At 40.2% G+C, this 140157-nt stretch overlaps 3 protein-coding genes across 8 annotated transcripts; all 3 read left to right on the plus strand.

The window, feature by feature from the left end:
* Window positions 1-14293: 14293 nt before the first annotated feature.
* On the plus strand, window positions 14294-32561 carry LOC139406905 (lysophosphatidic acid receptor 3). 2 transcript variants are annotated; one of them, XM_071150053.1, is made up of 3 exons: window positions 14294-14587; window positions 15434-16191; window positions 29270-32561. In XM_071150053.1, exons 2-3 carry the CDS (start codon window positions 15450-15452, stop codon window positions 29608-29610), a joined length of 1083 nt encoding a protein of 360 aa, XP_071006154.1. In that variant the 5' UTR covers window positions 14294-14587; window positions 15434-15449; the 3' UTR covers window positions 29611-32561. The 2 variants fall into 2 exon arrangements, with proteins under 2 accessions (XP_071006154.1, XP_071006155.1); XM_071150054.1 differs by having other exon boundaries at window positions 15437-16191.
* Window positions 32562-35920: 3359 nt separating this feature from the next.
* Window positions 35921-54138, plus strand: LOC139407997 (atrial natriuretic peptide receptor 2-like). The gene is made up of 21 exons (XM_071151842.1): window positions 35921-36070; window positions 36545-36668; window positions 38114-38218; window positions 38488-38590; window positions 39038-39183; window positions 39353-39425; window positions 41257-41401; window positions 41756-41842; window positions 43376-43519; window positions 43753-43874; window positions 45751-45895; window positions 46336-46384; window positions 46484-46591; window positions 46843-46962; window positions 49149-49242; window positions 50576-50663; window positions 50923-51062; window positions 51236-51388; window positions 52113-52211; window positions 52806-52897; window positions 53772-54138. Exons 1-21 carry the CDS (start codon window positions 35946-35948, stop codon window positions 53880-53882), a joined length of 2373 nt encoding a protein of 790 aa, XP_071007943.1. The 5' UTR covers window positions 35921-35945; the 3' UTR covers window positions 53883-54138.
* Window positions 54139-55430: 1292 nt separating this feature from the next.
* LOC139406909 (afadin- and alpha-actinin-binding protein-like) lies at window positions 55431-87473 on the plus strand. 5 transcript variants are annotated; one of them, XM_071150060.1, is made up of 14 exons: window positions 55431-55525; window positions 61768-61906; window positions 74525-74697; window positions 74855-75058; window positions 75280-75390; window positions 75508-75643; window positions 75784-75859; window positions 79563-79743; window positions 82443-82587; window positions 83088-83218; window positions 85457-85630; window positions 85747-85864; window positions 86095-86245; window positions 86536-87473. In XM_071150060.1, the coding sequence occupies exons 2-14, from the start codon at window positions 61888-61890 to the stop codon at window positions 86630-86632; spliced, it is 1716 nt and encodes a 571-aa protein (XP_071006161.1). In that variant the 5' UTR covers window positions 55431-55525; window positions 61768-61887; the 3' UTR covers window positions 86633-87473. The 5 variants fall into 5 exon arrangements, 4 of the variants coding, with proteins under 4 accessions (XP_071006161.1, XP_071006162.1, XP_071006160.1 ...); XM_071150061.1 differs by having other exon boundaries at window positions 55432-55525; window positions 85460-85630; XR_011634041.1 differs by lacking the exons at window positions 55431-55525; window positions 61768-61906 and adding an exon at window positions 74079-74184 and having other exon boundaries at window positions 86177-86245; window positions 86536-86553.
* Window positions 87474-140157: the final 52684 nt, after the last annotated feature.

The following is a 140157-nucleotide window of genomic DNA, read 5'->3' on the forward strand; positions in this document are numbered from 1 at the left end:
AAAAGTTTTGAGAATTACACAAATATTAATTTTCACAAAGTCCGCTGCCTCAGTTTGTATGATGGCAATTTGCATATACTCCAGAATGTTATGAAGAGTGATCAGATGAATTGCAATGAATTGCAAAATCCCTCTTTGCCATGTAAATGAACTGAATCCCCCAAAAAACATTTGCACTGCATTTCTGCAGAACGCTTCAGGGCGCCCAAAAAAGTCCAGCAAGCACCAGGACCGTCTCCTAAAGTTGATTCAGCTGCGGGATTGGGGAACCAACAGTACAGAGCTTGCTCAGGAATGGCAGCAGGCAGGTGTGAGTGCATCAGCATGCATAGCGAGGCGAAGACTTTTGGAGGATGGACTGGTGTCAAGAAGGGCAGCAAAGAAGCCACTTCTCTCCAGCGAAAACATCAGGGACAGACTGATATTCTGCAACAGGTACAGGGTTTGGACTGCTGAGGACTGGGGTATAGTCATTTTCTCTGATGAATCCCCTTTCCGATTGTTTGGGCCATCTGGAAAAAAGCTTGTCCGGAGAAGACAAGGTGAGCGCTATCATCAGTCCTGTGTCATGCCAACAGTAAAGCATCCTGAGACCAATCATGTGTGGGGTCGCTTCTCAGCCAAAGAATTGGGCTCACTCACAATTTTGCCTAAGAACACAGCCATGAATAAAGAATAGTACCAACACATCCTCCGAGAGCAACTTCTCCCAACCATCCAGGAACAGTTGGGTGACAAACAATGCCTTTTCCAGCATGATGGAGCACCTTGCCATAAGGCTAAGTGGCTCGGGGGAACAAAACATTGATATTTTGGGTCCATGGCCCGGAAACTCCCCAGACCTTAATCCTATTGAGAACTTGTGGTCAATCCTTAACCTGTTTGGGATAGGGGGCAGCATTTTCACGTTCAGATGAAAAGCGTGCCCAGAGTAAACTACCTGCTACTCAGGCCCAGAAGCTAATATATGCATGTTAGCTAGGATATGGATATAATTAGTAGATTTGGATAGAAAACACTCTGAAGTTTCTAAAACTGTTTGAATGATGTCTGTGAGTATAACATAACTCATATGGCAGGCAAAAACCTGAGAAAAATCCAACCAGGAAGTGGGAAATCTGAGGTTTGTAGTTTTTCAAGTCATTGCTTATGGGGTCATATTGCACTTCATAAGGCTTCCACTAGATGTCAACAGTCTTTAGAACCTTGTTGCAGGCTTCTACTATGAAGGGGGAGCGAATAAGAGCTGTTTGACTAAGGGGTCTGGCAGAATGCCATGAGCTAAGTCTCGCGCGCGGCCGTGAGCGCGAGCTGCGTTCCTTTTCATTTCTAAAGACAAAGGAATTGTCCGGTTGAAACATTATTGAAGATTTATGATAAAAACAACCTAAAGATTGATTCTATACATCGTTTGACATGTTTCTACGAACTGTAATATAACTTTTTTGACGAGGCGCTGACCTAACATAATCGAATGGTGTGCTATCGCTGTAAAGCCTTTTCGAAATCGGACACGATGGCTAGATTAACAAGAAGTTAAGCTTTAATTTGGTGTATTGCACTTGTGAATGTATGAAAGTTAAATATTTCCAAAAATATATTTTTGAATTAAACGCTCTGCCATTTCAGCGGATGTTGTAGACGGCGGGTAGACAAACAAAAACCCACGAATTCTGACAAACTCCAAGCATTGATTATGCAAGAATGGGCTGCCATCAGTCAGGATGTGGCTCAGAAGTTAATTGACAGCATGCCAGGGGGGATTGCAGAGGTCTTGCAAAAGAAGGGTCAACACTGCAAATAATGACTTTTTGCATCAACTTCATGTAATTGTCAATAAAAGCCTTTGACACGTATGAAATGCTTGTAATTATACTTCAGTATTCCATAGTAACATCTGACAGAAATATCTACAGACACTGAAGCAGCAAACTTTGTGAAAATTAATATTTGCGTCATTCTCAAAACGTTTGGCCATGACTGTAGAGCATTGCAGTAGTCTAACCTAGAAGTGACAACAGCATGGATGAATTTTTACACTGAAAGTTTCAGATTTTTGCAATGTTACATAGATAGAAAAAGCTTTCCTTGAAACACTCTTGATATGTTCATCAAAAGAGAGATCAGGGTCCAGAGTAATGTCGAGGCCCTTCACAGTTTAATTTGAGACAACTAATTGTCAGATTCAACAGAGGATCTTTTGTTTCTTGGGACCTAGAACAAGCGTCTCTGTTTTGTCCGAGTTTAAAAGTAGAATATTTCTCACCATCCACTTCCTTATGCCTGAAACAGGCTTCCAAGGAGGGAAATTTTGGGGCTTCACAATGTTTCATCGAAATGTACAGCTGTGTCATAGCAGTGAAAGTTAACATTATGTTTCCGAATGACATGAAGATGTAAAATATATAGTGTAAACAATAGTGGTCCTAAAATGGAGCCTTGAGGAACACCGAAATGTACAGTTGATTTGTCAGAGGACAAACCATCAATAGAGACAAACTGATATCTTTCTAACAGATAAGATCTTAACCAGGCCAGAACTTGTCTGTGTAGACCAATTTGGGTTTCCAATGTCTCCAAAAGAATGTGGTGATCGATGGTATCAAAAGCAACACAAAGGTCTAGGAGCACGAGGACAGATGCAGAGCCTCTGTCTGACGCCATTAAAAGGTCATTTGACGCCATTAAAAGATAATTTACCACCTTCACAAGTGCATTCTCAGTGCTATGATGGGGTCTAAAACCAGACTGAAAGGTTTCGTATACATTGTTTGTCTTCAGGAAGGCAGTGAGATGTTGCGCAACAAAAATTCAAAATTCTTGGAGAGGAATGGGAGATTCTATATAGGCCGATTATTTTTTATATTTTCTGCTTCAAGGTTTGGCTTTTTCACGAGAGGCTTTATTACTGCCACTTTTAGTGAGTTTGGTACATATCCGGTGGATAGATAGACGTTTATTATGTTCAACATAGGAGGGCCAAGCACAGGAAGCAGCTCTTTCAGTAGTTTAGTTGGAATAGGGTCCAGTATGCAGCTTGTAGGTTTAGAAGCCATGATTATTTTCATCAATGTGTCAAGAGATATAGTACTAAAACACTTGAGTATCTCCCTTGATCCTAGGTCCTGGCAGAGTTGTGCAAACTCAGGACAACTGAGCTTTGGAGGAATACGCAGATTTAAAGAGGAGTCCGTAATTTCTTTCTAATGATCATGATCTTTTACTCAGAGTTTCATGAATTTATCACTGCTGAAGTGAAAGCCATCCTCTCTTGGGGAATGCTGCTTTTCAGTTAGCTTTGCGACAGTATCAAAAACTAATTATTTTCCTAAATTAAGTTGGAAAAATAGGATGATCGAGCAGCAGTGAGGGATCTTCGATACTGCACACAACTGTCTTTTCAAGCTAGTCGGAAAACTTTCAGTTTAGTGTGGCACCATTTCCGTTCCAATTTTCTGGAAGCTTGCTTCAGAACTCTGGTATTTTCTGTATACCAGGGAGCTAGTTTCTTATGACAAATGTTTTTTGTTTTTAGGGGTGCGACTGCATCTAGGGTATTGTGCAAGGTTAAATTGAGTTCCTCAGTTAGGTGGTTAACTGATTTTTGTACCCTGACGTCCTTGGGTAGGCAGAGGGAGTCTGGAAGGGAATCTAGGAATCTTTGGGTTGTCTGAGAATTTGTAGCACGACTTTTGATGATCTTTGGTTGGGGTCTGAGCAGATTATTTGTTGTGATTGCAAATGTAATAAAATGGTGGTCCGATAGCCCAGGATTATGAGGAAAAACATTAAGATCCACAACATTTTATTTCAAGGGACAAAACTAGGTCCAGAGTATGACTGTGGCAGTGAGTAGGTCCGGAGACATGTTAGACAAGACCCACTGAGTCAATGATGGCTCCGAAAGCCTTTTGGAGTGGGTCTATGGACTTTTCCAGGTGAATATTAAAGTCACCAAAAATGTGAATATTATCTGCCATGACTACAAGGTCTGATAGGAATTCAGGGAACTGAGTGAGGAACGCTGTATATGGCCCAGGAGGCCTGTAAACAGTAGATATAAAAGTGATTGAGTAGGCTGCATAGATTTCATGACTAGAATCTCAAAAGACAAAATCTTGTTTTTTTAATGTAAATTGAATGTCATAAATGTTATGTGACACGGTCTCCATGAGGATAGCAGAGCTGACTACACTCACTGTGCTAGTGGCAGACTAACAGCCTGCTGCCTGGCCTGCAACCTATCTCATTGTGGAGCTAAAGGAGTTAGAGCCCTGTTTATGTTCTTAGATAAGATGAGAGCACCCCTCCAGCTAGGATGGAGTCCGTCACTCCTCACCAGACCAGACTTGGTCCTGTTTGTGGGTGAGTCCCAGAACGAGGGCCAATTATCTACAAATTCTATATTTTGGAAGGGGCAGAAAACAGTTTTCAACCAGCGATTGAGTTGTGAGACTGCTGTAGAGCTCATCACTCCCCCTAACTAGGAGGGAGCCAGAGACAATTACTCGATGCCGAAACATCTTTCTAGCTGATTTACACGCTGAAGCTATGTTGTGGTTGGTGACCTCTGACTGTTTCATCCTAACAAAATGGAAAGAACGTTGTGATGATTCTGTCTCTTAATTTCTCTTGTTGTTAAAGTTTGGTAATGTGCAGAAAATACAATGTATACTCCCGGTCAAAAGTTTTAGAACGCTCTTTCAAGGATTTTTCTAAATGTTTTACTATTTTCTACATGGTAGAATAATAGTGAAGACATCGAAACTATGAAATAACACATATGGAATCATGTAGTAACCAAAAAAGGGTTAAACAATTCAAAATATATTTTATATTTGAGATTCTTCAAATAGCCCCCATTGACTTTGATGACAGCTTTGCACACTGTTGGCATTCTCTCAACCAGCTTCATGAGGTAGTCACATATAATGCATTTCAATTAACAGGTGTGCTTCTAAAGGTAATTTGTGCTATTTCTTTCCTTAATAGGGCTAGGTGTTCCGCTTGGTGTTCCGACAACATCCGGTGAAATTGCAGGGCACGCAATTGAAATAAATATTCGTAATATTAAACATTCATGAACATACAAGTGTCTTATATCATTTAAAAGCTTACCTTCTTGTTAATCCAACTGCATTGTCACTGTCAAACGCTACCTGAAACACTTCAGCGAGCAGGCCTTTCTAATCAACCTGGCCCGGGTATCCTGGAAGGGTATTCATCTCATCCCGTCAGTAGAGGATGCCTGGTTATTTAAAAAAAATGCCTTCCTCACCATCTTAAATAAGCATGCCCCATTCAAGAAATGTAGATCCAGGAACAGGTATAGCCCTTGGTTCTCTCCAGACCTGACTGCCCTTAACCAACACAAAAACATCCTATGGCGTTCTACATTAGCATCGAACAGCCCCCGTGATATGCAACTTTTCAGGGAAGTTAGAAACCAATATACACAGGCAGTTACAAAAGCCAAGGCTAGCTTTTTCAAGCAGAAATTTGCATCCTGCAACACAAACTCAAAAAAATTCTGGGACACCGTAAAGTCCATGGAGAATAAGAACACCTCCTCCCAGCTGCCCACTGCACTGAGGATTGGAAACTCTGCCACCACCGATAAATCCACTATAATTGAGAATTTCAATAAGCATTTTTCTACGGCTGGCCATGCTTTCCACCTGGCTACCCCTACCCCGGTCAACAGCACTGTACCCTCCACAGCAACTCGCCCAAGCGTTCCCCATTTCTCCTTCTCCCAAATACAGTCAGCTGATGTATTGAAAGAGCTGCAAAATCTGGACCCTACAAATCAGCTGGGCTAGACAATCTGGACCCTTTCTTTCTAAAACGATTTGCCAAAATTGTTGCAAATCTTATTACTAGCCTGTTCAACCTCTCTTTCGTGTCGTCTGCGATTCCCAAAGATTGGAAAGCAGCTGTGGTCATCCCCCTCTTCAAAGGGGGGGACACTCTAGACCCAAACTGCTACAGAACTATATCTATCCTACCCTGCCTTTCTAAAGGTCTTCAAAATCCAAGTCAACAAACAGATTACCAACCATTTTGAATCCCACCGCACATTCTCCGCTATGCAATCTGGTTTAGAACTGGTCATGGGTGCACCTCAGCCACGCTCAAGGTCCTAAACGATATCTTAACTGCCATCGATAACAAACAACACTGTGCAGCTGTATTCATTGACCTGGCCAAGGCTTTTGACTCTGTCAATCACCACATCCTCATCGGTAGACTCGATAGCCTTCGATTCTCAAATGATTGCCTTGCCTGGTTCACCAACTAATTATCTCATAAGAGTTCAGTGTGTCAAATCGGAGGGCCTGTTGTCCGGGCCTCTGGCAGTCTCTATGGGGATGCCACAGGGTTCAATTTTTGGGCGGACTCTCTTCTCTGTATACATCAATGATGTCGCTCTTGCTGCTGGTGAGTCTCTGATCCACCTCTACGCAGATGACACCATTCTGTATACTGTGTTAACTTACCTCCAGATGAGCTTCAATGCCATACAACTCTCCTTCCGTGGCCTCCAACTGCTCTTAAATACAAGTAAAACCAAATGCATCGCTGCCTGTACCTGCCCGCACGTCCAGCATCACTACTCTGGACGGTTCTGACTTCGAATATGTGGACAACTACAAATACCTAGGTGTCTGGTTAGACTGTAAACTCTCCTTCCAGACTCACATCAAACATCTCCAATCCAAAGTTAAATCTAGAATGGCTTCCTATTCTGTAACAAAGCATCCTTCACTCATGCTGCCAAACATACCCTTGTAAAACTGACCATCCAACGATCCTCGACTTTGGCGATGTCATTTACAAAATAGCCTCCAATACCCTACTCAATAAATTTGATTTTTATACTGTATTATTGACTGCATGTTTGTTTTACTCCATGTGTAACTCTGTTGTATGAGTCGAACTGCTTTGCTTTATCTTGGCCAGGTCGCAATTGTAAATGAGAACTTGTTCTCAACTTGCCTATCTGGTTAAATAAAGGTGAAATAAAATAAAAAATAAATACAAATTGTCGGATTTCAAAAAGGATTTACAGTGAAAGCATACCATGCGATTATCTGAGGTCAGCTCCCCTCATCAACATGTTTTTGAACCAGCACAGGCTTCACAAAATCACAAATAGCGATTAAATAAATCACTTACCTTTTGAAGATCTTCCTCTGTTTGCAATCCCAAGGGTCCCAGCTACAACATGAATGGTCGTTTTGTTCAATAAAATCCTTCTTTATATCCGTCTGTTTAGTTGGCGCCATTGATTTCAGTAATCCACTCGTTCAACATGCAGACAAAGGAGTCCAAAAAGCTACTGGTAGACTTTGTCCAAACAAGTCAAACAACATTTATATTTAATCCTCAGGTAAACTATAATATTTCACACGGAAAGTACTATGTTCAATAGGAAAGGAAAATGTGTAAGCGTCCGCCTTCTCCCTTGCGCGCCAAAAGACTGATTTGATTCAGGTGGTCCTATTACAAAAACTCTAAATACTTGTTTGTTTTTCAAAAAAGAAGTCTGAAACCTTGAATAAAGGCTGTTGACATCTAGTGGAAGCCATAGGAATAGCAATTTTGGTGACAGACATATATAGAAGCAATAGGTTTCCATAATAAGAGCCTGGGAGCTGAAGAAAAAACAATTCTGGTCGGATTTTCTTCGGATTGATAAATGCTTCACAAAGTTTAAGTAACAGACGCATCTCAACATCAACTGTTCAGAGGAGAATGTGTGAATCAGGCCTTCATGGTCGAATTGCTGCAAAGAAACCACTACTAAAGGACACCAATAAGAAGAAGAGACTTGCTTGGGCCAAGAAACACAAGCAATGGACATTAGATCTGTGGAAATGTGTCTTTTGGTCTGATGAGTCCAAATTTGAGATTTTTGGTTCCAACCACCATGTCTTTGTGACACGGTGTGGATGAACGGATGATCTCCGCATGTGTATTTCCCACTGTAAAGCATGGTGTTATGGTGTGGGGGTACTTTTCTGGTGACGCTGTCTGTGATTTATTTAGAATTCAAGGCACACTTAACCAGCATGGCTACCGCAACATTCTGCAGCGATACGCAATCCCATCTGGTTTGCACTTAGTGGGACTATAATTGTTTTTCAACAGGACAATGACCCAAAACACACCTCCAGGCTATGTAAGGGCTATTTTACCAAGAAGGAGAGTGCTGCATCAGATCACCTGGCCTTCAGAATCCCCCGACTTCAACTAAATTGAGATGGTTTGGGATGAGTTGGCTCGCAGACTGAGGGAAAAGCTGCCAACAAGTGCTCAGCATATGTGGGAACTCTTTCAAGGCTGTTGGAGAGTCATACCAGGTGAAGCTTGTTGAAAGAATGCCAAGAGTGTGCAAAGCTGTCATTAAGGCAAAGGGTGGCTTTTTGAAGAATCTCAAATATAAAATATATTTTGATTGGTTTAAAACCTGTTGGGGCAGGGATCTCCACCCCCCCCGTTCAGCTGAAAAGGTGGCGCAGGGAATTCAAAAATATTCTTTAGAAATATTAAACTTATCACACATTAACAAGTCCAATACCTCAAATCAAAGATAAACACCTTGTTCGTCTACCCATCATGTCAGATTTTTAAAATGTTTTACAGCGAAAACACAACATATGCTAGATCAACACCAAACCAAAGAAAAAATGTAACCATTTTTTCCAGCCAAAGATAAAATCACAAAAGCAGGATAAGAAATCAAATGAATCAGTAACCCCTTGAAAATCTTCATCATATGACAGTTATATGACATGTTACACAGTACATTTATGTTTTGTTTGATAATATGCATTTTTATATCCACAAATCTCGGTTTACATTGACGCCGTGTTCAGAAATTCCTCCAAAATATCCGGAGGAATTATAGAAAGCTACGCCAGATAACAGAAATACTCATCATAAACTTTGACTAAAGATACATGTTCTACATATAATTACAGATACACTGGTTCTTAATGCAACCGCTGTGTCAGATTTTTTTTAAACGTTACGAAAAAAGCCTAACAATAATTGCAATAATCTGAGACGGCGCTCAGATGTAACCGCCATGTTGGAGTCAACAGAAATACGAAATTACAACATAAATATTCCCTTACCTTTTGAAGATTTTTCATCAGAATGTAGTGCAAGGAGGCCTAGTTCCACAGTAAATCGTTGTTTTGTTCCATAATGTCCAATACTAGTGTCCAAGTAGCTGCATTTGCTATCACTTTCAGCTCACGTGCCCAAAAACTGACTGCTGGTCCAAGATAACTTGCACGAAAACTTCCAAAAGATATATTCCAGGTCGAATAAACTGGTCAAACTAAGTAGAGAATTAATCTTCAGGATGTTATTATTATATATATCCAATAACGTTCCAACCGGATCATACGTTTTCATCTGGGGCTGATTGGAACAGCCGTAGCACCCACAGAGAAATGCGCCACAGCAAAATGGCATTCTGTTGCGACACTGACTATTTTCCCTCCCATTAGGTCAAAGTTCACAGCAAATGCTCCATTACACTTTCTACTGAATGAGGACAACTAGTGGAAGGCGTAGGACGTGCTTCCAGATCCATATCTTGTTGGGAAAGGAGGTAGCGATGACGTCAAAGTTGCCCCAACTTTCAGAATTTCACTCCTTGTTTGGAAGATTGCCTGCCAAATGAGTTCTGTTATACTCACAGACATAACTCAAACAGTTTTAGAAACTTCAGAGTGTTTTCTATCCAATAGTAATAATAATATGCATATATTAGCAATCTAGGACAGAGTTTGATGCAGTTCACTATGGGCACGCAATTCATCCAAAGTGAAAATACTGCCCCCTATCCTAAACAAGTTTTAACAACTTTTTTGGTTACTACATGATTCCATATGTGTTATTTCATAGTATTGATGTCGTCATTTTTATTCTACAATGTAGAAAATAGTAAAAATAAAGAAAAATCCTTGAATGAGTAGGTGTTCTAAAACTTTTGACCTGTAGTGTACCTAAGAGAGCTACCATTGTTAACTAAATGTTTTATATGTTTTAAATACATTTTGTAACGTTTATTGACCAAGTTGGAAAAAGTATTGACATTGCCTTCATTAGTCAATATGGGGTAAAAGATAGCTATAGCTTTACCACCCTGTGTTAGTATGTTCTACTCACTCAAATAGTTATTTATATTATTTCTAGTTACAGTGCCTTGCGAAAGTATTCGGCCCCCTTGAACTTTGCGACCTTTTGCCACATTTCAGGCCTCAAACATAAAGATATAAAACTGTATTTTTTTGTGAAGAATCAACAACAAGTGGGACACAATCAAGAAGTGGAACGACATTTATTGGATATTTCAAACTTTTTTAACAAATCAAAAACTGAAAAATGATTCAGCCCCTTTACTTTCAGTGCAGCAAACTCTCTCCAGAAGTTCAGTGAGGATCTCTGAATGATCCAATGTTGACCTAAATGACTAATGATGATAAATACAATCCACCTGTGTGTAATCAAGTCTCCATATAAATGCACCTGCACTGTGATAGTCTCAGAGGTCCGTTAAAAGCGCAGAGAGCATCATGAAGAACAAGAAACACACCAGGCAGGTCCGAGATACTGTTGTGAAGAAGTTTAAAGTCGGATTTGGATACAACAAGATTTCCCAAGCTTTAAACATCCCAAGGAGCACTGTGCAAGCAATAATATTGAAATGGAAAGAGTATCAGACCACTGCAAATCTACCAAGACCTGGCCGTCCCTCTAAACGTTCAGCTCATACAAGGAGAAGACTGATCAGAGATGCAGCCAAGAGGCCCATGATCACTCTGGATGAACTGCAGAGATCTACAGCTGAGGTGGGAGACTCTGTCCATAGGACAACAATCAGTCGTATATTGCACAAATCTGGCCTTTATGGAAGAGTGGCAAGAAGAAAGCCATTTCTTAAAGATATCCATAAAAAGTGTTGTTTAAAGTTTGCCACAAGCCACCTGGGAGACACACCAAACATGTGGAAGAAGGTGCTCTGGTCAGATGAAACCAAAATTGAACTTTTTGGCAACAATGCAAAACGTTATGTTTGGCGTAAAAGCAACACAGCTCATCACCCTGAACACACCATCTCCACTGTCAAACATGGTGGTGGCAGCATCATGGTTTGGGCCTGCTTTTCTTCAGCAGGGACAGGGAAGATGGTTAAAATTGATGGGAAGATGGATGGAGCCAAATACAGGACCATTCTGGAAGAAAACCTGATGGAGTCTGCAAAAGACCTGAGACTGGGACGGAGATTTGTCTTCCAACAAGACAATGATCCAAAACATAAAGCAAAATCTACAATGGAATGGTTCAAAAATAAACATATCCAGGTGTTAGAATGGCCAAGTCAAAGTCCAGACCTGAATCCAATCGAGAATCTGTGGAAAGAACTGAAAACTGCGGTTCACAAATGCTCTCCATCCAACCTCACTGAGCTCGAGCTGTTTTGCAAGGAGGAAAGGGAAAAAATGTCAGTCTCTCGATGTGCAAAACTGATAGACATACCCCAAGCAACTTACAGCTGTAATCGCAGCAAAAGGTGGCGCTACAAAGTATTAACTTAAGGGGGCTGAATAATTTTGCACGCCCAATTTTTCAGTTTTTGATTTGTTAAAAAAGTTTGAAATATCCAATAAATGTCGTTCCACTTCATGATTGTGTCCCACTTGTTGTTGATTCTTCACAAAATAATACAGTATTATATCTTCATGTTTGAAGCCTGAAATGTGGCAAAAGGTCGCAAAGTTCAAGGGGGCTGAATACTTTCGCAAGGCACTGTACTTCTATATGCATCTGTATTAAATCTAGTCAAGAAAAGTCTAACTGAAAAATGTCAATAGCAAGATTCTTCGGCTAGCTATATCTGGAAAATGTAAATAAAATGTTAATATATCCATTAAAATGCTGTGTCGTGTTGTTTTTGATAAGTGAGGCATGTTTATAAATACTTTAAGTGTTTTATGAACGGGAAAATAGAAATCACATTACATTGACTGCATAGAATTAAAACATTGACCTTTAATGTTGGTGTTATAGATAATAGTTGCAAACTGTAGAGTTGATTGCCATGAAGTGCTTAGCTATTAATGCTTTTTGAATGGGAAATAGATTACTTTACTTTGACTGCATAGAATTTATGCATATACATTTCATGTGTACATTATAGACCAGTATGACCAACTTATTTATGATGTAGAGGAGGGCTGTTAAAACCTCTCTCGCCAACAGCCAGTGAAATTGCAGGGCGCAAAATTCAAAACAGAAATCTCATCATTAAAATTCCTCAAACATACAAGTATTATACACCATTTTAAAGACAAACTTCTCGTTAATCCAGCCACAGTGTCAGATTTCAAAAAGGCTTTACCGCGAAAGCACACCTTGCGATTATGTTTGGTCAGCGCCAAGTCACAGAAAAACATACAGCCATTTTCCAAATAAGGAGAGGTGTCACAAAACTCAGAAATAGCATTATTTACTTACCTTTGATGATCTTCATCGGAATGCACTCCCAGGAATCCCAGTTCCACAATAAATGTTTGTTTTGTTCGATAAAGTCCATAATTTATGTCCAAATACCTCCTTTTTGTTCACGCGTTTAGCCCAGTAATCCAAATGCACAATGTGCGAGCAATTAGTTCAGATGAAAAGTCAAAAAGGTCTATTACAGTTCGTACAAACATGTCAAACGATGTATAGAATCAATCTTTAGGATGTTTTTATCATAAATCTTCAATAATGTTTCAACCGGACAATTCCTTTGTCTTTAGAAATTAAAAGGAACGCAGCTCGCTCTCGCGGCCGCGCGCCTGACTTAGTCAAACAGCTCTTATTCGCTCCCCCTTCACAGTAGAAGCCTGAAACAAGGTTCTAAAGACTGTTGAGTGGAAGCCTTAGAAGCCTTAGTGGAAGCCTTAGGAAGTGCAATATGACCTCATAGACACTGTATATTGGATAGGCAAAGACTTGAAAACCTACAAACCTCAGATTTCCCACTTCCTGGTTGGATTTTTTCTCAGGTTTTTGCTTGCCATATGAGTTCTGTTATACTCACAGATATCATTCAAACAGTTTTAGAAACTTCAGAGTGTTTTCTATCCAATACTACTAATAATATGCATATTATCTTCTGGGCCTGAGTAGCGGGAAGTTTACTCTATAGTCTAATTATATGCATATTCTAGCTTTATATCCTAGTTATTAATGAGCTATAACATGAACTACATTTTTTGATCTGGAAAATGTTCAAAGGATTCAACCCTGTGGGGATCTTCATGCACCATTGACCTTAGTGAGAAGGAGGTAAGGTATAGGCCAATACTGGCCAATGGGGGAAATGGGGCTGTTACTTGCCGGCTATATACAGTATCAGCATAATTTTCAAAACATGGTTTGGCCTTTTGGCATATTCACTAACACTGGTATGGCAGAAGCACACTTTTGAGAACAGCCATAATGATTGACACCATGCTGTCATTGAAAGTAAATCATTACCGTTTTGGTATTAATTATTTTATATCTGCTATACATTCACTCAAAATGGGATCTTATGTTGCCAGAGTATCTCAAAGTTATGGTCAGATGACTAAGTCTGACAAAGTATGTGATTCATATGGGGATTTTTATGACTGAATAAGATGGGTCCGACTATTATGACGAATGCGATGTAATGTTGGCAATGAGCCTTGTCATCACACAATCTGCTTTGACAGGATGTTGTAGGAACAAGCTGAAACACAACCGTCTTTGGCACGTCAGGAAAGCTCATCAGGGAGTATATGTCAAGAGTCAGTAAAAAGAGAATAATCAAATTAATCATTTTCCTTAGGTGGTCTGTAGTGAAATATACATAATACACAATGTTGAAGTGAAATACCAACCTTCAATTACCTTTATCTTATTTCCTTATTCTTATGAATGTTGTTTTAGTGGTGTATTGCCTCATGAGTTGCTGGTTAGTATTTGGCAGTGGCATTTGCCCTGAGGTGGGGGTGGTGTTTATACGTAACACTCTATTACTGATGTGTAATCTATTCAGTGTTTTTCCTGCTGGAATGTAGATATCCTCTGGATGGTTTTGAGGTTGTGTGAATACACTAACCTAACCAACCACCAACAGGTATTCTAGCTATGGATTTTTTATTAGTCTTTTTTAACATGTACTTTTTAACCCAGACCTTCACCATTGAATATCATTTTCTAACATACAAGTGGAATGGTAAGCATGTAGGATAATTGTTTTAGCTCATGGCCCCATGTGGTGAACTACGCACATGCAAAGGAATTATTTTTACTGCAGCCAGTGGAGTCGAGATATGAGAAGCTGTGCCGTGTCACACACCCTCTACGTCAGACTACTCTTGCCTCAAACTTTTCTCCCTCATTCCCTTCACTCACGGCTGTCACCTTCTCCTGTAAAGTTGCCCCGGTAGAATGAAGGAGGACATTCTTGAAATGAGTAGTAGAACGAATGAGAAATTCCGTTTACACAAAGGATTCGATAGAAAATATTTGCACAGGTAAACTTCACCTGGTAAGTCAGTTTTCTTAAATGTTATGTTTAGCGTACATTTGCATATCATTTCCGGCATGATCTATAAGACTTACTGTCTTTCAACCGCAAATAAATCAACTTTTTTTGCATTTGGAAATTCCTTATTGTAACCAGAGAGGTCTACATTTTAAGTGTTGAAAGATGAAGCATTTATGGCTACACTATTTTTATTATTTTTTATAAATAACTAGACATTCCATAGGAACGTTGAATTACATGGCAAAACATTTCTCTTGATTGTACTTTGGTATTTTATTCTGAAGCTTTCTGTCATACTAAAATTGGTTGTTTCACAAATTGCATGATACATAGTCATTAGAAAATCATGGGAATAAAGTCTGTTCCTGTAAATTGTTGTATGGAAGAGATTGTATCCATGATATCTGTAAAAGTCATACCTAATTGGTTTTGGCAGAGTCCATAGCCTATACTGTTGGAAAATATCTTCATAGTTGAAGCTCAGAATGTCTTTATCCTTATCTCACTATACCTCTGTAATGAGAAAATGTGTGATTAACCAGTGATTTATGCATCTGTTTCCAGTAAAATGGGTGTTTGACATGTTGATTGCCCTTTAAAGTTGGGTAATTTAATCTTTCTCAGTTCAGGAGTTATTTGGCCTTGGGAAAATTGGCACGGTACAAATAATGGGTTTATTAGAATTTTTGGTCTGGAGTTCTCAATGCACTAAATTAGCCCATATAGTTATACTGTGTAGACCTACCATGGATTCCAAAAGGTTGATATTTGTTAGAATGTTAAAGAGAAACCAATAAATAATGCTTATTTTTTTCTCTCTTTATATCTCTTGTCAACTCTCGTCAGCAGCCTTTCACTCAAGATGGCCAGCCAGAACAAATGCTACCATGATGAGCCAATGAGCTTCTTCTACAACAACAGCAACCAGACCAAAGACGACTGGAACTCCACACAGCTCATTCTGGTCCAAGTTGTAGGCTCCCTCTTCTGCTGCTTTATCCTGGTGTCCAATGCCATGGTCATTGCCGCCATCATCACCAACAAGAGGTTCCACTACCCGTTCTACTATCTTCTTGCCAACCTGGCCGCTTCAGACTTCCTCGCTGGAATAGCCTACGTATACCTCATGTTCAACACCGGGACGGTGTCCAGGAAACTAACCGTGAGGGGCTATTTCATTCGTCAAGGGCTTCTGGACACAAGTCTATCAGCCTCTCTGGCGAACTTGCTAGTGATCGCCTTGGAGCGCTACATCTCTGTGATGAACTGGAAGGTCCACAGTAACTTGACCAAGCGGCGGGTGACCCTGCTCATCGTGCTGGTGTGGGCCATCTCTATCTTCATGGGCACCGTGCCCAGCCTGGGGTGGAACTGCATCTGCAACATTCAGGACTGCTCCCAGCTGGCGCCCATCTTCAGCCGGAGCTACCTGATTTTCTGGTCCGTGTCCAACCTGGTTTTGTTCCTGGTCATGGTGTCCATCTACCTGCGGATTTACACCTACGTCAAGAGGAAAACGGCGGTGCTCAGCCCGCACACCAGCGGCTCCATCAACCGCAAGAGGACACCCATCAAGCTCATCAAGACAGTCATGACTGTGTTAGGTAGGCTTGAGGCCATCGGATTCCTCTCACATTGTGTCAATGTGGGAACTTCAAATGTGTTTCTAAGTAGTACTGAGCCCTTTATGAAGGACTACATTAAAAAAAAAGTCATTGATTGGACCCATCAGAATTTCACTGTTGGGAAATGTAGTCCTTCCTAATGTCTGAGTAGCACTAGTACTCTGTACTCTTAAGTAGCAGAACATTTGGTAATTTAATTGGTTCTTAAAGGACTTTCCTCATAAGCAGTTAGACCCACTCATAAGCTTGTCTCAAAGGTTATTTAGCTGGTTGAGTGTGGAGAAAGGTAGGGAAACATCTACATTTCCAAGATAGTGGGGAAAATCCTGATTAAATTAACTCAATTGAGGTTTGAGCAAAATGTTATGGTCAAGGCCTTCAAAAAAACACTTCAATATATCCGACATTGTGAGATAATTTGGCTGATATTGACATACTTTTTTAAGTAATCTTTGTTTGACCTGGGTGTTGGTTTAAAAAGTGGACGGTTGTACCATGAACCTCAAAGTTTGCTGTGCAGTTGTGCGTCTTCAACTTGGGCTGCAGTTACTTAGCACTTTATTCAGCACAGAAGCATATTATTTGCTCTGATCTGTCTCCGCTTAATAACATGGTTCTCCACTTAGGATCACTCATCTGTGCACGTGTCTAAATCACTAACAAAGAAAAGTCATTTCAACTAACATCATTAGAGCATGTGTCGATACTGATAGGGTCGAAAGAAAAGCAGAGCTGCTCTCTAATCAGCTTTCTCTAGTCAAATCTTACCTTAACATTATAATTATTCAAAATACTGATGACGGATCAACTCCTAGAGTGATATTACCACCTATATGGCTGCAAATATTGAGTCAGCTTATTCTAATGCTTACCCACATAATGAAATATTACAGTAGCCTATTAGCGAAATATAACTCAATTGATTGAACATAATGTATTTCAGTATGATTTATATATATAGGTATATGTAGCCTATACTGTATTTATCTTTTAATGCAGTCATCTCAGTTTTAATTTCAGGCATATTTTTATCCTTTGCTTGTTTGTAACAATTGCAAAGACATTCACAACTTTGTTTTTGTAGTTATCGGTGGTCACAGACACAAACATCTTGATTCTAAGTTTAGTTTAGTTTATTCGGATCCCCAATAGCTTTTGCCGAAGCAGCATATATTCTTCCAGGGGTCCACACAAAAACATAAAACACGACAAGTAACAAAACACCAATACACTGATAGACAAGACCAGTCACACAAATGTAAAATACAATGATATACAACGATATACATATATAGCGGAGATCTTCTCTATAAAGTGATGCGGGAGGGCAAAAAGCATCTAACGATGCACTTATCTGTTAACAAAGCTCCTACGAAGGTTCCAACAATGAACTTAGCCTTAAGATGCTCTTGGGAATCAGGGCCCAGGTCTCCCATGTAAAACATATATTCTGAACTGAATGACCTCAAATTCCTGCATAAATGAAGGTAAAAAAAAAATTGCAGATCAGTCTACAAGGGCTTGTTTTCAACATGTGTGTGAATAGCAAACATACCATAAATGTGCGGTCCTAAACATACACATTTGCACATGAGCATGCACATCCCAGATAAGATAATGCGGGCCTCTGCTGGTAGGTGTGTCGGAACAGGATATGTTGCACTTAAGACAATAGTTGAGCACACCCACCCTCTCCTTAGCATGGCTCCTCAGTACAGGTCAGACAAGTTTGATTGTTATCAACTCGGCCAGCAGGTGCTACTGAATTTTCTAAACATCAACTTTTTGTATGTTCCAGATAGCATATTTACAGCTCTATGTTGTGCTAGAAGGAGTGTTTTCTTATATGATGTCCTCCTGCCAGATGAATCGCCCCCCAGATAGGCGTGGAGGACGCTGACTCGCTCTCTGTACAGGGTGTCTTCAAGACTGCTCTATGTAATTATCTCTCGCACAAGGACACACACAGTCACACACTGGTTAGGCTGCCAGGCATCTCAGCCGAAACCGCCCAAGACTGCACGGTCTGCGGCTTTCTCAGAAGAACCCCCAAAAATAACCTATACTTTCAGGGGTTTTTCAGGCAGCATGCAATTGCTTTCAGATGCAATTGTCCCCATTAAACTAGCTGTTGTGCTCTTATGTCTTCAAGTTTCAAGTCAAGCCTACCGTTACGTTATTCTGAGGTGAAAGACTCAAGACGCTAGGGAGGGTGTCTCATTGTATTATTTTGAGCCTGCTGGAATTTTCCCACATTATAGGCATGGGTCATTTGACGTTGTGTGTTACCCAATCACTTTTGTCATGATACAATTGTCTCTATCCTAGAGCAATTTGGAAGAATTGATGCAATTCTCCACATTCCATCTGTGAGTTGTTGTTCGATAACATTGTGATGCAGAAAGTCAACTCAAGATTGAAAAATAAAAACTCTATTGTCAGTATCTCAGTTGGGAATACAGTAGGCAGCAAACTGGTAGAAAAAACGTAACAAGCTTCTAAATATGCCTAAAATGTTCATGTGAAAGCATTATCCTATGTGACAAAGATAAGAACATGGGAGAAGTATGAGAGAAAGTGAGGAAAGGAATGGGAGTTTAAGAAACAAGTACTCAAGCATATCACTGGGGCTGTACGAGGAAGAAAACAGCTCTTGTTAGCTCATGTTTCAGGTGAATAGAAATCTGTTCTTTTGTGTTGACTAACACTGAATTAGTGACTGGATAAACCTGTCCAGACTTTTTCTGGGGCCTCATTTATAACCGCTGCATACATTTCACACTAAATATTGTGTGCGCACGTACAAAAATATTGATGTCTATAAACTTAAATAATAAATAAGCATGTTTCCTGTAATCAATCAGATCCATGGTGAAAACTCCACCTGAAAAACGCCAATCATTCACCTTTTATGGTGACAATAATGCCCTTATTTGCTGTATACTTTGGAAGTATTGGAATTAGGCCAAGGCAGTTTCTAAAGGAACTAGCAATTGTGAACTTGATAAAAATGTCTGGAGGTGTTGGCAGAATGTTTAAAACTTTTACAGGGACATATGCTATATCTGACAGTTTCTGAAAGAAAAAAAATATTGCAAATTGTTGTGGACCTGAAAACAGATGGTTTGAATTCAATAATGATTTGCATTTACTTTTGCACCGAACCTAAATATGCTGCACTGCCTGCGAATTCTGAAACATTGTATTGTTAGTATGTCTACTGTATAAAAAATAATAATAAAAAAAACAGTAGGCCTACTTGCAGTGGTAGCCTACACACTTCAAAGCAAAATATCAACTGTCTGTTCATCTGTAAAATGTATACTGTATATTATAAACCACGCTCCCATTCGGATAGAGAGGCTATTATTTCAAGTATTTTAGGCAGTAGGCACAATTCAATGAGAGAAGCACAAGGCAATTTGTTGTAGGCTAAAGCTTCTTCAGGAATATGAACCCATCAATGTCAGAAAGGGTGGTGAGGAATTTATTCTGCAATGGTTATAAAAAAATATGTATTATGTAGGCCTATTATGTTTATAAATTAAATATTGTTTACTTGAGACATTTGAAATGACAGTAGGCTATTCAGAAGTACAGTAGTCTAAAAAAAACTAAATGGAAAAGGTGAACCGTCTGTTCGCATAGAGAAAAATACTTGAAATTGTTAAAATATTTACAACTGTAAAGTGGGTCCAATGAAATGAGAGATGGGACATTGTAGGCCTAAGGCTACTTTGAAAATATGAAGCCATCCCAGTCAGTAAGGGTGATGAATGTATTCTGTCATGGAAATTAAATAGGAAATATATGCCTATTTCTAACTATTTCAAAGACGCAAAGATGCAAAAAACAATATTTTCTCTTCTCACTAACGCAAAATGATTGCATCTTATTATTATATTTACCTTTTGTTATGAATAAGTGTTTCATCATATTCCTAATTTGCACAAAAAACTAGGCTACTTGCCTGCTTGTATTGCAATACTTCAACCACTAGAAACTGTTTATGCATGGTCTGAACTTTTGCGGGAACTAAAGTTTGCAGGTAGCTAAACAAATTCTCACATAGAGTTTGGTTATAAATGCCAACTTTTGCCTGAAATCTGATGCATGCATGTTTTGGAGTATATTTTGTACTCAACGTTTATAAATGAGGCCCCAGGGGCGGGTGGGTGTGTCGAAAGAGTGGGTGCAAATCCGCAAACTGGGCATACTATTTGTTGCCACTCAAGGCCGTTTTGCATGGCTGATTGGACTTGGACGACGAGTCGATAAGCCGGCGACTAGCACACCAGTGTTGTATTGACGTGCCTGCCGACCTTTATTTATTGTTATTTAACTAGGCAAGTCAGTTAATAACTTAAGGTATAAGGGGCAGCATTTTCACTTTTGGATAAATAGCGTGCCCAATTTCAACTTCCTGCTACTCATGCCAAGAATATTAGATATGCATATTATTAGTAGATGTGGATAGAAAACACTATGAAGTTTCTAAAACTGTTTGAATCATGTCTGTGAGTATAACAGAACTTATGTAGCAGGCAGAACCCCGAGGACTAACCATTTAGATTTTTTTTTAAATGTGCAGGTCACTGTCTATTCAATGTGCTTTCATTGGGGAACTATATTTATAAGGCACTTGTTTGCAGTTCCTACCCTTCCACTGGATGTCACCAGTCTTTGGAAAATGGTTGAGGTTATTCCTTTGTGAAATGAAGAAGTATGGCTATCTTGGAACTGGGTAACACTGTTGAGAGTTGCCCAAGACTTGAAAAGTAGCGTTGGTTTGTTGTCTTCCTGTATTGAACACAGATAGACCAGTCTTCAATTTGATCGATTATTAACGTTTAAAAATACCTAAAGTTGTATTACAAAAGTAATTTGAAATGTTTTGGCAAAGTTTACAGGTAACTTTTGAGATATTTTGTAGTGACGTTGCGCAAATTGGAAGCTGTTTTTTCTGGATCAAACGCACTAAATAAATTGACATTTTCGATATAAAGGACGGAATTAATCGAACAAAAGGACCAATTGTGATGTTTATGAGACATATTGGAGTGCCAACAAAAGAAGCTCATCAAAGGTAAGGCATGATTTATATTTTATTTCTGCATTTTGTGTAGCGCCTGCAGGGTTGAAATATGCTACTCTCTTTGTTTACTGTTGTGCTATCATCAGATAATAGCTTCTTATGCTTTCGCCGAAAAGCCTTTTTAAAATATGACATGTTGGCTGGATTCACAACGAGTGTAGCTTTAATTTAGTATCTTACATGTGTGATTTAATGAAAGTTAGATTTTTCTATAATTTTATTTGAATTTGCATGAATCTGTATTTTCCCTGGTTTTGGCCAAGTGGGATGCTAGTGTCCTCTATCCTAGAGAGGTTAAGAACAAATTCTTATTTTACAATGATGGCCTACCCCGGCCAAACCTTCCCCTAACCAGGACAACGCTGGGCCAATTGTGCGCTGCCCTATAGGACTCCAGATCACGGCCGGTTGTGATACAGCCTGGGATTGAACCAGGATCTGTAGTGACGCCGCTAGCTCTGAGATGCAGTGCCTTAGACCACTACGCCAGGTGCTTCCTACTAGGCAGATGTACCACAGTTGTGTCGCCGGCAGTAGCTAACTTGACAACAACAAAAGAAATCACCCACATGATTTTATTTCAAGTAGGATAGCAGCCTATACAATAAATAACTTATATTGATAACCATCTAGATATCAATTCATACATACAGTACCTTCAGAAAGTATTCACAACCCTTTACGTTTTCCACATTTTGTTGTTACAAAGTGGGATTAAATTGTCATTTTTGTCAACGATCTACACAAAATACTCTGTAATGTCAAAGTGGTAAAACATTTTGGGGAAAAAATGTGCTAATATATCTTGATTAGATAAGTATTCAACCCCCTGAGTCAATGCATGTTAGAATCACCTTTGGCAGTAATTACAGCTGTGAGTCTTTCTGGTTAACTCTGTAAGAGCTTTCCACACCTGGATTGTGCAACATTTGCCATTATTCTTTTCAAAATTCTGCAAGTTCTGTCTAATTGGATCTTGATCATTGCTAGAGAACAATTTAGGTTTTGCCATTTGTCTTCAAGACAATTTTAAGTAAAAAATAACAATGGGTTAACTGCCTTGTTCAGGGGCAGAACGAAAGATTCTTACCTTGTCAGCTCGGGGATTCGATGCAGAAACCTTTCGGTTAATTGCCATACCTTTCGGTTAATTGCCATAAACAATTGAATCAATTTTAGAAAAAGACTAACGTAGCAAAATGTGGAAAAATTCAAGTGGTCTGAATAATTTCAAATGCACTATACATATACAGTTGAGTCCGGAAGTTTACATACACCTTAGTCAAATACATTTAAACTCAGTATTTCACAGTTCCTGATATTTAATCCTAGTAAAAATTCCCTGTTTTAGGTCAGTTAGGATCACCACTTTATTTTAAGAATGTGAAATGTCAGAATAATAGTAGAGAGAATGATTTATTTCAGCTTTTATTTCTTTCATCACATTCCCAGTGGGTCAAAGGTTTACATACAATCAGTTAGTATTTGGTAGCATTGCCTTTAAATTGTTTAACTTGGGTCAAATATTTAGGGTAGCCTTCCACAACCTTTCCACAATAAGTTGGGATAATGTTTGCCCATTCCTCCTGACCTTTTATATAGGATTGAGGTCAGGGCTTTATGATGGCCACTACAATAACTTGACTTTGTTTTCCTTCAGCCAGTTTGCAACACCTTTGGAAGTATGCTTGTGGTCATTGTCCATTTGGAAGACCCTTTTGCGACCAAACTTTAACTGACTGATGTCTGAAGACTGATGTCTTGAGATGTTGTTTCAATATATCCACATAATTTTCCTACCTCATGATGCCATCTATTTTGTGAAGTGCACCAGTCCCTCCTGCAGCAAAGCAGCCCCACAACATGATGCTGCCACCCCCGTGCTTCACGGTAGGGTAGGGATGGTGTTCTTCGGCTTGCAAGCCTTCGGCCATGATGCCAAGCAAAGAGGCACTGAGTTTGAAGGTATGCCTTGAAATACATGCCAGAAGGTATGCCAGAAGTACACCTCCAATTGACTCAAATTTTGTCAATTAGCCTATCAGAAGCTTCTAAAGCCATGACGTAATTTTCTGAAATTTTCCAAGCTGTTTAAAGGCACAGTCAACTTAGTATATGTAAACTTCTGACCCACTGGAATAGTGATACAGTGAATTATAAGTGAAATAATCTGTCTGTAAACAATTGTTGGAAAAATTAATTGTGTCATGTTCAAAGTAGATGTCCTAACTGACTTGCCAAAACTATAGTTTGTTAACAAGAAATTTGTGGCGTGGTTGAAAAACGAGTTTTAATGACAACAACCTAAGTGTATGTAAACTTCCGACTTCAACTGTATTATACACAGTACCAGTCAAATGTTTGGACAGATGTACTAATCCCAGGGTTTTTCTGTTTTTTTTTACTATGTTCTACATTGTATAATAATAGTGAAGACATCAAAACTATGAAATAACACATGTGGAATCATGTTGTCTCCAAAAAAGTGTTTAACAGATAAAAATATATTTAATATTTGAGATTCTTATATTTGAGCCACCATTTACCATGATAACAGATTTGCACACTCTTGGCATTCTCTCAACCAGCTTCATGAGGAATGCTTTTCCAACAGTCTTGAAAGAGTTCCCACATATGCTGAGCACTTGGCTGCTTTTCTTTCACTCTGCGGTCCAACTCATCCCAAACCATCTCAATTGGGTTGAGGTCAGGTGATTGTAGAGGCCAGGTCATCTGATGCAGCACTCCATCACTCTCCTTCTAGCCCTTACACAGCCTGGAGGTGTGTTTTGGGTCATTGTCCTGTTGAAAAACAAATTATAGTCCCACTAAGCGCAAACCAGATGGGATGGCATATCGCTGCAGAATGCTGTGGTAGCCGTTCTGGTTAAGTGTGCTATGAATTCTAAATAAATCACTGACAGTGTCACCAGCAAAGCACCCCCACACCACCTCCTCCATGCTTCACAGTGTGAACCACACATGCAGAGATCATCTGTTCACCTACTGTGCATTTTACAATGACACGGCGTTTGGATCCAAAAATCTCAACTTTGGACAGATTTCCGCCGATCGAATGTCCATTGCTTGTGTTTCTTGGCCCAAGCAAGTATCTTATTTTTATTGGTGTCCTTTAGTAGTGGTTTCTTTGCAGCAATTTGAACATGAAGGCCTGATTCACACAGTCTCCTCTGAAAAGTTGATGTTGAGATGTATCTGTTAGTTGAAGTACTCTTTGAAGCATTTATTTGGGCTGCAATTTCTGAGGCTGGTAACTCTAATGAACTTATCCTCTGCAGCAGAGGTAACTCTGGGTCTTTCTTTCCTGTGGCGGTCCTCATGAGAGCCAGTTTCATCATAGCGCTTGATGGTTTTTGCGACTACATTTGAAAAAACGTTTGAAGTTATTGACATTTTCCGGATATGCTGACCTTCATGTCAGTATATAATGATGAACTCTGATGGACTGTCATTTGCTTATTTTAGTTGTTCTTGCTGTAATATTGTCACGCCCTGGTCTTAGTATTTTGTGTTTTCTTTATTATTTTTGGTCAGGCCAGGGTGTGACATGGGTATTTATGTGGTGTGTTTTGTCTAGGGTTTTTTTGTAGGTTATGGGATTGTGGTGTAGTATAGTTGTCTAGAAAAGTATATGGTTGCCTAGAGTGGTTCTCAATCAGAGGCAGGTGTTTATTGTTGTCTCTGATTGGGAACCATATTTAGGTAGCCATATTCTTTAGGTGTTTCGTGGGTGATTGTTCCTGTCTCTGTGTTTGTTTGCACCAGATAGGGCTGTTTTGGTTTTTTCACGTTACGTTTAGTGTTTTGTATCTTTCGTTATTATCTTTATTAAAGATGTTTATAAATGACCACGCTGCATTTTGGTCCTCTCCTTCATCGGAAGAAAACCTTAACAAATATGGACTTGATCTTTTACCAAATTGGGCTGTCTTCTGTATACCATCCCTACCTTGTCACAACACAACTGATTGGCTCAAACACATTAAGAAGGAAAGAAATTCCACAAATTAACTTTTAACAAGGCACACTTGTTAATTGAAATGCATTCCATGTGACTACCTCATGAAGCTGGTTGAGAGTGTGCAAAGCTGTCAAGGCAAAGGGTGGCTACTTTGACAAATCTCAAATATAAAATATGAACGGTATATGAATAGGAAAGGTGTTTATAGCAGTAGTTATATAGGATGAGCCTTGACTACCATACAGTAAATACATATGAAGTGTGTAAAAACTGACCTTTTGAAATAAAGTAAATTAATCTCGAAGAGATACAGTGCCTTCATAAAGTATTCATACCCCTTAACTTATTCCTTATTTGTTGTGTTACAGCTTGAATTCAAAATGTTTTTTTTTTTTATTCTCACCTATGACAAAGTGAAAGCATGTTTTTGTATTTTTGTTTTTGCAAATGAATATGAAATACAGAAATTTCTAATTTACATTAGTATTCACACCCCTGAGTCAATACTTTCTATATGCACCATATGTGCTCTTCTTTGCGAGGCATTGCAAAACTTCCATGGTCTTTGTGGTTGAATCTGTGTTTGAAATTCACTGCTCAACTGAGGAACCTTACAGAGTTATGTGTGGGGTACAGAGACGAGGTAGTCATTAAAAAATCATGTTAAACGCTATTATTGCACATAGTCCATGTAACGTATTATGTGACTTGTTAAGCACATTTTTACTCCTGAATGTATTTAGGCATGCCATAACAAAGGAGTTGAATACTTATTGACTCCATATTTTTTTTATTAATTTGTAATAAAAAAATAAAAAAAATAAACATAATTCCCTTTGACATTATGGGATATTGTGTGTATGCCAGTGACTACAAATCTAAATGTAAGCCATTTTAAATTCAGGCTGTAACACAACAACAACAAAAAGTCAAGAGGTGTGAATACTTGTTGAAGGCACTGTATATCTCCAATATCACTAACATCTATCATTTAGGAAATGCTGCAAGGAGAATGCAGGGAGATTTGGCATCACCTTTGACCTTGTTAAACATGTTGGCTGGAGTTTTACTGTTATTTCTTTTTGACCATTTTAATTGAAAACAATCACAGTGAGGTACTTCATTGTTACCCAGAAATTATTTAATATTGAGATCAAAATGGCTGCATTGGACGCTAAAGTGTTTTCTACACTGTTATGGTTACAGTCATCTCTCATGACAGATATAAACAGCTAGCCAGGTGGCATACACAATATGTGATATTTGACTAAAGATTTTGAGGAGCATTAGGTTAGAAGAAGCCCCCCATACAGGTAGCTGTAAAATCATCTAAAAAATTCACACCGAAATTGGGACCTGATTGTGCTTGATGGTTGCTATTTAGGCACACGTGCATAAACTTAACCCCTATGCTTTGATTCATCATCCTTGTGTTTCTGTGGAAAGGAAGAAGGCTAACATTCATGATAGCCATTTCACTGTAATATGTGGCACCATTTATGGATTTAGACTGAAGCAAACAGAACTGCAGAACTCATTCTGCTTCCCTTGATGTATAACCTGCCATATATTTCAGAGGTTAATGAATGCTGCTCAACTGAAAGCTCACATGTGCTAGAAACATGCCCGCTTCCCAACCCAGATGTTTTTTTGTTTTTTTGAATATTTCATATGAAACACCCATGGAACCCCACCATTTCTTTCTTCCTGCTCCTTGTATTTTAGTTGGTGACCTTGTATTTTTGAGAGAGAAGGTGTGGCTCATATTCCCTCCCTCTCTTCTCTCTTGTGGAGAACACAATTGTTGTTTTTGTTCTACTGAGCTGAAGCAGGGTTCTGGAGAAGTATTGTCAGAACGGACAAGCTGCTACATGTCCTAGAAAAGCTCCCTAAAACCCCTTAATCTTGCCGCAACACGCTCTGCTGTCGGTGACTAGCCTAGATACATACTGGTTGGGATTTCACGTTGAATGAAAATTCAGACAAACATTGAGTGTAGTGTCTGAGACACAAAGATTGAAAATTATAATTTATTCTTTGGTCCGTCGGTTTTCCTCTAACTTGTACCTGCTTTCCTCTGACGTTATTCATTGGCAAGCCATCATAACTTAGGAAGCTCTTGCTTTTGTCTCCAGTGTAGTGACAGAAGCGATGTCTCAATTATCTCTCCTTCTTCCCAAAGTGTGCACTTCCCTTCAGTGATTTGAATAGAAAATGACTGGTATAAGAAATATGGTAGAAACATCCACTAGCCTATGCCTCCACCACTCTAATACTTTTAGATTTGTGAGAAGTAGTGAATGAGTGCACACCTCAGGAGAAAGGAGATATTATTGGGACACACCTAGAGGCTGAGGTGGTGTAGCATCCTATCCCTCATTGCCTCTTTTCTAACTTGAATCAAGCATTAATTATCTCTTTCAATCTATGCACCAAAGTTCAACAGCCGTCTTCAGTACGATAAGCTGTTGCTCAAGTCCACTGAATGACACTGACTGAGAATGAGTTTTCAGTCACCTGACTTGTTGAAATAAAGTAAACAGATCTCCAAAGAGATATCTCTAATACATCTAGGGCTCTATTTTCATCTGGAGTTAATTGCCAAAGCTTTATTAAAATATAATTTTCGCAGCAGCAAAACAGTGAGTGGACAGCTATGTAGGCTATTACATAATTTTAGCCAGCTGCTGTTAATATTTTGGATATGCATAAAAAACTCTCCATGTAGGCTATATGCCCATCATGGAACGAGAGATGAGATAATCCGGTGACACTTGAATTTAGAAAAATATAAGTTATTTTCCTGTAACAATTGCTAGTTTTCCATTTCGTTTGATAAAAAAACAAGCCCTTAGTAGGTTACCCTTACCCTACTCAAGCAAAAGCTTGTTCAACCGCAATGCTTTTGGTGTCTTTCTTATCCTGGCCATGCATTAGCCAAGTAGCCTATCCATAAAAGGTTTCTAAAGGGTCTACTCATGAGGCTTTCATGCCTTTGCATTATTCACAATTCAAATAGGCCTACCTGCAGGGCATACTCCATTCTGCTTGGATCTATCCCCAGTGCCTCTTGTCTGGCTACCAAAGGTGCGCTCCTCCAAACACAGGCTATTCACATTTTCAGTCCTATAACACCATATCAACGGTAGGTCTCTAGGCTATATCTTGCTTCTTGAGAACATACAATACAATTTAGCGCAGTGCTTAAAGGCCAATACTATTTGAATCCAATTACAACAATCCTAACTGTCAACACTCAAAACATATTGAGCAAACATTGGATGTTTTTTTTCTACTGTTGCTATCACTGTAGCCTATGCTATTTAATACTTAATGCTTGAATCTTACCCTTATTTCCTAAACTCTATTATCAATCCACAACGGACTAGGATGAGAATATTCCATACCCCCAGCCAAATTGGAGTTGATGACAACAAAAAGACTAACACATGCAATATTAAGCCATGGGATGCCTTGATTGGCCAGTGACTGTCCAAGCCCTGGTCACACCTACAACTTGTTTATGCATCAAAACCCATCCCTTTCGTGCCACCACCAGCTTTTGCGCTCATAATAACTGCTGTGAAAATAGCACTAATATTTCTGACCCACCCAGGGACCTGTAGCGCTACCGCCAGCGCTTAGATTTACCATCACATTAGGTTTGATAAAATATAGCCCCTAATCTGTAATAACATTGGAGATGTCTCTAATATTCCTAATAATCTCATCTCTAATGATGATAAAGATTTCAACAACTTTTGACCTTAATAAACATGTTGGCTGGAGTTTTACTGTTATCTATTGCCAGGGAAGGAGAGTTGTGTAATAAGTCCAGTGTGACTCTGGCAAATAGTATATATTATATTTCTAATAATCTCTAATCTATTGATCTAATCTCTAATACTTTTGGATATATCTCAAATATTTTGAAATAATATAATATATTTTATCATCTTTAATATTGTCTTTCATTACAGGGGCGTTTGTGATCTGCTGGACGCCGGGCCTGGTGGTGCTGCTGCTAGACGGCCTTCATTGCCAGCAGTGCGAGGTGATGCTCTTTAAGCGCTGGCTCCTCCTGCTGGCAGTACTCAACTCGGTCATGAACCCTGTCATCTACTCCTACAAGGATGACGAGATGTGGACCACCTTCAAGAACCTGCTTCGCTGCGTGGGCAATGGCACCCGGCGCCAGCGCTCGTCCAGGGCCAACGCCCGGCCCCTCAGCTCAGCCCAGGAGACGGGCACCACGCCGCAGACCTCTGAGGAGAAGGAGACCACCAAGGGCTCTGACGCCCAGGAGATGCTCAAGGCCTGAACCAAGACCTGAGGCAAGCAAGGCCGTTGTGGGAGTGTCTCTACAAGTGGATGTAGAGAGACATATAAAGACACAGATGGGTCTTCTATGGTCCAATGTTGTCTTCAGTGTAGCTGACTGGTTTAAAGGGCAGCTCAAACTGGGTCTGGACCTTAGTGGAGGATTCTTAGAGGAGTGAAGGGCCATCCCTACTCTGCCCAATATGGGATATTAGACTACAAACTAAGGGGGCGACTACAGTATATCCAAATGGCTGAAGAAATATGTTGTGATAGGAAGTAGACAGTGGTATAATGGTACATTTCCTGTTTTTACCTCAATAGTTTTTTTAAGATCTTGAAAAGAGTAACTGATGCTTTTTCCACCGTATAACCTTTAAGTCTCATGGATTTTTTTCATCAGGGTATTAATCTTGCCCTTATTTCCTTTTGAAAACAAAGTACTGTACTTGACGAAATAGCATTGTTCTTAATACATCATTGTACTATAGTACTAGGCTTATTAGGGGTTAAAGATGGTTTTCAATTCTCATTGTTCGTATTTTTGATACACACAGGGAATCATAATCTACTGTATTTGGCTGCTAACATCCCTGAATGTTGTGTTAATGAATTGACAAATTCCTTTCTAATGGAAGGAAAATGTGTGTCTCTCAACCAGAATAGATAGCACTAGTCCCAATTTGCTCCCTTCCCCTTGCTCTTGTCCCTTACCTTAAAATGTTTGCAGATCTGAAGTGTCAGTGTAGTGGTGGAGAGTCCACCATTTTGTGTGCCTTACAATCTGCTAACATCGAAGGATTCGGGCCAATGGGTTAATGAGGGACGATTATTTGGAAACATGTCAAACTTTTCTAATGTCTAACTGCCCTAGATACACAGTACATGGGTATTGGCACAACTGTCATTTTAAAGGAAGACCATTAAATCCACCTTGCTTTGACAGTTAGTGGTCCATGCAATACCCCAAAAGGAAGTCATTTCTTTTGCCAGATGCATCATCAGTACAGCTGTCACTCCCTTTAACACTACTACATGTACAGTGCATTGACTTTTTTCAAATTTTGTTGTTACAAAGTGGAGTTAATTTCATAGTCTTTATTTTTCAATGATCTACACAAAAAAATATATATATTAATGGAAAATTAAACACGAGTTCAGTGCTTTCAGAATGTATTCACACCCCTTGAATTTTACACCTTTTGTTTTGTTTGTTTTGTTACAAACTGGGATTAAAATGGATTTAATTGTCATTTTTGTTTGTCAATATACACAAAATACTCTAAAGGCAAAGTGGAAGAAAAATTCTAACATTTGTAAAAAAGTTAATGAAAAATAAAACACTAATATATCTTCATTAGATAAGTATGCAACCCCCTAAGCCAATACATGTTAGAATCACTGTTGGCTGCGATTACAGCTGTGAGTTTTCTGGGTAAATCTCACACCTGGATTGTGCAACAAAACTAGATTTTCCTCTAGGATTTTGCCTGTGCTTAGCTCCACTCCCTAGTCCGATTACAAGCATACCCATAACATGATGCAGCCACCACTATGCTTGAACATATGGGGAGTGGTGCTCAGTAATGTGTTCTATTGGATTAGCCTGAAAACATAACACTTTGTATTCGGAAAGAAAATGTATTGCTTCACCATGTTCACCAGTATTGCTTTAGTGCAGGGGTATTCAACTCTTACCCTACGGGGTCTGCTGTTTTTCTGTTCTACCTGATAATTAATTGCACCTACCTGGTGTCCCAGGTCTAAATCAATCCCTGATTAGAGGGCAATAATGAAATATTCACTGCAACTGGCATCGAGGTCCAGAGATGAGTGTGATGGGTTTAGTGCCAGGATGCATGTTTTGGACTATTTTTTATTATGTACAGGATTCCTTCTTTTCCCTCTGTCAATTAGTTGTGAAGTAACTACAATGTTGTTGATCCATCCTCAGTTTTCCTCAGTTTTTCCTCAGTTTTCTCCTATCACAGCCTGTAAATGTTTCAAATTCACAATTGGCCTCATTGTGAAATCCCTGAGCGGTTATCTTCCTCTCTGACAACTGCGTGAAGGACGTCTATCTTTGTAGGGTGTATTGATACACCATCCAAAGTATAATTAATTACTTCATCATGCTCAAAGGGATATTCAATGTCTGCTTTTTTCATTGTTTTTTCATAGGTGCTCTTCTTTGTGAGGCATTGGAAAACCTCCCTGGTCTTTGTGGTTGAATCTGTTTTTGATATTCACTGCTCGACTGAGGGACCTTACAGATTATTGTATGTGTGGGGTACAGAGATGAGGTCGTCATTTAACTTATTATGTGACTTGTTAAGTAAATGTTTACTCCTTAACTTATTTAGGCTTGCCATAACAAAGGGGTTGAATACTTATTGAATCAAAACATTTCAGCTTTTCATTTTTAATACATTCGTCAAAATTTCGAAAAACATAATTCCACTATGACATTATGGGGTATTGTGTGTGTAGGCCAGTATAAAAAAAATCTACATTTAATACATTTCGAATTCAGGCTGTAACACAATAAAAGGTGTAAAAAGTCAAGGGGTGTGAATACGTATGAAGGCATTGTATATCAACACACAGTCAATGTCCAAGCTGAGAAGAAAAAGAAAAGCCTGCAGCACTGTCAACATCAAAAAATGTTCTTTACTTTCGCAGTGGAATTTTTGCACATCCTTTCATGCAACTCGTAATGGCGATCGCCGCCTCATGTTGACAAAACAGCTGCTCGCTCACCTGAGAGCAAGGCCCAGGCTTGTAAACATTGCGACACACTGGATTCCTGCAGTAGATATGCCTGCAGGGAACTGACAAGGATGTGACTGGAGCACCCCTTCCTTCCACAGGAGACCAATGATTAATAATTTACTGGGTCATTGAAACTCTTTACCTGCTGAACACTATTTATGTGGTTAAACCACTCTTTGTGTAAAAGGAAAAGCTTCATTAAAACACATTTTTCGTCTGACTTTGTTTGATTCAGTCGGACGTGTTGGAATGTCGTACATGTAAACAGGATGATGAAAGCATTGTGATAACTCTGTAGTCCAATGATATAAACGCAAAAAAAAAACAGGATACCTCTTGGTTTCAGAGTCGGGGTGGGGGGGGGGTTGTTGAGCGGTGCTATAAACAGGAAAGGTATGCGTGCTGTGGCCTCAACAGGGTAGTGTTCTTTAGGACACACCGTAGCAAAACAATGAGCATTTCTTATAGGACAAGTACAGATAGTTCCTCCCCGTTTCACTGTGCCTAGATCTTTTTCTTCTGTTTGGTGCCTCATAAACATTATCTAGGTTTTTCCCACATGGCTAGGTCAAAAAGTCCCTTTTAGTCAGTGTTTCTCAAACTTTGATGTATCAGTGACCAGCAATCAATTTGAATAAAAATAGTGATGTCAGCTTACTCACAGCGGATCTTGGTTGTGTTCATTAAGGAGAAAACATTTTGAAATGGGGGAAGTGCTATCTAACTGAGCGTGTCCAATAAGAACACGAAAATTTGTGCTCTTATTTGACACTATCAGGTAGCACCTTCCTGTTTCACTCTATTTCAAAAAATGTCTACCTACTGAACACCAGATAGAGTAGCATGGGTGGAGAAACACTGCCCTAGATTGCTTGTGCTCAAGTAGAGGTGCTTCAGGGTGATTTACTCTGTTTTGCTGGACTAATGGATGACCCTTGGTTGCTATGGGTTCAATTAAGTCATTTGTTAAAGTGCTACAGAAAATCGTTGGACAGTTAGAAAGGGGGTACATTTGACCTTTATAAAATAAACTGCTCTCAACAGTTTACTATTTCAGACAAATTTTAGTTCCTTAACTCTGATTTGCTTGACTGACTGAGAACTGCTGGGAACCTATCACCCTTTATTGGTTGAAACTCAACGTAAGCCTACTGATGGCAAGATTACATCATCAAACAGCTATTTCACAGTCTGTTGTCAAATTAAATCTGTTGGTGACATTTCATGTTGTGTAAGGTACATTATCATTAAGCAAATTAAGTCTTAATTTTAGTCAAGGTATGATATATTTGGGCTTCAAATCTCAGACTGCCTCTTTCAAAAGAGTGTACAACTTTGACTTACTCAAAAACATGTACCCTGAATTAATCGGAAAGCTAGCCCACCCTAAACCTAATGTTACTGTTGCTCACTGTTCTGCATTTATATTCTCTCAGACATGGACTGTAAACTTCGTCCAGTGGTCTCATTTCTACTGCTTTACTGTTATTACCGTGCTCTTGTAATGCAAATTAAAGCTGCAATATTTAACTTTTTGGGCAACCCCAGTGTACATGTTAACAGAAGCTCTTATCCAAAGCGACTTACAATAGGTAGTGCATACATTTTCATACTTTTTCTATACTGGTACCCTGTGGGAATTGAACCCGCCGTGCTCTACCAACTGAGCCCCACGGGACCATATAAATCTACGTTATAGCTCTTTCATTCTCATTCAACGTAAGTCTGAGAGGTGGTAGATCCCTGTGTTGTTAATCTCATCGCAATTGTGAGTGTTGTATACTGTAAGTGCATGCAATGGGCCAGTTTCTACCTTTTTGCTATTACTTCTCGGAAATGGTCCATTGTCCATGTACAGTAGATACTTACACTTGATATGATATTCCAGGAAACAGTTGTGTGTGAAAGGTACACAGCAAATTCACTTGTGTACATTTAACTCAGAGACTGTTAAATGTAACACCACTACATACTCGTTTCACACACTACATACACAACAATAACAATCAATTTGTTTTTTTAAACTCAATGGAGGCTTAAAAAAGAGAGGGGCAACTTCATGCCCAAATACTTGGTTCTGTTGGTTGTTTCCTGTTGGTGTTGGTGAAGGTTAGGTGAAGGTGAGCCACAGCTCCAGAGAGCCAATCCCCAATCTCTGATTGGAGAGACTATTTTTACTGATTGAACAATTAAGGGGGCTTCAGTACCTCCGTTGAGAGTAGAGGGCAATCTGGGCACACACACACACACACACATGCTCCCACACTCTCTCTCACACACACACACACACTCATACACACTCACTCGCTCACACACATAGTTGGTCGGTCATTCTGGAGCTTGCCATTCACAGAAACCGACCTCATGGCTTTATGGATAGCCCTATACCTATCCCTCTTCTTGGTAAGTGCACAACACAAACTGTGGATGTTGTCTGTAGAGTGTACATTGTATGTGCAGGTAACCAAGCTGTTGTGATGGTGCCTGTGACTAGGTGGCAGTGCCACCATATCTATGACCAGAGGAGTGTTGGAGGTACGTTTGGTGTGATTGAATTTATCTCAATGTAGCTGTTCCATAGTCTGAGCATCTTAGTGCATACAGACGTCCACACCATGGCGAATGTCATTTGGATTTTGTTCACAAAAATAATATGCTCATTATTGTTGAGGGAACACCCTTGCTTTTGTTGTCGTGTCAGAAACACTTGTGGCTGCAGACATGACCTGCGTCATTTCACCGGGCAAATGTAGATTGCACTCTGGCTAGAAGTGTCTGTCTGCAAACAGGGCTGCTCAGCATATGTCTGAGTCTGGTTAAGATTTGTAAGGTACATTTTCTTTAATATACTTAGTCAGTACATTTGTCACCTGCTCTGATGTTCTCTATCTGTGGTGACTGTTTGTTATATGGGGTAATTACATCAGAGGGTGATTTTCTCAGTGAGTGCTGCCTCACTTACCTAAATAGCATTTTATTATGAATTCACTGCTTTTCTTTGAATTTTGATTTTGCCAACAGATTACCAAACAGGCTAGTGTTGAGTCTGAGCGCACATGTGAGGTCACATTAAATCCGATGGTGGGCCAAAAATGTTACTTTTTATTTTATTGTTTTATTTATTTACTTTATATACTATACTTTGTTTAAGCTTTTTGATGGATTAATCTGTTGCACGTAGGTTGTCGATTGCTGGCATGATCTGGATAACACCGAGTATGACTGTTGGCCATTAGATAGCCCTAATGATTACAACATGATCAACTGTGGAGGTAAGTCCAACCCCATTCATTGTGTGGAATTGGCTTAAAGGAGGGAAGGCGGGCTGTTGTTGTAGTGCTAATAATTTGATGGTCAGAAAGTGCAGAAATATTGCTTTGATAATTTCTGGTGTCAGTGGATTCCTTATCTTGGAGAATACACACAAAAAAGTCCTTCCTCAACAGTGTGTCTCTGTCTGTCCTGTCTGTCCTGTCTGTCCTGTCTGTTTGTCTGTCTGTCTGTCTGTCTGTCTGTCTGTCTGTCTGTCTGTCTGTCTGTGTGTCTGTGTGTCCAGGGCTGGAGATGTCATGGGTGCTGCGGCCACCGGAGAAAGTGACGGACGGGGAGGAGTTCAATGTCACCTACACCATCACGGCATCAGACGACTTCTACGAGTATGCAGTCAAAAACAAAATATTCCAGTTCAGGTAAGCCAATGTCTATAATTCACTCCCTGCCAAACCTATCTGCCTATCCGTCCATACATTTGAAATGACCACAACATGAGGAAGATTAAAAATGTACTGGGAATGGGAATGCAGAGAAAGATACTCAAACATTTACTTTATAGATTGAACCTTACAGTGTACACAGTAGATCTACTGTGCATCCAATCTAGTAGATTGCCATCTACTGTGTACACTGAAAAGTCCAATCTATAATGCAAATGTTTGAGGCATATCTTCGCAATCTAGTGAAAATATATAATTTACTCTGTCAACATTTGTGTAAAAAGTTGTTGAGGTAACCAAGTATATCCTATAGGGCCTTTTAAATATATTACCCGTGAATCTCCTGTGTTTTACTTTAGCCTCATATCTGGATGCCTTTAGATACTGTACATAATTGCTGTTTAAACAGACTGTAAAGATCTATCTGTCTATCTACCCACCACTCTGCAGCAACGCCTCCGAAGCCAAAAGGTTCTGTGACAAGCACGACTGTCCCGCAAATTGGAACAGCGCCAACGAGATCAACTGTTGCATTTACCATGCCAACATTCACTCCTGCCCTCTGGCTCTCATGGTCAGTACTGTCACCCTAAAAATCTGGGTTGTGTTCATTGGGCACTAAACGTAAGAAAACGGACTGAAACAGGGAGAGACTAAATGGACTTGTCTAATAAGAAATGTTAATTTTTGTTTTCAATTTCAGAACGTTTTAAAATGTTTTCTTTTTCATGGCTTAATGAACATGATCCTGGGCTTCCCTGTCTGTATTGGGTCGCTGCCAGTCTGATGAAAGTACACTGAGGGGGAAGACAGATGCAGGCTAGGCTACTTGATAGATGTAAGAGGATTAGATAAGTGTGAGCAATAGTAATATTGTGCCTCCACTTTGCCTTCTGATTGAATGGTATGTATCATATTATAACACCTATCCAGGGGCATAGCTCTCAACATGTGTATGTATGAAGTTGTCGGGAAATAGACAGAAGATACATTTCTGGTCTAACCAAATGGACAATAATGCTATTCTATTATTTTATTCAATACTTTTAGGTCTACTCAAGTGGCCAGGGTGGGGGCTATAGGGGTTGACTTTAAGGAACTTTTTGGGCTAGAGGCACACAAAAAAGATAATGGTAGCAACAGTAGCATTTGGAGTCCCTTCGAATTGCTTTTGTGTGTGAGGAAAAGCTGCCCTATTTTACATGGGCAGCTGAGAGCCTTGCAGATACACTGAGGCCTGAGGCCAGCCCATTATCATGCTGCTGACATTAAAACATTTGATTTGTGTGGAAAGGACCTAAAGGCATCAAGTATGTCTCATCAGAGGCATGAATGTATTGTTAGCAGGGATGGTAAAGAATTACAAAATACATTGAAGATCAATGCATCTAAATAAACTACAAAATACTTGTATTTTGAAATGTATTTCATTAAAATACATGTATTTTGCATTTTAAAATAAAGAAATACATTTGCAAATAGCCGGCCCGTACAGCAACAACATTCTCAGTAACAGTTACAGAAACCTTTTACTTGCTTTGACTGTGACATGACTGTAAGTCACTCTGGATAAGAATGTCTGCTAAATGTACAGTATGTGTGAAAATAAACATACCATTTACCATGTAACATGTACATTTACATTTAGTTAATTTAACAGACACTCTTTCACACAATAGTGTCATAAGACTTCTGATACCAATGTAGTGTGAAAGAGAGCCACAAAATCGTGATCCAAAATAAAAATGGTATACACAAGTATTTTGAAAATACAAATGACAGCTCTCAAAAGTACCTTGTTACAAAATCCATTGGAGTGTAGTTCAGCCCAGAGTAAAACAAATTTCAAAATTGTCAGTAGATGTCAAAAAACTGTCCATCTCTGCTTGTTAGCCCTCATTCTCTCTCCCCCACCTACCAATCACTGTTTGTTGAGTACAATGGTATAACATTGCGGAAGATTGAAGGATTTAGATTGGTTTTGATTATGATGCTAACCCAATCATGTCGCCCCCACAGAGGCACGGCGGTATTTGTGGCCCGTGGATCCCTGATGACGGGAAGATTGTGACACACACCGTGTCCAAAGCAGGAAAGATGAGCAAGAAGTTCTGGACATCAAAGGTACCTACCACTGCAAAGTAAATGTAAGGGCTATTCACACAACTGAGCTGAACTGAGCTGAACCAAACCAAGCTGTACTGCTCTGGCCTGGTTAAGTATCCACCATTGTTTTTGGAATTGGGCAGAAAAGGACAATGTGAAAAGAAATATCCAAGCCAGTATGGGCACGATACTGTGTTAAGGGTACTAGTAAACAATAGTGCTCATGTTGTCTTTATGTGCTTTGGTAGCTATCTGACAATTGAGTTTTTAATCACGGTCCCATCCAGGTGGTTCTGATTCATGTAGGAGTGACCTCAGTCATTGCACATATCAAAATTGGACATATGCATGCAGCTCTGGAGTCCAAGGTGCTGGTTGTCAGTGCTCAAGGTCAGTGTGCTGCTAACACCAGTAGTGTATCAATTTGTTATTATGCAAAACTGCTATTGCTACTCAAGGCTCACCCCTGTGGTGAGCACCAAACTTTGTTCTTTATTTGTTGCGGAAGAATACAGACATTAGGATGTTGTTGCTGCACAGAAGTGTTAAACTCTAGCCTGGGTCGTAGTGGTAATCTTTTCTTCTTGATGCTTAGATAGACACGCTAATGTTATTGATGAGCCAGCTGGTTTCCCAGGTTCCCAGTAGTTATTTCAAGGCACTCTTGTGCCATAATAGTTACATGGGATTTTGTGTGTGAGTGTGCATCTGTGTGTGTGTGTGTGTGTGTGTGTGTGTGTGTGTGTGTGTGTGTGTGTGTGTGTGTGTGTGTGTGTGTGTGTGTGTGTGTGTGTGTGTGTGTGTGTGTGTGTGTGTGTGCGTCTGTGTGTATCTCAGTGTGTGGGGATGACGTCTGCGAGCTGGAGGAGAACTGTCTCACGTGCCCGGCGGACTGTGGTGCCTGCCCCATGTCCATCACCATCAAGGTGGCCATCGGACTGCCCGTCACACTCTTCTTCGGTGGCTTCATCTTAACCATGGTGGTGAGGCACCAAACAAAACATATACACCAAACAATACTACTTTTTTTATATTCTCTTGCATCCAGACCAGGCACAAAACAAACTCACTTCAGAGTTTGGTCATGACCAGGCAAATCATTCTCATCCAATGCAGATGTTTTTGATAGATGTCTTCTCTCTTTCTCTATAGTGGTTCCAGTACCAGAAACAGAAGATGTTTTGGGACGAAAGTTGGATTATCAACTATAAAAATATAATGTTTGGTAAGATGAGATGTCATCTGAGATTTATAAAAGAGAAAATAAGTGAAAAAAGCAAACAGGTGAACTCTTTTGCTTGCTTGCTTGCTTATGCAATGCAGTTCAATACATACAGTGGCAAGAAAAAGTATGTAAACCCTTTGGAATTATCTGGACTTCTGCAGAAATTGGTCATAAAATGCAATCTGATCTAGGTCACAACAATAGACAAACACAATCTGCTTAAACTAATAACACACAAACAATTCTATGTTTTCATATCTTTATTGAACACAATATGTAAACATTCACAGAGCAGGGTGGAAAAGTATGTGAACCCTTGGATTTAATAACTGGTTGACCCTCCTTTGGCAGCAATAATCTCAACCAAACATTTTCTGTAGTTGCGGATCAGACCTGTACAACGGTCAGGAGGAATTTTGGACCATTCTTCTTTACAAAACTGTTTCAGTTCAGCAATATTCTTGGGAGGTCTGGTATGGACTGCTTTATTGAGGTCATGCCACAGCATCTCAATCGGGTTGAGGTCAGGACTCTAACTGGGCCACTCCAAAAGGCGTATTTTCTTCTGTTGAAGCAGTGTTTTGGGCCGTTGTCCTGTTGCATCACCCAACTCCTGTTGAGCTTCAATTGTCGGACAGATAGCCTTACATTCTCCTGCAAAATATACTGATAAACTTGGGAATAATTTTTCATTTTTGTGCCTTTTTTTCCCCCACACATAGTGTTGTATGTTTCTTCCAAACAACTCAACTTTAGTTTCATCTGTCCACAGAATATTTTGCCAGTAAAGCTGTGGAACATCCAGGTGCTCTTTTGCGAACTTGAGATGTGCAGCAATGTTTGTTTTTTGGACAGCAGTGGCTTCTTTTGTTGTGTCCTCCCATGAACACCAATCTTGCTTAGTGTTTTACGTGTCGTAGACTCGTCAACAGAGATGTTAACACGTTCCAGAGATTTCTGTAAGTCTTTAGCTGACATTCTAGGATTCTTCTTAACCTCATGAAGTATTCTGCGCTGTGCTCTTGCAGTCATCTTTGCATGACGGCCACTCCTAGGGAGAGTAGCAACAGTGCTGAACTTTCTCAATTTATAGACAATTTGTCTTACCATGGACTGGTGAACATCAAGGCTTTTAGAGATACTTTTGTAACCCTTTCCAGCTTTATGCAAGTCAACAATTCTTAATCTTGGGTCTTCTGAGATCTCTTTTGTTCGAGGCATGGTTCACATCAGGCAATGCTTCTTGTGAATTACAAACTCTAATTTTGTGAGTGTTTTTTATAGGGCAGGGCAGCTCTAACCAACATCTCCAATCTCGTCTCAATGTCTGTACTCCAGGTTAGCTGACTCCTGACTCCAATTAGCTTTTGGAGAAGTCATTAGCCTAGGGGTACATACTTTTTCCAACCTACACTGTGAATGTTGAAATTATGTTTTCAATATAGACAAGAAAAATACAATCATTTGTGTGTTATTAAGTTTAAGCACACTGTGTTTGTCTGTTGTTGTGACTTAGATGAAGATCAGATCTATTTTATGACCAATTTATGCAGAAATCCAGATAATTCCAAAGAGTTCACATACTTTTTCTTGCCACTGGTTTTATTGTCCAGGGATGGTAATTTGTAGCATTCACAATTGTAATTTGCAGGATTATTTTTTTGTTTCTTTAACATATCTCGCACAATATAGCAAATTAATTAATGTAAAGGAGCATGTCAACGCATCCAAACATGTTTTCTTCAATGCTGCACACATATTGCCATCCGGGGAATGGAGTCTTTTACATACATTTCTATACCTAATAGTTTCCTTTTTTTGGCATACGCAGGTAAAGTGTGTTACATGGGTTTCTGCAGTACGACCAGTCTCCAGCCGGTGAAGAGTAACTCCAGTGTGAGCCGAACTACAGACGTGACTGTCTGCACTGTGGTCAACACCACCTTCAAACAGAGCTTCATCCAACCTGCCATTTAGTAAGACGTCTTACTTGAACACTGTACTGCATAACACATGTCTAAGGCATGGTATTTATTACACAGTTGAAGGGGGAAAGTACTGCGGCCTGGGACTGCTGTAAAGTGGAGCATGCAGAGATATTCACGGCTATTGATAATAATGTATTTGATTCAGAACTAGTGCACTGCAATGCACTTAAACGGAGTACATGCACTTATCCAATGTGCACCTATCAGTCGTCAACTATATTCTCAGACAATTATTGTATGAGGAACATGTTTATTTTAACACCTGTTGCTTTGCATCTGTCAACGTGTAGTAAGTTATTTTTCTTGATAACTAAAAAAAAGTCATTATTTTCTATTGGTTAGTGATGGAAGGACTGTAGCAGTGAAACACATCCAGAATAAACACTTCACCCTCTCCAAATCTATCAGGAGGGAGGTGAAAGAAGTGAGGTGAGTACAACGTGTGTACTCCTAAAACCCCATACACAGACACAATTACCTAGAGTATATATTTTGATTGATCTCATGCAACATTTTCATCACTTACTGAAGATCTGATAAAAGTCACATGGTAGTATCCCATCAGGCAAAAGCATGTTGAATTAACATCAAACCTGGCACCAACCCAGACAGGAAGACCACGTCAGCGACTCAACCCACTCAAGTGACGCACCCCTCCTAGGGACGGCATGGAAGAGCACCGGAAAGCCAGTGACTCAGCCCCTGTAATAGGGTTAGAGGCAGAGAATCCCAGTGGAGAGAGGGGAACCGGCCATGCAGAGACAGCAAAGGCAGTTCGTTGCTCCAGAGCCTTTCCATTCACCTTCACACTCCTGGGCTAGACTACACTCAATCATATGACCTACTGAAGAGATGAGTCTTCAGTAAAGACTTAAAGGTTGAGACTGAGTCTGCGTCTGTCACATGGGTAGGCAGACCATTCCATAAAAATGAGGCTCTATAGGAGAAAGCCCTGCCTCCAGCTGTTTGCTTAGAAATTCTAGGGACAATTAGGAGGCCCGCGTCTTGTGACCGTAGCGTACGTGTAGGTATGTATTGCAGGAGTACCAGAGAAGGCTCGGCCTCTGACTCCGACTTGCTGCTTAATGGGGAAAACCGGTTGAAAGTTTCTGTCGGCTGAATGAGTGACACCGGTTGAGCATTCCTACAGCATTTCCCTCCAGAAGCCATGAGAAAGTTGTCTGACCGTGCCAGGGGATTTATACTTCTAACGGTACCATCTGTACTTACTGGTGGCACAGACGCCGTTTCATCCTTTTCTAAACTGAAATTACCCTTGCCTAACGATTGCGTCTGAAGCTGGGCTAGCAGCACAGCTATCCTTGCCGTAAGGTGATCCTTCTCCTGTATATTATGAGTACAGCGACTGCAATTAGAAGGCATCATGTTAATGTTACTACTTAGCTTCGGCTGTTGGAAGTCCTGACGAACCATGTCCACATAAAACGTCTGGAGTGAAAAAGTTGAATGAGGGAAAAACAAAAAATATAAATGGTAATTAAAAAGTACAAAACGTGAATTTGTCAGGTAGCAAAATAAGTTTGGCAACAAAACGCACAGCAGCACGTAAACACATAATCCTATGTAGACCTTTCCTGCAGTCAATGACCAAAAGCGCCCTCTTTGGCTCCATTTGTGGATGGTTATTAATATTTTTCATAAGGAATAAAGACTGACGAAAATCCGGTGTTTTCATGTCAACCCCGTTTCTATGTCAACATTCTCTTAACATCACAATTCAATGTTGAACGTACAGTTTTGTCTAATTTCAACCTAGATTTCAACAACATATCAACGGCAGGGTGATTTCAAGGTTTGGTTTATTTCAAATAAATTCACCTTCGTTGACAACTCAACGTCAACTAAAATTGGATGTTGATTTGTTGTTGACGTCCGGTCTGATTGGATATGACACATTTGCACCACTAGTTCATTTCTAGATATGGCATTGCTTTTCCTTAGGGAACTGGATCACCCAAATCTCTCCAAGTTTATTGGTGGTTCCATTGAGGTCCCCTACGTCAGTATCATCACTGAGTACTGCCCCAAAGGAAGCCTGGCTGATGTCCTCCTGAATGAGGATGTGCCAATCAACTGGGGGTTCAGGTGAATGTCAAGACATCAGCTTTTTCTACCATCTGTCTGAAGAGAGAATACTGCACTGTGTAGGGCGGTTTCCTGGACATTAACCTAGTCCTGCACTAAATGCATTTCCATTAAACATGCTTCTTAGTCTAGAACTAGGCTCAATATGTGTCGGGACCGTGATGTAATAGAACCATTTTTTTGTGTGTTCTTCATTTATGTTCTTTGTGTTCTTAATTTATGCTGGCACACAGGTTGTCCTTTGCTACTGACATAGCCCGTGGAATGGCTTATCTCCACCAACACAAGATGTTTCATGGCAGACTTCACTCAAGGAATTGCGTCATTGACGACCGCTGGGTTTGCAAAATCTCAGGTGATACAATTAAGACTTCCCTCTGTAGGAGTGTGTAGGCAGGCACCATATCTCAACATGCCTTTATCTTCTACTGTTGTGTCCTTGAGCAAGGCACTTAACCCCTAACCTGCTCCAGAGGAACTCCTCTGCAGCTGACACTATGTTGTTTCAAGCCTCTCGTGTGAGTATATACAATTGAAGTCGGAAGTTTACATACACTTAGGTTGGAGTCATTAAAACTTGTTTTTCAACCACTCCACAAATTTCTTGTTGTTGCATGACACAAGTAATTTTCCCAACAATTGTTTACAGACAGATTACTTCACTTATTATTCACTGTATAACACAATTCCAGTGGGTCAGAAGTTTACATACACTAAGTTGACTGTGCCTTTAAACAGCATGGAAAATTCCAGAAAATAGGCTAATTGACATCATTTGAGTCAACTGGAGGTGTACCTGTGGATGTATTTCAAGGCCTGCCTTCAAACTCAGTGCCTGGAAAAATCAAAAGAAATCAGCCAAGACCTCAGAATAAAATTGTAGTCTGGTTTATCCTTGGGAGCAATTTCCAAATGCCTGAAGGTACCATGTTCATCTGTACAAACAATAGTATGCAAGTATAAACACCATGAGACCACACAGGCATCATACCACTCAGGAAGGAGACGCGTTCTGTCTCCTAGAGATGAACGCACTTTGGTGCGAAAATCAATCCCAGAAACACAGCAAAGGACCTTGTGAAGATGCTGGAGGAAACAGGTAAAAAAAAGTATCTATATCAACAGTAAAACGAGTCCTATATCGACATAACCTGAAAGGCCGCTCAGCAAGGAAGAAGCCACTTCTCCAAAACCGCCATAAAAAAGCCAGACTACGTTTTGCAACTCCACATGGGGACAAAGATCATACATTTTGGAGAAATGTCTGGTCTCTGGTCTGATGAAACAAAAATAGAACTGTTTGGCCATAATGACCATGGTTATGTTTTGAGGAAAAAGGGGAGGCTTGCAAGCCAAAGAAGAACATCCCAACCGTGAAACACGGGGGTGGCAGCATCAGGTTGTGGGGCTGCTTTGTTGCAGGAGGGACTGGTGCACTTCACAAAATAGATGGCATCATGAGAGAGCAAAATTATGTGGATATATTGAAGCAACATCTCAAGACATCAGTCAGGTAGTTAAAGCTTGGTCTCAAATGGGTCTTCCAAATGGACAATGACCACAAGCATACTTCCAAAGTTGTGACAAAATGGCTTAAGGACAACAAAGTCAAGGTATTGGAGTGGCCATCACAAAGCCCTGACCTCAGTATTATAGAAAATGTGTTGGCAGAACTGAAAAAGCATGTGCGAGCAAGGAGGCCTACAAACCTGACTCAGTTACACCAGCCCTGTCAGGAGGAATTGGGCAAAATTCACCCAACTTATTGTGAGAAGCTTGAGAAAGGCTACCCGAAATGTTTGACCCAAGTTAAACAATTTAAAGGCAATGCTACCAAATACTAATGGAGTGTATGTAAACTTCTGACCCACTGGGAATGTGATGAAAGAAAGAAATGCTGAAATAAATCATTTTCTCTACTATTATTCTGACATTTCACATTCTTAAAATAAAGTGGTGATCCTAACTGACCTAAGACAATGAATTATTACTAGGATTAATTGTCAGGAATTGTGAAAAACTGAGTTGAAATTTATTTGGCTAAGGTGTATATAAACTTCAGAGATTTGGAACAACATAAGAAAGAAAAGGCAACATTTATTTCACAAAGGACAATTAAGATGTTATTGTATTGTAGCATATTATGTTTGGTTTATATTAGTGAGTACACAGGACCAGTAAAAAAGCAAAAGAAAACATTTGAAAATTGAATTTATCCTGTGTTGTTCCAGACTATGGCCTGACAGCCTACAGAAAGGATGACTTTGAGGTAGTCAGTAATGGGTTCCACTGTGAGGATACCTACCGTATATACTATGCCCCTGAGGTCCTCCTGGGAAGCAGCTCTAATGTCACTCCGGCTGCTGACATTTACAGGTACTGTAGCCCAACTGCGACAGCTATTATATAGTTGCACCATGGGGATAACCATGTTTGGGACTAATTCCATTTCAATTCAGTCAGTTGAAAAGTAATGAGGGAAATTCAAATTTGACTTTGTGAATTTACAGTTGAAATGGAATTAAGCCCGACCCTGGTGATAACAATTGTATTTACTGTATGTGATATTATTATGCTGGTATGGTAATGACTTAAATACTAGACCATGGACATGTTGTTTAAATCAGCACAACAGTACCTGCAAGTTTTTCATCCAAAGTGATTTACTATATGTCAGTAGTTTTATGCTATGCTAAATTGAGTCAGACATGTAGGCTATAAAAGAGCATGCATGAAAAATCTGGGATATGGTGATACCATCTGTATGATCTGGTGTTATTAGATGTGTTCAATGGTTTCTGTCTTCTCCTCCCCAGCTACTCTATCATCTTAGTTGAGATTGCCACTCGCTCTGACCTCCTTTCAGTAAGTATGATGCAAAGATAATACTAATGATAATGACCTTTGACCAGGCACGCTTAGGTTTTTGTTTAACATTCTTTTCTACGAACACCTCTCCGACAGGACCAAACAGAGGGCGTGAAGTTGGATATCATGTGGCGTCCTTCCCTGCCTGAACTGAAAGCTGGGAAAGCGGATACTGATTGTCCTGACCGGGGAGATTACTGTGAGGTCTGTGACAAAATCCACTGACATTTGCCGTGGCTTATTATTTAATATACTTTGTCCAAGGATTCAGATCTATTCATTTAAGCATTTTAAGGAGCATTTTACACCCAAATATTTTTTTACCTTGTATTTCTTTGTTCATGTTTATGTATGTCACCATTCAAGTTTTGTAAAGTAAAATCCTTTAGTTGTACTGTAAGTGTGCCAAAGATGCAATTTTTTTTTTTTGTATCTCTACTCTAATACTTCAACAGCTGATCAAGAAGTGCTGGTCTCAAAATGTCACATTGAGGCCAACTTTTGAGCAGGTGAAGAAGATGCTGGATAAAATGAACCCACACAAAGTCAGCCCTGTGGACATGATGATGAATCTGGTAATGCTATGATATAACATTTGGCCACTTAAAGGATGAGTAAGTTATTTCAGTAGCTAACAAATTCATTACTTACCAACAGCTGCAAATCTCAATAAAACTACATATTGTTTTGAAGTTCACTTTCCTTACTTTTTCTTAATGCACAATCCTTAATCTAACAAACAAGTTTTGTGGGTCAGAGTGCAGTATTTATTTAGTTTCATAGCACAAACAATTGCTAGCAATTTTCTCACACTGGCTTTAGCCGGGGCCTCCCTGGAGATGCATCCAGGTACAGACCCGGATGCGCTCCCTTTCCTATCCTCCTTTCTGAGTGAGATTCCTTTCCTAACTTCCTTTCCTTTTCATTTCCTGGCCATGGTTAATCCCTACCACATGTGAACTCCTTTTATTTCTAGATTGCCCTTTTCTCCTTCACTATAATGGGGGATCCTGTTTTCCGCAAACAATGCTTGAAGTACCCCGGTCCGCCTTGAAATTCGTGGATTGAATGAGGGGGGCAGTCATTCTCCCCTGGTTCTCCCCTGGTTTAGCGTAACAGCTAAAATGGCTTTGAAAAATACGATTTCAGCTAATCGGGAGAAGTAGGCCTATCTAAGAAAATAACTACATTAGGCATTCACTAATCATAAATCATTTTTAAGTGATAATGCCCTCGAAGCCGGTGTTTGGAGGATATATTGGCATGGGCAATGTTAGGCCTGAGACGAAGTCGAGGTCAAACCGTGCCAATATATCCTCCAAACACGGGGTTCGAGGGCATTATCACTTTTTTACAACGGGTTACCAACATATTCAAATAATGATTGACATATTTTCATTAAAAACTTTATTTTGATTAATTTATTCATATTATTTCATCCTTCCACCAGATATAGTCCAGACACAATTCTAGTGTTGCTACCCAAGCCGGCTGGTGTTGTTCAGTATCTATGGACCCAGTCGTTCATTCTAAATGTTCCATTTTCATACTGGCTAGCAATGTTCTTATCCCTTGCTTGCTAGCTGGCCAACTATGGCTAAAAAGTACAGTCAGAATAACAAAAAAGTAGCTTCATTTGCATTTGTTTAACTGTTTTCTAGTGACATTTAATTGGATACATACATAACAATAAGCTAATGAGGCGCGATTTCACCTGGCATAGAAAATGTGCTCACTCGTCAGGACACTTGTTCAGAGGAGTTAGCCAACACCACAGCTAACACAATCACTTCAAATTGACGCTGGAAAGACTGCAAACTACAGTTGCTGCACTTCATTTCGTTTGACCTTTTTTCAAATTACGTTTCTTTGTATATATCCATAAAAATGATGCCAGCTGATTAATGATTTAGACTTACTGAGAAACGCTGCCTATCTGTTTGTTTCGTCCCGACTCGTTCATTTCAATGGGACAGCTGGAGATCGAATTTGATTATTGAAACAATGTTGCAAATGTTGGAGACAGCAAGGTTTATACAAATCTCCACTGTTGAAACTAAATGTTAGTCTAAAAGAAATATAGATAATGTCTAGATGCTTTTTATAGTGGAGATCAAGTTTATAACTGGCCTAGCTGGGATGATGAGAGTGGATTGCGCAGTCAGATGGAACAAAGTAAACGGGCATTTTAACGTCATAGATTTAGCCGGTAGCAACTTGTGGAATAGACACTGTCTGGAATGCGCTTTTCACCAGCATTCAGGATTGGACCCACCCGTTTTATTAACATATAACAGAAACGTTGGTACATTTGTGGACAAAATTCTAATTTATGGCTCTAGTCAATCTGCATTGCTGAAGCGTTACTGATTGCGTGATAGAAATGTAAAGGTAATTTCCGATTGAGCCGACTTGTGCAGCATTTACCGTGAATGCAGTCTTCGTTTATCGTGGAAACATTTCCTTTAAATTTAAATTTAAATAAATCACGCTGTAAAGCTGACCTTCCTCCATACAGATTGAATAGAGCCCTTACTGAAAATGTTATATATTTGGAGAAAGAAAATCAGCAGACTGATTATTATGTTTATCACAATACATGTCATGAATATCACAAATCTGTAATATAAAATAATTTGGACTTTAGATCAAAATGGAGATCTGTTGTGTATGGATCTCTGGAACTGCTTTCATAATTAGCAACATACAGTATATTTTCTTATACGTACACTGCATAACATGATGTATGTTACAATTCTAGATGGAAAAGTACAGTAAGCATTTAGAGGCCATTGTAGCGGAGAGAACACAGGATCTTCTCCAAGAGAAACAAAAGACAGACTGTTTGCTATACAGTAAGTACATGAAACCACAAATGGTCCACGATATGGCTTCTTACACTATATATACAAAAGTATGTGGACACCCCTTCAAATTAGTGTATTCTGCTATTTTAGACACACCTGTTGCTAAAGGGTGTATAGAATTGAGCATACAGCCATGCAATCTCCATAGACAAACAATGACAGTAGAATGGCCTTACTGAAGAGCTCAGAGATTTTCAACGTGGCACCGTCATAGGATGCTACCTTTCCAACAAGTCAGTTGGTCAAATTTCTGCCCTGCTAGATCTGCCCCGGTCAACTTTAAGTGCTGGTATTGTGAAGTAGAAACTTCTAGGACAAACAACAGCTCAGACTCAAAGTGGTAGGCCACACAATCTCACATAACGTGACTGCTTTAGTGCTAAAGTGCGTATCGCGTAAAAATCGTCTGTCCTCGGTTGCAACACTCACCACCGAGTACCAAACTGCCTCTGGATGCAACTACAGCACCACACACAAGCTTAAGATCACCATGCGCAATGCCAAGCATCAGCTGGAGTGGTGTAAAGTTCACCGCCATTGGACTCTAGAGCAGAGGAAACCCGTTCTCTGAAGTGATGAATCACGCTTCACCATCTGGCAGTCTGACAAACGAATCTGGGTTTGGGGGATGGCAGGGGAACGCTACCTGCCCCAATGCATAGTGCCAACTGTAAAGTCTGGTGGATGAGGAATATTGGTCTGGGTCTGTTTTCATGGTTCGGGCTAGTATGACAATACACAAAGCGAGGTCCATACAGAAATGGTTTGTCGAGATCGGTGTGGAAGAAATGGTCTGCTCTGCACAGTCCTGACTTCAACCCCATCAAACACCTTTGGGATGAATTGGAACACCGACTGCGAGACAGACCTAATCGCCCAACATCAGTGCCTGACCTCACTAATGCTCGGGGCTGAATGGAAGCTAATCCCCACAGCAATGTTCCAACATCTAGTGGAAAGCCTTCCCAGAAGAGTGGAGTCTTTTATAGCGCAAAAGCGAACCAACTCCATGTTAATGCCCATGATTTTGTAATGAGATGTTTGACAAGCAGGCGTCCACATACTTTTGGTCATTTAGTGTGGTGTTGCCTCCACTGTCATCTAGTGGTAAAGAAGTAGAATGTACCACAATGACAACACAAATGCTCCCAAAATTTTGGGATGTTGCTTTTTTTAAAAGTTTTGAAGAGAAAGAGTTATTTGAATACAAAGCCATTGGTTACACCAATGACCAGCATATCTACATTCAACAAAATTCCTGAATGAAACAGTTTGAAAGGCAGGAAAATGTTTTGAATCTTAAGTTACTTCTTGTCTCCAGGTATGTTACCAAAGCCGGTGGCCGATGACCTTCGTCAGGGTCGCACAGCAGAGGCTCAGAGCTACTCCAATGCCACAGTCTACTTCAGGCAGGTGTCATTTGTAGGGCCAAGAGTTTTTCCTAATCAGGTCACGTGATCTGGAAAAACTCTTGGATCTAGTCATAAGAGAGTGCAGTATTGTGGTACATCCACATTAGTTTATGTATTGTGTCCTATGGAGGTGTTGAATTCGGTTTTTATTTATACATTAAGAGAGTTCTATCCAGATTCCCTCCCAGTTGCCACTGTCTACCTTTTCAAGTTAAAGATTTAGAGATGAGTAACAATTCTTTCTCCTTGTTGGCAGTGACATTGTGGGTTTCACAGAGCTCTCTGGCTCAAGCACTCCTCACCAGGTGGTGGACTTTCTAAATCAGCTCTACACCACGTTTGATGACATCATTGATAATTATGATGTCTACAAGGTGGAGACTATAGGAGACGCTTGTAAGTATGATGGCAAAGAATCTGTCACTGCTTCCATCCATCTGTTTGTGACTGCCTGTCTGTCTCCATCAATCTGTCCATCCTTCTGTCTGTTAGTTTGTCTGTCCACCCATTCATGTGTGTGTGTTTGGGCATTGTTATCAAGATTGATCTAAATGTGTCTGCCCCTCCAGACATGGTGGTCTCTGGTGTTCCCAATGAGAATGGCATAAACCATGCGGGGGAGATCGCCAGCATGGCTCTGGGTCTGGTCAATGTTTGCCATGCCTTTAAAATCCCACACAAACCCACCACGCAGTTGAGGATACGAGCTGGCATACACTCAGGTAAACAAGTCCAACTGGGCTATGTTCATTAGGGCACACGGTTGTGCCTACTGAATACAAACCTTGTGATGTCTCACTGTTTGAGTGGAATAATTGTAATAATTGGTAATAATGGTCAAAATATCTAACTCAATTGCATCTGGTCTGCCCTTGTTGAAATGTTAGGCAGTTTTGCTAACAGAATGTACATTTATTTTGTGCTATGTATTCAATCTGAAATTAAAAAATGTGTGTTTTCCCATGTTTAAATCCTACTTGTATTTGTGAGAAGTATTTTCATGTTGAATGCACCGAGCTGTCTGTTTGAACTACTGGCACAAAGCTCGGGCACCAATGCATGCCCCACGAGAGGTCTCTTCACAGTCCCCAAGTCCAGAACAGACTATGGGAGGCGCACAGTACTACATAGAGCCATAACTACATGGAACTCTATTCCACATCAAGTTACTCATGCAAGCAGTAAAATAATAGTAGAAAAAAAACAGATAAAAATACACCTTAAGCAACACAAACATTGACATACGAATATAAACACACGATAACATACGCACTATACACACGTGCACATTAATTTTGTGTTATAGATATGTGGTAGTAGAGTAGGGGCCTGAGGGCACACGGTTAATATGATGTGAAATCTGTTATGAATGTATTGTAATGTTTTTTGCCTTGGCAGCAGCTAATGGGGATCCATAATAAATCAAATACAAATACATCTCCACAGGACCCGTAGTTGCTGGTGTCGTGGGAACCAAAATGCCACGGTATTGCCTATTCGGTGATACAGTGAACACAGCATCGCGGATGGAATCAACAAGCGAAGGTACTCAAAGATCAAATACAACCCTTGAGTATATAAATTTAAACTCTGTGAGAGTGCAGTTTGTAGGCCATAGTAACAGTGAAATATTCTGATTCTTTATCTGATTCAGGGTCTTTAACAGGCCAACTGACTCTACAGACCACTCAGCCTGGCTAAGGTTGAGCATATTGTTCATGGGCTGGGTGGCAGCTGAGGTTGCCATTGGTGGGGCACCGATTTAGCCCCTCTGCCTTTATGCCAAGCTGGATTTTCTCTGTCTGTGCTCTTCAGCACCCTGCAGAGGGGTTACATCACGAGAGAGAGCCGTTCTCCTCACTGAGCTCTTGTAATCCTCGGAACCAAGCAAAAAAAGACAATGAGGGTAGAAAACAGTGACCCTCGTGCGGCAGTGATTTTAAAACGTGAAACAGTGGCTTTTAGGCTACTACATGAAAATATATTATTTCTCATGTGATAGGGCAGGATGCACAACGTTACTTTTGTAGTACTGAATTACTTGTTGTACAATGTTACTTTTCTAACACTGTATTTGCCTTTTGTAGATTGTCATTTATAATCCAGCTAGTATAAAACAAAGTGTGATTCTGTCCATAGCTCTGAAGATCCAGGTCAGTGGAGCCACTGCTGACCTGCTAAACACACTGGGAGGTTACACTCTGATCTGCCGAGGATCACTAAACGTGAAGGTAAGATAATCAGCCATTTCCCACTCATTAGTATCGATAAGGATACAGTTGCCAAGTGTTAATGAGGAGAAAATCTAGCCTGGTCCCAGATCTGTTTGTGCTGTCTTGTCAACTCCTGGTCATTGTCTTTGCCAAAAAAATATGTTTTTGACAACTCCTATGGTCGTTGTTTGGGAAAGACAGTGGCCATATGCAAGACGGCCTATGAAATACAAACTGTATCCAACAATAGTGTTGTCATATCACCTTCTCACACTACTAGTTTGACCTAATTTAAGACTGATCCTAATTAGCAAATTTACAATATAGTATTATCTGTCTGTTCTGTGAACTGCTACTGTCGGTTAAAAAAAAGTGATGTGCTAAGAGTGTGCTATGTTAAGGGCATTTTTTGACTTGGCCATGGTGGTTGCTGTAGAAATCTTGCCAAAAACAAAAATGTATTATATTCACCCCCTACGTCTCATGGGCTGGTATTCATGCAGTCACGAAGACCTTTGATTTGAAGGGAGGGAGGGAGTTAGTAGAGGGTGGACAGAGAGGGGGGGGGTGGGGGGCAAGTGTATCCCATGGGATGGGGCCCAACGTTCATACTCATTGAAAGACTGCATGTCTCCATTAGGGAGCGGCCTCAGCTGCTTTGTGCTTGTCCCTTACCAACCCTAATGGCCCTCATTTAGTATTTACAAGGACACACACATGCTCCCCAAATACAGCCCCTTTCTCAGGAGAGAGAAAAAGCAAAACAACAGTCATTGGTCTTGATAGGCTGTCAGACATGTCAGACATACAGTATGCTGCTTTTGGATGGTGTATGTATACAAGTTTAGCCTCCATTTCTTTGTATCAACGATACTGCTCTTTGTTTGTAAAGGGAAAAGGTGAAATGACGACTTGGTGGCTGGAAGCAAAGAAAGAAGAATCCTCTGACCCACTCCTCAGATCCACCGAGTTCAGAGGAGTCCCTGTGCCAGTTAGCAACTAGCCAACTACTAGCCTTCATAGTCTCTGTCTTCATAATATATGGACCACAGTTTGTGTTTAACAGCTGTATTGTGCAATTGATGTCAAATATATGTCTATACTGCCCGAGAGTCTTGGAGCTGTATTGTGAGTTTGTACAGTGATTTTATGTTCTGGCAGTTATTATATTTATTCATATCCATATGGTGGATATATACTTGTATTGTGCACTCATATTATATATTGTAATGGAGATGGATGGGGGAGAGGGAATAAGCACAAAATTAGATTAGCCAGTGTGGAATTCAAACCACAAGTCACATGATTTTTTCTTGCGTCTCTAACATTGCCGCCAACAAGTCGAATGACCACCAGAATCACACCCCAAATGCCATAGGATATCTGGAAAATAATCCATTGCAGATAGGTAGTCTAATTGTCCACATGGTCCAATATGATGAATTGAAATGCACAGTGTTGTAGCATATAATATATTCTGATATTATCTTTACCTGATTTGATTCCATGTGTAAAATACTGTAAGCACGTTATTGTTCTGTATTGCTATGTAGCGCCTTTTGTTGGTAGGAAGGTTGTGTTTTCTGCTGCATTTCCCACACACCTCATTGCTACCAAAATAAGAATTAAACTGTGATCCTTCTGAGTTTCTTCACTTCTTTATAACATGTTTCTCATCTGGTGCAACACAAATAATACATAATTTGGCATTATAAACTGGGTGGTTCGAGCCCTGAATGCTGATTGGCTGACAGCTGTGGTACATCAGATCGTATACCACAGGTATGACAAAACATTTATTTTTACTGCTCTAATTACGTTGGTAACCAGTTTATAATAGCAAAAAGGCACCTCGGGGGTTGGGGTATATGGCCAATATACCAGGGCTAAGGGCTGTATCTAAGAACAACCCTTAGCCGTGGTATATTAGCCATATACCACAACCCCTCATGACTTATTGCTTAAATAAACCATTCAAAATATATGGCAAAAGTATGTGTTATTTACAATGTTACTACAATTGAAACTTGACACATTACATTTAAGGTTTCTCTCCTGATGGCAGCTACATTTCTGCTTGACCCAGAACAAAAAAAAACTGTTGCGACATTGCAGATACAATAGTGGTGATGCACCACTATGCACCCTCACTCTCAGTGAAAAGCATTGCACTAATCTAGCTTCAACAGCCTGCCATTCACATGCAGTGATATTTTTTGTATTAGTAAATTCATGGAAAATGTGTTTCTACACCAGCCCTGTTCCTGGAGAGCTACTGTCCTATAGGTTTTCACTCCAAAAACCTACAGGAAAGTAGCTCTCCAGGAACAGGGTTGTGATATGGTTCAGTGATTGTACACAAGGATTGGGTGAAAGAGCAAAAGCAGTCCACGTCATTGCAACCTTTTGAAATCATGCTTCAAACATCTTCAAACATGCGATTGCTTGCTAAAAGTGTAGTTTGGGAATTTGTCGAAAATATTATAGGTTTGCAACCAATCGAGTAAGGAGGTGTTGGTTGCCTGACAACGCAGTAGCCAATCCCTGAGGTGTTTGGTTAGTCAGCTCCGGAGTCTACAGGCCAAGCAAGCTCGTCAAGCGGGTTATGCGTTTTTTTCCGAGGGTACCTTCATGATGACATAACACGTAGGTTAAGTTTTATTACACGTCACCTGTAGAATGTTCTATGTAGGAGACATTCGCATATCCCTTGGTCTAGATATTGGCGTTATGTTAGTAGCTAGCATGCTAACTCTACTGTACCTGGTTTGACCGTTCAAACAAGTCATCGTTAGCGAGCTAGCTACTGAGGCGTTAAAATCTGTCCTGCAAACGATATTAACTGCGCTGTTAGACGAGCTATATATGAGTGCTCCAGCTTGTTGTCTTGCTAGCTACCCCTTGCCCATTGTTCTACAACGGGCTGGTGAAAACAAGCATCTGTGTTTGGTTAAGACGCGTCCATATGTTTAGCACAGTTTTTAATATATATATGTTTTTTTAATGTTTAGCACAGGTGTCTTGTGGTGAGGAGTTTTGTTAAGAGCCGCGACGCTCTGTCTAAATATACACGCAATATCGCTTGCGCCACGGTTTTGGAAGACCTTTCATACTGGCGAAATTTTATTTTCCTAAAACAAAATGTTAAATTAATACACAACTTTATAGAGTTAAGGTTCCCACATGGCCATATTTCGCCGCTTCTTTAGGAGAACAGACGGAAGAAAGTGAACTACTTGTGTTAATGAACGCCTGTGTGTAAATGACACAAACGTGTTGTCACTGAAAAATTCTGCCGGCTGCAACTGTTAAAACATGTATAGTAAGTGTGTATTTTGCTTTTTTTTTTAAATTATTTTGATGTGATAGGAAAGTAAAGGGAATTGTTTCTAGGACCGTACGGCAATTGAGACTCGATTCACGTTTAGATAGAGTATTTGGCTTCCAGGGCCAATTCGCTATTTGAACAGAACATGTAAGGTCCATGGACTAAGGAGTAACTTTAGGCTCCTTTAGTCCAATAATGTGCTAAATTATCCCTAACCAGTCTATCAATAACAAGTCCTCGGGGAGCTCGAGCCTTCCACCATTCACCAACTGGTCCCACTTTTTTTTAGTCTGGCTCTCTGTTTCAAACTCGATGATGTAGTGTGACACTGTATCATGAACTTAATCTGGTATTGGAAGTGGATTTCTAATCACACATTCAACGTTATTTCAACGTGGACATTTGTGTAATATTGATATCAACCTTTATTCACACTTATAAAGACTGCATAACGTTTGTTGAATTCCCAGTGTGTTATCACTATACTTTAAACAATCTAAAAGCACAATCAAATTCCAATGGAAAAACAATGTAAGATTGTTGATTATATTATATTATAATTTTTTTTTTAAAGATACAACAAAGTTCAAATGGGAATACAATGTCAGATGTGTTGTATTTATACAACAACTTAATGTTTTATCTCTGTGCTTAATCTAGGCCTAATAGCTAGGGATGCACGATATATCGGTGAACATATCAGAATCAGACGATATTAGCTAAAAATGCCAACGCCGTTATCTGCCTGATGTCTAGTTTAAAGCCGATGTAAAAAAAAACGATGTCAAAGCTGACGTGCATGCCTATATAACATAGGTACACGAAGTAATGACGCCACGTAAAATTTTGCGCTACATGTTCAACACAGCATTCCTAACCCAGCCCACAATGTCTGCTGTGTGGATCGAGCAGTCATTTGAAAGAGTAAGAACATTACAGCGAGACAACTCAAAGGCGAAATCCATTAACTCCAAGACAATGGAATTCATTGCCCTTGACAATCAACCATTCTCTGTCGTGGGTGATGTTGGCCTTAGCGACTGGTCGAGCACCGGTACACACTATCGTTACCAAGTGCGCTATTGTTGAGATGTTGCCCTACCGTAGTTACACAGTAATAGCGCCACTGCTTTTAGCTTCACTGATCTGATTGGTTACTAATAATATCATTTAAAATCCCTAAAATTGTGTCCTATATGTGTTTAGACACGGTGACCATTTACGGTGTCATGCACAAAGTAGATGTCCTAACCGACTTGCCGTTTGGGTCATTGGAATGCCATTTGGGTCTTTGCTTGTCAACACTATTTGACACGTCAAATAACACTGTTATTTTATAGAATGTTGTATGTTCTGAATAGAGGTCGACCGATTATGATTTTTCAACGCCGATACCGATTTATTGGAGGACAAAAATGGCCGGTACCGATTAATCGGACGATTTTTAAAATGTATTTAAAATGTATTTGTAATAATGACAATTACAACAATACTGAATTAACACTTTTAACTTAATATAATACATCAATAAAATCAATTTAGCCTCAAATAAATAATGAAACATGTTCAATTTGGTTTAAATAATGCAAAAACAAAGTGTTGGAGAAAAAAGTAAAAGTGCAATATGTGCTATGTAAGAAAGCTAACGTTTAAGTTCCTTGCTCAGAACATGAGAACATATGAAAGCTGGTGGTTCCTTCTAACATGAGTCTTCAATATTCCCAGGTAAGAAGTTTTAGGTTGTAGTTATTATAGAAATTATAGGACTATTTCTCTCTCTACCATTTGTATTTCATATACCTTTGACTATTGGATGTTCTTATTAGAGGTCGACCGATTAATCGGAATGGCCGATTAATTAGGGCCGATTTCAAGTTTTCATAACAATCAGAAATCAGTATTTTTGGGCGCCGATTTGCGGATTTTTTACATTTGTTATTTATTTTTTATACCTTTATTTAACTAGGCAAGTCAGTTAAAGGCACAGTCAACTTAATGTATGTAAACTTCTGACCTACTAGAATTGTGATACAGTGAATTATAAGTAAAGTAATCTGTCTGTAAACAATTGTTGGAAAATTACTTGTGTCATGCACAAAGTAGATGTCCTAACCGACTTGCCAAAACTATAGTTTGTCAACAAGATATTTGTGGAGTGATTGAAAAACGAGTTTTAATGATTCCAACCTAAGTGTATGTAAACTTCCGACTTCAACTGTATCAAAGCTAAGCAGGCTTGTTTAAAACCTTGGATAGGAGACCAAATTCACAGCCATAAATAGATAATGTCTTCGGTAGGAGATGCTGCCCAGCCTATTTATTTGTTTCTGAAAGTGGATATAAAGTTTAAGATCTGACATTGTTTCAAAGGTATGAATTCAGCATATTGTATACAAGGTTTGTCTGTGGAAAATTGGTTACCTTGATGAAATAATCCGGTGGTTCAAATTTCACCCTCAACAACCGTGTGGATGACTTGGCAAATCCAATGTATTTTCCACATAGATTCCACATCACAATGCAGGGACAAATTACTTTAAAACAACTAGAGGTCGAAGGATTATGATTTTTCAACGCCGATACCGATTATTGGAGGATCAAAAAGGCCGATACCGATTAATCGGACAATTTTTATTTTATTTATTTGTAATAATGACAATTACAACAATACTGAATGAACACTTATTTTAACTTAATATAATACATCAATAAAATCAATTTAGCCTCAAATAAATTATGAAACATGTTCAATTTGGTTTAAATAATGCCAAAACAAAGTGTTGGAGAAGTAAAAGGGCAATATATGCCATGTAAAAAAGCTAACGTTTGAGTTCCTTGCTCAGAACATGAGAACATATGAAAGTTGGTGGTTCCTTTTAACATGATACTTCAATATTCCAAGGTAAGAGGTTTTAGGTTGTAGTTAATATAGTATTTATAGGACTATTTCTCTATACCATTTGTATTTCATATACCTTTGACTATTGGATGTTCTTATAGGCACTTTATTATTGCCTGTGTAACAGTATAGCTTCCGTCCCTCTCCTCGCCCCTACCTGGGCTCGAACCAGGAACACATCGACAACAGCCACCCTCGAAGCAGCGTAACCCATGCAGAGCAAGGGCAACAACCACTCCAAGTCTCAGAGCGAGTGACGTTTGAAACGCTATTAGCGCACACCCAGCTAACTAGCTAGCCATTTCACATCGGTTACACCAGCCATTAGGCTGATAGGCTTGAAGCCATAAACAGCACTGTGCTTGCGAAGAGCTGCTGGCAAAACACACAAAAGTGCTGTTTGAATGAATGCTTACGAGCCTGCTGCTGCCTACCATCGCTCAGTCAGACGGCTCTATCAAATCATAGACTTAATTATAACATAATAACACACAGAAATACGAGCCTTTGGTCATTAATATGGTCGAATCCGGAAACTATCATTTCAAAAACAAAACTTTTATTATTTCAGTGAAATACGGAACCATTCGGTATTTTATCTAACGGGTGGCATCCCTCAGTCTAAATATTCTTGTTACATTGCACAACCTTCAATGTTATATCATAATTACGTAAAATTCTGGCAAATTACTTCGCAATGAGCCAGGCTGCCCAAACTGTTGCATATACCCTGACTCTGCGTGCAATGAACGCAAGAGAAGTGACACAATTTCATCTGGTTAATATTGCCTGCTAACCTGGATTTCTTTTAGCTAAATATGCAGGCTTAAAAATATATACTTCTGTGTATTGATTTTAAGAAAGGCATTGATGTTTATGGTTAGGTACAGTCGTCCAACGATTATGCTTTTTTCACAAATGCTCTTATGTTAAATCATCACCCAGTGTTGCATATAATATATGCAACGCAGAACACGCTAGATAAACGAGTAATATCATCAACCATGTGTAGTTATAACTAGTGATTATGATTGATTGTTTTTTATAAGATAAGTTTAATGCTAGCTAGCAACTTACCTTGGCTTCTACTGCATTCGCGTAACAGGCAGGCTCCTCGTGGAGTGCAATGAGAGGCAGGTGGTTAGTGCGTTGGACTAGTTAACTAAGGTTGCAAGATTGGATCCCCCGAGCTGACAAGGCAGTTAACCCATCATTCCTAGGCCATCATTGAAAATAAGAATGTGTTCTTAACTGACTTGCCTAGTTAAATAAAGGTCTAAAATAAAAAAAAAACATGTAAAACATTATTTTTTTTACATCTGCAAAATCGGCGCCCAAAAATACCGATTACCGATTGTTATGAAAACTTGAAATCGGCCCTAATTAATCGGCCATTCCGATTAATTGGCCGACCTCTAGAAACAACATTAATTCAACCAGTTTGTGCCCAGTGGGATAACTCAATCAGATGGAAGAAATTTGGCTGTGCAGTTATACCTAAACCACTGGGCAAAAACCTGATTGAATCAACTGTGTTTCCACGTAATTTCAAACCCCAAAATATGTGACGGCGTTGAATCAATGTGAAAAATGAATTTGATTTGCAAGAAGTCATCAACATAAGGGCATTTAGACTTTTTTTTCACCCAACTTTTAACCTAGGCCTAAATCCAATGACGTTGAATCCACGTTAGTTGACAACTCAACCAATTGTAAATCAAAACTAGACATTGAACGTCTGTGCCCAGTGGGCAGGATTTATCAAGTTAATTAACAGTCAGTTTATTAAGTGTCTGACTAGCCTAAATAAGCTTGGTAGGTTCACCCCATCTGTCCAGTAGATTCAATTAGATGAAGTGTCACCAGAAGGTCCTGAATGGTTTGGGTGGTAAAGCAATATAAATGATTGAAACAATCCCAACATGCATAAATTGTTTTCCCACTTCCTAAAATTGTATTTTTTGTTTTGTTATTGTGATTTTGTTTACTTCAATTTCATTTTGTTGACCCATTTCAAATTTAACAAAGCCTACATTTTATAGCCCTAGGCTAACCCTACAATTATTCATTTCCTCAGTGCTTATCTGGTCAACTGTTTTTGAAAGGGTAGCCTACAAGCCATTGGTTGTTTTAATTGCACAAGGGACTGTCTGTTTCTTTAGATAAAATACCATATTATGTCTCTTGGATTAGGCTGGTGATAAGAGTATGAGGAGATGGTATGTAGCTATTCCATTTGTTAATAGCTTAACTTCATTGGTAAAATTGTTTATTGCCCAGTTTCTTTGCTCTGACTTGGTGGTTCCTTCTTTCCTCAACCACATTTGTAGTTGTACAAATCATATGCTATAACATGCTAATATAGAATACTAATATGTAGGTTTATTTTATGTGCAAAAACCATCAGTGCCTTAAACTGCAATTCAACCTTTGGATTCTTACAATGACAATATGAATCCCGGCCTGTGTTGCAGTGTGACCTGGTGCCTGCTGAGATAAAGGATTTGGCTTTGTCCCTTCCTAATAAGCTCCCCACACTCCCCTGTTCTTTAGGCTATTGCATGTTTCCATCCCTCCTTGTAGACGTCCTTCGTCCCTAGTAATCCCGCGTCCACTTGTTGAATGTGCACTGCTAATCTATTATCTGCCCCTCTATTTCAGGAGCTGTCTGCGTAGGCCATTCCGTGAGCTGCATGTATCCTGGGAGGTAGCGGATGATCCAGACACATTCGGTGTGTTCTGAAGCACCGCTGCCCTGAGGGAGTCTGGAGGACTGCAGCGATGCCAGAATCTTCACTTGGTGAGTATTACATTGACCTTATGTACCGCTTGTGGTTTTCATTGAAATTGTGATGCACTTTTTCAGCTTTGTTTAGTTTGATTATGATTCTCCATTTGTCACTCCACTAGTAGTATAGAGCTAGCCTACTTAGTTAAAGATGCAGTGATGAGTAGCTAGGCTGCTACTGTCTCATTTTTCTGGTGCTCTACATAAAGTAAAGCCTCATGTGTAAAGGAGAAGATTAAATTGACAGAAATAGCAGATTAATGCTATTTTAAGGTTGTGTGCCCATAGTAACCTCAATTCCAAAATTCACTCGTAAAAGGAATGCCTCATTGCCTTTCTGTTATCGCGAAGATATTATACTATCTATGTATACTATTTTGCTTCCCAATAGTCCACCACAGTAGACGCGTCCATAATACCCAGAAAAACACCGAAATGGTTCTAGTGTTTATTTTTTTTGCATTACATTTTTACATTGTAATAAAACATAGATCTTTTTTTATTGTGTGTTTGGTGCAGGCTTACCTTGGCGCAACGTTTTGTAGTTTGTGTAATTCTCTCTCGAACAATGTGAGTTTTATCAATATATTCACCTCAATTTACTCCAAAAAATGTGCAATGCTAGTTATTGATAAGTTACCTTGTCCGAGAGAGATTTTTGCTGTTATCAAAATGTCGCGCCGGGGTAACCCTACATGAAGTAGTTCTAAAATCCCAAATAGAAAAATTGAATAGTGAAAAAACTATTGAAACATTTTCTGGGTTTTATGACTCATACTGTTGTACTCAATGTCGTTTTCTGTTCCCAGAATTTTGTATTTATTTCATGCTAATGATTCAAAATTAGACTGACAATAAGGTTGGAATTCAAGTGTTTCTAATAGCCCTGGATTTTCACTCAGTTTTTATACTGTAGCCTATTGGGTGTTTCAACCATGTTGAAGGAGAATTTTACTATTTAGGGCTTTAATCTGTATTTTTTTTATCTATAAAGGGTCCTGAATCTTACCCCATCAGCAATTGACTTCCTCAAACTCATTCTGAAGTTCGGTGCTTTCAAAACATGAACAAAGGCTTCAAAAACACCCGAATACGTAATTTTACAAACGGCAAAGCTCTCACGAACATTTCTGACTATGAATACGAGGATGAAATCGAATTTGCAGGTGAACCTTATTTCTTTGAACCGGAATACACAGACGAGGAGCTTCAACAGAAGGAGGATGACCGAGAAAGGAGAGAGGCAGAGGCTCAGGCTTATAATCATCAAGCATCCGAGGCCCGACTCAGGACATCTGGGGACTGGTGCTGTACCTGAGGGCAATGCCAAGCGATGCCCACTGAGAACTAGTGTCTTTGCTGCCCAGATTGGGACCTGCTTATGCGGTATTGAAAGGCAAATGACTTGGCGTTGGCCAGAGACGAGTGTTACTCAGTTGCATCGTCAGAATCATCTGCAACAAGTACCCTTCACCCACCGGTGTCTACGTTGGATTCAAGGAGGCAGATGAAGCCTTCAGAATCCTTTGCACAATCTTCAACCGATGGCTCATATCCTTTCCCCTTCTATACTAGTGTATTCGGAAAGTATTCAGACCCCTTGACTTTTTCCACATTTCTTGCTACATTACAGCCTTATTCTAAAATTGATTAAATCATTGTTTTCCCTCATCAATCTACAAACAATACCCTATAATGACAAAATGAAAACAGGTTTTTAGACCTTTTTGAAAATAAAAAACAGATACATATTTACATAAGTATTCATACCATTTGCTATGAGACTCATCCTTGAGATGTTTTTCAACTTTATTGTATTCCACCTATGGTAAATTCATCTTTCCCTCGATCCTGACTTGTCTCCCAATCCCTGCCGATGGAAAAACATCCCCAAAGCATGATGCTGCCACCACCATGCTTCACCGTAGGGATGGTGTCAGGTTTCCTCCAGACGTGACGCTTGGCATTCAGGCCAAAGTGTTCAATCTTGGTTTCATCCAGACCAGAGAATCTTGTTTCTCATGGTCTGAGAGTCCTTTAGGTGCCATTTGGCAAACTCCAAGCGGGCTGTCATGTGCCTTTTTTTTTTACTGAGGAGTGGCTTCCATCTGGCTACATAAAGGCCTGATTGGTGCAGTGCTGCAGAGATGGTTGTCCTTCTGGAAGTTTCTCCCATCTCCACAGAGGAACTCTGGAGCTCTGTCAGAGTGATCATCGGGTTCTTGGTCACCTCCCTGACCAAGGCCCTTCTCCCCTGATTGCTCAGTTTGGCCGGGGGACCAGCTTTAGGAGGTTCCAAACTTCCATTTAAGAATGATGGAGGCCACTGTGTTCTTGGGGACCTTCAATGCTTCCCCAGGTCAGTGCCTTGACACAATCCTGTCTTGGAGCTCTACAGACCATTTCTTCAGCCTCATGGCTTGGTTTTTGCTCGAACATGCACTGTCAACTGTGGAACCTTATCAGTGATGGAAAAAGTACCCAATTGTCATACTTGAGTAAAATTAAAGATACCTTTTTAATAGAGAATGACTCAAGTAAAAGTCACCCAGTAAAGTAATACTTGAGTAAAAGTCTATTTGATTTGATTTTAATTATACTCAAGAATCAAAAGTACAAATACAAATCATTTCACATTTCTTATATTATGCAATCCAGACGGAACGCTTTTCTTGTTTTTTAAATTTACAGATAGGCAGGGGCAACACTCAGACATAATTTACAAACAAATCATTTGTGTGAGTCCGTCAGCTCTGAGGCAGTAGGGATGAACAGGGGTGCTCTCTTGATAAGTGTGTGAATTGAACTATTTTCCTTTCCTGCTAAGCATTCGAAATGTAACGAGTACTTTTGGGTGTCAAGGAAAATGTATGGAGTAAAACGTACGTTATTTTCCAAGGGAATGTAGCGGAGTAAAAGTAAAAATATAAATCTTAAGGTAGAGATGCCACAAAAATCTACTTAAAAGTACTTTAAAGTATTTTTACTTAAGCACTTTACACCGCTGGACCTTATATAGACAGGTGTGCCTTTCCAATCAATAGAATTTACCAGAGCCTGACTCCAATCAAGTTGTAGAAACATCTCAAGGGTGATTATGGAAACAGGATGCACCTGAGCTCAATTTCACGTCTCAAAGCAAATGGTCTGAATACTTATGTAAATAAGGTATTTACGTTTTTTATTTTTAGTATATTTGGAAAAATATCTTTAAACCTCTTTCCGCTTTGTCATTATGGTGTGTGTGGATGGAGGGAAAAAAAATATTAATCAATTTTAGAACAAGGCTGTAACTTAACAAAATGTGGAAAAAGTCAAGGGGTCTGAATGCTTTCCAAATGCACTGTAAATAAGAGCAGACTCAGTGTTTCACCTTTCATCAGTGATGTTACTTTATTAGGTAGGTAGCTAGCATATCTCTTACCTCGATTTCAATTTCTGATGCTCCTAGACAGGCCCGGCAACGTCTTTCAACGGTTGGTATTGTTGGATTCGGGGTTAAACTTGGAACATTGTTATATTCAGAAGTATAGGAACATTAGTTACAAAAGAGACATGAGGGGTGCCATGATGAAGCTTGGGAGGGGCTGAGTGCAGGTAAAACAATCGCATGTGACAGTACTGATAAGGGGAGAAAGTCTCATATCACTTAGTTCCCTGCTTAGCAAGAATAATGCAATGTTTAGAGATGAGGAGGAGACTCCACTCAAAGTGGTGTATGAATACCACCGCGGGGAAGCCATGTCTGTGTCTGAATTACAGCTGTATCGACCCTTTGGGGATAGTTAAACTAACCTCTTAAAGCTAGGGGGCAGAATTTTCACTTTTGGATAAATAGCGTGCCCAATTTCAACTTCCTGCTACTCATGCCAAGAATATAAGATATGCATATTATTGATAGATTTGGATAGAAAACACTCTGAAGTTTCTAAAACTGTTTGAATCATGTCTGTGAGTATAACAGAACTTTATGTAGCAGGCAAAACCCAGAGGACTAACTGTTCAGATTATTTTTTATTCCCATCTCTGTTCACTATATTGTAATAGGAACCAATTTTCAGTTCCTACCGCTTCCACACGATGTCGCCAGTCTTTGGAATATGGTTGAGGTTATTCCTTTGTCTTATGAAGAAGTAGGCCAACTCGGAACTGGGGACACTTTTGTGAGTTGCGCAAGACGTGACGAGCAGAGCTGGTTTCTTTTCGTTCATGTATTGAATACAGATTGCCCCGTCTACAATTTGATCGATTATTAACGTTTAAAAATACCTAACGTTGTATTACAAAAGTAGTTTGAAATATTTTGGCAAAGTTTATAGGCAACTTTTGAAATATTTTGTAGTGACATTGTGTTTTTCTAAGCTGTTTTTTTCTGGATCAAACGCGCTTTATAAATAGACATTTTCGATATATTTGGACGGAATTAATCGTACAAAAGGACCAATTGTGATGTTTATGGGACATATTGGAGTGCCAACAAAAGAAGCTCATCAAAGGTAATGCTAGCTCCTTTGTTTACTGCTGGTGCAGATGGGTGCAGGCTATCAGATAATAGCTTCTTATGCTTTCGCCGAAAAGCATTTTTAAAATCTGACATGTTGGCTGGATTCACAACGAGTGTAGCTTTAATTGAGTATCTTACATGTGTGATTTAATGAAAGTTTGAATTTTAAAGCATTTTATTTTAATCTGGCGCTCTGCATTTCCACTGGCAATTGGCCAGTTGAGACGCTAGCGTCTCCCCTATCCATAAGAGGCTTCTCTAGTGTCCGTGAGTTATTTACTCTGAAAATTATAAACTAACAGTTGGCGTTGTCGGCAGGATTCACCACGATTTATAATCAAACCAAAGAGTCCATATCAGTGGAGCAGAGCTGGCAAAAAACAAGGTAGGCAAGTTCCTATACCTGTTTCCACTAATTTTGACATCTTGGGGAGATGAGAATCATAGGATGAACAAATTATGGGATGAGGACCTGGAGAGCCTGAGTTTAATTCGGTAGGCCCAGTGTAACGACTGGTTGTAGCTTTGTGGTATATGCTAGTACCCTAAAGTTTAGAGTAAGTCCTGAGCAGGATAGATCCTGTGGAGGGTAAGTCTCATTGCTTTAAAGAGTGTAAGTCCCAAGCAGGATAGTTCCTGTAGAGGGTAACATTTCATAAATAAAGTCCCAAGCAGAAAGCCTGTGGAGTGTAAAATCTCATAGAGAGAGGGGAAGTCCTGAATAGGGTAACCTGTGGAGGGTAAAAACCTAGTGTAACGGTATATTGGCCAGACCCGTAAGAAGGGAGTCGCAGTGGCCGTGACAGCGCAGGGTGTGAGTGTGTGTGTGAAAGAGAGGTTCATTTTATGCCCTGTTGGGGTAGTGAACCATGGCAGATTATGTGGAAATAGGAAGACAAGTGTGAATAATTTTGTTGTGAAGTGCTCAATAATAGTGAATACGGGAAAAAGCCATTAAGTCATCCGTGTTCTCCAGTAATACATTTCCAGACGCTATGGTACCGGTTCTAATACAAGGTATTAAGTGCCGTGACCTATTAATTGTTGTCCGGGGAAGTGTGTAGCGCGAATAATAGTTGTGTATTTTAGACGGGAGTGAAGAAATCCAAAACACACTTAACACCGTCGGGAGAGGTTAGGGAATAATAACTATTGAATGGCGACAAACGGCCCCGATTCTCCCTGTCATATGGAGCTAAAGGATTTTAATAAAGCCATGGAGGTGCTGAAAGAAGAACACGAGCATTCTAACAATTCGGCTCGAATATGGGAAAATTTAGCAAACTGGATAAAATTGGACAACGTCCCTGAGGAATTCAAATCAAATAAAGAATTCAGGGAGGCAATTATGACTTTGCACAAAGACATAAAACCAGAATCAAAAGCTCAATATACCAGCGTTTTGATGTCAGCATACTATCAACAAAAAATGCATCACGATAAACCCGGAATGAGTACTAGTACACTGCCACAGAAAGACTGGGTATGGGAGTGCATAGATAGAATTTGCACTTCTGCTTTGATGGCAGGCTTGAACCCTGTGATAAAAACGGTAATTGCGGGGGTAGTGGATTTAATTCAAAAGGATGTTTTGAGAGTGGAATATAGCTCCGCTCACTTTGCAGACGTGGGAAGGGTTAATAGGGCCTTAGAGAAAATCACTAACGATAGTTTCAATGGCCAAGGTAAGACACAGAAACGTAGCGGAAAAACATCAACGTGTAAGGAGATAGCTCCCTGTTTTAGATGTGGGACTGTCGGACATTGGAAGAATGAGTGTAAGGTGATACTGGAACCTGCTGCATTCGAAGGAAATACAAGCGTTTGCATCTTTTTCAAAAGAGCAACAACAAATCGTCTTGAGATTAGAAGGAGAGGAATTGTCCCATATTGGTGTATAGCCTGGGTTCGATCGATAGTGGTTCATAGAGATTACAGTTTCTATGTGAAGGAAGACGTATGAGATCACGTTTTACCTAACTTTTTAGTAGAGGCCAGAGATCAAATATTGCGGATTCCTTACGATGAGAAATTCGCTAAATTTGCCACAGGAAAACATATTTTGGGTTGAAGAATCTAGGCAAAATGCCAGGGGAATGGATTTTAAAGGTAACAAATGTAAATTATATGGCCAAACACTCCTTGTAAACTCAGAAAGCCTTGGGGGGGGGGGGGGTTGATATCATGAGACATTTTATGTGGTTTTATTTTTAAATAGATTTATGTTTTATGTCGCCTTATTCTGAAATAGATTTCTAGAATATATGAAAGGGAATTAGCAAAGGAGGTACTAAACCTACAATTAACTTCATATTTATTTTTTTGTTCATGAACATTGTGGTGGATTGAAACAAACATTTAATGATAGGAGTAAGGCCAGTGGATTTACAATTATCAGGTATGGTTAATACTTTTGGATTGCTGATTAAAATGTAGCATAGTGAATGCTAACGAAATGCACACTCTCTTTTCCAAAAGAGGGGGTTTCATTATTTTTCGTTGGAAGGTCCCCAGAGACTGTGGGCGGGCAGTTAGTGATATTGGGCAGTTTTAAGTATACTGTCGGGTTCATTTTGGATGGGGTCTTTTCAATTAAGTTTTAAATTGGGTATGTTGTTGGATGGGAATGTTTTGAAAGATATTTAAATGGGTTCTGAAGGACAGGGAAAGAAAAGGGAGAGGAAATATTTTAATGGTGTCAAATGCCTGATCATCTCCACTAGAAATGATCAGAACAAGGGGGATTCCATTATAAAATGAATGAGAAACACCAGTCTCTATTCAAATTGTGCCATTACTTTATTAGATCATTATTATATCTGTAAGGAGTTATAAAGAGTTGTAATTCTAAGTTGATTAGTTATTTGAATTTGTTTACTTTTGATTTAACATGTTGTTTTTGAGTCACATGTTCGGATGGGAAAATGACCAGTTCCCTGAGGTCCTGGTCTACACACTGCGAACAATTTAGTCTATGGATGCATTGAGATACTGCTCTTTCATTACCAGGCCAACGTGACAGGAAAACAGGGACGAAGGGGGTATCTAATGAGAACAGTTATTACTGGCAATAAAAAGGTTTTGTTTATAAATGTACATTCTAATAGGGATGATGTGTGCTAAGTTGAGAAGCTGGGATTCAAGTCCTATTCTTAAAGTAAGCCCTAAGGAATGTCATTTTAAATTTGGTTTAAATGATTTATAGAATGTTTTAGTTATGATTTGGACACAGCGAGAGAGAGTTGCTACAGAACGGTGAAGGGTGGGGGCATTGCTAAAATTTATTTGACCGAGGGAGGCTCCATAAACCTTATCTCTAAGTGTCAACCGTGAAAGTTTTGTTACCATGTAGTCAAAATGTTTATGTTAAGTCGCATCAATGGGTGGTGCTAAGTTATTAAACAGTGTACTTTTATTGATGTTTTTAGGTTTTGTGGAACATAAGATTGATCATTGTTCCAGAGGAGGGACTGATGTAAATTGACGAATTGATTTGGGAATGTTTTAGTATGTTTATAACTGTAGAAATGCATTAGGAGTAGTAACTAGTGTGTTATGGGTTAGATGGAATGATAGAGGAGTATCATCCCCAGAGACTGTATATTGTTACAGGAGATAGCTCATAAGAGAGGGAGGACAGCTAACTGTACACAATATGGGGATTTAATTGAACATTACATTTACCCAGATCATGGTGAGAGTAGAAGAGATAGTGGTGGCATTTCAGACACTATGGTAAGCGTTCAAGAAACCTGTGACTCAGTTTTGTTAGGTTGGATATTCTTCCCGACTAATTGATCTTCTTCCCAATTTCTAACAGCCGGTGAACACTTCACAGATGAATTCCAAATCAAAGTTAATTTCTCACGTTTACTGAATACAACAGGTTACAGTGAAATGCTTACTTACAGGCTCTAACGAATAGTGCAAAAAAGGTATTAAGTGAACAATAGGTAGGTGAAGAAATAAAACAACAGTTAAAAGACGGCTATATACAGTAGCGAGGCTATAAAAGTAGCAAGGCTACATACAGACACCGGTTAGTCAGGCTGATTGAGGTAGTACGTACATGTACAGTGCCTTGCGAAAGTATTCGGCCCCCTTGAACTTTGCGACCTTTTGCCACATTTCAGGCTTCAAACATAAAGATATAAAACTGTATTTTTTTGTGAAGAATCAACAACAAGTGGGACACAATCATGAAGTGGAACGACATTTATTGGATATTTCAAACTTTTTTAACAAATCAAAAACGGAAAAATTGGGCGTGCAAAATTATTCAGCCCCTTTACTTTCAGTGCAGCAAACTCTCTCCAGAAGTTCAGTGAGGATCTCTGAATGATCCAATGTTGACCTAAATGACTAATGATGATAAATACAATCCACCTGTGTGTAATCAAGTCTCCGTATAAATGCACCTGCACTGTGATAGTCTCAGAGGTCCGTCAAAAGCGCAGAGCATCATGAAGAACAAGGAACACACCAGGCAGGTCCGAGATACTGTTGTGAAGAAGTTTAAAGCCGGATTTGGATACAAAAAGATTTCCCAAGCTTTAAACATCCCAAGGAGCACTGTGCAAGCGATAATATTGAAATGGAAGGAGTATCAGACCACTGCAAATCTACCAAGACCTGGCCGTCCCTCAAAACTTTCAGCTCATACAAGGAGAAGACTGATCAGAGATGCAGCCAAGAGGCCCATGATCACTCTGGATGAACTGCAGAGATCTACAGCTGAGGTGGGAGACTCTGTCCATAGGACAACAATCAGTCGTATATTGCACAAATCTGGCCTTTATGGAAGAGTGGCAAGAAGAAAGCCATTTCTTAAAGATATCCATAAAAAGTGTCGTTTAAAGTTTGCCACAAGCCACCTGGGAGACACACCAAACATGTGGAAGAAGGTGCTCTGGTCAGATGAAACCAAAATTGAACTTTTTGGCAACAATGCAAAACGTTATGTTTGGCGTAAAAGCAACACAGCTCATCACCCTGAACACACCATGCCCACTGTCAAACATGGTGGTGGCAGCATCATGGTTTGGGCCTGCTTTTCTTCAGCAGGGACAGGGAAGATGGTTAAAATTGATGGGAAGATGGATGGAGCCAAGTACAGGACCATTCTGGAAGAAAACCTGATGGAGTCTGCAAAAGACCTGAGACTGGGACGGAGATTTGTCTTCCAACAAGACAATGATGCAAAACATAAAGCAAAATCTACAATGGAATGGTTCAAAAATAAACATATCCAGGTGTTAGAATGGCCAAGTCAAAGTCCAGACCTGAATCCAATCGAGAATCTGTGGAAAGAACTGAAAATTGCTGTTCACAAATGCTCTCCATCCAACCTCACTGAGCTCGAGCTGTTTTGCAAGGAGGAATGGGAAAAAATGTCAGTCTCTCGATGTGCAAAACTGATAGAGACATACCCCAAGCGACTTACAGCTGTAATCGCAGCAAAAGGTGGCGCTACAAAGTATTAACTTAAGGGGGCTGAATAATTTTGCACGCCCAATTCTTCAGTTTTTGATTTGTTAAAAAAGTTTGAAATATCCAATAAATGTCGTTCCACTTCATGATTGTGTCCCACTTGTTGTTGATTCTTCACAAAAAAATGCAGTTTTATATCTTTATGTTTGAAGCCTGAAATGTGGCAAAAGGTCGCAAAGTACAAGGCGGCCGAATACTTTCGCAAGGCACTGTAGATATGGTTAAAGTGACTATGCATATATGATGAACAGAGAGTAGCAGTAGCGTAAAATTGAAGGAGATTATAGGCATGGGCCATGTTAGTAGTAGCAGGGGTTACTTTAGTAGCATTGTTGGGATATCAGTTTATGAGGACTAATGTCACATGGCTTGGTAACTGGGAGACCGATGGGAGTACAGGGGAGGCTGTTATTCAAATGTCACAAATTAGTGATCGTGCCATAAGAGGAGAGTCTATGTTGTCAGGAAATGACCCATGTGTTGCAGTGTGTATATCCTCAGGTGAAAGCAGAGATAACCAAGGGCACGGCTGAATTCTGGAGATTGAGTGTACATCAAGATACACCAGGCGGGGGTGTTGGTACAGCATTGGTTTGGTCCACACACAGTACTTACAGCACCTGCAGCGGTAAAGATTGTCATGTCTCTCCTTGGTGGGTGCATTGTTCTCACGATAAGTGAGGTCCAGCTGCATAATGGGTGAGCTTGAAGACACCATGGCAGAGGAAATGGAGCGAAAGAGAGGGAGCGAGACTAGATTCCACTGTAAGACATGCAGATGGGTTGGGTCTGGGAGCTACTTTAAGCATCATAGTTTGGGTTGGGTTAGCTGCTTTATTGGTTAATGCATCATATGAAAGAGGATAGATGTTGGTGTAATTGTACTCTAAACAACATGTTTAAGGCATTGATGTGAAAGCATATACAGTACTGAGTTACCTTAATAAGAGGATGTAGGATTGTTGCAATGGAGGAGAATTGGGAACAAAGTGAAAATGACATGGCTTGGGAACACCTCTCGGAACCTGGGGCCAGAAAGGGGAAGACTGGGCGAAAGCATGAGAAGGCTTTTTAGGGATTTCATTTTTGTGGAATCCAGCAGAAAAGTATCCTGGAGAAATAGAGTCAGGTGAAGAGGGAGTGGGAATTGTCATGGTCTCAGTCTTTGGTTTTCATGCATATATAATAATGCACAGCTTACCACATTGTTAATAGTATTATGTTTTGTGTGTTTTTGTTGCTTTCCAAGTCTTGTGCTATCACTCTCGTAGGAAACAGAAGGAGAGAGTGGAGAAACAAAAAGCAGCTCCAAATGACATGGAACAAGACAGCAGATTCAGCTGAAATGTCATTTTGTTGTGTGATTAGAGATGGAAATAAGATTGTGTATGGTGTGATCATAGACCAGGCCATAACTCTCCGAGTTTGTAAACCTCCCGGTGGTGAATGTTTTTTTTATCATTGTTCGTTCATTTATAATCATGTTTTATTTATATTTTATTTATTCATTTTCGTTATCATTTTTTGTTCATTCATAAGCAATTTCTTGCTTTTTCTTGCTTCCCCCACAACAGGGGAAGCCATGTCTGTGTCTGATTTACAGCTGTATCGACCCTTTGGGAAGAATTAAACTTGGTTAAGCTTCACTAGTGTCCGTGAGTTATTTCCTCTGAAAATTAGAACCTAACAGTATAGTTGTTTTCTTCAAATATATATATATTTTTTTACCAATGATTTTTCTTGTTGGTTGTGGTTGTCAGAGGTCGTCACCAGAGAAATGCTCACTACAAAACCGTAGATCCAGTCTTTAGATGGGAGTGTTTATGCATCTTTGCAGGACAACTAACCAAAGCCTCAGTAAATCTGTGTCCAAAGGAAGTCCGTGAGAAGATATCGGACTGTGTTTTGTCTTTGCGTTGTCACATGTTGGGATTTCACATCTGCAAACCATTTTCAACAATATTCAGCTATTAACCTAACAAAAACTACTTCTGTCCCGTTTTCATCGCCTGGCTGAACTCATGACTGACTATCAACGTAGCTAGCTAGGTACCTAGGACTGTATCTGTGCCAGTAGCGTTCCCCCTATTTACACACTCGCAGTAGCGAGAGGAATTGGATTGAAGAAGTACATGGATGGTAGCGAATATACTTGAGCTGTAAATTATCGCTCGAGTTCAACTAAATTTCATGTGTACAACATCTAAAGACTATACTGGAGCAATAGAGCATTTGTTCATGTTTTTGGATGCCCCGGAACTCCAGAATGAGGCTGAGGATGTCAATTGCTGGTGGGGTAAGTTTTTCAAAACCAAGTGAAATTCCCCCCCAAATTTCTGCACCCTTCTATAACATGCCATTTACATCAAAAATACAGATTAGGGTCCTAAATAGCGAAATTCTCCATTCACTCCAACATAATGTATCTTAACCGATTTGTGCTTGGATGGCTTGAACCTCCTTCAATCATTTTCACTGGACATTTCATTTCAACACTAAAGCAAGATGGCTGCGCTTCTTTGAATCACATACATGAGGATTCTATTCTCTTTGTCCACTTTGAAAGAAAGTTTGCAATTAATTGATTTTGACCTAACTAGTAATGGCAATCCTTTTGTCCTATTATTCCTGCACAGAAATCAAGGACACTTCCTGCAGCTCTTCAAGATACAGAATGTCTTCTCTGAGGCAGTACAGCCAATCATCAGTGCTCCCTCTGCCAATGACCAGAAACCCCTACAACATGCCTACAATAAGTGCCTTCTGTACAGAGGACAATGTGTCAGAATGTATCTCATACATCAATCGGGTAAGAGACCTCAAATGTTTTAATTCATAAAAGATGTCACAATGATGTCATTGCAACCTTTGTTGCCTGCTGGGTTCATGCTTGCTTTCATGTGTTAGATGCCAGTAGCTAACCGCTAAGCTGCATGTCTGATCCCATCCCTGATTTGCCTCTGCAGGAGGTATCCTCTCTGGGCTTTCCATTGCTTTGCACAGAGTCTAACAACGGTCCTGAACTGAATCTGGTGGCCGTGCTGAATAACGTGTACAACCTGCTCCAGCTGCACCGCCGGTGCCTGCAGACAGTGGAGGACATTGAAGTGGAACAGGTCAAGTCCAACAGCAACATGGACTATCTGCAGCTCAGCAACACTAGACTGAAGGTTTGGCCTTGACTTACTCACTCGCTAACCTTCTTAGTTTATTATCCTTTATTTATTCTCTTAGTCCTGTCTATGCACATCAATTGCTGTTCAAACATGATTTACCCTTACGCAAACACATAACACATTATAAAGCGTGGACATGTAGTTTTATTAGGAATTCTAGCTTTGTAATTAAAACCACAGTTTTTATATATTTGTTTTTATATGAATCCTTATAGGATCAACTTGAACTCTCCAAGAGGGAAAACACTGGACTTCTTGAGAGAGAACGTCAGCTACAGCTGAAAGTGAAGAGCTTACATAACTGCCTGAAAAATGAAAAAGAAGAGGTACGCTTCGTTGATTTATATGGAAACTTGAGATAAGATTAGAATATCTAGTACCAGTCTATTTATTCCTAGAAAGGATTATCATGTAATAGCCTACTTGTATTGTTTTCGTGCCAGGTACAGAAACTTCAAAGCATCATAGCAAGCCGTGCCACTCAGTACAATCATGACATGAAGAGGAAAGAAAGGGAGTTCGGCAAACTAAAGGAGCGCCTGAATCAGCTTCTGATCGACAAAAAGGATAAGAAACAAAGTAATCATTCAAGTTATGCTTCATCCTCTGATCGCCCATTTTTGTTTAATACGTTAATATTTTCCTTTTCACCAAATGCTATGCATCATACAGTTGATACTGTGGTGGAAGTTGACCTATGTGTAATTTCTCTATTCTAGCGTTTGAAGTATTGAACTACGTGGGAAGATCGGATGGGAAGAGAAGCCTTTGGAAAACTGGGAAGACTGAGGCCAGGTAACTATGTATACTGAACCAAAATATTAATTATGTAATAATTTCAAATCAGTCAATTTAAATAAATGAATTAGACCCTAATCTATGAATTGTACGTGACTGGGCAAGGGCGCAGCCACGTGTGAGCCTGGGAGGGTATAGGCCCACCCACTTGGGAGCCAGGCCCAGCCAATCAAAACAATTTTTTTTCCAACAAAAGGGCTTTATTACAGACAGAAATGCATGTCAGTTTCATCAGTTGTCCGCGTGACTGGTTTCAGACGATCCTGCAGGTGAAGAAGCCGGATGTGGAGGTCCTGGGTTGGCATGGTTACACGTGGTCTGCGGTTGTGAGCAAGGTTGGACGTACTGCCTAGTTCTCTAAAACAATGTTGGAGGCGGCTTGTAGTAGAGAAATTAACATAAAATTCTCTGGCAACAACTCTGGGGACATTCCTGCAGTCAGCATGCCAATTGCATACTCCCTCAAAACCTGAGACATTTGTGACATTGTGTTATGTGACAAAATGGCACATTTTAGAGTGCCATTTTATTGTCCCCAGCATAAGGTGTAATGATCATGCTGTTTAATCGGCTTCTTGATATGCCACACCTGTCAGGTGGATGGATTATCTTGGCAAAGGAGAAATGCTCACTAACAGGGATATAAATACATTTGTGCAGAAAATATGAGAGAAATACGCTTTTTGTACATATGGAACATTTCTGTGATCTTTTATTTCAGCTCATGAAACATGGGACAAATACTTTACATGTTGTGTTTTTTTGTCTCATACTGGCACTCATGACATTACCAATTACTTCCATCTACAGTGAGCTCCAAAAGTATTGGGACAGGGACAGTGTTTGTTGTTTTTGCTCTGTACTCCAGCACTTTGGATTTGACAATGAGGTTAAAGTGCAGACTTTGCAGGCTTTAATTTGAGGTTATTTTCTACCAAATTAGCGCTTTTTGTACATAGCCCCCCCCCCCCCCCATTTTAGGGGACCAAAAGTATTGTTACAAATTCACTTGTGTATTAAAGTGCATCAAGCTTGTGACTGACAAATTTGTTTGATGCGTTTGCAGTTTTCTTTGGATGTGTTCCAGATTATTTTGTGCCCAATGGAAATGAATGGTAAATAATGTATTGTCATTTTGGAGTCACCTTTATTGTAAATAAGAGTCGATTATGTTTCTAAACACATCTACATTAATGTGGATGCTACCATGATTACGGATAATCCTGAATGAATCGTGAATAGTGATGAGTGAGAAAGTTAGACGCACAAATATCATACCCTCCCCAAAATGCTAACCACTGTTATTGTAATGGTGAGAGATAAGCATGTCTTGGGGGTATAATATTTGTGTGTCTAACTTTCTCACTCATCATTATTCACGACTCATTCAGGATTATCCGTAATCATTAATGTAGAAGTGTTTAGAAATATATTCTATTCTTATTTACAATAAAAGTGACTGCAAAATCACACACTCCATTATTTACCATTTATTTATATTGGGCACAAGCTTGAAGTAGTCATTGCGTGCTATGAATATGGGAATTTGTCACAATACTTTTGGTCCCCTAAAATGGATGGGACTATGCACAAAAAGTGCTGAAATTTCTAAACGGTTCACCCGATTTGGATGAAAATAACCTCAAATTAAAGCTGATAGTCTGCACTTTAACCTCAGTCATTGTAACATTTCAAATCCAAAGTGCTGGAGTACAGTGCCAAAATAACAAAAAATGTGTCGCTGTCCCAATACTTTAGAAACTATTGCTTGGTTTGTGATTGTAAGCTTATCTCGTCTAGCATTTTAAGCATAGGATCTGGGATAGTGTATAGAAACCTTCAATATGCTTCAAGATGTAAATCTTATTGAAACTGCCATACATATACATATATATATATATAGATAGATAGATAGATAGATAGATAGATAGATAGATAGATAGAGTTGAAGTCGGAAGTTTAAATACACCTCAGCCAAATACATTTAAACTCAGTTTTTTACAAATTCTAGTAAAAATGGTTTTAGGTCAGTTAGGATCACCACTTTATTTTAAGAATGTAAAATGTCAGAATAATAGTAGAGAGAATCATTTATTTCAGCTTTTATTTCTTTCATCACATTCCCAGTGGGTCAGAAGTTTACATACACTCAATTAGTATTTGGTAGCATTGCCTTTAAATTGTTTAACTTAGGTCAAACATTTCTAAGTTGGGTGAATTTTGGCACATTCCTCCTGACAGAGCTGGTGTAACTGAATCAGGTTTGTAGGCCTCCTTGCTCGCATGCACTTTTTCAGTCCAGCTCACAATTTTTTTAAAGGATTTAGGTCAGGACTTTGTAGTGGCCACTCCAATACCTTGACTTTATTTTCCTTAAGCAATTTTGCCACAACTTTGGAAGTATGCTTGGGGTCATTGTCCATTTGGAAGACCCATTTGCGACCAAGCTTTAACTTCCTGACTGATGTCTTGAGATGTTGCTTCAATATATCCACATAGTTTTCCTGCCTCATAAAGCCATCTATTTTGTGAAGTGCACCAGTCCCTCCTGCAGCAAAGTAACCCCACAACATGATGCTGCCATCCCCATGCTTCACGGTTGGGATGGTGTTCTTCGGCTTGCAAGCATCCCCCTTTTTCCTCCAAACATAACGATGGTCATTATGGCCAAACAGTTCAATTTTTGTTTCATCAGACCAGAGGACATTTATCCAAAAAGTTTGATCTTTGTCCCCATGTGCAGTTGCAAAACGTAGTCTGTTTTTTTTATGGCGTTTTTGGAGCAGTGGCTTCTTCCTTGCTGAGCGGCCTTTCAGGTTATGTCGATATAGGACTCGTTTTACTGTGGATGAAGATACTTTTATACCTGTGTCCTCCAGCATCTTCACAAGATCCTTTGCTGTTGTTTTGGGATGAATTTGCACTTTTTGCACCAAAGTACGTTTATCTCTAGGAGACAGAACGCGTCTCCTTCTTGAGAGGTATGATGGCTGCATGGTCCCATGGTGTTTATACTTGCAGACTATTGTTTGGACAGATGAACATGATCCCTTCAGGTGTTTGGAAATTGCTCCCAAGGATGAACCAGACTTTTTTCTGAGGTCTTGGCTGATTTCTTTTGATTTTCCCATGACGTCAAGCAAAGAGGCACTGAGTTTGAAGGTAGGCCTTGAAATATATCCACAAGTACAGCTTCAATTGACCTAAGTGATGTCAGTTAGCCTATCAGAAGCTTCTAAAGCCATGACGTAATTTTCTGGAATTTTCCAAGCTGTTTAAAGGCACAGTCAACTTAATGTATATAATCTTCTGACCCACTGGAATTGTAATACAGTGTATTATAAGCGAAATAATCTGTCTGTAAACAATTGTTGGAAAATTACTTGTGTCATGCACAAAGTAGATGTCCTAACCGACTTGCCAAAACTATTGTTTGTTAACAAGAAATTTGTGATGGTTGAAAAACAAGTTTTAATGACTCCAACCTAAGTGTATGTAAACTTCCGACTTCAACTGTATGTACTCCCTATGGAAGTCCCAATCACGGCTGGTTGTGATATTGCTTGGATTCGAACCATGGTGTCTTGTGATCCCTCAAGCACTGCGATGCAGTGCCTTAGACCCCTGCACCACTTGGAAGCCCCCATCATCACATGCACTGAGAAAAGACTAACCACAGGTGAATTTCTTTATTTTTCAGACATGAGGGAGAGATGTATAAGACTCTACTGAACGACTACGACAGTCGCCACAAGGACCTATTGATGGAGAACGCAGAGTTAAAGAAAGTATTACAGCAGATGAAAAGGGATATGGTCACCATTTTGAGCCCCAGGAAACCTAGCCAAAGTGGCGAGAAACATGATGACAGTCTAGAACAGGTTTGTCTAGTAGTATTGTCTTTGTCATGGGTACCCAATATGCTGTACCGGATGGTGTATTTGGTATCTACAGTCCCCTCCATATGTGTGTGGACAGTGAGGTTAACATTTTTAAATGGTCTCTAAGATAACATTTTTCATTTGGCTCTATACTCCCGCATTTTGGATTTGAAATCAAATGTTTGAGGCAACAGTACAGAATGTCACCTATTTATTTGAGGGTATTTTCACACCTGATTTACCATTTCAAAATGAAGCACATTAGGTATCTAGTCCCCCTATGTGAAGTCATAACTATTTGGGCAAATTCACTATGACTCAACAAACTCGTTGGATGCATTTGCAGTTTGCTTTTGTTATGTTTTGGGTTATGTCAAATTGTAGAAACCTCTCAAGGATGACCAATGGAAACAGGATGTAACTAGGGTTGCACATTTTGGGGAATATTCAGGGGTGGAAACTTTCCGTGGGAATTAACGGGAATATATGGGAATTAACAAGGATATATGCAAATTTATATTAATACCATTTAAATGTAGATTGTTTTGCATTGGATATATTTAAGTAGACATAATTGAAAATTATTAAATCCTTCCAATAGAAAAATATATATAATAATTGTTACGAATTGAACTTTAATTAAATAAGTTGACTCTTTGCATGGGATGATTTCACTGAACAACAAAAGAAAGGGAATATTGAATGATCCATCATATCTCCCCAAAAAACGTTTTCATCATACGTCTGTAAAATTATAGTCTAGAAACTAAAGCTTTGGTTGTCTTCCTCTCAGGCCTCCATGTATTCTCCCTGGACCTCCTCAATGTCCACCTCTTGAACATCATACTGAGGCCTCGTCTTCACTGTCACTTTCCAACCTAGTTGAGGATGGCTCGTTGTCAGGCTCAAATTTGGCCAGATGGCCACCATTTTTTCAACCCTTGCCTCAGCCTGTTGCGTGGTTTTGTGTGTGTTCCCAAACAAGGACCAGTTGCGCTCTGAGGAGGCTGATGTTGGTGGGATTTGGAGGATGATTGAGGCAACAGGAAAAAGAGCCTCAGATCCACAAAATCCCTTCCACCAGGTGGCTGATGATATGTTGGCACGACTGCCATATTGCATTTCCATCCCAAAGTCCTGACCAAACTGCAAAGAACCTTGGTCTCATCCAGGCGGCGAGACACAGTAGTGATGACACCATTGATCTCTGCTCCAGACAGGATGCTCCTGCCAGCATACTTGGGGTCCAACATATACGCTGCGGCGTGTTTGGGGTTCAGGCAGAACCTCAGTTTCCTCTGCTTTTTTATTTAATTTAACTAGGCAAGTCAGATAAGAACACATTTTTATTTTCAATGACGGCCTAGGAACAGTGGATTAACCCCCCCTCCCCCCATGGGTGTTGCTGGGCAGCTTCAATGTGCTGCACTTATTCTTCTCACTTTGCTTGGTGAGGTAGATTGCTGCTCTAACTTGATGACCCTTCACAAACCTAACCATTTCCTTGACTCTCTTGTAGAGTGTATCCACTTTGTTCAGTGCCATGATGTCCTTGAGGAGCAGATTCAATGCATGAGCAGCACAGCCAATGGGTGTGATGTAAGGGTAGGACTCCTCCACTTTAGACCAATCAGCCTTCATGTTCGCCGCATTGTCGGTCACCAGTGCAAATACCTTCTGTGGTCTGCAATGTAGAGACCGGAGTGTCTGTTGTCCCTTGTGTCTGTGCTCTTGTAGAATACTGGTTGAGGGATGGAGATGTAGTTAATTAATCTTTGGCCCTCGAACAGTTTACCACCCATCAGAGATGATTTGATTTGCTTGACCTTCACTTTAAATCTGTTGAACTCTGCATCCAGCATATGAGTAGATAAAGCATGTCTGGTTAGAGTGGTGTGTGCTGGGGGAAGAACATTCAAAAAATCTCTTCCAATACACATTGCCTGTGAGCATCAGAGGTGAAACAGGTGAACAGCTCAAGCAAGACATTCATCAGCCATTCTCTGAATACATTCCTCCATTGAGTCAAAAAAACTTCTCATTCCAGGAGGACCATGAGCTGTTGCTATCGATAAGGTGTCTGATTCATAATTTTCACCTCTGACCAAAGTCCCTCTAATTCTATTCTAGATTGCTTGTTGTGAGCGCTGAGGGAACTTTATGCACTTGGCCAGATGATTCTGCTTCTATGTTGCATTCTTCACATGTGATTCGGCACAGTATTTGTATACAGCTTTTCATTCTACATTAGCTGCATATTCCTGTAAAAATTTGACAAATTTGTAAAAAAAAAACAAACAACAAATACAATTCCATGTACAGATAAATAGTTAAGCAGTTAGATTAAACAACTCCTTTGTAAGAGAAATGTTTTAAATGAAACATGTATGGAAACATGTGAATTAACACTCCTCAGTTAATAGGCTCAAGCAAGCTAAAACCCACATGGTAGCAAAAACTAACTAGCAGAAATTGTTAACAAGTTAGACATTTTTTAAACACAATTTGCTGTAGGTTACTATTTACCAGTTAACAAAAAATGTATGTCGTATAAAATAGTTCACAACTGAAATTACCCCGGCATAGTTTTAAAACCATCTGCACACAAAAATAGTACACTATATAAAGGTGACTGCTTAATTAAATAAATTAACCAATTAATAGTCTATGCCTGTTGTCACGACATCTCTCTGCAACAGACCAGCTCAGAAGAGGATGAGGTGTGTGACTCAAGTAGAGAGAGCCTGGAGCTGTCCTGTGAGCATGCAAGGGAACAGCTCACCAATAGCATTCGCCAGCAGTGGAGGAGACTAAAGAGCCACGTGGAGAGACTGGACAGCCAAGGTATTCTTTGTCACATACTACTCACATCATCCCTAGAGGGCAGCCACTTGTGAGGTTTTGTTAGCCTTGTTTGCTTACCACCGGAGAAAGAGGTCACTCAGGATGCTCAGTTTTATTGTCTGTGGTATTATAGTTTTGTTATAAATAACATGAAAGACTACCGGACTTTGAGTTGATTAAATGTCCACTTAAAGCTCAACTGAACAGTGATACAAATCGCTTGTTATAAGTAATGTCAGTTGATGGGTGGTCATTTTACTCTGTTATCAGCCAAATCAAATGAAAAGAGTCCAATAAAAGTGGTAGCCACTGTCTGTGAAACATGAACCAACTGACACCTCTAGTGGTTCTTTGAGGAGAAGCTGTTTTTTATTTGTATATTTTTCAAACCCAGACCTTCATGTTTTTTAAATCCATTAGTTAAACCTATTATTACCGTAATCATAAACAATAAACCATCTCAGAATCACTGGTAATGTTGTGATGTGATTCCTGTCCAGCATCCTTGCTAGGGGAGAGAGCCAACATGAACGCCATCCCCAAAGAGGTCCATGAAGAGGAGATGGACAGGCTGAAACTGGAGATCCAGCAGTATAAAGACTTCATCCACACGCAGCAGCAGCTCCTGCAGGTATACACTTAACTCTCTTCTCTATGATGCTGCTTGAGTTCAATACTTATTCAGCCTTGTTTGTTTTGAATTAATCTGGCTATTACACCTACAGTGTCTTATCTACCTCATTCTAGCAGACCTGTAAATCTGTCTACCTATTGTCTCAATAGATTGATCTATCAGCATAGACATTCAAGTAAATGGAAAATACTTATTAACAACTCAAGATCTTGGGACTATAAGGTTCTATTTTACATTTTTGTCAAAAATGAGTTCACATATAATTGATATTTTAGATGTGTTCATATGTCTGTGAAGTTAGATTTTAGAAAGAGTGCATTTTAAGTGGGAAAAAATGACAAACTACAAAATGATGAGGTTCTGTCTGCAATCCAATCACAAGCCTGAACAAATACAAACGGACCAATCAGAACACGTCTTTGCTATCTCCTTCTATTATGGCCTTGTCTAGTCAGTAATAATGGCACGGAAAGCAAAAAAAAACACTTGTCAGAAATCTTAAAGTAAATGATGTTGTCTGGTGACAGTAATTCGTTTGATCATAAATATTTATTGTATTTGATGTGTTCTGACTATCATGTACGTATTTAAATAGTTTGTCAGAAACAGCAATATAATAAATGCCTTACCTTTGATGATCTTCTTCTGTTGGCACTCCAAAAGGTCCCAATTACTTCATAAATGGTCCTTTTGTTCGATAATGTCCTTCTTTATATCCATAAAAACTCAGTTTAGCTGGCGCGCTTCAGTCAATAATCCATCCAGTTTCCCTCCATCAAAATGCATACAAAATGAATCCCAAATGTTACCAATAAACTTTTCCAATCAAGTCAAACAAAGTTTATAATCAAACCCTAATACTTAAATAAACATTCAAATGTAAGACTGAGAATCGTTATTGTCTTTACCGGAGGAAAATACCAAAGAACGCGCTCTCATTCACGCGCTTGGAAACACTACAGCCAAAATGGGAGCCACTTAGAAAAACTACAATTTCTGGCTAATTTTTCCAAAAACCAGCCTGAAACTCTTTCTAAAGACTGTTCTAGTGGAACCATAGGAACTGCAATCTGGGAGGACTTCGCCTTATAATATAAGTGACAGCCATTGAAAATAGTGGTAGGCTGAATTTGTTTTGTTTTTTTGGGGCAGGGTTGTCCTCGGGGTTTCGCATGCCATATCAGTTCTGTTATACTCACAGACATTATTTTAACAGTTTTAGAAACTTTAGAGTGTTATCCAAATCTACCAATTATATGCATATCCTAGCTTCTGGGCCTGAGTAACAAGCAGTTTACTTTGGGCACACTTTTGATCCGGACGTAAAAATACTGCCCCCTACCCAAGAAGGGTTAAGTAGAGATACTGTGGTGCAAAATAACAAAAATAAATAACAATATGGGGATGAGGTAGTTGGGTGGGCTATTTACAGATGGGCTGTGTACAGGTGCAATGATCGGTAAGCTGCTCTGACAGCTGATGCTTCAAGTTAGTGAGGGAGATATAAGTCTCTAGCTTCAGTGATTTTTGCAATTCGTTCCAGTCATTGGCAGCAGAGAACTGGAAGGAGTTGGCTTTGGGGATGACCAGTGAAATGTACCTGCTGGTGCTCGTGCTATGGGTGGGTGCTGCTATTGTGACCAGTGAGCTAAGATAAGGCGGGGCTTTACCTAGCAAAGACTTATAGATGACCTGGAGTGGGTTTGGCGACAAATATGAAGCGAGGGCCAGCCAACAAGAGCATACAGGTCGCAGTGGTGGGGTGTATATGGGGCTTTAGTGACACAACGGATGGCACAGTGATATACTACATCCAATTTTCTGAGTAGAGTGTTGGAGGCTGTTTTGTAAATGCCATCGCCGAAGTCAAGGATCGGTAGGATAGTCAGTTTTACGAGGGTATGTTTAGCAGCGTAAGTGAAGGAGGCGTGTTGCGAAATAGGAAGCTGATTCTAGATTTAATTTTGGATTGGAGATGCTTAATGTGAGTCTCAGGATTTTTATACTCTGCAACTTTAGGACCTTTATGGGTTATGAAAGAAGAATCCACTACAAAACAGATCTGGGATGTGAAAACATTGATGCTTTAATATCTCAGAACTTTGCTTTGCACCGATAGAACATTATAGTCCCAAGGTCACGAACTGCTACCTCACTTGTCAGTAATAATCAGTTGTCTGTAATTCTCCCTCCTAATCCTCAGTCTCCACTGCTCTGTGTGTTCTGTTCTCACAGCAGCAGCTGAACTCCCCATGTGACGATGAGACAGCCTCGCTGCTCAACGACTGCTACATGCAGGAGGAGAAGGAGCGCCTCAAGGAGGATTGGAAGTCCTTCGAAGAAAAAAGGAAGAACTTTGAGGCGGAAAGGAGGAACTTCACAGAGGCAGCCATAAGACTGAGCCACGAGGTAAAGAGAGTGTACAAGAGGGCAGATAACTTGGAAATTTGATTACTTGCAATTTCATGAATTATTTTATTTCAAAGTGAATTATTCAGGCTAATATTCAAACATTTGTCCTGCAGAGAAAAGCATTTGAGGAGGACCGCGCCACATGGCTCAAACATCAGTTTTTAAACTTGACTCCATTTGGAGACCAAATGAAACCACAGATGTCAAAGTCTCAAAGTGCCTTATCAGGATGTAAGTAATTAGCTCCTCCTGAATACCATCAGCACCAAGCTGGAGGACATGGCTCTTCTTTCATATCAGTCAAATCAAATAGAAAGCATTTGTCTCTGAACATTTCATAAAGCGACCTGCACCGAAATTCCCAAAAGAGAAAGTCTACTGTAGGGCACATTGGTGGAATTGGTGAAAACTGTTTTGTCTGGTTATTGACACATCATGACTTATTTAATATCTTTTGCCAGGGGCTGAGTCAGAGGTTAGGCCTGTGTCGACTCCAGCAAAGTTAAATAAATCACTATCCCACACGGCTTTCTCCACATCCAGAGCCTCCCCAGCGAAGACGCCATCCACGGCAGATCTGTATCGCACACACCGCCTTATCCCAGAAAAAAGGTACCCTACACATGATATAGATATTCATAACAGGTACACGTTACAGTGCAGCACTCAACACAATTGCAAAACGAAAACAAACTAATTGCAAAAGGAAACTAACAAAGCAGAGCTTAAATCAATTGAAGCAACCGTCTCATACATATGTAGATAGATGTCCTCTGTATGCACTGACTGTTTGTTGCTCTGGTTTAGAGGAACTGCTAGCTAAATAACTATAATGTCAAGAATTCAAGACTTTGCTCTCGATGTGGATGAAGACGTAATGCTGTATAAAATCTTCTTTCCAGCCCAAGCACAATCCACCCAAAGCAAGACTCCAGCATCCTTCGCAATGGTGACATTCCTGCCCAGCTCCGACACGTGAATGGAGGAGCAAATTGCTGAGCATACACATTCACGGGAGATAGAAATGGCTCCATTTAAACACAGGGATAGACACCTTGGCCTTTTCCCATGACAATCCATGCTCTTCAACCATTCAATATTAAGTGTAGTATCAAAGGTAGTCAGACACACTTAAATGGAAACGCCAAACACAAAATATATTTAGTTCTTGTTTGTAGAACTTTATAAAATAAAAATCTATAATTTAACTAGACAAAAAGGACCCGGGCAGACGAGGCCCCTGCCTTAGTTTTGATAGAGCCATAATATTTTGGCTGCTGAGTGGCTCATTGTAAATGACAGGAACAAATTAGTGTGGTTTTTAATGTAATGTTGGTGTTTCTAGAAGTCGTTTTGTATATATTTAATGTCAAATGTCTTTGTTGTATTACCTTTTTGTTAAGGTCATGTAGTTTTATAAAGTTGAATGTTTATCCGTAGGCACTCTGTAAGAGCGTAATGTATTTATCATGGTCAACATTGTTTCCCCCTTAAATATTTGATAGCATCTTAGAATGTACTTTTATTTCAATGCTGCTGATACACCAAAGGCAATAAGATATATTAGTTCTGTCAATTTCATAAATACATTTAAATTGTGTCTTTCCCCTTGAAGTGATTGTGGTGATGATGACAAAACAATATTGCTCAAGGCTATTGTGTTTATTGTTGTTGATGCAGCGCACGGAACAGTCACAGCGAGGGGGATGCACTTTATAACTGCATATATCACTTTGAAAGTGTTTTCTGCATTGATTTCTTATTTTACAATTCACCATGAAAAGTGATTGCCATTAGATTGCTGTTGTTAGAGGGCTATAATATTTTAGAGACCATCTTTGAATGCACAGTTGGATTTATTACAATTTGAATGGTCAAGATCTCAGTGATGTGAAATGATGTATTTTCTGTTAGAAAGGTTACATAGTATCTGCTCCACCAGAGCTCTAAGCACACTGCTCAGAGCAGCAACAGGTCACATGGGCTTCTGCCTTCTCCCTCAGGTCCACACTCTAATCATAGATGCTGCTCAGATATTCAGAGCGGTTCAGGTTGGAATCTGTAATATGAAAGAAAGTAAGAAATCAGTATTTTTTGAATACATCACATACAGTATGGTGTCTTCAGTAAAACAGTTGCCCATTCTAGATTCACTGACTGCCAGGCAGTGGAATTGTGTAGGTGGTCCTCACTGGGAGGCAGACAGTGCAGGACATGCTTAACAGTAGCATTTGGACTTCTTGCCATCAACAATCACCTGCTTCTCCAGCTTCAGACTCAGGATTCATGTGACATTCTGGGATAGAGAGGTACAGTAATAATGTTAACTAAATGAACTGACATTTGTTAAAGTGATGCAACATCGGCAGTTCTCGGAAGAAAGCACCCAAGAATGGGCAAAGCTGATTGGGCTCTGGAGGCCACTAGGTGTTCCGTACTCCTGTCTGACTTCCCCATCAGCCTTTCCACAGATTCAACAGGTCTGTCCCTTCATTCAGTCCACAACTTGAAACTGAGTGCCAAAATCATACGATTTAAAACTTCTCTAGCTTATGTTTTAGTACCCTTTAAAAGCACTAACCTTTTGGTGACATTTGGTTGGGGGGCACTTCACCTAGTCTTAAAGTGAATTTCCTGCAATTCTATTTTGCCGTGGGGCGGAGATGTTTTAGTTTCACATCTGAATCCTAGGTTTCTTCCTTGGTTCCTTCCTTTCTATGGAGTTTTTCCTAGCCACCGTGCTTCTACATCTGCATGCAAATCAAATGTATCTATATAGCCCTTCTTACATCAGCTGATATCTCAAAGTGCTGTACAGAAACCCAGCCTAAAACCCCAAAGAGCAAGCAATGCATGTGTAGAAGCACGGTGGCTAGGAAAAACTCCCCAGAAAGGCCAAAACCTAGGAATACACCTAGAGAGGAACCAGGCTATGAGGGGTGGCCAGTCCTCTTCTGGCTGTGCCGGGTGGAGATTTTAACAACATGGGCAAGATGTGCATATGTTCATAAATGACCAGCATGGTCAAATAATAATAATCACAGTAGTTGTCGAGGGTGGAACAGGTCAGCACCTCAGGACTAAATGTCAGTTGGCTTTTCATAGCCGATCATTGAGAGTATCTCTACCACTCCTGCTGTCTCTAGAGAGTTGAAAACAGCAGGTTTACGACAGGTAGCACATCCGGTGAACAGGTCAGGGTTCCATAGCCGCAGGCAGAACAGTTGAAACTGAAGCAGCAGCACGGCCAGGTGGACTGGGGACAGCTAGGAGTCATCATGCCAGGTAATCCTGAGGCATGGTCCTAGGGCTCAGGTCCACAGAGAGAGAGAATTAGAGAGAGCATGCTTAAATTCACGCAGGACACCGGATAAGTACTCCAGATATAACAGACTGACCCTAGCCCCACGACACAAACTACTGCAGCATAAATACTGGAGGCTGAGACAGGAGGGGTCAGGTGGCCCCATCCAATGATACCCCCGGACTGGGCCAAACAGGCACGATATAACCCCACTCACTTTGCCAAAGCACAGCCCCCACACCACTAGAGGGATATCTTCAACAACCAACTTACCATCCTGAGACATGGCCGAGTATAGCCCACAAAGATCTCCGCCACAGCACAACCCAAGGGGAATCGCCAACCCAGACAGGAAGACCACGTCAGTGACTCAAACCACTCAAGTGACACACCCCGCCTAAGGACGGCACGGAAGAGCACCACCTACTGAAGAGATGAGTCTTCAATAAAGACTTAAAGGGTGAGACCGAGTATGCGTCTCTCACATGGTAGGCAGACCATTCCATAAAAATGGAGCTCTATAGGAGAACGCCCTGCCTCCAGCTGTTTGCTTAGAAATTCTAGGGACAATTAGGTGACCTGCGTCTTGTGACTGTAGCATATGTGTAGGTACTATGTATGGCTGGACCAAATCGGAAAGATAGGTAGGAGCAAACCCATGTAATGCTTTGTAGGTTAGCAGTAAAACCTTGAAATCAGCCCTTGCCTTAACAGGAAGCCAGGGTAGGGAGGCTAGCACTGGAGTAATATGATACTTTTTTGGGTTCTAGTCAAGATTCTAGCAGCCGTATTTAGCACTAACTGAAGTTTATTGAGTGCTTTATCCGGGTAGCCGGAAAGTAGAGCATTGCAGTAGTCTAACCAAGAAGTATCAAAAGCGTTGATTAATATTTTTGCATTATTTTTGGACAGAAAGTTTCTGATTTTTGCAATGTTACGTAGATGGAAAAAAGCTGTCCTTGAAATGGTCTTGATATGTTCGTCAAAAGAGAGATCAGGGTCCAGAGTAACGCCAAGGTCCTTCACAGTTTTATTTGAGACGACAATACAACCCATCAAGATTTATTGTCAGATTCAACATAATATCTCTTTGTTTCTTGGGACCTAGAACAAGCATCTCTGTATTGTCCGAGTTTAAAAGTAGAAAGTTTGCAGCCATCCACTTCCTTATGTCTGAAGCACAGGCTTCCAGCGAGGGCAATTTTGGGGCTTCACCATGTTTCATTGAAATGTACAGCTGTGTGTCATCCACATAGCAGTGAAAGTTAACATTATGTTTTCGAATGACATCCCCAAGAGGTAAAATAAATAGTGAAAACAATAGTGGTCCTAAAACTGAACCTTGAGGAACACTGACATTTCCAGTTGTTTATCAAACCATCCACAGAGACAAACTGATATCTTTCCTACAGATACGATCTAAACCAGGCCAGAACTTGTCTGTGTAGACCAATTTGGGTTTCCAATCTCTCCAAAAGAATGTGGTGATCGATGGTATCAAAAGCAGCACCTAGGTCTAGGAGCATGAGGACAGATGCAGAGCCTCGGTGTGTAGCCATTAAAAGGTAATTTACCACCTTCACAAGTGCAGTCTCAGTGCTATGATGGGGTCTAAAACCAGACTGAAGCATTTCGTATACATACACAAAATTTTTGAGAGGAATGGGTGATTTGATATAGGCAGATAGTTTTTAAAAATATTTTCTGGGTGTCACGCCCTGATCGTAGATTGCTTTGTAAGTTTCTATTTTTTGTTTGATCAGGGTATGATGTGGGTGTGCATTCTATGTTTGTTTGTCTATGTTTTGTATTTCTATGTATTTGCCGGGTATGGTTCTCAATCAGGGACAGCTGTCTTTCGTTGTCTCTGATTGAGAACCATACTTAGGTAGCCTGTTTTCATACTGTTAGTTGTGGGTGGTTATTTTCTGTTTAGTGTTGGTTGCACCTTGCAGAACTGTTTCGGCTATTCTTTTGTTATTTTGTATTCAGTGTTCAGTCAGTTAAGCTATTAAAGATTAACACGTACCCCGCTGCACTTTGGTCCAATGACTCTTCTTCTTCCGACGAAAGCTGTGACAGTGGACAAAGGTTTGGCTTTTTCAAGAGAGGCTTTACTACTGCCACTTTTAGTGAGTTTGGTACACCTCCCTCCGGTGGATAGAGAGCCATTTATTATGTTCGACATAGGAGGGCCAAGCACAGGAAGCAGCTCTTTCAGTAGTTTAGTTGGAGTAGGGTCCAGTATGCAGCTTGAAAGTTTAGAGGCCATGATTATTTTCATCATTGTGTCAAGAGATATAGTACTCAAACTTTTGAGTGTCTCCCTTGATCCTAGGATCTGGCAGAGTTGTGTAGACTCAGGACAACCTGAGCTTTGGAGGAATACGCAGATTTAAAGAGGAGTCCGGAATTTGCTTTCTAATGATCATGATCTTTTCCTCAAAGAAGTTCATGAATGTATTACTGCTGAACAGAAAGCCATCCTCACTTGGGGGATGCTGCTTTTTAGTGAGCTTTGTGACAGTATCTGAAATAAATTTCAGATTGTTCTTATTTTTGTCAGTTAACCTTTCTGATCTCCCCATCCCGGATCCGGGATCGTGAATACAGACTCAAGCTCATTACCATAACGCAACGTTAACTATTCATGAAAATCGCAAATGAAATGAAATAAATATGCTAGCTCTCAAGCTTAGCCTTTTGTTAACAACACTGTCATCTCAGATTTTCAAAATATGCTTCTCAACCATTGCAAAACAATCATTTGTGTAACAGTATTGATGGCTAACGTAGCATTTAGCATTAGCATTCAGCTGGCAACATTTACACAAAAAAACAGAAAAGCATTCAAATAAAATAATTTACCTTTGAAGAACTTCAGATGTTTTCAATGAGGAGACTCTCAGATAGGAAAAACTGAACATTTGCTGAAAGATTATTTGTTTAGGACAAATCGCTCCGTTTTCCGCGTCACGTTTAGCTATGAAAAAACCCATGTATCCAGGATTGTGTAAATCTATCAGCAAGCTCATTAGCATAACACAACGTTAACTATTTATGAAAATCGCAAATGAAATGAAATAAATATGCCATCTCTCAAGCTTAGCCTTTTGTAAACAACACTGTCATCTCAGATTTTCAAAATATGCTTCTCAACCATAGGAAAACAATCATTTGTGTAAAAGTAGCTAGCTAGCGTTAGCATTTCGCGTTAGCATTTAGCGTTAGCATTAGCGTTAGCATCCAGCACGCAACATTAACAAAAACATAAAAGCCTTCAAATAAAATCATTTACCTTTGAAGAACTTCTGATGTTTTCAATGAGGATACTCTCAGTTAGATAGCAGATGCTCAGTTTTTCCAAAAAGATTCCTTGTGTATTAGAAATAGCTCCGTTTTATACATCACATTTGGCTACCAAAAAAAATCCGAAAATTCAGTCCTCAAAACGCGAACTTTTTTCCAAATTAACTCCATAATATCGACTGAAAACATGGCAAACGTTGTTTAGAATCAATCATCAAGGTGTTTTTCACATATCTCTTCATTGATACATCGTTCTTGGACACATGCTTTCTCCCCTGAATCAAATGGTAAAGTAGAAGCAGCTGGCAATTGCGCACCGAATTCGACGCAGGACACCAGGCGGACACTTGGAAAATGTAGTCTCTTATGGTCAATCTTCCAATGATATGCCTACAAATACGTCACAATGCTGCTAAGACCTTGGGCGAACGACAGAAAGTGTAGGCTCATTCGTTGCGCAATCACAGCCATATAAGGAGAGAATGGAAAACAGAGCTTCAGAAATTCTGCTAATTCCTGGGTGATGCATAATCTTGGTTTCGCCTGTAGAATGAGTTCTGGGGCACTTACAGACAAAATCTTTGCAGATTCTGAAACTTCAGAGTGTTTTCTTTCCAAAACTGTCAAGAATATGCATAGTCGAGCATCTTTTCGTGACAAAATATCGCGCTTAAAACGGGAACGTTTTTTATCCAAAAATGAAATAGCGCCCCTAGAGCTCTAACAGGTTAAGTTGGAAAAATAGGATGATCGAGCAGCAGTGATGGCTCTTCGATACTGCACGGTACTGTCTTTCCAAGCTAGTCGGAAGACTTCCAGTTTGGTGTGGTGCCATTTCCGTTCAAATTTTCTGGAAGCTTGCTTCAGAGCTCAGGTTTTTTCTGTATACCAGGGAGCTAGTTTCTTATGACAAATGTTTTTCGTTTTTAGGGGTGAGACTGCTTCTAGGGTATTGCGCAGTTAGGTGGTTAATTGTTTTTGTCATCTGACGTCCTTGGGTAGGCAGAGGGAGTATGGAAGGGCATCAAAGGAATCTTTGGGTTGTCTGAGAATTTATAGCCTGACCTTTGATGATCCTTGGTTGGGGTCTGAGCAGATTATTTGTTGTGATTGCAAACGTAATAAAATGGTGGTCCGATAGTCCAGGATTATGAGGAAAAACATTAAGATCCACAACATTTATTCCATGAGACAAAACTAGGTCCAGAGTATGACTGTGGCAGTGAGTAGGTCCGGAGACATGTTGGACAAAACCCACTGAGTGGTTTTGATGGCTCCGAAAGCCTTTTGGAGAGGGTCTGTGGGCTTTTCCATGTGAATATTAGTCACCAAAAATTTGAATATTGTCTGCTCTGACTACAAGGTCCGATAGGAACTCGGTGAGGAACGCTGTATATGGCCCAGGGGGCCTGTAAACAGTAGCTATAAAAAGTGATTGAGTAGGCTGCGTAGATTTCATGATTAGAAGCTCAAAATACGAAAACATTTAGGTTTTTTTGTAAATTGAAATTTGTTATTGTAAATGTTAGCAACACCTCCGCCTTTGCGGGATGCACAGGGATATGGTCACTAGTGTAACCAGGAGTTGAGGCCTCATTTAACACAGTAAATTCATCAGGCTTAAGCCATGTTTCAGTCAGGCCAATCACATCAAGATTATGATCAGTGATTAGTTAATTGACTATAACTGCCTTGGAAGTGAGGGATCTAACATTAAGTAGCCCTATTTTGAGATGTGAGGTATCACAATCTCTTTCAATAATGGCAGGAATGGAGGAGGTCTTTATTCTAGTGAGAATGCTAAGGTGAACACCGCCATGTTTAGGGGAGTTAGAGCCCTGTCTATGTTTGTAGATAAGATGAGAGCACCCCTCCAGCTAGGATATAGTCCATCACTCCTCAACAGGCCAGGCTTGGTCCAATTATCTACAAATTCTATCTTTTGGGAGGGGCAGAAAACAGTTTTCAACCAGACATTGAGTTGTGAGAGCTCATCACAATTGGGAGGGGGCCAGAGACAATTACTCGATGCCGACATCTTTCAAGCTGATTTACACACTGAAGCTATGTTGCGCTTGGTGACCTCTGACTGTTTCATCCTAACATTGTTGGTGCCAACATGGATAACAATATCTCTCTACACTTACCAGTTTTAGCTTTAGCCAGCACCATCTTCAGATTAGCCTTAACATCGGTAGCCCTGCCCCCTGGTAAACAGTGTATGATCACTGGATGATTTGTTTCAAGTCTAATACTGCAGGTAATGGAGTCACCAATGACTGGGTTTTCAATTTGTCAGAGCTAATTTATTTGACCTATATTTAACTAGGCAAGTCAGTTAAGAACAAATTCATATTTTCAATGACTGCCTAGGAACAGTGGGTTAACTGCCTGTTCAGGGGCAGAATGACATATTTGTACCTTGTCAGCTTGGGGATTTGAACTAACCTTTCGGTTATTAGTCCAACACTCTAACCACTAGGCTACCCTGCCACTAATGGTGGGAGGCTTCAGCGTCTCAGACCCCGTAACAGGAGGAGTAGAGACCAGTGAAGGCTCGGCCTCTGACTCCGACTCGCTGCTTATTGGGGAGAACCGGTTGAAAGTTTCTGTCGGCTGAATGAGCGACACCGGTTGAGCATTCTTCAGCATTTCCCTAACCGTAAAGTTGTCAGGTAGCAAAGTAAGGTTAGCAACAAAACACACAGCAGCACGTAAACTGCATTGCTTGCTGTTTGGTGTTGTAGGCTGGGTTTCTGTATAGCACTTTGTGACATTGGCTGATGTAAAAATAGCTTTATAAATACATTTGATTGATTGATTGACCGATTCGCACCCACTTTGAGATCTAAATATAAATGTCACCTTGAGCGACAGGGAGAGAGAACTCCAGGGCCAGACACTGGTCTCTTCACCATGAGATACTGTCTTGCTGTGAATTAAGTATCATTCATACAAATCTTAACCTTGTGACCCATTCATATATCTGTTGGTTGTCATGAACATCCAAGAGGATGGACTTTGCTATAAAATGCTGTGTCTCAAACCAGCTCATTGAGTTCTCAGTGATCACCTCCAGGGGTGATTACCGACCAGCTCCATTACTGCACTAATAAATAATAAAGTTTGATTGCTGTACTAAAAGTCTCTCCTTTTGATTACAATAATTCCACCACACCTTACCAACACATGCAGTGCCCTTTGCTCTGTTGACCAAATCCTCCCCCTTTCTTTTTTATTTTATTTCTGAGTAGCCCACACAGCGCTCCCCATCCCAGTAAGGATGTGTCTGTCATGAACACCCTGCGAGACACAACTCGGCTCATGACAACCCCTTACAGCAGTCGCGGTTCTCTTGAAGGAGTCAATGCCCTTAGGCACGACGGGGATTACTTGAGCAACCAATGGCAGTGATTCAATTCGTCCAGACACGTAGCAATCACCCAGTGCTGAAACAGACATCAACAGAAGTCCCAGAGTTACCACAGCTATCATAGAGGACATAAGACCCAATAACTGCATGCACAAGGGAAAAGGCACTGAGTGCCCCAGCTGAAACCGTGCCAGACAGGGACAGAATGCAACCCTCTGTTGAGACAAAAATGCATGATTCAAAACCGAGTCCAGAACGAGACCCAGAAACTGAATGCACCGAGCCAGAGTCAAACAACTTTTTTTGTGATTCATTGTGAATCCCAGCGACTGAATATAGTAAACCAGCATAGCTGCGTGGAGCTCTACATGTTCCCTTAACTCCGCTACGACCAGCCAATCGTCCAGATAGGCCAATACTCTGATCCCCTGGCACCGCACCGGTGCCAAAGCCACCTCCACCACCATAGAAAAGTTGCAGGGCGATAGGAAGATGGGGAGGATGTTTAAATGAGATTTGATAGAAGCAATTCATATTGCCTCCAGACAGCTGTTGTGTGTAATAGCACATGCATCCTTCAGATCTATGGAGGTGAACCAATCGCTGGGACGCACCAACTGCAATGGAAGTGTGAGCATTTTCAATATTCAACATTTAGGTATTTGTTTAAAACACACAAGTCCAGGATGGGACGCAATGTTCCACCACTCTTGGGAAATAACAACTACTGACTGTACCAACTGCTCTGTACTTCTGACTAGAGGTCTTCACGGATCCGCCTTCACCCGAATACACAAGACCCAATCTAGGACCCGAGCGGATCTGGATCCAGAATGCTAAATGATGTCACAGGTCTGGGTCGGATCTTATATGATTTCTACGAGTTTCGGGTATGTGTAATTTCAATTGACTTGTCCGGAAGGTCCCATACAGATCCGAACATGACTGCTGCATTAGAGAGAGAGGTGAAGAAATTGCATAATTTATGCTGCTGCTCTTTGCTTTTCATGAGAGTGGCGCATGTAGGTGGTTGTTGTTGGCCAATCATAAGCCATCAAAGCGGCAATAGGATACAGTCCTATAGCCTCAGTGTGGGGCAAAAGTGAGGAAATATCTAATCAATGGAAGATGTGAAAAGTGATCATACTTTATCACTCAGATATGAACAATGATGCTAATTTGCAAAGTCATCAACAGCTTTTGTTTCAATTCAACCCAGGATTCAACTAAAAACAGACAATACAATATGCTTAGGGTTTCAAGCTCTGGGTAATTTTAATATATATATATTAAAATATATATATTGAATTGTATTTGGTTGTCAACACAACCAAATATCTACATTTGAAGGAGAGGCATCTTCTGCTTGGATAGTTTCATATGTGCCACTGACTAAGTCTACAAATTAATAATTTATATGGTGGATTCAAGTCTCCATCCCAACCAAAACCAAAGTTAAAGAATAGGACTAAATCAGATCAAATCAAACTTTAAAGGCACTTTAAATCAAGTTTGATTTGATTTAGTCCTATTATTTAACTTAGATTTTTGGTTGAGATGGAGATGTGAATCCAACATAACATAACAATGTTTAATTTGTCAGTGGCACAGAACGAACTATCCAAGCAGAAGATGCATCTCCTTCAAATGTTGATATTTGGTTGTGTTGATAGCTGAACACCATTAAATATCATTTTTGAAATACAATAAATAGCCTATTACCTTGTCGACAAGTTAACAAATTATACTGTATGTTGAATTCACATCTCCAACTCAACGAAAAATAAAAGTTCAAGAATGGTATTTTGGTATTTTGCCAGTGGCTTAGATGGAAAAATCCAAGCAGTTGATACCTTTAAATATGGATATTTGATGGCGTTGTCAAACAAACACAATTCAATATTACTTTTGTAATACAGTAAATAGCCTAAAGTTATCTTACAAACTAATATAACATTCAACCTTAAAATGAGTAACACATCCATGGCCACATTTTCAGGTATCTGTAACTATACATTTATTTTTATGTAATCATATAACGTGTGCAAGATGTTCAAGATAGGATGCGTAGGTCGTCGTAGGTCTGGGCATATTTTCACAATTACTGTAATAATATACACAGAATCTTGAATGGCATTGATCATTTGCACCATGTAATTATTATGAATCTCAACTGCAATCCAGGTCATTTGGTTCGGCTATTAGAAGAAGCACAGTGATAACACATTAACAAACAAAATATCTGACATTGTATTCCAATTTGAACTTTGTTGAATATATACAGTGAGGCCCAAAAGTATTTGGACAGTGACACATTTTTGTTGTTGTTATGGCTCTGTACTCCAGCACTTTGGATTTGAAATAATATGATGACTATGAGGTTAAAATGCAGACTGTCAGCTTTATTTTGAGGGTATTTTCATGCTAGGTAAACCGTTTAGAAATTATTGCACTTTTTGTACATAGTCCCCCCATTTTAGGGAACCAAAGGTATTTTGACAAATTCAGATAAAGTAGTAAAAATATTAGTATTTGGTCCCATATACAGTACCTAGCATGCAATTGTAACCACACAACTGTGCGTTGTGTGTGGTTGATTGAGACTATAGACGTGGACTTTGGAGATTAAGTTGTTTAATGAATCAGAATTCACTCTCTGCATCTGCATCCAAAAGGAAATAAAACATTTGTAGAGCACATATGTTCTGAGAATCGTCCCTCTTTCTACAACAGATGCACAAGGGACTGGGATCGTTCGAGGAGCTAGCCACCGTTCACACATACACATGCTAATACCTTAGCTAGCTATTAACCACATATTGAATTCAGAATGTTAATATCATCCTAAAAAATACAATTACAAGTGCATCTTAACAATACCATCCACCTATGAGTAACCTCTAAATATACAACATTATTCATGAACAAAACACTGTGTATATGACTTTGTGCTTAAAAGAATCAAACTTTTCTGAAGACGACAGAAAAAGCGTGCCTACCTCTCATTGTGCATCAAAATGATTTGAGCACGAGCACGCAGGAGAGAGAATAAAGTAGACGGCACGGGTCAACATTTTGATTGATGACCCTGTGTCCATGATGACGTGTACATGTCCAAATATGGGCCTCCGACCAGGCCATCCTGTTCCTGTGGTCACGTGTTAGAGCAGGGGTGTCAAAGTCAAATGGACGGAGGGCCAAATAAAAAAATCAGCTACAAGACGAGGGCCGGACTGTTCGAATGTTCATTGAAAAATTTTTAAATGACGCATATAGTCTAGTGAACCTAATTGAACCTACTGAAAACCTAACAAATATATTACAATATGATCAGATAAATAAAGCAATATTTTCTTATGGCTCTGTCAGTAATCTTTAATTTTCAACAGACACAAAAGACAAATTTCCTTTATATAAATATCCCCATAACATGAACATTAAATGAAAGAAACCGGTATTCAAGGCACCATCAGTAGACTATATTTTCTATTTTAGCAAAAGTGGGCTAAATTTACTTCAAAGAAAAAACAATAATAGCAATTTTCTATCATCCACTCAACTGAAATATTTTTAAAATATAATTGGATTGAAATACAAAAAAATAAAGTGCAAAAATCTATTAATCAAAAACAACACTTTGTTTAAGGAGAAGTAACATGCAGTGAAAACAAATATTAAATTTTAACTTTTAAACTTGAACTGAGTAAAAACTCTAAATATGTGATTGCACAGTAATGTTCACTTGTTTGAGGTTGAGGGTGATACTTGGTGGTGTCCCATCTTTTCCACAAGTTCATCAATGTTCGGGGTAAGGCTCTGAGCTGAAGAAATCCTCAGAATTGAGTGGAGGTGTTCAGCAGTAAGTCGACTTCTGTGTGATGTTTTGTTCAGGTTCATCAAAGAAAACAGTTGTTCACACAGGTATGTGCTGCCAAACATAGACAACGTTTGAGCAGCCTGGATGCGCAGCTGGGGCATTGTGCCGGGGAGGAAACGGGCGAACTCCGCAGCACCCACTGCCGCATATTTTGCCCTCAGTGCATCATTGCATTGGAGGTCAATCAACTCCATTTGGAGGTTTGGTGGTGAGCTTTCCACGTCAACAGCAAATGGGTTACCGAGCAGTTCCAACCTGCTTTTTTGTGCTTCAAAGTCAGCAAATCGGCGTCGAAAGTCAGCGGCAAGCATACCTATTTTATCAGCCAACTGTGTGCTCGGGAACGCACTGGTAGAGAGCTTCTCTTTCATGGTCTGTCAGCTGGGAAAGTGGCTCAAATTTTCTTTCCGCATCTGCGTCTCCCACAGAGTCAGTTTGGTTTTAAATGCCTTCACTGTACTGTACATATCAGAGATGACACGATCCCGACCCTGCAGCTGCAAGTTTATTGCATTCAGATGACTCGTAATGTCACACAGAAAAGCCATTTCACACAGAAACATTTCGTCTCGGAGTTGTGTTGTGTCTTTCCCTTTGCTGTCCAAGAACAGACAAATCTCCTCACGAAGCTCGAAACATCTTTGAAGCACCTTTCCCTGGCTTAGCCATCGCACCTCTGTGTGATAAGGCAAATCACCATGCTCCGTTTCTAACTCCGTCAGAAATGCCTTGAACTGGCGGTGATTCAAACCTTTGGCTCTGATAAAGTTAACTGTGCGCGTGATGATGCTCATTACATGCTCCATTTTCAAGGCTTTACCGCACAACGCTTCCTGGTGTATGATACAATGATAAGCTGTCAGCTCACCTGTCGCGTTTTCCTCTTGCATCTTTTCCCGTATCTTCGCCACCAGTCCGCTCCTGTGTCCACACATCGCAGGTGCTCCGTCGGTTGTCAAACCCACGAGTTTTTCCCAAGGCAGCTCCATCTCATTTACACATCTTGACACCTCTTCATACAAATCATGCCCCGTAGTTGTGCCATGCATAGGACGTAAAGCCAAAAACTCCTCTGTCACGCTTAGGTTGGAGTCCACTCCGCGGATGAAAATTGACAACTGGGCAATGTCAGAAATGTCGGTGCTCTCATCCACAGCCAAGGAATATGCAATAAAATCTTTTCCCTTTTTCACAAGCTGCTCTTTTAGATTGATGGACAACTGGTCTACTCTCTCGGCAATGGTGTTTCTGCTCAGACTCACATTTAAAAAGAGTTGCCTTTTTTCTGGGCAAACTTCGTCACAAACTTTAATCATGCAGTTTTTGATGAAATCCCCCTCCGTAAATGGCCGGGCTGATTTAGCGATCTCTTCTGCCAAAATAAAACTGGCCTTGACAGCAGCCTGGCCTTGTGATTTGGCTTTTTTGAACAGAGCCTGTCGAGATTTGAGGCCTCGTTTTAATTCCTCTGCCTTTTGTAGCCTTTGTTCCATGTCCATATTCTTGTTTTTGTCCGCGTGTTTCGTTTCATAATGTCGTCTCAGATTATACTCTTTCAGTACCGCCACACTTTCTCCACACAGAAGACACACAGGTTTTCCAGCTACCTTCGTGAACATATACTCCGACTCCCACCTTGTTTGAAACCCCCGGTTCTCAGTATCCACCTTCCGTTTTGCCATTTTTGATGGGTATCTGAAAGTTAATTTTACTGTGATGCTGACGACTGCTGTGCCAATAAATATTGAAATGAAGCAGCCTACTGCTCGGTGCGTCACCTTTGCATTGTGGGAAATGTAGTATTGGTGCGTGTAAAAGATCTGCGGGCTGCCGGCTTGCTGCGGGCCGGTTCTAATAATAAATCAAGATCATCCCAGGGGCCGTAAAAAACCTTCTTGCGGGCCGGATGTGGCCCGCGGGCCTTGACTCTGACATATGTGTGTTAGAGGGTGTGTTATTTTATATCTATATTGCATCCTTTGAAGTAGTCATACTGAGCTTTCATTATGCAGACATTTGTTTTATTAGACTCTATTTCTCATTAGGAATACGGTTGTCAGCCCCTTGGAGGCTTGATGCATGTACAAAGAAAAAGTACCAAATTCAACCATGGGTGGCTGTTAACTAAAATAATGGCAATGCCTGTAGTCGTGTTAAGGTTTTCATTGTTTTCTTGTCAGAGTTTTATGGTTTTGCATATGACTGTGCATTATATGCTGTCGTAATAGGGTTGAGGATCAGATCAAGCTGTCACGATCGTCGTAAGAAGCGGACCAAAGCGCAGCGGGGTGTGAATGCATCGTTTTAATGGATGACGAAAACACGAAGTAAACTGAACAAGCAAATAAATTAACAACGACCGTGACGCTATATACCAAATGTGCTGACACAAGCACCTAACATAGACAATCACCCAACAATGACAAAACAGGCTACCTAAATATGGTTCCCAATCAGAGACAACGACTAACACTGGCCTCTGATTGAAAACCATATCAGGCCAAACACAGAAAAAGACAAACTAAACATACAGCATAGAATGCCCACTCAGATCACACCCTGACCAAACAAAACATAGAAACATACATAGCAAACTATGGTCAGGGCGTGACACAAACCTATTGGGAATTCTTGATCAATCAAAATGTACCTGTTTTCCGTATAGAATGACATGTATACAGATTATATTACAACTTTTTGTGTTTTGGCTTAGTGGTTGTTTCTTTACTAACTAGGAAAACTCAACAGTGTGTAAGTCTGAGAAATATTATTGATATGGTTGGTTTATTGTTTTTGAATGCTTGAAATGTACACACATTGAGAAGTGATATTGCAGCAACAGTTTTAAAGTGGGTAATTGTATAATATACAGTATATATATCCTTGCATGTTTGAATTAGAGCTCCTTTAAAGTGTTTTCATCACCGCCTGGTAAACACATTCTTGTAAATTGTCTACGTTGACATTTCTGGTTATGTCTCACATGTAACATAATAATACTAAAGATTATGATAATAATGTTATATTATTTTTATAATAATACAGATCTACAAACCAAATGTATTTCTGAAAACCCCTTTTTGCATCTTCAATAGTTGTAGATTTTCCAACGTTCGTAGATGACCCTCAGGGGCATATAACAACCAGGGTTGTTGTAGAGTGGGCAGAAGTTCAACACTCAGGAGTCAATGTCCTAGCTTTTGTCTTTTTCATAGCCTGAGAGAGAGAATATATTCCACAGCCTTGGTTTCTAATCATACTTTCTAATCAATAAGCAGGTCATGTTGACCCTAAGAGGGCAGAAGCTATTGTTTACAAACAGTGTGAATAAAAAAACATTGTTTCATTGTATAAATAGTCTTCATTTTTAAAAACATACATGTAAATGCCTAGAATTAATACCTATAATTCTTAAATAATATATATCTATATACATACACATCACCTTGAATATTCAACTCCCCTTCAAAAAAGTTTCATGAGGAAGGAATGATTCCCCGATTATCGTTTTTATCTGTCCTGGGACTGCTGCCTGGTGTTTGGAGTTAGGGTAAGGCCGTTAGTACAAGAAACGTAGAATAGCATCTGTTTCATCGGTTCCTCCGATGTCGTTCAGAGTCCCTAATGCATCCAAGTCACCCGTTGTGTCAGTTGTCCATCATACCTAAAAAAAATAAAAAATAAAAATATTTATTTTAAAGCATCGTTGTCGCCCTGTTTAAAACACAAATAACTTGTGTTTAATATTACAATAATATCACAATAATATTCAAACAAAACGTATATATATCCAACAGGAGGGAGTGTCGAGACATTCTGTCTACAACCGGGGTGGGGGGCACCGGGCGCTGATTAGAGATATCAATATTTAACCCCGGGCGGTCGGGAGATATCTCGACATGCCGTATGCATGATGGTGCACACCTTGGTTTCAAACGATTCTCTACAGATAGAATGGGGCTACATGGGCCCTGTTGAACACACACACACACACCCTTTTGTTTTTGAAACGCACACACACTCCTGCTGCTCCGTCACACGCACACTCACGCACGCCCCCTGATTTTCGGTGTCTTTTTTTGTTCGCGACAGACCGGGGTGATGGCTGGAAAGGACATTTTCCCATCGTTAAAGGGTGAGATACTGTTTTAAAACCATTGATTTACTACCAAAATATATAGTACAAACTTTTTAAAGACGTTAGAATTAATTACCAAATTGTACTACTATTTAAACATGCATCATTAGTGTTTTTATGTAAAAACATTGGAGGCCTACTGTTGTACATTATTACAAACTTTATAACATACCATTGTAGGAAAGACTATAAAATAATACATGTTTTTTTCAGACATTACATTTCTTTGTGACAGACCGTGGTGATGGATGGAAAGGACATTTTCCTGTCATTAAAGGGTGAGATATTGTGTATTCTATAATAATTTAAGGTCCATAAATATTTGATGCAAAATAATGAAAGCTTAATGTAGTTCAGATAGAGTACACAACTGTATCAACGGCTTGAATTTCTGGCAAAATAATATTATCAATGTATACAATATATTTGTTTATTAGACCTACCAACATATATCACAATATTGAGATACTAAAACATTTATATGCAACCTGTGGACTGATCTAGACTATGTTGAAATAATCTAAATGAATGCAGCGACCACTTCATTAAAAACCTATAGATGCATTTGACCGTAGACCATTTTGTTTTATAATGGTTACATGTTCAGTACACACCCCTGCATTCTATATTATAAAGTAGGCTGTTGGTCTTTGAGGTCCGTTATGTCAATTTGCCTTTATACATCTCATTGACCTACTGTCAACTCCCTCAGTTGTAAACATCTACAATAATCATTAGACGTACGCGTCAGAGTTATCATACCCCGTGTCGGGGTTTGTTCAGAGTTGGGTAAATCCGCTTTTTGCTCCCCACTTACATGGGTAATAATCTCCAAGCTGCTCTAAACGTTGATGTTTTGGTGTCTCTAGGTTCATCTCTAGACTGTTGAATGAGGCCTGTTACAACTTTCTTACAAAACCTTTAAAGGGAGTTTGTGAAACCATTCAGTCGTGGATGTATGTAAAACATATTTAACACGTATTGCAGGTTACAGAAGACTCCTGTTGTACTATGAATCCCCACTCATCCCTGTTAGATCTTGATGTGTTGGCTCTCTATGTATGTACATGTTTATAATCCACATAGTGTGAATATTGTTTTCCATAAAGTTAATAACCCCCTAAACCGAAATATGAAATTACCGCTTCCCCTATCGTTAAAGCGTGAGATACATTTTTAAAACCAGTGATTTAATTCAAAATATTTAGTACATTCATTTTAACACGTTATAATTCAAAATGTTTACTATTTCTTACAGATAAAGGGTCCGGTTAGCCCTAACCATTATCCGTTTCGAATTCACCATTGCAAAGATGCTTGTCCACTCCATCAAAACTCCGTAAGTTTTCCCTCCATGTGTAGATCAACCGTCCTGCATGTAAATCCTGGGTATGCCCACATCATTAATTAATAAGATGTGTAGAAAACTGTTTAGCCATAAGTAAAGGCCTTTCATAAAGAGGCTGTCATGATTGCCTGTGCCACATATTTAACACATATTGCTTGTTACAGAATACTACTGTTGTACATTTAATATCCACTAGCAGATTTCGTCGCATTTGCACAAATTCTGTCATGTTACTGTGGTCTTTTTAAAAATCAATAAATATGTGTGTAAAGTGTACATGTTTGTTTCACTGTAGATTTGTTTAAGCCCTCCTAGAAACACCTAATTTTATCCCACAGCATTAATTAATAAGCTGTGTAGAGTAAAGGCCTTTGATAAAGAGGCTGTCATGATAAACCTGAATCTGAAATTACCTTTAGGATATTTTCTTTGGGGTTCTAATCTCTCCAGGTGTACATGCACTTAAAATCCTTAGGCTGGAGCCATCTGGAAGTTCTGTGCATGTACATATAAAGATAACTAAATAGGAAACTAGGCTGAGAAACATTATTTAGATGGCTGTTTAATTGTTGTTGAAAGCTTGAAATGGACACAATGCCAAGGGACCTTGTTTCTAACACACACACACACACACACACACACACACACACACACACACACATATTCCTGCTTCATAGATAGCAACCATAAGGGCAATAAAACTGGGGGTGGGGGGCCATACACTTTCAAAAAAGTTCAAACACTGAACCCCCCAGTTCAACCAGGTCCCTAGACATCAATCAGCATGACTACTTCAAAGGATGCAATATAGATATAAAATAACACACCCTCTAACACGTGACCACAGGAACAGGATGGCCTGGCCGGAGGCCCATATTTGGACATGTACACGTCATCATGGACACAGGGTCATCAATCAAAATCTTGACCCGTGCCGTCTACTTTATTCTCTCTCGCAGGGCATAACGTAAGTACACACTCCCCTACTCCCAGGATGAAGGCATGCATAATTACAAATCAACATGACATATTAGTATATGAACCTGGTGAAATTCACAAAGTACTTTGCACAATGACTACATCAAGATTGTGTCTCTAAACACTTGGACGCATTTGTAATTTTTTTGTTGTTATGCCCAATAGAATTATTTTTTATTTAACCATTATTTAATTAAGCAAATCAGTTAAGAACAAATTCTTATTTACAATGACGGCCTACCCCGGCCAAACCCGGACGACGCTGTGCCACTTGTGCGCCGCACTATGAGGCTCCCAATCACAGCTGGATGTGATACTGCCTGGATGAATGATAAATAATGAATGGTAAATAATGTATTGCGTCATTTGGAGTCATTTTTATTGCCCATAAGGGTCCCGCTTTAAATGATTTTCAGCTTATAAAGGCTTCATAAAGCCTTCATAATGCCTTCATAAGCACTACATAAATGTTTTACAAAGCTGTTTTACAGGTTTTATAAATGTGGCATAACTGTGTGACAATCACCAATGTCAAATGTGACATAAAGCACAATGTCTAATATGATCTAAACATGGGCTTTATAAAGGGTGCGAGTTGGGTCGCAGGATTGGAATATGCTCTATTTTTTTATTTATATTTTACCTTTATTTAACTAGGCAAGTCAGTTAAGAACAAATTCTTATTTTCAATGACGGCCTAGGAACAGTGGGTTAACTACCTGTTCAGGGGCAGAACGACAGATTTGTACCTTGTCAGCTTGTCAACCTTCCAGTTACTAGTCCAACGCTCTAACCACTAGGCTACCCTGCCGCCCCTAAAGTGAAGTCATGTTAGTCACATTACACCTAATCTCATTCCGCCCAAATGTGGAGAAGGTCTGGTGGACCAACACATTAAACTTGGCCTTCATTAGTTAAGGTTAGGTTTAACATTACTATTTAAGAAGATCAATTGTGTAAATGGGCAGGGTTTAGCAATAATTATGACTTTTTGACTGTGTTAAGTAGTGATGATGACAAACACTTTACTCGGTAAGGTCACTCCATAGAATTCTGTCGTCACTCCCACTAAGGCTAACTTTGAATGGTTGATATCCCAGGCTTATACAGTGCCTTGCGAAAGTATTCGGCCCCCTTGAACTTTGCGACCTTTTGCCACATTTCAGGCTTCAAACATAAAGATATAAAACTGTATTTTTTGTGAAGAATCAACAACAAGTGGGACACAATCATGAAGTGGAACGACATTTATTGGATATTTCAAACTTTTTTAACAAATCAAAAACTGAAAAATTGGGCGTGCAAAATTATTCAGCCCCTTTACTTTCAGTGCAGCAAACTCTCTCCAGAAGTTCAGTGAGGATCTCTGAATGATCCAATGTTGACCTAAATGACTAATGATGATAAATACAATCCACCTGTGTGTAATCAAGTCTCCGTATAAATGCACCTGCACTGTGATAGTCTCAGAGGTCCGTTAAAAGCGCAGAGAGCATCATGAAGAACAAGGAACACACCAGGCAGGTCCGAGATACTGTTGTGAAGAAGTTTAAAGCCGGATTTGGATACAAAAAGATTTCCCAAGCTTTAAACATCCCAAGGAGCACTGTGCAAGCGATAATATTGAAATGGAAGGAGTATCAGACCACTGCAAATCTACCAAGACCTGGCCGTCCCTCTAAACTTTCAGCTCATACAAGGAGAAGACTGATCAGAGATGCAGCCAAGAGGCCCATGATCACTCTGGATGAACTGCAGAGATCTACAGCTGAGGTGGGAGACTCTGTCCATAGGACAACAATCAGTCGTATATTGCACAAATCTGGCCTTTATGGAAGAGTGGCAAGAAGAAAGCCATTTCTTAAAGATATCCATAAAAAGTGCCGTTTAAAGTTTGCCACAAGCCACCTGGGAGACACACCAAACATGTGGAAGAAGGTGCTCTGGTCAGATGAAACCAAAATTGAACTTTTTGGCAACAATGCAAAACGTTATGTTTGGCGTAAAAGCAACACAGCTGAACACACCATCCCCACTGTCAAACATGGTGGTGGCAGCATCATGGTTTGGGCCTGCTTTTCTTCAGCAGGGACAGGGAAGATGGTTAAAATTGATTAGAAGATGGATGGAGCCAAATACAGGACCATTCTGGAAGAAACCTGATGGAGTCTGCAAAAGACCTGAGACTGGGACGGAGATTTGTCTTCCAACAAGACAATGATCCAAAACATAAAGCAAAATCTACAATGGAATGGTTCAAAAATAAACATATCCAGGTGTTAGAATGGCCAAGTCAAAGTCCAGACCTGAATCCAATCGAGAATCTGTGGAAAGAACTGAAAACTGCTGTTCACAAATGCTCTCCATCCAACCTCACTGAGCTCGAGCTGTTTTGCAAGGAGGAATGGGAAAAAATTTCAGTCTCTCAATGTGCAAAACTGATAGAGACATACCTCAAGCGACTTACAGCTGTAATCGCAGCAAAAGGTGGCGCTACAAAGTATTAACTTAAGGGGGCTGAATAATTTTGCACGCCCAATTTCTCAGTGTTTGATTTGTTAAAAAAGTTTGAAATATCCAATAAATGTCGTTCCACTTCATGATTGTGTCCCACTTGTTGTTGATTCTTCACAAAAAAATACAGTTTTATATCTTTATGTTTGAAGCCTGAAAAGTGGCAAAAGGTCGTAAAGTTCAAGGGGGCCGAATACTTTCGCAAGGCACTGTATGTGCCATGTGTGGAGATGATGTTCCACCAAGAAACACTTACCTTGATGAAAGCCCCCAACCTAGAGAAATTGAGTGTGTCTTTCTTCTGGAACCAAGTTACATGTTCCTCAGTACACAAACATGCACACAACAAAAACCAGCCATAACGCACGGTGCTCTGCCCAGTCAGGTCTTTGACACAATTTAACAGGTTGTAATCAACCCTGGTCTCCATCATGGGGACAGAAGAGGAATAGCTGGTGCGGAAGTGTCAGGTTGGACAACTCCAAATAATCTTGGTTCTGACACACACACACACAAATGCAAACTTTGCAGATCCATCAATCCATTTATTATTGTTTTATTTATAAAGTACATTTTACCGCCTTTTTCTCCCCAATTTCGTGATTACGATCTTGTCTCATTGCTGCAACTCCCTAACAGTTAAAATCAGACCACTTTTGTCATGTATAACACATACATAAATGCATTGTATCATATGTCGCTGTACTTACTACAAATTCAGACACCTTTGGTCATTCATAACACATACATAAAGGTTTAATGATGTAAACAGATGTATTGTCAAAAGAATAGAACACGTCTGTGGATGCTACTGTTGGATTCGACATTTTGAACATTGAGATATTAAATAAATGATAGGGAAGAAGTAGAGCAACGGTTGAGATAGGGGAGACAGATGGACATCTGTGGACTAGGGGAAGGAACGGTTGAGGTCAGGAGGTGAGGTCAGTTCCCCTTAATCCCCTTAAGGGAGTAATCCGGGTTTAGTATCTGGTTACCTTCTTCCTGTTGAGCATAAGATGTAAGGATTGGAGAGAAGGGGGAGTGTCTTAAGTGGGATATAAATATCTGGATGGGACAAATGTTGGGTTGTCTGAATACAGCTGTACAGAACCTTTGGGAAGGACTTAACTTGGTTAAAGCTTCTCTATGATGAGAAAGTTAGAGGCTCAAAGATCCCCCATGACATGCTAATCTCTCACCATTACCAAAATCAGTCATGTATACACCCATGCCTTCATTGCCTGGTCTTCTCCTGGGCTGCTGCAATGATGATGAATGGGCCATGTCGGCGGATAATGGGGCCAGACAGCTTAGCATTAGCTATAGCTTGGGTTTCATAGTGTTGCTGTGAATGGGGAATTGGACTGCATTTAATAGCACGCACGTTTTCCAATAACAGCAGCATTCTGCAAGGGCTGACCAATACTTTATCAAAGCCTTCGGCAAGGGGACGGACTAAAGTTAAACTGTTACATCAACATCACCTTCCTTAGCAGCTATAGTGGAACATTTAGATGTTTACCAATTGACACGGGCACAGTTCTTTAAGTTGCTCAATGTCCTCTCAACTGCCCAGTCTGAGAACAACCAGCAGGCTAGAACCTTCCACTAGTCTCAAACCCTTAAGCTTTTGCAGATGTATGAAAGAAAGTAAAAGCAATAACATAGTAGAAGCGAGGATAATAGAATTGAGTAGATGCAATAAACCTATCCCATTCCTACGGCCTGCTTCTACCTATCCAGTTCCTACCACACCTACAGTGATGTAATTCTGGTTAATTATACACTATTCATGATGCCCATTTAATGGGAACCGATGAACTTTAAATGCATTTGAAGTTCATTGGTGTGAACTGGGATGAGTATTTGATTCGATCATTTCATTAGTACAGTGCTCTGTTTTTCTCATGCACACACACAAACACACGCACTTACACACAGTAGTGACCCAATCTAACTGTGAGCCTTTCTTTCTACCCACACAGATCAATGTACTCCAGTCTAAGAGAAGATCGGAAATCCTCAAATCGGTAAATATTGTTTTCTATGAAAATAACCATATGAACTTAACTGTTGTTCCCATGTCTTTTGCCTCGTGTACGACGTCTCTGATTGGTACGTTCCTGTCCGTAGATGCTGTCCTTCATGTACGCCCACCTGACCTTCTTCCACCAGGGTTACGACCTCTTCAGTGAACTACAACCTCTCATGAAACAGCTGGGGGGACAGGTAGGCCTTTACCCCATTTACTCCCATTAAACTGTAACTGTATCTCCACCTGGCCCATCCGAACACAAAGTGGTTCTTAAACCTCTCCTCGGGGATCCCCAGATATTTTACAATTCACCTAGTTAAGGGCTTGATGATGATAAGTTGCCAAGTTGAATCAGGTGTGCTAGCTCTGGGGGGGTTCCCCGAGGAGAGGTTTGAAAACCACTGTCCCCTCAGCGCTAACATACCTGATTCAACTTGGCAGCTTATCATCAAGCTCTTACTCTCTATATAGAAAGGTAAAGCCATGCCAGTCAACGCTTTTTTCTCCCTGCCAAGGGGTTGAACTAGGGTGAAAATGAATTGCTTCGCCCCACAAACCAAACTGTTGTCCATTATTTTCGATGGGTGCATATGTACACAAATGTGCCCTAGTTTAGTTCAGTGGCACTAGGTTGGGACAACCAACACTGGGCCTGTGGCCAGTAATGATGCACTTTCATTGTGTGTTCCATGGTCACTGGTAAGGGCTGGGAATTGCCGGTGACCTCCTGATGCGATACTATCATGATCCTTAGATGCCGATACGATAGTTTTGCGATTCTCACGATTTTATATGTATTGCAATTCGTGATTGCGCACTATATGTCTGCTGCGGAGAGAAGAGAAAACAAGTTTTGATCAGTCAGAGAAATAAAAGTACTGAAGAGATGTTGGCTCACTATTTAAAAAGAAGATATAGGATAAAACAAACTGGAGTTTCGGCTCAGGTACAGCCGACTAGCGCTAGCTAACGCTACCTACAGCAGCAAATGTTAGTAATTGGATTTTTTTTAAATATAGATTTTTTTTCCACCATCACTGGTCAGATACACCAGCAGCTTCCTCTGGGCCAGGGGGAGTTTAAAACAGGGCTGGGCGATATGGCCAAAGTATCATATCACGTATTGTTTTTTAAATTGCCGGTTTGACAGCATTTTATGTTTTGTGAGTAGTGCGTGACCCTAGGGTGGCAACGCAAACATTCTAAGTGATTTCAATGGGTCTTTCTCCATTCTGATTGTTTTATACTGTTGAATTCAACTTCAATCAAAAATAATTTCCTGCATTTATTTGTGATAATTTCCACACTGCCACAAGATATTTCTATTTATTTAACTAGGCAAGTCAGTTAAGAACAAATTCTTATTTACAATGAAGGCCTACCCCTGCCAAACCCTAACGACACTGGGCCAATTATGCGTTGCCCTATGGTAATCCCAATTACAGCCGGTTGTGATACAACCTGGAATCGAACCAGGGTCTGTAGTGACGCCTCTAGCACTGAGATGCAGTGCCTTAGACCGCTGCGCCACTCGGGAGTACAAACATAGCAAGGCCGTCATTGTAAAAAAATATTTATTCTTAACTGACTTGCCTAGTCAAATAAAGGTTCAATTAAAAAAAAATAATATCAGGAGAGGTTAGCATTTTTGGGGGGTATGATATTTATGCTTCTAACTGAAATCTCTATCTGACTGAGGAACAGGATGAGGTTAACCCAGCCTTTCATATCTACTTCTCTGTGTTCAAATGATCAGTGTCCAATCTACAAAAAAATGTGTCCATTTCCATTTACCTTTCCATTTACCTGTATCTTAATATTCTTGACAATAAAATGTTTTACAGTATGTCCTCACTTATTTTCTTTGAAATTGTAGTTACAAAACAAACATAGGTTACATTATTACTGGCTGCCATGGCCACGCGTGTGTAGAGGGGCCGATGGGGTCTCACCCTTCACGTGAAGTCAAAGGGTGCAGGGCAAATCAGATGCCCAGTCACTGTCCTGAAATGTGGAGGTGGGTGGTGCATAGAGGCTCACCTTTTTGGACGGTGACTATGGAGCCAATGTGTTAAGTTAATGTGTTCTGGCTAAGCAACACAAACATAGGCACAGACACATGATAACATACGCACTATACACACACGTACACATTCATTTTGTGTTGTTGATATGTGGTAGTGGAGTAGAGGCATGAGGGCACACATTTAGTGTGTTGTGAAATCTGTTAAGAATGTATTGTAATGTTTTTAAAATTGTATAACTGGCTTAATTTTGCTGGACCCCAGAAAGAATAGCTTCTGCCTTGGAGCAGCTAATGGGGAACCATAATAAATGGAAATATGTTGTGCGCTCCTTTTGGAAATGGATTGATCATCACTCACCAATCTTTGAATTAATTAGAATGGTTTATTCATGAAAATCTGTACTGTTTTATATATAATGTTTTGGGAGAGCAGTTAAATGTGTATTGTTACAGTGGTATGTTTTGCAAGTGTGTGTGTACATAGGACAGTAATTTAGATAACTCTGGAACAACCCTGGCTGGCTTGGCTTTGCCCACTCCCTCTCAGAACCCTGAATTTAGTGTTTTCTTCAATACTCTCATTACCAGTGTGCATTGCATGGTTTTGTCTATGTATTTATTATTACTGCATGCTACAGCCTTTGGCTAACTACAAATGTCCAAGTTTCCGGGGGTATATGGTGCTCCAGGTGTTACCTGTTAGTGGTGGGGGGTGGGGTGTACATGTAGACGTGTACAGCTTGCCGTGTTCAGGTAGGAGAGAAGTGTTGTACGAGCGACAGTGCTGAAGATGGTGTTTGAAATGTGCGAGCGCTCCGATTATTATTTTATTTTTGGGGGGTCAGCTTTAATATTGTAGATTGAGGCTTCCATCAATGTAATTGTCTGCATCCTTTCAAATCCCCCATTAATTCAAAAAAATGTATACAGTATATAATTTTTTTTTTTTTAATATATTTTCCTTTATTATTTTCCACTAACCCTACCATCCCTCCCCTAATTGGAGTAAACTAATGGACAACAACTCTTAGGCTTCTACTTCCAGCTTATTCATACTATATACATTTTATCAACACTGTATAGTTTATAATACTTATCTTTTCTTTGTTTTTAGTACCATCCTTCAGCTCCACTCAACCCCTCCCATCAATCTCTGAAAACCATCCAGTTTTGATATCTATTTGCCATATATTTTTCAACTGTGCTGTGATATTTCACAAGTTCTGAACCTTTCTATTCTCATAGATTCTCCATATTAAAGAATTAAAGAAACATTTTTGCTAAGAGTATTATTAAATCGACTGACTATGACTTAAAATTAAAAATTTAAATGACCCAGTAGTGCTATTTGCAGAGTTAGCTCCAGGTAAATGTTGCAATTCTTTAGCCATTCCTGAGCGCTCCAGTTATTGATTATTGAACATTATGATTTCATTGCTGTTATAGGCCTACAGAAAATAAAAGCTTTGCATTGCAATCTCTGATTATTTCCACGCTCCATCCATGATGGTAAAGAATCTGGGTTTATTCATGTTTAGTTGTTTATTTAATGATCCTCACCTCATTAAACCAGGTGGCATAACAGCTACAATCTTGAAATTGTAAACAACTTGTGCTGTAGTTTGAATGCTGCAACAGCTAACTGGTGAATGTTTTAATTGAATCAGTAGATTTTGATCGTTTCTGTGTATTTTAAAGCTGATGCTATGCTAAATGAATGTATGATTCTGACAGTAAGCAACTTCTATCAAAATGTGTATATGACAGTGTTTGCAAACTGTATCCGACAGGATCAAGCATTTACAGTACTGAAATGTCCATCTGGCTCTGCTAATTTGTCAGAGTAGTCTCTTGAAAAGTGGAGTTTCATCTGTTCTTATTTAGTGCTGTAATCCAAAGGATTGAATGTGAATCCAAAATTAATATGAATGCAGCCGAAGCATCACCCAAGTAGGTGCTACATATCGTCAATGGAGGAGCAGATACCTACGGAGGAGCGGCTACTATAGGGAAACTGGGAACAACGGAGAAGCCGAGGGGCCCTAATGAAATGTCTGGCATGTCTGACAGACTGACTTTCTCCCTGGCTGTACCAACGATGCCCCCTCCACTCCAGCCATAGGCTTCAGACTTTTTCAAACCCTCTGAACTCCTTTTCCAAGCAAATATCTGAAGCGGACTAGAGACACCATACACTCGCCTCTTTAATTTGTTTTGCTTTAAATGCTTTGAGATTATTTTGTAATATAAAGTGCCTTCAGAAAGTATTCATGCCCCTTGATTTATTCCACATATTGTTGTGTTACAGCCTGAATTCAAAATTGATTAAATATACTGTTTTCACACCCATCTACACACAATACCCCATAATGTGAAAACATGTTTTTAGAAATGTTAGTAAATTTGTTGAAAATTAAATACTGAAATCTCCTTTGCATAAGTATTCACCCCCCTGAGTCAATACTTTGTAGAAACACCTTGGCGGCGATTATAGTTGTGAGTCTTTTTGGGTAAGTCTCCAAGAGCTTTGCACACCTGGATTGTACAATATTTGCCCATTATTCTTTCAAAAATTATTCAATCTCTGCCAGCTTGATTGTTGATCATTGCTAGACAGGCATTCAATTCTTGCAATAGATTTTCACCGATTTAAGTCAAAACAAACTGCTGTAGGCCACTCAAGAACATTCAATGTCGTCTTGGTAAGCAACTTCAGTGTAGACTTGGCTTTGTGTTTTAGGTTATTGTACTGCTGAAAGGTGAATTTGTCTCAGTGTCGGTTGGAAAGCAGACAAAACCAGGTTTTCCTCTAGGAATTGCCTGTGCTTATACAGTTGAAGTCGGAAGGTTACATACACTTAGATTGGAGTCAATAAAACTTTTTTCTTCAACCACTCCACAAATTTCTTGTTAACAAACTATAGTTTTGGCAAGTCGGTTAGGACATCTACTTTGTGCATGACAAGTAATGTTTCCAAAAATTGCTTACATACAGATTATTTCACTTATAATTCATTGTATCACTATCCTAGTGGGTCATAAGTTTAAGTACAGTAAGTTGACTGTGCCTTTAAATAAACAGCTTGGAAGATTCCAGAAAATGGCGGCATAGCTTTAGAAGCTTCTGATTGACTCAAATGATGTCAATTAGCCTATTGGAGGTGTACCTGTGGATGTATTTCAAGGACTACCTTCAAAACGCAGTGCCTCTTTGCTTGACATCATGGAAAATCAAAAGAAAGCCAAGACCTAAGAAAAAAATTGTCAACCTCCAAGTCTGGTTCATCCTTGGGAACAATTTCAAAATGCCTGATGGTACCACATTTAGCTAGACAAACAATTATAAACACCATGGGACCACACAGCCGTCACACCGGATGGGAAGTTAAACGGGTGTCCTGACTCATTAAAGATCTCATGGCACTTATCGTAAGAGTAGGGGTGTTAACCCCGGTGTCCTGGCTAAATTCTCAATCTGGCTCTCAAACCATCATGGTCATCTAATAATCCCCAGGTTACAATTGACTCATTCATCCCCCTCTCCCATGTAACAATTTCCTAGGTCGTTGCTGTAAATGAGCACGTTTTCTCAGTCAATTTACCTGGTAAAATAACGGATAAAAAAATACCACAGGAAGGAGACTCATTATGTCTCCTAGAGATGAAGTACTGCAAATAAATCCCAGAACAGCAGCAAAGGACCGTATGAAGATGCTGGAGGAAACGGGTACAAAAGTAACTATATCCACAGTAAGTCCTATCTCGACATAACGTTGGCAGTGTAGCCTAGTGGTTAGAGTGTTGGACTAATAAAAGGTTGCAAGTTCAAATCACCAAGCTGACAAGGTCCAAATCTGTTGTTCTGCCCCTGAACAAGGCAGTTAACCCACTGTTCCTAGGCCACCATTGAAAATAAGAATTTTTATTAACCGACTTGCCTAGTTAAAAGGTAAAAGTAACCTGAAAGGCTGCTCAGCAAGGAATACACTGCTCCAAAACCGTCATAAAAAAAGCCAGACTACGGTTTGCAACTGCACATGGGTAGAAAAATCGTACTATTTGGAGAAATGTCCTCTGGTCTGATGAAACAAAAAGGGTGCTTGATGCTTGCAAGCCGAAGAACACCATACCAACCGTGAGGCACGAGGGTCGCAGCATCATGTTGTGGGGGTGCTTTGCTGCAGGCGGGACTGGTGCACTTCACAAATTAGATGGCATCATAAGGATATATTGAAGCAGCATCCCAAGACATCAGTCAGGTTAAAGCTTGGACGCAAGTTGGTCTTCCAAATGGACAATGACCCCAAGCATACTTCCAAAGTTGCAGCAAAATGGCTTAAGGACAACAAAGTCAAGTTATTGGAGTGGCCATCACAAAGCCCTGACCTCAATCCTATAGAACATTTGTAGGCAGAACTAAAAAAGCGTGTGCGAGCAAGGAGGCCAACAAACCTGACTCAGTTACACCAGCTCTGTCAGGAGTAATGAGCCAAAATTCACCCAACTTCTTGTGGGAAGCTTGTAAGAAGGCTACCCGAAACATTTGACCCAAGTTAAACAATTTAAAAGGCAATGCTACCAAATACTAATTGATTGTATGTAAACTTCTGACCCACTGGGAATGTGATCAATTAAATAAAAGCTGAAATTAATCACTACTATTATTCTGACATTTCACATTCTTAAAATGAAGTGGTGATCCTAACTGACCTAAAACAGGGATTTTTTTACGAGGATTAAATGTCAGGAATTGTGAAAAACTGATTTTAAATGTAGTTGGCTAAGGTGTATGTAAACTTCGACTTCAACTGTAGCTGTGTTTCATGTTTTTATCCGAAAAAAAACAAGCATACCACATTTTTTGCAGTATTACTTAAGTGCCTTGTTGCCAACAGGATGCATGTTTTGGAATATTTTTACTATGTACAAGCTTCCTTCTTTACACTCTTTCATTTAGGTTAGTATTGTGGAGAAACTACATTGTTGATCCATCCTCAAATCACAACAATTAAACTCTGAAACTGTTTTAAAATCACCATTGGCCTCATGGTGAAATCCCTGAGTAGTTTCCTTCCTCTCCGGCAACTGAGTTATGAAGGACACCTGTATCTTTCTAGTGACTGAGTGTATTGATACACCAGCCAAAGCCTAATTGATAATGTCACCATGCTCAAAGGGATATTAAGCGTTTGCTTTTTTTTTTTTAACCAATCTGTGCCTTTGGTGCGAAGCATTGAAAAACCTCACTGAGCTTTGTGGTTGTATCTTTGCTTGAAATTCAATACTCGATTGAGGGACCTTACAGATAGATATATATATATATATATATATAGATAGATGTGGCTGGGGTACAGAGATGGGGTAGTTATTTAAAATAAAATCACGTTAACCACTATTGTTGAACACGGAATGAGTCCATGCATCTTATGTGATTTGTTAAGCACATTTTTACTCCTTAACTTATTTAGGCTTGCCATAGCAAATGGGTTGAATACATTGACTCAAGACGTTTACAAACAAAATTCTACTTTGATATTATGCGGTATCATGTGTAGATCAGTGACAAAATCTAAATGTAATATAACACAGAATTCGGGAGAAAGCAAAGGGGTGTGAATACTTTCTGAAGGCACATACTTTCTGAAGTCTTAAATTATTATGTTTCATATAGTCCCACCATTTATTTTTTATTCTTTTCAGAAAACAATGGGTTTTGCAATGCTGCTTGAAATGTATTCAAATGTATATTAGGAACAGTCATTCAGAATATTGGTGAAAAAAAGAGAACTGTGTTTGTTGCAAAGATGACAATGAAATTAAGCACTTCAGTGCAGCGACAAACCAAATGGTCTTCTGCAGTCTCCCTCAGGTCCACACTCTTATCATAGATGTTGCTCAGACCCATTCAAGTTGAAATCTTGAATAGGAAAGAAAATGAGGATTTAGGATTTGCAGATGTGTTCATTGACTACATAAGATACTGTTTGACATCTTCAGTAAAACAGTTTTGTAGACTTACCGGTGGGGAGGCAGTGGAAACCACTGGTGACAGGGATGGTCCTCACTGGGAGGCAGCCAGGCAGACAGCGATTCACATACTCAGTAGCATTTGGACTCCTTGCCATCAACAATCACATGCTTCTCCAGCTTTACAGACTCGATCTTCATGCGACATTTTGGGATAGATGGGTGCAGTAATATGTAAACTAAATTAACTGACATTTGTAAAAGTGATGCAGCATAGGCAGTAGGCTAAGATATACCAGACTTGTCACGGCAGTTTTCGGAAGATAGCACCCAGGAATGGGTGAAGCTGACTGGGCTATTGGTCAGGCGTCCACTGGGTGTATGGTATTCCTGTCTGACTTCCCCATATCTGTCCCTTCATCTAGTCCACAACTTGAATCTGAGTGCCAAGGATCAAACAGGGAATTAGCCAGGCTCTATTTCATGTGTTGGCCCTCCTTTATAAAACACTTTCCACTGGGAACACACTGGTTGAATCAACGGAATGTGACATGGAATCTACGTGGAAAATACTCTGGATTTCAAAAAAGTTATCAAATTGTATTTGTCACACGCGCCGAATACAACATGTGTAGACCTAACCGTGAAAGCCCTTAACTCTATTTCTTGAACTGCATTATTGGTTAAGAAAATATAGACAATATACACTAAAGTAACAAAATAAAAAGTAACAAAATTACATAACAGTGAGGCTATCGGTATCTATAGGTAGTTTCAAATTGTGAAGTTCAAATGATTTTCTAACAAGTTTTACTAAAAAAAGTTTGAATTGTGGTGTGTTCCGCCTCATTAATTCACATATGTAGCCCATTTCACTGTTGTGGACAATTTATGTTTAAGCCTTTACTGAGCCAGACAACTTCTCTTCAACAACAGCCCCAGCACTTCTCCAGACGTTTCTCCAGATCAAGTATGAAGACATCCAAGACTTCCCATTTCCCGGTTGTTTTGAACCTTCATCAGATTGTAAATATGGTACCTCAGGGTTGCCAGCTCAGACCCCCCTCCTTTCCAGGGATTTTATTTAGCGTATAAACTTGCAACCCATTTATTGATAAATCCCCCATCATAGGAATATTTCCTGCATCATATCCCCCCCATGATCCGTCGCCGATTTCAACCTCCCATGGAGTAAAATAAATAAATAAATAAACCCCCCCCTAAATGGTTTCATCCCCATTTCTTTTATTATGAGTAGATCAGCTTTAATATTGCAGATAGATTGTAGCTTCCTCAATGTAATCGTCTGAGTCACTTCCAATCCCCCATTCAAAAGTTCAAATACACACCCAGTCAAAAGTTTGGGTTCCCTTAGAAATGTCCTTGTTTTTGTACATTAAATAACATCAAATTGATCAGAAATACAGTGTTGACATTGTTAATGTTGTAAATCACTATTGTAGCTGGAAACGGTTGATTTTTTTATGGAATATCTACACAGAGGCCCATTACCAGCAACCATCACTCCTGTGTTCCAATGGCACGTTGTGTTAGCTAAGCCAAGTTTATAATTTTAAATGGCTAAATGATCATAAGAAAACCCTTTTGCAATTATGTTAGCACAGCTGAAAACTGTTGTCCTGATTAAAGGAGCAATAAAACGGGCCTTCTTTAGACTAGTTGAGTATCTGGAGCATCAGCATTTGTGGGTTCAATACCAGGCTCAAAATGTCCAGAAACAAAGACTTTCTTCTGAAACTCAGTCTATTCTTGTTCTGAGAAATGAAGGCTATTCCATGCAAGACATTACCAAGAAACGGAAGATCTCTTACAACGTGGTGTACTACTCCCTTCACAGAACAGCGCAAACTGGTTCTAACATGAATAGAACGAGTGGGAGGCCCTGGTGCACAACTGAACAAGAAGACAAGTACATTCGTGTGTCTAGTTTGAGAAACGGATGCCACACTAGTCCTCAACTGGCAGCTCATTAAATCGTACCCGTAAAACACCGTTCTCAATGTCAACAGTGAAGACTCCGGGCTGCTGTCCAGTGTGTTCTTTTGCCCATCTTAATATTTTTATTGGCCAGTCTGAGCTAAGGCTTTTTCTTTGCAACTCTGCCTAGAAGGCCAGCATCCCGGAGTCTTCACTGTTGAGACTAGTGTTTTGCGGGTACTATCTATTTTTGCTGATTTTCTAATAATTTATTGGAGTGAGATCATTTATTTATTTCGGGATATGTATACTGAGTATCTCCATAACCATAAGAACATTGGTAAACTACATGGTAATGCAAAAGTAAACTTTTTTTGTGATCCAATACGTAATATCAATTATCATAATTTTTATAACCTCTGGATTACAAACAAATTATCTAGATCCTCTATGAGGGTCTGAAGGGATCCAAGTTGTGGATTTTAAAGAAAACATTAATCAGCGTACAATGACACCTTTGTTTTTAAGCCCTGCATTTCTAATCCCTTGATATTGTTGGAGCTGATTTTAATAGCCATAATAAATATGCCAATAGTGGACAACCTTGTTTTACTCCTCTTGACAGTTTAAAACTTTGAGAAGTAGCCATTATGTACTATTTTACACATAGGGGTACTATACATAACTGTAACCCATTTGATAAGAGATTCTCCAAAATTGAAGTGATCCATGCATTTATATATAAACTCCAGTCGTACTTATCAAAAGCCTTTTCAAAGTCAGCTATGAAAAGCAGGCCTGGTGTCCCAGATTTTACATTAGTGTTCTATTGTTTCCAGTACATGCCTTATTATCTCCAATGTATCGTCCATGTAAAAAACCTGTCTGATTAGAATTAATAATACCCGACAATACCTTTTAATTCTGTGCGCTATACATTTTGCATCACAACACTGTGTAAGAGGCCTCCAATTTTTTTAAACGGACTGGATCGTTATATTTCCCACTTGTATCCTGTTTCATTAATAATGAAATCAGACTTACTTGTTGAGTGTCTGATAATCTACCATTTAGATAGGAGTGGTTAAAACATGCTAATAACAGTCCTCTGAGTATATCAAAAAAGGTTTGGTATACCTCAACTGGTATGCCATCCAGCCCTGGAGTTGTCCCAGACTTACAGGCTTCAATTGCGTCAAGAAGTTCCTCCTCTGTAATTACCTTCACGTGAGTATTTGTATTGCTGTTAATTTTACATTATTAATAGAAAAGAAATCCATACAATTAGCTTCAGTTAGAGGATATGGAGGAGATAAAGGAAAACATATGCTTAAATTATTTTTGGTACCATTTCAATGTTGAAGATTAAAACAGATGTTGGTGGATTTTTTCCCATATTTCATCCAGTTTGCTTTAGTCATCCAGGTTTAGCTTTCGTGCTATGGTTAAGCTAAGCAGTAGGCTTGTATTTGGGGTGAAGATCTGTGAGCTGATAACATTTTATTTGCTTCGTGATTTGTCAAAAATGGTAAACGACTTGTCAAGTCATGTCCCCCGGTTCTTGTACACTAATAAGTACATACAAGATTTGTAATGTACTGAAGTGGCCAAACTAAGTTAATATTTTTCAGGCAATGGGCGCAGCCATCTGACTTTATGTGCATCTTATAGTGAATGCATTCTGGGATTATGGAGTTCACGCTTGTCAAACAAACATGGCTGAATTTAGAGTAATGAATGTAGGTACTGTTAGCTTAGCTGACACACGTCTCTTTTCTAAACAATATTACATATACTCCCTTGTGCTCACCAGAGATGTGGTACATTGTTAACAAGTCTAGCTGTTTGGTCACTAACTTGTATTTTGTTTTTTGACCGTGCAACCTGTTTTTTAGACTGGTTTATGGAATGAGTTTGGCTGTGGATGTGTTCAGTGATGAGGAAATTGAGGAATAAATAAAAGTGAAGACCTTTATTTCCCAGCAGTACAAAATATTGTTTAGATGCTTTTCAGACAATGCTGTTTAGATGCGGTTGTTGCATCATATGTTCTGTTGCTACGGTTCCAATCACATACAGCATGTGAATTGATTGCCCCCCCATCTATCGTCAGAGCTCATACTGTTAGGGGACCTAAAGTGGGACATTACCCTCAATCTCACACAAGTTATCAATGAACCTACCAGGTACAACCCCAAATCTGTAAACACGGGCACCCTCATTGATAACATCCTAACCAACCTGTCCTCCAAATACACCTCTGCTGTCTTCAACCAGGATCTCAGTGATCACTGCCTCATTGCCTGCATCCGTAATGGGTCTGCGGTCAAACGATCACTGTCACACGCTCCCGAAAACACTTCAGCGAGCAGGCCTTTCTAGTCGACTTGGCCCGGGTATCCTGGAAGGATATTGACCTCATTCCGTCAGTAGATGATGCCTGGTTATTCTTTAAAAGTGCTTTCCTCACCATCTTAAATAAGAATGCCCCATTCAAAAAAATTTAGAACCAGGAACAGACATAGCCCTTGGTTCACTCCAGACCTTACTGCCCTTGATCAGCACAAAAATATCCTGTGGCGTACTGCATTAGCATCGAATAGCTCCCGCGATATGCAACTTTTCAGGGAAGTTAGGAACCAATATACACAGACAGTTAGGAAAGAAAAGGCTAGCTTTCTGTTCTGGGACATTGTAAAGTCCATGGAGAATAAGAGCACCTCCTCCCAGCTGCCCACTGCACTGAGGCTAGGAAACTGTCACCACCGATAAATCCATGATAGAGAATTTCAACAAGCATTTTTCTACGGCTGGCCATTCTTTCCACCCATCTACCCCTACCCCGGTCAATAGCCCTGTAGCCCCCACAGCAACTTGCCCAAGCCTCCCCCATTTCTCCTTCACCCAAATCCAGATAGCCAATGTTCTGAAAGAGCTGCAAAATCTGGACCCCTACAAATCAGCCGGGCAAGGCAATCTGGACCCTTTCAAATTATCCGCCACAATTGTTGCAACCCCTATTACTAGCCTGTTCAACCTCTTTCATATCGTCTGAGATCCCCAAAGATTGGAAAGCTGCCGCGGTCATCCCCCTCTTCAAAGGGAGAGACACTCTAGACCCAAACTGTTACAGACCTGTAGCTACCCTACCCTGCCTTTCTAAGGTCTTCGAAAACCAAGTCAACAAACAGATCACCATATCAAATCCCATCGTACCTTCTCCGATATGCAATCTGGTTTCTGAGCTGGTCATTGGTGCACCTCAGTCATGCTCAAGGTCCTAAACGATATCCTAACCGCCATCGATAAGAGACAATACTGTATTCATCAACCTGGCCAAGGTTTTCAACTCGGTCAATCGCCACATTCTTATCGGTAGACTCAACAGCCTTGGTTTCTCAAATGACTGTCTCACCTGGTTCACAAACTACTTCTCAGACAGAGTTCAGTGTGTAAAATCAGAGGGCCTCTGTTGTCCGGACCTCTGGCAGTCTCTATGGGGGTGCCACAGGGTTAAATTCTCAGGCCGACTCTTTTCTCTGTATACATCAATGTTGTCGCTCTTGCTGCTGGTGATTCTCTGATCCACCTCTTCGCAGACGACACAATTCTGTATACTTCTGTCCCTTCTTTGGACACTGTGTTAGTTAACCTCCAGACGAGCTTCAATGCCATACAACTCTCCTTCCGTGGCCTCCATTTAACTGCTCTTAAATGCAAGTAAAAATAAATGCATGCTCTTCAACTGATTGCTGCCCGCACCTGCCCGCCCGTCCAGCATCACCACTCTGGATGGTTCTGACTACAAATACCTGGGTGTCTGGTTAGACTGAACTCTCCTTCCAGACTCACATTAAGCATCTCCAATCCAAAATTAAATCTAGAATTGGCTTCCTATTTCGCAACAAAGCATCCTTCACTCATGCTGCCAAACGTAGCCTCATAAAACTAACTATCCTACCGATCCTTGACTTCGGCAATGTCATTTACAAAATAGCCTCCAACACTCTACTCAGCAAATTGTCACCAAAGCCCCATATACTACCCACCACTGTGACCTGTATGCTCTCGTTGGCTGGCCCTCGCTTCATATTCGTCGCCAAACCCACTGGCACCAGGTCATCTATAAGTCTTCGCTAGGTAAAGCCCCGCCTTAGCTCACTGGTCACAATAGCAGCACCCACCCATAGCAAGCGCTACAGCAGGTATATTTCACTGGTCACCCCCAAAGCCAATTCCTGCTTTGGCCACCTTTCCTTCCAGTTCTCTGCTGCCAATGATTGTAACGAATTGGGAAAAAAACCTGTATAATTACTTATACCTATACATTTGATTATTGAGGGTCAACTTATACACTGAGTATACCAAACATTAGCAATACATTCCTAATATTAAGTTGCCCTCAGAACAGCCTCAATTCGTCAGGGCTTGGACTCTACAAGGTGTCGAAAGCGTTCGACAGGGATGCTAGCCCATGTTGACTCCAATGCTTCAAACCGTTGTGTCAAGTTGACTGGATGTCCTGTGGGTGGTGGACTATTCTTGATACACACGGCTGTTGAGCATGAAAAACCCAGCAGCGTTGCAGTTCTTGACACCAACCAGTGCGCCTGGCACCTACCACCATACCCTGTTCAAAGTGTTCTAATTTTCGTAGTAAATAACTCACGGACACTAGAGAAGCTTAACCAAGTTTAATTCTTCCCAAAGGGTTGATACAGCTGTCATTCAGAGAAACGACATGTCACATAAACACTGATATTTATCCCTTTCTCCTAGGCTGAGTCTTCTCCTCCACATCTGAACAGCCAATGCATCGCTGTTGTTCGACAGAACCTTAGTGATATCTGTTCTTCCTCACTTCATCTAACCTGACCTCTACCCCAAAGTGCTCACTCCTCCCTAACTCAAGGCTGTCATGGTGATTGGTACCAGACTGTCTCTTCTCCTCTCAGAAGATCGCTGATGGCTAACAATAACATATCCTGACATAATGTAAACGTTATACATTCCCCCCTCTCCCTCAGTGACATTGTTAGGTTCTAAGATCTCCACCCGTCTCCCCTTATCAATGTCTGCCACATGTAATCGCTTTCCTACACTCAACACATTCCAAGCTTAGTGGCAGACTACATACCGTCCTCCTATAACCCTTAACTTCTGGTGTAGACCCTCTAAACCTTAGCACTCCATCAGTGACCATGAATAAGTATATTTCACATTGAATGGCACACATACACAATCCATGTCTCAATTGTCTGAAAGCTTACTAATATTTTTTAACCTGTCTCCTCCCCTTCATCTACTCTGATTGAAGTGGATTTAACAAGTGACCTCAATAAGGGATCATAGACTTCACCTGGATTCACATGGTCAGACTGTCATGTAAAGTGCAGATGTTCTTAATGTTTTGTATTCTCAGTGTACAGTAAAAACAGCATTATTTGTATTTATTAGGGATCCCCACTCTTCCTGGGGTACAATATATAAAGCACTTACATTATATGTGTCACGGCTTTTGTCGGAAGAAGAAGAGTTATTGGACCAAAGTGCATTAGCTTAACTGACTGAACACTGAATACAAAATAACAAAAAGAATATCCGAAACAGTTCTGCAAGGTTTAACCAACACTAAACAGAAAATAACCACCCACAACTAAAAGTGGGAAAACAGGCTACTTAAGTGTGGTTCTCAATCAGAGACAACGAAAGACAGCTGTCCCTGATTGAGAACCATACCATACCAAAACATAGAAATACACAACCTAGACATAAAAACATAGAATGCCCACCCACATCACACCCTGACCAAACAAAAAATAGAAACATACAAAGCAATCGACGGTCAGGGCGTGACAATATGACATTAAATAAAAAGATTAAACAGCACATCATACAACATTATTACACTACTACATACGTATATACAATACAAAATGTTTGATACCACTATTCAACAATATCACAATGCATGCGTATGTCTGTACCTTTGTGTGTGTCTCTTCACAGTCCCCGTTGTTCCATAAGGTGTATTTTTACCAGTTTTTTTATCTGATTCTACTGCTGCATCAGTTACTTGATGTGGAATAGAGTTCCATGTAGTCATGGCTCTATGTGTCACGACTTCCGCCGAAGTCGGTTCCTCTCCATGTTCGGGCGGCGTTCGGCGGTCGACGTCACCGGTTTTCTAGCCATCGCAGATCAACCTTTAATTTTTCCATTTGTCTTGTCTTGTTTTCCATCATACCCGGTTTCAACTCCCTCAGTATTAGAGGTGTATATAACCCTCTGTTCCCCCCCATGTCTGTGTGTGGAATTGTTTGTTGTTTCATGTATGTGCACGCTAGACTGGTTTGCGCTGGGTTATGCCAACCCATATTGTGTTTAGTGTTCTTAGTGCTGTGCGTTTTGTTAGCCGAAAATAAAAGGCTCCTTTGGCTACCCAACTTCTGCTCTCCTGCGCCTGACTCCCTTATAGCCAGTTACGCATGCCTAACAGAATTCCACACCTAACCATGGAGTCAGCAGGAGCAGGTACCCCGGTTATAGGAGTCGAGGAGTGCGTCAGAGAACACACGGCGATGCTACAATATCTCGGCGTCGCAATGGACCGCGTCGTTCAGACGCCTCCACCAGCACAACAGGGGTTACCACTACTCGTCCCTCCTGGATCCAGTCCCAGTGGGATGCGTCTCGCCCTTCCCAGGGAGTATGATGCGACGGCGGCACGGTGCCAGGGTTTCCTGCTACAGCTGGACTTATACCTGGGCACCGTTTATCCGGCTCCCTCGGAAGTGAGAGGGTGTCCGCCCTCGTCTCGTGCCTCTCGGGGAGAGCTCTGGAGTGGGCTAACGCCGTGTGGGGAGAAGAAGATGTGGTGTTGGGTCACTTCGAGGAGTTCACCCGCCGTTTCCGGACAGTCTTCGACCACCCTCCCGAGGGTAGAGCGGCGGGTGAACGTCTCTTCCACCTGAGGCAGGGGACGAGGAGCGTCCAGGAGTTCGCCCTGGAATGTCTGGTCGCAGGAGCGGGATGGAATGACAGGGCCCTTATCGACCACTACCGCTGCAGCCTGCGCGAGGATGTCCATCGGGAGTTGGCCTGCAGGGATACCACCCTCACCTTCGACCAGCTGGTGGACCTGTCCATTAGGTTGGATAACCTGCTGGCCACCCGCGGACGTCCAGAGAGGGCTCTGTCGATTCCCCCTCCCAGCACCACTGCCCTATGGAGCTGGGAGGTGCTGGGCTCAGGGAGCCCGGAGGAGGGGCTTTCACGTGTACCATCTGTGACCACAGAGGTCACACTGCTGGTCGGTGCCGGGTTGGTTCCTCTAGGAGTCGAGGCAGCAGACAGGGCACTCTGGCGTCGCCCCAGGTGAGCCTGCACCACTCTCATCCAGAGCCCTCTGTTGTACACCTGTTTGTGCATGTTTACATTCCTGAGTTTTCCCCGCATTCCCAGCATAAGGCGCTTGTCGATTCAGGTGCAGCTGGGAATTTTATCGACAGAGCATTCACCCATAAGTTAGGGATCCCTATTGTTCCAGTGGTTAGGCCTTTCCCAGTTCACGCTCTGGACAGTTGACCACTAGGGTCTGGGTTGATTAGTGAGGCTACCATTCCCCTGGGCATGGTGACGCAGGGGGGTCATGAGGAGAGAATCTGTCTCTTCCTCATTGTCTCTCCTGCGTTTCCCGTGGTACTAGGCCTTCCCTGGTTAGCTCGTCATGACCCCACCATTTCATGGCAACAGAGGGCTCTCAACGGGGTGGTCGCGAGATTGCTCAGGGAGGTGTTTAGGAGTTTCCGTTGGTGCTACTACGGTGGAAAGTCCAGACCAGGTCTCCACAATGTGCATTCCCCCCAAATATGCTGATTTGGCTCTCACCTTCTCCAAGAACAAGGCGACTCAATTACCACCCCATCGACGGGGGGATTGTGCGATAAATCTCCTGGTAGACGCCGCACTTCCCAGGAGTCACATGTATCCCCTGTCACAGGCGGAGACGGCGGCTGTGGAAACATATGTCTCCGAATCCCTGCATCAGGGGTACATTCGGTCCTCCACTTAACCCGCCTCCTCGAATTTCTTTTTTGTGAAGAAGAAGGAGGGAGGTCGTGTATTGAATACCGAGGCCTACTAGAAAGTGTGTGCCCTCAGGCCTGGAGGGAAGCTAAAGTCATTCCGCTACCCAAGAAAAGTAAAGCCCCCTTTACTGGCTCAAATAGCCGACCAATCAGCCTGTTACCGACCCTTAATGAACTTCTGAAAAAAACTATGTTTGATACAATGCTATTTCACAGTTAACAAATTGACAAGACTTTCAGCACGCATAGAAAGGACACTCAACAAGCACTGCACTTACACAAATGACTGATGATAGGCTGGGAGAAATTGATGATAAAATTATTGTGGGGGCTGTCTTGTTAGACTTGCTCTGCATTCTTAATAACACTATCAACAAGGCAGTTCCTACAGGCCCTGGTTTTGTCGCACCTGGCATACCTGTCAGTAGTGTGGTCAGGTGCCACAAAGGGGGACTTGGGAAAATTGCAGTTGGCTCAGTACAGGGCAGCACAGCTGGCCCTTGAAAGTACACAGAGAACTAACATTAATGACATGGATGTCAATCTCTCATGGCTCAAAGTGGAAGAGAGATTGACATCATCACTATTTGTTTTCGTAAGAGGTGTTGAAAAGCTGAAGGTACCGAGCTGTCTGTTTAAAATACTTGCACACAGCTCAGACACCCATCCATACCCCACAATACATGCCACCAGAGGTCTATTTACAGTCCCCAAGTCCAGAACAGACTATGAGAGGTGCACAGTACAACATAGATCCATGACTACATCAGGTAACTGATGCATGCAGTAGAATCAGATTTAAAAAGCAGGTAAAAATACACCTTATGGAACAGCGGGGAGTGTGAAGTAACACAAACATAGGCACAAACACATGCATACACACACATTATAACATATGCACTATACACACACGTACACATGGATTTTGTGTTGTAGATATGTGGTAGTTTAGTATGGGCCTGAGGGCAAGGACTTAGTGTGATGCGAATTATGTAATGAATGTATTGTAATGTTTTAAAAAATGTATAACTGCCTTAATTCTACTGGACCCCAGGAAGAGGTTAATCAGTTGTAAACTCAGCAGAAAAAGAAAAGTCCCTTTTTCAGGACCCTGTCTTTCGTAAAATCTAAATAACTTCACAGATCTTCATTGTAAAGGGTTTAACCTATTTAATCCCATCAGTCACAATAGTGACCATAAAAAACGTTTCAAGTTATGAGGCTCTAAAAATTTTACTGAATGATGCAAATTCCAGCAAATATTGAAATAATAAAGGCTATAAATGAAATATGTGCAGTGTCACATGTTTATTGTAAATTGTCACATGACCAGAGCTGTTTACTTCCTGGTTGCACCATGAGAAGACGCTGGCTGCATCAAAGCTCCCAAACAAAAGGTTAGTAAAGTATGTTAACATTCAGATAGGACAAAGATCTTTGGTACACATCATCTTTAAGGTGTTGATATATGTATTTGCAATTACTCAACTGTGTTCAGTGTGGTCATAGAATAAGTAAACATGTTGACGGCAACAATAGTGACCGGTGGTATAACACAGTGCATCTAGGTATACACATACTTCTTGTTTTACCAAACTTTTTACTCTGTTCTTTCTTTTAGTTTCACTTTGTGTCATGTTCTGGATATGTTGGATCTAGGTGACTGCTCAGACAAGGCTAGCAACATTGCAGTTATCCCTCAGAGATTGTGATAGCGATGGGTCAGATATGGACTATGAGGGGGAGACAGGCCATTTGCCAGCCAGGCTGTTGAATGTATATGCTGAACCTATGCAAACTGATCATGACAGGAACAACGTTATCAGTGATGATGACGAACCCCTCATCACCCCACACTCTCCTCCCTGAGACTGGGTTGGGTCATGGGCCCAGTGTCGTTCTTGGTGTTGCAGAGCAATCTCAGGTGCCTCAAAGTTGCAAGTTCCTTCATGACAACCTCTTCACTTCGCTTGCACTCCTCAATGAAAAGACAAAAAGAGGATGCGGGAGCTCTGGAACGATGAGGCAAAATCGTCTGTTTGATGTCCCATTCAAGCCACAGAAGGACTTCATGAAGTTAACCTGGGAACCTCTGAGTTTCTGACCCAAGGAGACAAGTTGCTGGTCCGTTAGAAAGACAATAATATTGTCACAGTGGCAACAAACATAGTGAGACCTCTGTCAAGAGATGGAACAAGGAGCAACGTGCCTTTTGACAAAGTCCCACAACCAAAATGCATCAACCGATACAATGAGCACATGGGTGGTGTTGAACTTAACAACCTACAGGTTTCAAGATACCATATCTCCATCAGGTCTAAGAAGTGGTCGTGGCCCATCTTTGCAAGGTCTCTCAACAGTGCACTCATAAACAGCCATTTATTTTACAGAGATGTTATGGGAGGGACCATCAACCTGCTCACCTTCTCATGGATAGTGCCACAGTCTCTTCTGCAAAAGTTTGGCACGAAACCACTGAGCCACGGAACGAGATCTCTACTGGCTGCTACTGTTGAAGATCAGGCAAGATATGACAAAGCTTCTCACTGGCCAATCAACACGATGCACCGGTTCCATAGATGTCGTCTTTGTGACAAATGCATATGAGAAATGCGAAGAGCACTGCACATTGAGTGCTTCAAGATATATCACGGACAGTAGAAAAGGAGATAAGAGTGAATGAAAAAGGGCTGAAAAAGCCAATAAAAGAAAAATTGAAAAGTCAATAAAGGGTGAGGAGAAGCAGTACAACGGACTCTAGGAAGAAAATAAAAGTCGACGAAAAAGGGGAAAAGACTATCAAAATGACTGAAATGTTTCTGGAAAAGAGGATCAATTGATTCAAGACATACTGTATCTGACTGATTGTAGTTCAAAATAGTGATTCACAAACTAATCGTGCACTTGGTTCTGAAGCCTACCTCTATAATATGTGTATAATATTTATATATATATATATATATATATATATATATATATATATATATATATATATATATTTTTTTTTTCAGTGTAGCCCTCTACTTGAATGCATGTTCTACAGGCTACCTCTATCCTAAATGTTACCTTTATGTTCAATGTGAATGAATGACACGGCTGCTATACAGTTGTTAGTGAATGTTGCACTAAAATGTCACAATGACAAGGTTACAATGAATATTGCACTAAAGTACAAGATCAAATGTTACAATAAAGTTACAATATTAATGTTTCAATACATGTTGCACTAAAGTTACAGTGTTACAATGTATGTTACAATAAAGTAACAACATTGAAATACGTTGATGGTTGTTGTTTTTTTGTTTTTGCTCTCGGTATTCATATCGATGTTGTATAAGGGTTTTTGATATGTAAAATAGTCACACTAGAATGTGATGGGGCATTCTAGTAGCAATGCTGGGGACTGCCAGCGACAGAATGTGTTAATAACTGGGCTGGGATATATAAGAATGTTCATGACTGCATATGAGAAATATGTTAATTCAACAATTGTGACCGACCATAAAAACACACTTTTTCACCTACGTTTTCCATGAAAATGTAAAAAAAAAATATGATTGGCTATTTCAAAGGCTTAGCAATGACACAAGATAAGGATATTTTCATGTCTGGGAAAAATGTGGGATTAAATGGTTTAAACACTGTTTCCCATGCTTGTTCAATGAACCATAAACAATTAATGAACATGCACCTGTGGAACGGTCATTAAGACACTAACAGCTTACAGACGGTAGGCAATTAAGGTCAGTTATGGACACTTAGGACACTAAGTCTGAAAAGCACCAAAAGAAAGATGCCCATGGTCCCTGCTCATCTGCTTGAACGTACCTTAGGCATGCTGCAAGGAGGCATGAGGACTGCAGATGTGGCCAGGGCAATAAATTGCAGTGTCCGTACTGTGAGACGCCTAAGACAGCGCTACAGGGAATGAAGAGCGGATCGTCCTCGCAGTGGCAGACCACATGTAACAAAACATCACTGCTCTAGAGGAGATCTGCATGGAGGAATGGGCCAAAATACCAGCAACAGTGTGTGAAAACCTTGTGAAGACTTACAGAAAACGTTTGACCTCTGTCATTGCCAACAAAGGGTATATAACAAAGTATTGAGATAAACTTTTGTTATTGACCAAATACTTATTTTCCACCATAATTTGCAAATAAATTCATAAAAAATCCTACAATGTGATTTTTCTGGATTTTTTTTCTTCTCATTTTGTCTGTCATAGTTGAAGTGTACCTATGATGAAAATTACAGGCCTCTCTCATCTTTTTAAGTGGGAGAACTTGCACAATTGGTGGCTGACTAAATACTTTTTTGCCCCACTGTATCTTCGAGTGGTTTTAGATGTATATGTCATTTTGACTAGAAGCTATGAGCATTACATCTGTATGTCAATTAATAGCCAAAGCTGTAATAGGATAAATATTTGTAGAAAATCAAATGGGATGAATTTTGAAATATAAATTTGCTTTAATAAAAGAGGTCAGGGAACTCACCACACTTGTCTTTAGATCTCTAGCATATATGGATTGGAAGCCATTCATAATGATAATGATTTATAATCAGATACATTTTAATTGGGAATTCTAATGGGGATGTCAGTCACTGGATTAGGGACATCAGTCACTTTGCTACAAGTGATTTTAGCTCTCTAGGTCATGCAGGTAGGTTTCAGTAGGTTGCGTACTAATGAGAAAGATCATAGACCTATTTATATTTTTGGAGCTCAAATTTTTACATCAAATCCATTCAAAATAAACAATAATTTTTTTATGTAATTGTTGAAAAAAAAAAGAGAAATAAAGTTTATCTGTAAACAGCAGGTTTGGCTGATTGCCGCAAGTGTTTAATATCACCCCATTGAAACAATGTAAAGTTACTTTTTGAAAACAGAACATAACGGAGGGAGAACAATGAGTAGGGCACTGATAAAAGGTGTCATATCAGGCGTCTCGATGGAGATTGAGGCTTCATGGTTTAAGATGAACATGCCAGGAATAGTTGATTCACGTCACTTAACCCGCACTTGTGAATGGAAAGGAAGAAAGCCTTTCTGTATTATTGATGTGTGATGAACAATTTCTTTCGACCCTTGTAAAGCTGGGATATATGAGATATGCGGTGCAAGCTTATGTACAAAAGCCACTTCAATTTCATCAATGTAAAATGTTTAAAGTGTGTGCAAATGGAATATCATTGTTGAAGAGTCTGAGGATGCACAGTGTTGGAATTGGGATGGGAATCACATTCCACATTTCCCTGAGTGCCATGTTATGGTGAAGGAGGTCAAAGTAGAAAGGATCAGGGCTGTTGAGAAGGTCTCCTATGCAGAGGCAGTAAAAATGGTTGAAGCAGCGAGTAGAGATGATGAGGCTGTGGCAGTGGTTACCCAACAGTCTGTGGATGTCAGTCAGTTGAGAGATCCTGAAACACTAATAGTGAAGAAGATTGATGTTGTTGTGTTTATTGTGCAGGTGATTAATTGTACAGGAAAAACAAACCAACAATTTAAGAAACTAGAAATCATTGTGAAAGTGTCTAAAAGGATATTGGATCTCCAGGATTTCACAGGCCCCAGAACCTGTGTAAGGATCTGAGTACATTTGACTAATTGAAGGAGTACATTGACTTTTGTCATTATTATTATTTTATTATTATCTCCTTGAAGTAGCTCAGTTTTTACCCCACCCAGTAGGTCGTGGCAATACACCTTATTGGATGTAGTCCGCCAATAAAACCTTGAAGAAGAAGGAGGAGGAGGAGGAACGAAACAGAGGCATTGTCCAATTCTATTCGCTCGAGTAAAGTTGGTGAGAATGAGTGGACGATGGTGAAGTAGAGTGGAGTAAAATGGGCTAAAGTTGTAAATGAACAACAGTTTATGGTTGGAGTGCGATTCACAAACAAGGATGGATTTTTGGGTGACCTGTTTGCAGTCTCGAAGATGGTGAAGGATGAATGGAATTGATCAGAGTAACCAGGAGCGATATGATGTTGATTTCAATGTGTGTTAAAAGCTCAAAAAGAGAAAGCTCTGTGACTACAAGCTATCAACGTATGATGTGGAAAGTTATGATTTTCCGAGTAGGGCACTGGTTAAAGGTGTCATCTCTGGCGTCTCGTTGCACATAGAGGCTGTGTGGTTTAGGGATAACAGGCCATGAGTGGTAGACACACGTTGCTTGACCCAAATTATATACTGGAGGAAAACTTAAAGAAGGAAGAAAGCCTATCGGTAGTATTGATGTTTTGAGTGGTGGTTCTCCCGATTTGTGTAAAACTTGGGTATGTGAGGTATGGGGTGAGACCATATGTACAGAAGCCGAATGTACAGCGTTACAATTGTAAAAAGTTAGGACACATGGCAAGTGTTTGTTGAAGAAATAACTAGGTCGTAGTTGAAGAGTCACTGTAAGTGTGATGGGAATCATATTTCCAGAGCGCCCTGTAAGGATGAAGGAGGTGTCAGTAAATCAGAGCTATCCAGCAGGTCTCCTATGTGGAGCCAATGAAAATAGGTGAAGGAGTGAGTAGAGATGAGATGGTAGTGGATGTCCCACTGCCTGCAGTGAATGCCATTCAGGAGAAGGCTCCCGAGTGGCACAGCGGTCTAAGGCACTGCATCTCTCATGCTAGAGGCGTCACTGCAGACCCGGGTTTGATCCCGGGCTGTTTCACAACTGGCCGTGATCGGGTGTCCCATAGGGTGGTGCACAATTGGCCCAGTGTCGTCCAGGTTAGGGGAGGGTTTGCCCGGGGAAGGCCGTCATTGTAAATAAGAATTTGTTTTTAACTGACGTTTCTAGTTAAATAAAGGTTAAATAAAAAAGAAGGATCCCGACACGCAGTGAAGAAGGTGTTTATAGCATAACTGATCAATTGCACTAGTCAAACTTATAAAAAATCTAAGAAGCTAGGCATCATTGTGAAGGCGGCAAAATTCTGGATCTCCAGGACTTTACAGCGGACTTTACATCCAAAAATGTTACAAGGAATACTGAATGAAGAGATTCCCCTGTCCCAGGTTCCTGAACGTGTGTAGGGATCTGAATAGAGATTTAAATCAGCCTGAATGAGTGCAGTTTTAGTTTATTTACTTTTGAATAGTATAATAGTATATACTTATACTTTTGAATAGTATAAGTATATTTTTCACTTTCCCCTATTATTTTACTAAAAGGTCTTCACCCCATCCAGTAGGTGGAATCATACACCTATAACATTGTTTGCAGACTACCATAATACCATACAAGAATACGAAGAAGAATAAGGAGGAGGAACGGAACAGAACAGAGAAAAAAAGCAAGTATGGGTAAGAGCCCTTTACTTGTGCTTGATTCGAAAATGTGGTCGGAGGCGCCGTATAGATGGTGTGACGCAATTGTGAAGCCTCCGGAGGCAAGCAGAGGCCAAATTGAGATCAGTACCGCATCGCCATGCGCCTCTCAAATTTTGTAACAATGCGGAGGGTTCAGTATAGCTCCGCATTGACATTATTTGTTGACGGTAGGTGAGGGCAGGTCCTGTATAAACACAAACTCTCTTCCTTCACAACAGCTTTGTGCTGCTCGGCGAAGCTTTGTGCTGCTCTGACTTCTGCAGAGACAATATCACCGTAAATGCTGCACGACCAATGCAGATGGTGGATTGACCATGCAGCACCTTTTACTGCATAAGTGGAGTGTATCTGAAAGTGAGAGGATCAACAGCGATAGGCGTCACATCAGTGCTCTGTATTTGATTGTGTTTGAAAGTGGGCGTATCAACAGCGATAGGAGATTCACCTGCGTTCTGTAAGCTCTGTAATTGGTTAGATGGTTTTGATGGAGCATCTTGTTTTTAGTTTCTTAACATGTTTTTATTGGTCAGTTCCCAACCATGTGAAACAAGACTGGGAGAGCAAAAATGCCCTATTCTTGATAGAGAATCATACTGGGCCATTTGAATGTGAACACAACAAACACCTCACTTATAGCCTAAATATAACTTATTGGTCTACCAGTTTTTCATTTATTACCAGTAAATCTTCATTATTGGGCCTCTAACTCATTATGAAGTCTCTTCAGCTATCTGATGACAATACAATTGTGTTTTGTGAATAAAGCTCATAATTACTCTTGGGCATCAAACAGCCTACTGATTTTTCACTTACCAATAAATCTATGTTTGATTATTTTAACTCATTATCAGACATCAAGGCAAGACCCAGATGCAGACGGTTGGAGTCTTGCAATGTTCATTAATCCAAAGGGGTAGGCAAGAGAATGGTTGTGGACAGGCAAAAAGGTCAAAACCAGATCAGAGTACAGGAGGTACAGAGTGGCAGACAGACTCATAGGCAGGCGGGTACAAAGTCCAGAAACAGGCAAGGGTCAAAACCAGGAGGACTATAAAAAGGAGAATGCAAAAAGCAGGAGACCGGGGAAAAAACACTGGTTGACTTGGAAACATACAAGACAAAACTGTCACAGAAAGACAGGAAACACAGAGATAAATACACTGGGGAAAACAAGACACCTGGAGGGGGTGGAGACAATAATGAGGACAGGTGAAACAGATCAGGGTGTGCCGTCAGATGATGACAATAAAATTGTGTTTGGCTCAATTGAATTATTCTTGTAGAATTGGGCAGCAAACCAGCTTAGAATGAAGTGTATTATAGAAAAAGTGTTAGCAATAAAATACATCACTAATATGACTCCCAACATAAAACCACTCAACACGACAGACGAAAAGAAAATGGCAAACTAACTTAATGACTTCTACATAGTTTGACTGAGATTACTTATCTGCCAAAGGTGTTGTTAACATGCTCAATGGCTGTGACCCCAAGTTAGAATTTGACGCTATAGAGAGGCCACACAAGTCTTTAAGCATACAGGCAACAGACCTGATGGCGTCTCTGCTTTGTGCAGAGGAACTTACACCAGCCTGGGTCTCTGTCTTTCAGAGGTCTGTACATTCCCACACACTTCCACCTCTAATAGAAGGTCATCACCCCTCTTCCCCAAAAACCTTCTCCCAAAGAAAACAAAGACTGTAGACTTGTTTCTCTGACCTCCATTGTAATGAAGTATCTTAAAAATATCATGGTGTGTAAGCTTCAGTCATACTAAACACATTTGACCGAGCACACCCCCATTCTCATCGGCGTGGCTGTAGTGGAGCAGGTTAAGAGCTTCACGTTCCTTGGCGTACATATCACCAACAAACTTGTAGTGTCTTAACACTTAGTACTTATTTATGTAATAAGAAAGACTCTGAATACAAGCAATTGAACTGGAGCTTCACATTTACTCAAATGAGTTAGTACCAGAATAACATAGAACAACACTGCGCATGACCAACACTGCTCCATCCTTAAAGGGGACATCAGTAATTAACAGAACATAACAAAACTAACATGGTCCAAGCACACCAAGACAGTCGTGAAGAGGGCACGAGAAAACCTATTCCCCCTCAAGAGACTGAAAAGATTTGGCATGGGTCCTCAGAGCCTCAAAAGGTTTTCAAGCTGCACCATCGAGTGCATCCTGACAGGTTGCATCACTGCCTGGTATGGCAACTGCTTAGCGAACGTTAGCTTGGTAAATTAAAGTCATGTTAATGTTAGATAGCAATAAAGAGCTAGTATATGTACACCAAAGACACCGATAAAAGTGAATGGCAAAATGTTTCGCTTAACTGAAATTCTTTAAGGTCATCTCTGCTAACCAAGACCATGACAAAGCCTCACTGAAAGTGTGAAACACAGCATACCAAGCAGCCACGGATTTTGTGTTAAACATCCTACAACAAAGCTTTCTTAGTATCCAACAAGCTTTCTCTGCCCTTAACCTTGTACTGAACACCTCCAAAACAAAGGTCATGTGGTTTGGTAAGAAGAAGAATTACTACCTGTGAGGGTTTAGCGTTTGAGGTAGTCACCTCATACAAGTACTTGGGAGTATGGCTAGACGGTAAACTGTCCTTATCTCAGCACATATCAATGCTGCAGCCTAAGGTTAAATCTAGATGGTTTCCTCTACTGCAATCACTCCTCTTTCACCCCAGCTGCCAAACTAACCCTGATTCAGATGACCATCCTACCCATGCTAGATTACGGAGATGTAATTTAGAGATCGGCAGGTAAGGGTGCTCTCGAGCGTCTAGATGTTCTTTACCATTTGGCTATCAGATTTGCCACCAATGCTCATTATATGACACATCACTGCACTTTATACTTCTCTGTAAACTGGTCATCTCTGTATACCTGTCACAAGACCTACTGGTTGATGCTTATTTATAAAACTCTCTTAGGCCTCACTCCCCCCTATCTGAGATACCTACAGCAGCCCTCATCCTTCACATATAACACCCGTTCTGCCAGTCACATTCTGTTGAAGGTCCCCAAACAGTGGCGACCTGTCATTGTGGGGCAGACCCCCACATTTGAAGCTAAAAATAAATACACATTTTTTTTTTTATTGTGGGGGGTTGCCTGTTTTGCATGTTATTTTGGCATTAATATGTGTCACATATCAGTTTGCAAACAATGTAAAATATAAATAAATAACTATTGAGTTAATAAAGCCACAAACAAACATGGTCTCTTTTTTGCTTTCTTGAGTAAGGCAGGTCCAAAATGCAGGTGCTACAGCCTAGCTTGGTGCATTCTTTGGTGGTGGGGCAGCCAGCGGAAAATACGGAGCACAAGGGTTGGTAATGTTCTCTTGTTGTGACGTGATTGGCTCAGTGTTCTGTCACTCATGGAGACACTACGTCACCGCCAAATCTAGGGGTAGAGCTCGAGAATTCAAGCCCCTTGGGTGCTGCCATAGAGTTACATTAGAAGTGCCCATCCTAGAAGGTTCAAAGTCATTGGCCATAGATAAAATAACTGTCAGTCATCATCATGAAGTCGACAATCTACTGGCAAATCCTTTTTAATCCTTGTCATATGAAGAGAAATAATAGATAAAACTTGTCGGTGCTCATTGGCCATAAACATTACAAAACAAGTTGGATATCGCAAATTCAACAATGAAGTAAGCAGTGGCTAACTGCAAGCACTGCAAAGCAATCACTAGCCTGCTATTCAGTGGAGTGGCTGTGTGGTCCCAAGTCTCAGTTTAAGGGTCTATTTAAGGGTCTATTTCAATCTTAAAATTATACAAATTATTCCAGGCTGTATCACAACCGGCCGTGATTGGGAGTCCCATAGGGCAGCGCACAATTGGCCCTGCGTCGTCCGGGGTCATTGTAAATAAGACTTTGTTCTTAACTTGCCTAGTTAAATAAAGGTAAAATAAAATGTAAAAAAATATATTCAACATTGGCCAATCTAGCATTATTTCCCCCGTGCTAAAAACAACTGTTAACTCGGAACTGGGAAATCTGACTTCAGTGAGTTCAAAACAATTGGGAACTCAGGAAAAAACTAGCTCCGACTGGGAAAATACATTTTGAATGGTCATCCGACTTGGAATTGTTGTTGTTTTTCCACGTTCCCAGTTGTCTTGAAAGCACCATAAATCCAGGGAATGCCAGACTGGAACGAGCTGCAAAAAAACACTCAAATTGGACAGTTTTATCCTCATCTCTTCATTCAAAGACTCAATCATGGACACTCTTACTGACAG

The sequence above is a fragment of the Oncorhynchus clarkii genome, chromosome 4, assembly GCF_045791955.1.
Source record: "Oncorhynchus clarkii lewisi isolate Uvic-CL-2024 chromosome 4, UVic_Ocla_1.0, whole genome shotgun sequence".
NCBI classification, from domain to species: domain Eukaryota; kingdom Metazoa; phylum Chordata; class Actinopteri; order Salmoniformes; family Salmonidae; genus Oncorhynchus; species Oncorhynchus clarkii.

Excerpts from the sequence above, each read along its gene's own strand:
- LOC139406905 (XM_071150053.1), top strand. The coding sequence starts at position 15,450 with ATGGCCAGCCAGAACAAATGCTACCATGATGAGCCAATGAGCTTCTTC. Across the intron at positions 16,192-29,269 it reads GACAGTCATGACTGTGTTAG|GGGCGTTTGTGATCTGCTGG; the intron begins GTAGGCTTGAGG and ends CTTTCATTACAG.
- LOC139407997 (XM_071151842.1), top strand. The coding sequence starts at position 35,946 with ATGTCATGGGTGCTGCGGCCACCGGAGAAAGTGACGGACGGGGAGGAG. Across the intron at positions 36,071-36,544 it reads AACAAAATATTCCAGTTCAG|CAACGCCTCCGAAGCCAAAA; the intron begins GTAAGCCAATGT and ends ACCACTCTGCAG. Across the intron at positions 45,896-46,335 it reads CCGGCTGCTGACATTTACAG|CTACTCTATCATCTTAGTTG; the intron begins GTACTGTAGCCC and ends TCTCCTCCCCAG.
- LOC139406909 (XM_071150058.1), top strand. The coding sequence starts at position 74,079 with ATGTGTACAACATCTAAAGACTATACTGGAGCAATAGAGCATTTGTTC. Across the intron at positions 82,588-83,087 it reads GGAGAGACTGGACAGCCAAG|CATCCTTGCTAGGGGAGAGA; the intron begins GTATTCTTTGTC and ends ATTCCTGTCCAG. Across the intron at positions 86,246-86,535 it reads CGCCTTATCCCAGAAAAAAG|CCCAAGCACAATCCACCCAA; the intron begins GTACCCTACACA and ends TCTTCTTTCCAG.